The sequence below is a fragment of the Mustela nivalis genome (genome assembly GCF_964662115.1).
Source record: "Mustela nivalis genome assembly, chromosome: 3".
NCBI lineage: Eukaryota > Metazoa > Chordata > Mammalia > Carnivora > Mustelidae > Mustela > Mustela nivalis.
The window spans coordinates 112139767-112279380 of record NC_139022.1 but is presented as its reverse complement, the minus strand read 5'-3'; the positions used below and the strand labels follow the sequence as shown (position 1 = coordinate 112279380).

At 38.1% G+C, this 139614-nt stretch overlaps 2 protein-coding genes across 3 annotated transcripts; one reads left to right on the top strand and one right to left on the bottom strand.

Annotated features, from left to right (window-relative positions):
* Positions 1-60032: 60032 nt before the first annotated feature.
* Positions 60033-64715, bottom strand: HINT1 (histidine triad nucleotide binding protein 1). Its single transcript, XM_082725809.1, has 3 exons — positions 64434-64715; positions 62265-62369; positions 60033-60358 (listed from the first exon to the last, which is right to left on the bottom strand). The coding sequence occupies exons 1-3, from the start codon at positions 64542-64544 to the stop codon at positions 60194-60196; spliced, it is 381 nt and encodes a 126-aa protein (XP_082581935.1). The 5' UTR covers positions 64545-64715; the 3' UTR covers positions 60033-60193.
* Positions 64716-69197: 4482 nt separating this feature from the next.
* On the top strand, positions 69198-105939 carry LYRM7 (LYR motif containing 7). 2 transcript variants are annotated; one of them, XM_082725811.1, is made up of 5 exons: positions 69198-69309; positions 77348-77420; positions 78863-78933; positions 86266-86347; positions 105604-105939. In XM_082725811.1, the coding sequence occupies exons 1-5, from the start codon at positions 69292-69294 to the stop codon at positions 105672-105674; spliced, it is 315 nt and encodes a 104-aa protein (XP_082581937.1). In that variant the 5' UTR covers positions 69198-69291; the 3' UTR covers positions 105675-105939. The 2 variants fall into 2 exon arrangements, with proteins under 2 accessions (XP_082581937.1, XP_082581938.1); XM_082725812.1 differs by having other exon boundaries at positions 69205-69309; positions 78866-78933.
* Positions 105940-139614: the final 33675 nt, after the last annotated feature.

Below are 139614 nucleotides of genomic sequence, written 5' to 3'. Positions count from 1 at the left end.
AGATAGTTTTAAGAAAATGAATATAATGACCAAAAGATAAAAGATCATTTTTCTGTGTGGAGAATGGATTATATCAAGGGCGTCATGGAGTATGGAAGTAAAATCAGGAAGACGAGTTAGGCAGCTATTACAGAGGTCTAGAAAAAAAAGATGATATACGTTGGATTATGATGATACATTGGGACATAGAGAAAAATGGACCTATTCAGGATGTTTTTGAAGGTAGACCCTATAGAATTTGCTAATGTATTAAATGTGGAGGGTGGTAAATGGAGAAAATAAAAGGATGACATCTAGCTTTTAGTCCTTGCAGTTAAGTGGATGGTGCTACCCTTTATTATAAGGATGAACAGACTGGAAAAATGTAAAATGGGAAGGGAATAAATTAACAATCTTTTGTAGACATATTATATTGGAGGTACATCTTAGACACTTGGATGTATGAATATGGATTTTAGGGGGAAGGGACTAGAGTTTCAGTGAATCTCATCTCTTTCACATATGTGTGTGTGTGTATTTCATATATATATATTATATATATATATATGATTTTACTTGTGATTTACTGACTTGATAAGTATTAAGAGAAAGAGAACAGATTTTTCATATTCTGGCACCCAAACTATAGCTCCTGTTTTTCCCAAACCAAAGAGACAGCTTCACAGTTTTGATAAATCAGATGGAATGCTACCCAGAAATGCAAAATCTTATGAGCACATAAGCACAGGGAGTTTGGCAATAATATATGACAAGGCAAAGTTAAAAAAAGAAAAACAGTCCACCACACATTTACTATTTGCCTAAAATCAGTTTTCTATATCCTTTAGTACAGAATCAATACAGAGTTATATGAAAACTCTAGCAGCAAATATCATACTGAGTTTCAAGCAAATCCAGTATCATGAGATCTGGGCTGATAATGTGAGACTTGTTATTTTTTTTCCTGGAGGAAAAAAAAAAATGAAAAGTTCTCAAAATCTCCATCCATCAGACAAATTTAGAATTGATCTTTGCCTTCTTTCTTCCTACCACATTTATTCCATTTAGGAATATGTGAATGATAAAATTCTTGTTGATAACTTCAAGTTGAAAGCAACTAACTGTGACTAAGACTTAAGTTATAACCACTGGAGTTTAAGACATTTAGATAAATCCCAATCTACAGTGTGAAAATGCGCTTATTCATTTCTTCTACAGATGAAGCACAGAAATGAGTATAGTGGCTTTCCCTGCGCTTTTACTATCTAGAATTTTACTGTCTTAATACATCCAGATTTTTTGTGGTCACTCACCTCAGGCTTTAGCATAGACTTAAAGTTAAAATTGCTCAGTCCTGAGCAATAGTTATAACCCAAGCCCTTCCTCCAGCCTGATTCCAACACATTAGTGGTCTAGGCTACTTCTATGGAGATCTACTGATCTAGGGCTTATAGAGACAGATATATAATTACAATAGGGGCGCCTGGGTGGCTCAGTCAATTAAGCATCTGCCTTCAGCTCAGGTTATGATCCAAGCGTCCTGGGCTCGAGTTCTGGCAACAGGTTCTCTGCTCAGTGGGAAGTCTGCTTCTCCCTCTCCATCTTCTTGCTGCTCCCTTTGCTTGTGCTTGCTTGCGCTCTCTCTCTCTCTCTCTCTCTCTGACAAATAAATAAAATGTTTAATAAATAATTACAACAAAGTGTTAAAAGTTCAAGGACATTGTAACCAAAGCCAATAGCATCTCCATCCCAGCCCACTGAGGAACTCCTGGCATGTCCCTGCCACTCCAATCCTATTATGCAAAAACAAGTTGAAAGTGAGGGTGAGGAACTAAGGAATGTGACAGGAAGCTAGAGCATGGAAGAATCTGTGGAGCCATCAGAGATCAAGAATGAAAAGAATGGGAAAGTGGCTAGTTTAAAAAGTGGTTCTATGAATTGTCAATTGGATCTCCCTCCAAATTCTTTGAAAGACCTAAGTAAAGTTTCAAATTCGTTTTAATTGCCTCTGATTTATCAATTCTTTGAACGTGACAGCATGTTGACATGGGGCAACCTGGAGCCTTTGGATTCACTCAGGTTACAAGAGCAATGCATATGGAAGGCATAGGATGTGGTGAGGAGAAACTGTTGAGAGGAAAAGTCCAAAGGTGCACATCAGGCTTGCAGCATGAGACCTAGCAGAAGCAAAGAATATAAAGATAGAACTCAGCCTCATGTCTCATGGCTCAAGGCAGACACAGAGAAAGAGATGGCAAAATAACAAGTTTCTAAAAACCCAGCAATGATCGGATATTGTTCTTTTAATCTCTCCTTCCCTTTGGAAAGCGCGGATGTGAGTGTATGTGTTCTAAGGATGCTCCAGGCTTACCAAGAAGCAAAGCCACTTAGAGAGTTGGAAAGCGGTGCTGCTAAATGTAGGTGAGACTAACCTTTGTATATCTGACTGCCCCAATGCTTTAACTAAAACATTTGTAAGCCTGACAGGATAAAGGAAGATTTTATTTTTCCTTTGGAGAAATAACCACTCTATGTAAAATACCAAAGTCTTTTCTTGGTCTCTCTGGTGAAGTAAGAAGAAGCTCAAATTCTGTCTCTAGAGGAGGCTAAAACTGCTAAAATAGGATCCCGGGCATCTGTCCCAGCTGCATTTTATGGCACTAGGAAACTAAAAAAATCCTCTTCCTCTCTCCTTAGCTCATTTCACCCACCCTGAGCCTTTCTGAAAGCCAGTCCTTTCTACTTTTGTCCAATAACATTTCTTTATGCTCAGCTGACAAATTCAGACCATTTTCCCCCCTTGGGATTTTTCACTGCAGGTTCCCTATAGTTTTAAAATTGCATTCTTCTAACCCACATTTATCTTCATTTTCTTAAGACAACATTTATTCACACTTTAATCCACACACATTTAGCCAAACCAAAAACTTTGCCTCTCTCTCTTTTTTTTTAAATATTTTACTTAGTTATTTATTTGACAGAGAGAGAGAGAGAGAGATCGATCACAGGTAGACAGAGAAAGAGGGGGAAGCAGGCTCCCTGCAGAGCAGAGAGCCTGATATGGGGCTCAATCCCAGAACCCTGAGATCATGAGATCATGACCCGAGCCGAAGGCAGAGGCTTAACCCACTGAGCCACCCAGGTGCCCTGCCTCTCTCTTTTATTGTACTTTTTCAGTAGTAATGGAGACTTAACCTGCTAAGTATCTCAGATTCATCCCTGGCTATCCCTGCCTTGGCTTAAGCCTTCACTATTTCCAGTCTGCAGAGGTGCCATGCATTACTGAGTGTCGTTTAACTGCCCAGATTAAAATCCTGTACCGCTCCTCCCCCATCCTACAGGATAAAATCTCAGCTCTTAACCACAGCAGCAGATAAGGCGGTTGGGGCCTGATCGCTGTTGATTGTCCCTGAATCTTCTCCCTGTTCTGCACATAGTCTTCTTGTGAGTCAGTAATGCTGAGCCTCTGGAAATTTTCCAGATGTATCAGACTCCTTCCTAGGCGCCCATATGCTATTGCACGGGTTCTTCCCACCGCCCTAGATGCCCGACTTCAACTGTCTGCCTTCACATCCCAGTTTGAAACTGCTCCCAATTACCCAGGTAGACAGAGGAGTTTTCCTCTTGAATTTCTCTCACCCCTCGCCTACTCTTCTGCTATAGCACTTGTCACCCAGCTTTGTCTTGATGTGGTTGTGAACCCGAGTACTTAGTATGACCTCCTTCACGGCACAAACATCCTGGTGGTGGCATATTTGTAGAATGAGTAAATAAATGAAGATAAAAAGGGATCACTTACAACATGGATAGGCAGTGGATCACAGGCCCAAAGCCTCAGTTTTGCAGTCCCCAGAGATGATCAGTGACATGTCAGAGCAATGGCTTAAGGTTGCCCTGTGCCTTTCAGCATCAAAATCTAGGCAGACAGTCTCTGACATGAAGTTCTGTTTGCCTCTTTTCCAAGTCGGCTAGATCATTTTTACAGACGCTTTTTCCTTGCTCATATTTTCAGGACACTTTTATGTATGTGCGTGTATGTGTATGTGTGAAAAGGTGCTTTCATTGTAGCACATGGACAGGACCCATGGGCAGAAAGAGCTATGCTGGGATAGTGAGAAGTAGCTAATTATATACTTTTTAGTTAGTGGGGCTAGGGATAACTTAAGTCTCCGAGGAATATGTGCATGTTAAAAGGAAGCAGGACTAGCTACTGTTAGGATATTGTTAGTCTTTAATGAAACATCAGCAGTAATGCAACCAAGAGTTTAAAAGCTAGTAATGAAAATTATATCTGATTTCTTGTACCTGCTGCAGCAATCAGGATAGAAACTCTTAGTCACCGGGATTGGATAGTCTTTCAGGCTAAACCAGTCCCAGGATTCCCTTTCACTTTGTTTTTAGCTTCTGTTGATTCTTTTCTTTCTTGCCATCTCAGCAACTATTTAACATGATGGTTGTTTATGTGGTATTAAAAGCATATTATTTAGGGCTGCCTGGGTGGCTCAGTCAGTTAAGTGACCAACTCTTGATTTCAGCGCAGGGTTATAAGTTCGAGACCCATGTTGGGCTCCTCATAAGATCGAGGGTCATACGATTCAGCCCCGAGCCCCGTCTTGGGTTGCTCACTCAGCAGAGAGTCAGCTTGAGATTCTCTCCCTCTCCATCTGCCCCTCCCTCTTGTGTGCACACACTCTCTCTCTCTTTCTCAAATAAATGAATCTTGAAAAGAAAAAAGCATTTTTGGCTTTTGTAGTCATTTCATTTGGAGAATCCTTAGAATATCTAAACGACAAGCTTGCCTTCCAGTTATCCCTGTAACAGACCCAGAATTTCCTGGTCATGGGATGGACACATGATACAGGCTGAGGCAATCTTAGTCTCCCAATTTCTCCAGCCCCAGGCTTGGTTCAGGCAGAGCATGTGCCCCAGGCAGAGACAGTCAGAAACCTTCCCCCAGATTCTTCTAACCAGAGCCAGTAGGGGAGGAGGATTGTTTTCCTCTCCTTGGTTTTCTGCTGTGAGGATGTGGGAAACCAGAATTTTCAGCACTCATTTATCCCCCTCCCATGGGGCAAAAGCCTGCTTGCTGTGGGAGAGGTTAAAAGCAAGCAGAAATCACCAAAAATTAGAGATGGGTTGGAAAAGGGGGCTAGAGGGGCCCAGGGGCCCCTGGGTGGCTCAGTTGTTAAGTGGCTGCCTTTGGCTCTGGTCAGGATCCCAGAGTCCTGGGATAGAGCCCTGCATCAGACTCCCTGCTCTGTGGGAAGCCTACTTTTCCTTCTTCCACTCCCTCTGCTTGTGTTTCCTCTCTCACTGTGTCTCTCTGTGTCAAATAAATAAATAAAATCTTTAAAAAAAGAAAGAAAGAAAGAAAGAAAGAAAGAAAGAATAAAGAAAAAGAGTGATAGAGAAAAAAGACGTACTTTGGAAGTATCAGGTTTCTAGTTCTAATTGCTGAGACACTGGGAGCTGCATGAATTGCTATATCCCTTCCTTTGATTCTATCACAAATCCCAGTATCCTCCTAGTAAATTCCTTTGTATGCTTCATTTAGTATCAGCCGGATTTCTAGTACTTTAAGCCTATTTCTCCTAATAAGCCTATTTCTTGGTTTTGAATATATGTGATATTGTAAACACTCAGTGTCTTCACTGATATCCAGAATCTTTGTTGTTGTTATTTTGTTTTGCCTTGTTTTTTCCTGAAGACCACTGTCTCTTTCAAATGAAATTCTGCCTGGCCACAGTGCCATAGCCTTACAGCTTGAGAATGTGGTCTCCTTTGGCATAGCTGAAGATGACATGGGAGTTATTGATTCATCCTGGTCTAAACCAGCACCGTGCTTTTTTTTTTTTTTTTAAGATTTTATTTTATTTTATTTTTTAATTTTAATTTTTTATTTTTTTTATAAACATATATTTTATCCCCAGGGGTACAGGTCTGTGAATCACCAGGTTTACATACTTCACAGCACTCACCAAAGCACATACCCTCCCCAATGTCCATAATCCCACCCCCTTCTCCCAAACCCCCTCCCCCCAGCAACCCTCAGTTTGTTTTGTGAGATTAAGAGTCACTTATGGTTTGTCTCCCTCCCAATCCCATCTTGTTTCATTGATTCTTCTCCTACCCACTTAAGCCCCCATGTTGCATCACCACTTCCTCATATCAGGGAGATCATATGATAGTTGTCTTTCTCTGCTTGACTTATTTCGCTAAGCATTTTATTTTTAATTCGACTCTATACCCAGTTTGGGGCTCAAACTTAAAACCCCAAGATCAAGAGTCACATGGTCTATCAGCTGAGCCAGCCACGTGCCCAGAACCCAGTCAGGGTCTAGTCAGAGACCACACAATAATTAAATAGAAAAAATGTATTTTTTTAAGATTTTATTTATTTACTAGAGAGAGAGAGAGAGAGAGACAGAGAGAGAACACAAGCAGGGAGGGGTGGAATGGGCAGAGGGAGAGGGAGAAGCAGACTCCCTGCTGAGCAGGGAGCCCAATATGGGACTCAATCCTGGGATTCAATCCTGGGACCCTGGGATCATCATCTGAGCCCAATGCAGACACTTAACCAGCTGGGCCACCCAGGTGCCCTAAATAGAAACATTTTAATAAAAAGAATTATTGACTTATAACAGGAGAGTGTAGCAACAAGGACTGCTAAGGGATTAAGAGAACTTTAAAAATACAGCTGTAAAAGATACAAGGATTAAAGACAAATGCAAGACCTGAAACCATGAAACTCCTATAAGAAAACATAGGGGAAAAGCTCCTTGCCTTTGGTATTGCAGTGATTTTTTGGATTTAGCCCCATAAGCGAAGGCCACAAAAACAAAAATAAATAAGCAGAACTAATCAAATTTAAAAGCTTCTTCACAACAAAAGATAACATTAACAAAATAAACTGTCTCAAAGAGACACATGCACCCCCATACTCATTGCAGCATTATTTACAATAGACAGTACATGGAAACAGGCTAAGTGTCCATTGATGGATGAATGGATGGATAAAGAAAATGTGGTATCTGTATACAATGAAATATTATTCAGCCAAAAAAAAAAAAAAAAGAATGAATGGATGAAAAGAAATCTTGCCATTTGCTATTACAAGATGGACCCTGAGGGCATTATGCTAAGTAATATAAGTCAGATTGAAAAAGACAAATACTGTATGATCTCACTTACAATGTAAAATCTAAAAAAAAAAAAAAAGGCGATCAGATTTGTAGTTGTGAAAGGTGAAGGGCAGGGGTGGAGGGATGGGATCAAGGTGGTCAAAAGCTACGAATTTCCATTTGCAAATAGGAGGGATGTCATGTATGACATGATGAAAGGAAATCCTAGGAGTTCTCAACACATGGAAAAAAATTTTTTCTTTCTCTCTTTTTGTATCTATATGAGGTAATAATATTAACTACATTTATTGTGAGAATGATTTTGCAATATAGTCACATACTGTATACCTTAAACTAATATAATGTCAACTATATCTCAATAAAATTGGGAAAAAAAGAATAGTTAAAAAGTTTTTTTTAAGGCTCAGGGAGACTTGAGACTATTTTAAAACTTCTTTTTGCAGTTTTGATATACACACGCACAGAGACACAGCTCAGGAATGAAAAAAACAGATTTTTTTTTAAACCCATCCAATCAAAATAAAATTCTGAGCTGCAACAAAGTATATGTCTAAGATGCCTTTTATTAAGAAAGTGTATCCCAAGAAAATGTGAATATTACCGAATTGAGAGGAACTGGAAGGCCCACAGAATAAGGCAAGCAAATCAATATTGGCCCAAGAAATAATGCCAGGTGTGATTTGCAAGAGGGGTGCAGGGCTTTCCATGGGCACCCCTGGGAGAATGACTGGCTTGATCAGCATGATGGAAAAGGGTTTAAATGAAAAAAGAAAAGAACCACTGAACAATTCATAAGTGAAACAATTTGACCATCAATCTAGAAGGTGTTGGCTCTGTGAAATTGCAGTTGGGTGAAGAATAGGGCTTTGCATAAGTCTAGTAACCCATTTTGCATTATTGTTATTATTTTACATAAACTACCTTACAAGAGAATGCACTTCCAATTCATGTAGAGAAAGGAAAATAACAGTAGAGCTGATAGTCCTAAACAAAAACCGAAAATTTCAATTAATTTCAATCATTGATTCTCAACTAGGAATGATTTTACTCCTCTGGGAATTAATGGAAATGTCCTGAGGCATTTTTGTTTATCACAACTGGATGAGGAGTGATAGTGGCATCTAGTGGGTAGAGGCCAGAGATGTAGCTAAATACCCAACAATGTGCAGAACAACTGCAACAACACAGCATTATCTGGACCCGGATGTCAATAATGCCAGGCTTGAGAAACACTGCTTTAGAAAACATATTTGAGCAAGTGGTTATTTATTTACTTTTCTGATACTTTATATAGCTTAGGCTAATTGCATTGGAACCCAACTGCTTAAGCTTGGGAGAGAAATAAATTATATATTTCACGCCATCCTTCAAATCTGTGGGAGAGCAAATTGTCCCATAATAGAATTTTACTGCATTAAGCTTTGTTGCTTTGTTGTTGCAACCCATAAAGGCTAACTAATTGATACTGCGTGTGTGTGTGTGTGTGTGTGTGTGTGTGTGTGTAAGAGGGAGAAAGAGAGAGGAAGGGATGGAGGGAGGTTTTTGAGGTTAATAATATGAAAACATTGCATGAAAAACAATTTGAGGTTTCATAATTTGTTGTGGATAAGTTATGGCTTGAATGGTAAACCTACTGATAATTTTGGTTTGATTGTCTTAACATTTCTTAGAGCTCATGAGGGATCAGGATAATAATAATAGGGAAAGCCAAAATTAATAAAGTTCATTCATTAAATTACAGGTCTTTGATTTTTTTTTTTTTCCCAAGCATGGAACTAGGATTTTTTTTTTTTTTCTAGTGCTTATTCTTAACTGCTTAATGGTGCTTCTTTGATGGGTAATTTTCACCTCAAAAACATCAAAAGATTTTCCCACCCATCCAAACTCAGAAAATTTGTAACCTATGTTTTCGGAGACTTTGAAATATAAACTACATCTAGCTGTAAGAGCAGCATAGAAATGGATTGATTACAGTTTGAAAAATCAAGCTAGACTGACATAGTCTCTGGCTTAGAAATGCATTTGATTCAGCCATCCCATTGGTATCCTGAGCTATTAAAAAATGAAGAGTCTCCCTGGCTGCCAAGTAAGTATACTGATTCCCCACTTCCTTCCATTTCTGGAGAGTTCTCAGAAATGTAAATGCACAGAGGAAGAAAATATAATAAATGTGTTCCCTTGGTGAGTGTGAAAGAAAAGTTCAGCAATAAATAACTCAGTGAGTTCATTGTAAATTCTTGAAACCTCTCTTCCAGGATCATCTTCTTTTAAATGCAAACTCAAAGCAAAAAAATAAAAAAGTTCATCTCGGGTTTGTCTTTTATGACAGCACTGTGGGAGGATTAATAAATATTGTGAGATTTTCCCTGAAGAATAAAGGCACTTTTCAGACTGAATAAAAATAGTTTTAATAGATACAAATGCCATTTTTGTCAACATAAGTTTTGAATTTCCCCTAAGGAGAGTAGAGAGATAAAGGAGATAGCCAGGGTAACTAGTTAGTTCTACTGTAGTATTCCCAAACGTGAACGGTGGTTCAAAGGTTCTGTTTTTGGTATTAACTGACACTGTACCTTCTCCATCTCTATCCTCCCTATTTCTAAGATCTTCTCTCTTCTAACCAAGTTTGAGAAATAAACAAGTTTGCTGCAAACATTCACATACAGTCTGTCATAGATTTTTCAGATGTATAGCACGGAGAAGCTTTCCAAACCACTGGTCCACATAATGATTGTGCCCTGTGCCCTGAGCTCATGCCCTGGGATCCTTGCGTGAACATTCCTATCTCTACTGAGGCTCTGTTGTCAGAATAAGGCTTACTATTTGATTCTATGTGATTTAAGCCCGTGGTCTCACATAAAGGACCCTTAGAGCTCTTTTCTTCTTTTATTTTCTTCATAATTAAGTGTCATTAAATTATGGATCTCTTCAGCTGCAGGGGACTTTAATTACTTGTTCTGGGATGGCTCTGCAGCTGATTTGTCATCCCCCTCTATTTCCGCCTTCAGGATATTTACTAACATGGACAATTTAAACTTCTATATATACCTTCCCAGAACATTTTTAAGCATGTACTTCATTTACTTGGGATTATTCTAAATTCTGTTAGAATCCAATAAGATCTGCTAGTGTGTGACATAGGGTGGTCTTGGGGATGAAAGCCTCAATTATCTAAAACATCTTTGAAGTGCCAATATACCCTATTTTATTGCTTATCTGTCTCTTCTTTAATCTTTCTTGAAATTGATATATCTGGATTCATTAATTTTTTCCCTACTCAGGAGAAAACTGAATTGGATGAAGTTGGGGAAGGAGTGACTGTGAGGGATATTTCCTGTTTATGTATTAGTAAAGCAAAATGGATAGAACCCACTTTGAGACTTTGTTGTGTACATATTTTTTTTCCTTTCCACTAAGATTTTTTTTAAGCGGGGAGGCTGGGTAGGGGCAGAGGAAGAGGGAGAGAGAGAATCTTAAGCAGGCTCCACACCTAGCACAGAGCCTGATACAGGGCTCAATCTCACAATCCTGAGATCAGGACCCGAGCTGAAATCAAGAGTCAGACACGTAACTGACTGAGCCACCCAAGTGCCCTCCACTAAGATTTACTTTTAATGATCAAGCACTTGACTAACATATAGTAAGTCCACAGGATACATATATATATTTTTTTTATTGTAACATAATCCATATGCAAGTTCACAAGGATATGCGCCATTACTACTACTCAGTTTTGGAACATTTCATCATCCTAAACTTATTTTTGACCTTAAAAAATACTTTTGATTTGTAATGGGGTTTTTTTTGGTGTTTTTTTGTTTTTGTTTTTGTTTTTAAGATTTTATTTATTTATTTGAGAGAGATTTATTGAGAGAGATCACAAGCAGGCAGAGAGGCAGGCAGAGAGAGAGGAGGAAGCAGGCTCCCTGCTGAGCAGAGAGTCCGATGAGAGCCCCATGCGGGGCTCAATCCCAGGACTCCGAGTTCATGACCTGAGCCGAAGGCAGAGGCTTAACCTGCTGAGCCACCCAGGCGCCCCTGATTTGTAATGGTTTAAGATGTTAATAGTATGGTAGACAAAACAATATACATATCCATACCCACAATGCCTATGTCCTAATCCCCAGAGCCTGTGAACATTGCTAGGTTACATGGAAGAGGAAAATTGAGATTTTGAATAAAATTAAGGTTGCTAATCAGCTGACCTTCAAATGGGGAGATTATTCCAGATTATCTGTGTGGGTCCAATGTAATCACAAGGGTCCTTAAAAGTGAAAGAGGGAGTCAGAAGAGTCTTCGTTGAAGTCAGAGAAGGAAATCTGATGAGGGAAACAGAGGTGAAAATATTGCAGTTGCTGATCTGAAGATGACTGGAGAATTCAAGAGCCAAGGAATGCAGGTGACCTCCAGAAATTGGAAAAACAGGTGTCCTTGGGTGGGACTAGAGGCACTTTCATCATATGCTCATGTATCATTTAATGTGTTTTGCCTGGTTAGAGTTCAGGAACTCCAGTAATGGTGATGTAAATAGACTAGTGTCTTGATTGGTGTTGAGAGTTTAGTGAGTCTTTCAGGAAACTGTTGGGAAATTGAGTTTGTTAATCATGAAGAGCAAAATGCTCTACATCTCTGTTCCCACCTATTGACTTCAGTTCAGGTAAATCTAACATCACAAGACAAAACCCTTGACATCAAGAGGGAAGCAACTTGATTATAGTGCTGTGACTCTGTTTTGCCTATGAGCTGTTTAAAACTTCAAATCTGACAAGCTTTAAAAGTGGAACATAAATACTAATATACTGTGCTTCTCTCTCTCTTTTTTTTTTTGAAAAAATGTTTTAAAAAATGTAAAATCTGGTGTTAGTTTTATTTCTAAAAGAAAAAATAAAATTAATCTAGAAATTAATTCTTAATATTCTCTTTCTAAAATATGTTAAGATATCTTGAAGCATGATTGAATATTTATCTGCCAAAATTTTGACAATGACTAGAAATGCAGCAGAAAATATAAGAAAGCTAATTTCTTCTAAATGTGAATTTGAACTGGTAGAGAGCTGGTCAAGGCTCTGGATTAACAGATTTGGGGTCTACAGCTTTAATTTTGTCTTTGATGTCATGGCAAAAGTTGTCTCATCTAACTATATTTGATTTGGCTTCTAAATCAGGTACCCTGTGCAGAGCTCATAACTAGACTGTAATCCTGAATCCTTAGCCTGAGAACCAAGCTGTTGAGTAGTCTTACTTTGGGATTAGAAGAGATAACACATGATTGTTTTCAAAAACTGCCAGTCTTCGACAGGGGCATGCTGGTAAAAGTGTAGCTGTAAGGCTGTCTCCTAAGCATCCCACAGTGTAGGCCCTGCGTCCCATAGGATGTCCACCTGTACTGACTTAAGGAATTTATAGGAAGGATATCGAGATTTTCAGAGAATCCAAGGGAAGGCTACAGAGACTCTTACAGAGATCTCAGCAATTGGAACTAGAAACCTGATACTTCTAAAGTACCTCTTTTTTCCCCCTCTATCACTCTTTTTCAAACCATCTTTAATCTTTGATCATTTTCTGTTTGCCTGCAGCCTCTCCCATAGCAAACAGCCTTTTGCCCTATGGCAGGGGGAAAAATGAATGCTGAAAATTCTGGTTTTCCACATCCTCACAGCAGAAAACCAAGAAAAGGAAAACAATCCTCCTTCCCTATTGGCTCTGGTTAGAAGAATCTGGGAGAAGGTCTTCGACTGTCTCTGCCTAGGGCACATGCTCTGACTAGACCGTACATGGGTCTGGAGAAATTGGAGACTAAGATTGCCTCAGCCTGTGTCATGTGTCCATCCCAGGATCAAGAAATTCTGGGTCTATTACAGGGATAGAGGTTAAGTTTATTGTTTAGATATTCCAAGAATTCTTTCAAAGAATTGACCACAGAAGCTAAATAATATCTGTCACCAGGTTGAGTGAGTTTCTGAGATGCAAGAAAATAAGGAATCTACAAAAGCCAAAAAAGTGAAAGATGTAATTCTGGGAGTGTTTTAGCCTGAAAGACTCTGTAGAACCCTGGTAAACTAAAAATTTTAAGTGTATCTTCAAACAAGTACACATAGTTAAGGGAATGAAGGATTGAAGAAACTCAGGCTAGCCACATCAGAGTTATCAAACCTCACAAAGATGAGGGGAAAGAAAGGTTACCAGAACCCAAAACAAGAAGGAATCATAAAAGAGTAGGCCACATCAAGAGAAGCATGGTCTTAGTTGAGTAACACAGATCTTGCTGGAAAGAGTCCCAGTGAATAATTAGCCTAACCTCACTGTCTTTATTTGCTCTTCAGCTAAGTGTTGGTCAAACCCTACTGAAGACGCAGTAATCCATACTAAAGTAATCCATTCAGATTAGCCACCTTGGATAGGATATAAAGTGGGTAGATAGGACCAAACAGAAGACATTCGACACATGTATATTCTTTTTTTTTTTTTCCAAAGATTTTGTTTATTTATTTGACAGAGATCACAAGTAGGCAGAGAGGCAGGCAGAGAGAGAGGAGGAAGCAGGCTCTCTGCTCAGCAGAGAGCCCAATGCAGGGCTTGATCCCAGGGCCCTGGGATACAACCTGAGCTGAAGGCAGAGACCTTAGCCCACTGAGCAACCCAGGCACTCCGGCACATATATATTCTAAATGAACTTCTAACCTTTCCCCCGTCCTCCCCTCTTCACAGCAGCCAGAATGGTCTTTCAAAATAAAATTCACTTCCTACCATAACCCAGATTAAAACCCTTCGGCTCTTCCATTCCACTTGGAATTTTAAAATGAAGAATCTCTATACCTCATCCTTCAAGGTTTGATCAACATAATTTGGATCCCACCCATCTCTCTAATCTGTCTAGTTTCACTTTTTTCTTTTTTTTTAATTTAATTTAATTTTTTGTGTGTGTTCCAAAATTCATTGTTTACATACCATACCGATTGCTCCATGCAATACATGCTTTCCTTAATACCTACCACCAGCCTCACCCAACCCCCACCCCTCTCTCCTCCAAAACCCTCAGTTTGTTTCTCAGAGTCCACAGTCTCTCGTGGTTTGTCTCCCCATCCGATTTCCTCCAACTCACTTTTCCTCTCCATCTCCCAATGTCCTCCGTGTTATTCCTTATGCTCCACAAGTAAGTGATCCTCTCTGCTTGACTTATTTCACTCAGCATAATCTCTTCCAGTCCTGTCCATGTTGATACAAAAGTTGGATATTCATCCTTTCTGATGGAGGCATCATACTTCATTATATATGTGGACCATATCTTCTTTATCCATTCATCTGTTGAAGGGCATCTTGGTTCTTTCCACAGTTTGGCGACTCTGGCCATTGCTGCTATGAACATTGGGGTACAGATGGCCTGTCTTTTCACTCCATCTGTATCTTTGGGGTAAATACCCAGTAGTGCCATTGCAGGGTCATAGGGTAGCTCTATTTTCAACTTTTTGAGGAACCTCCATACTGTTTTCCAAAGTGGCTGCACCAACTTGCATTCCCACCAGCAGTGTAAGAGGGTCTCCCTTTCTCCACATCCTCTCCAACACTTGTTTATTGTCTTGTTAATTTTGGCCATTCTAACTGTTGTAAGGTGGTATCTCAATGTGCTTTTGATTTGAATCTCCCTGATGGCTAATGATGATGAACATTTGTTCATGTGTCTATGAGCCATTTGTATGTCTTCTTTGCAGAAGTGCCTGTTCATGTCTTCTGCCCATTTTACAGTTACTGTTTGATCTTGTGGAGAATCTCCTTCTTGACTTTCCATGTGTCTTGCTTCTTTACAGCCCTCAGATCTCTGCACAGATGTCACCTCCTCAGAGAAGTCTTTCATGACCATCCAATTGCAATGCTCAGTTATTTCCTTAATAACACATAGTATAAAGTAGAGTTATGTTATTTATTCACTTGTCTACTTGCCTATAATCAGTTTTACCTGCTAAAACACGATGTCACTGAAGATAAGGAACTTTCCCACCCTGTTCGCTGTTGTATCCCCAGTTACTAGTATGGCACTTGGCATGAAGTAGGTGCTCAATTATTTGTTGAATTAATAAATGGTTTCTCATCAAAAGAGTCATCTTCAGTATCTCATACTATGTGTCAGTCATTTATTAATGTTACTGATCTCTCAGTAATAAGCTCTGTCCACCATTGTAGTGCTGACACTAAGTACATATCTCTTTAAAACTGTAAAGAGTCACTAGAGATCACTGCATCCTAGAAATCCTTCAAGAGTAGAAAATGTAGTACAGTTCTCCAGGGAATAATTTTGGAGGGGGGTGACTATTTGAGCAAGCACAATACTAAGAAGCTGAAGCTCACATACAGTGATCATCAGTGAACTTCCTAGGAAAAGGAAAATAGAGGATTATTTGCAGTCTCAGAATACCTGCTGTTGAGAATATGGAAATTGAATATGTATTCTTTGATTGTTGTGAAAGCTGAGTCTCACACTAGATCATTATCACAGTGTCAATAAAGTATTCCTTTCCTTCCTTCCCAAACAAATTTATGAAAGGGGCAAGAAAGTGCCTTTCTTCTGCTGTGTAGGAAACCAATCTTAGAAAAGTGACATAATTGGAACCTCTGCAAGTCAACTTGTTTGGTCAACAACCTCATAGTTCCAAAGCAGTGGTGTCATGGAGATTGGCCCAAGGGGATCTATCTGAATCCTGTACTCAGATAACTGATCGGTGATATATTGAAAATGTTCAGTAAATTTCTTCTTTTCACTTTTTTTTTAAAGATTTTATTTATTTATTTGACAGAGATCACAAGTAGGCAGAGAGGCAGGCAGAGAGAGAGAGAGGAGGAAGCAGGCTCCCCGCTGAGCAGAGATCCCGATGTGGGGCTCGATCCCAGAACCCTGGGATCATGACCTGGGCTGAAGGCAGAGGCTTTAACCCACTGAGCCACCCAGGCGCCCCACTTCTTTTCACTTTTTGAACCACAACACAATAAAACAATCTCAAAATAAAACAATCTCAATAAAATAATAAAACAAAACTTTTAAATATTTCATCATATTTACTCCATACAAATATACAAACAAGTGGTATATAATACTGTCAGTAAAGAACATAATGGCAGTCCTAAAGTTTTAAGTGGTCAAAATCATACATAAGGCTATGAATTCGAGTCAGGTTGGCCTAACTTTTCATTCAATCTATATGGATCAATCAGTTTCCCTCTCAGTCCCATTACTCATTAGATAGACCCTTAACTATTCTGTCAACTTCTTTTTTTTTAAAGATTTTATTTATAACAAGAATTTATTTACAACTTTTTTTTTTAAGATTTTATTTTTATTTAACAGACAGAGATCACAAGTAGGCAGACAGGCAGAGAGAGAGAAGGGGAAGCAGGGTCCCTGCTGAACAGAGAGCCCCATGTGGGGCTCGATCCCAGGACCCGGGGACCATAACCTGAGCCAAAGGCAGAGGCCTTATTAACCCACTGAGCCACCCAGATGCCCCTATTCTGTCGACTTCTGTGTGGGTAATCTGGGCGGCTAAACTCTTAGCCTTAAATCCTCAGGTAATTCCAATCAGACCAGGCCCTTAGACATCTCTAAGGATAGAAGTTGACAGCTTTAGTGGTGAATATCCAACAGAGATCAGTAAATATTTGTCAGAACTTCTTGATCTAATACAGAGAGAGGCTTGTGCCTTCTTGGTAGAAGTATTTTTCCAGAAGTCTGGGAAGAAGATCAGGGATATTCATTTGTGGTTTTCTGATTTATTCTGGACAGGGTAAAAGCAAATCTTGAACTCATTTATCTGCAAATGTCCTACAGTCTTCATAGAATATTCAGAGACTTGAGGCTCAGAAGGATGTAGGCCTACAAGTGCCCTTTGGGCACTCCAGCAGAAACTTCCTGACTGACTTCCCAAGCCTATAAGCTTCTCCAGAAAGACAGATGATATCTTCTTCCTGACTTGATTATGGTCCACTCAAAGCATTTGGGAAGAACATAATGGCAGTCCTAAAGTTTTAAGTGGTCAAAATCATACATAAGGCTATGAATTCGAGTCAGGTTGGCCTAACTTTTCATTCATTCTATATTTACTAAATTATTCATTCAGTTGGCTGATCGACAGATATGTTCTGAGAACTGCTTTATCTGCAATAGAAGTTATGGAGAATAATGGATAGCTTCTATTTAAATGGGAGAAATATAAACATCATACACACAAAAACACCTTATATGAGCACAGACGTTGCTTTTGATTCAGCCACGGAGAGATCACTACAAACAGAGCAGTAAAAGAAGATCCAATTGGAAAAAATGATAACAGAGCTCAAGTTGAACAGGTAAATGTGAATGTAAAGAAAAAACATCAGATAAAGTGTGGAAGAGTATCAAAGCATGAATGCATTGCCAGACTTGCTGTTGAGGGTCCTGATATTAGTGTAATGGAGGACATCATTGGAAATTTGTTGGAACCAGACTAGAAATCCTTGAATTCCAATTTGGGCTTAATCTCCTAAATAACAGGGAAGTTCTAAATGTTCTTGAGTAATGGAATTATAGTATCTTTGAACTGGAAATGCTGTTAGGGAGCTAAATGGTGCCCTCAGAAGATTAATATGAAAATGGTGGCTGGTTGTATTAGAGGACAGAGAGCCTAGAGGCGAAAAGATAAGAGATAGAAAATAAGGGCTTATATTTTAGCGATAACTTCAGAAGTCAAATTAAGGAGTCTAATATGAGAGAAGTTACAAAATACTAACAGGCTTTAGTGACTGATTATGCCATAGAAGAAAGAAGGAGTCCAAGATAACTCCAAACCTTCAACCCTAGTTGAACACAACTATGGTGAGAAGTCAAAAGGGGATGGGGGAGGGGTAGATGATGACTCTTACAGATAAGTTCAACTGAGGTGAGCAGGATATCCAAATGTATTTCCACTAAGTGGTTGGAGTTTTATAACTGGAATTCAGAAGTGTTCAAAGCTAAGGATGCGGATTTGGAAGTCATCTGTGTAAAGGATTCTGCCAATGTTGAAATTATAGTCTGAGAATAGCCACTGACTTCTGAAAAGCCACAGATATTGTGGCTGTTTTATGTGGACACACAAAAAAATCATTCCCTATGTTTTGTTATCCCAAGAGAGAAGAATAAGCAGACTATATTTCACAATTAGCACTTTTCTTTGAAATCACAGTAAATAAAATAAAGTCAGTATAGGTAATATAAAACCATAAAGCCTATTCTTATTGTTTTTGTATTTCCTGTCTTACATATAGTTGGTGGCCCCAAAATACTTACTTATTAAATTGAAATGACAGCTAGATTTTGAGAGGTTAGTATACCTTAAAAAGGCATTGGGAAGGATTTATGGTTGTTCGATTTTTATCCTAAGTGCCTGTTGTTAAGAATATAGAAAAAGCCCACAGCAGTCAGGAAAACTCTGGTTATGTTTTTTTTTGTGTGTCCAAAAGAAATGAAAAAATAGGGACACCTGGGTGGCTCAGTGGGTTAAAGCCTCTGCCTTCAACTCAGGTCATGATCCCAGGGTCCTGGGATCAAGCCCCGCATCAGCTCTCTGCTCCACGGGGCCCCTGCTCCCTCCTCTCTCTCTGCCTGCCTTTCTGCCTACTTGTGATCTCTGTCTATCAAATAAATAAATAAATAAATAAATAAATAAATAATGTTTTTAAAAAATGAAAAAATAAGAAATCTTCATTGTGTACCTTAATCATTAATAGTAGTTTTGGGATCAAAAAAATCAACCTTAAATCATAATTGTAAACATTAATCTTCCAAGGCAGTGCTTAGAGTGATGCCATAAAATTTAGTATCTTTTTATATATATTCTTTTTCTTTGTCCTCTAAATCATAGAAGCAAAATTTTACAACTGGAAAAAATCTTAGTGCTTATCCATTTTCAGTGGCAAAAATTTAGAATGCTAATAATTATTTAACATCTACAGGTCTTATCTCTCAACATCAAACTGTAGTTTAGTTAAGTCTATATTCTTTCCTTGATTGAAATCTCCTATTTTAGCAGTGTGTTCTATACATGGTATTTAACAAATACTTGTTGATTTGTATGTAAGTCTGTCAAATAAACCCTCAACACACACACACACACACACACACACACTAACTTGCTCAAAACAGGGATTAGAAAGTCTTTTTTTTTTTTTTTACATTAATTAAATCTTAGAAAAATACTCCTGGTATTAGGGGAGGTCCTAGGCCTCATGAAGAGTAAGGTAGCTAAAAGTAAATGCTGTCTTTTGGGTACTTTTCTGAAAGCATTGTCAGGCTGGAAAAGGAAAGTTAATAGTGAGTAGATTTACATCCAAATAGTCATGGGACTATTTTGCCCATGTATGATCATTGGCTTTATTTTATTTTATTTTATTTTATCTTAATTTATCAGTGTCTACTCAGAGCCTCTCTATGGATTACTCTAGAATTCAGGCTGTAGGGAAAGCCTGAACAAAATGTCCAGATCCCCGTGGAAGTGTTAAACAGTGGCTATGGAAACAGTATGTAAGCCTCAGCTGCAGCCTTTGATAATTTCACTTCTGTACCTAAAGAATGAGAAAACCAGTAGTAGCGTCTAGCTGAGGATTTCTCAGAGGGTTCCCCTCAGTCACAACAGCAAAACCAGTGGTTGTCCCAAGCACAAGCCATGCTTTCTTACCTTCCACGGAGGAATGCCTCAAACCAAACAAAGGGTAGCTTTACAGGGTTCACATTAAGTTGTTGCCCTTCTGATTACATCGAACATATACAAAATGCTCAGAGGGCATAAAAGGGCTTCAGGAAGGACCTATTAAATTTAATAAGATTAACTGCAAACAAAGCATTCAAAGAGTTTCGTATCAAACTGCAGATTCCTGCAAGGTGGAGGCCGGCTGACCTGGCATTCTACTCTAATTCAGCTTGACTAGTGTTCATTTTATGGTGCTACTCTGCCCTGCTGTGGGAACACTGAGAAGTGCACAAAAAGACTCAGAGTCAGCTAATAATAAAATGCCTTTAGTCAGAGAAACAGGCAAGGCACAGATTAAAAAAACAGAGGCTTCTCTTTTATTAAGAAATCCACACTAATATTTCTGAACATAGTATTATGGATAGAAAAGGATCATATAGGGTACTTGGGTGGCTCAGTGGGTTAAAGCCTCTGCCTTCGGCTCAGGTCACAATCCCAGGGTCCTGGGATCAAGCCCCGCATGGGGCTCTCTGCTCCATGGGGAGCCTGCTTCTCCCTCTCCCTCTGCCTGCCGCTCTGCCTTCTTGTGTGCTCTCTTTCTCTCCCTCTCTGTCAAATAAATAAATAAAATCTTATTTTAAAAAAAAGAAGAAGAAGAAAGAAAAGGATCATATATATATATGACTAGAGGGAGAGTGATTGGCGAAGATCAGATTGTTTTTAATTCTTCCACTTGTAAAGTTGAATTTAATGTTCCTATGTACCTCTCATTTTTTTCAAGGTAAGATGTTTGATGCTATGTAAAATATGGTAGAGGTTTAAATGTGAAAAGCAGAGATAACAATAATAACAGTTAACGTTGAGTCACTACTGTATATCAGGTACCAAATACTAGTTTATTTAATCTTCATAACAAACTCATGACATGGCATATTAGCTCTTAATACTTTTCAAAGTGCTTTCACAGAAGTGCTTTCTGTTGCTCCCTACACGATGCTTTGAGGGAGACAGGGACTCTCATGGTACATAAGATACGGCAAAGACCTTGAACTGAATGGGTAACCTCCAAGGACAGAAACCGAGTCCAAGTATCCTAACTCTCTGGGCAGTATTTATTTCACTTGCACAAAGATGTTTGGTTTACAGCCCTAAAGAAAAACCATCAACCAAACTAATGTTGATTAAGAAAAGTCTATCAAAACTGAGTAAACAGAAAGTATTATGACTGCATCTGATACTTACAGGTTAATTAGCATTAAGCCCCACCTGAAGACCCAAAATTAACTTGAACTTTCCCAGTTTTCCTCCCCATTGATCTGACCTACTTCATTATGTCCAGTTTCTATAATCTAAGCATTATATGAGACTTTCCAAGGAGCTAAGATGGCTTGGTCTTGACAAGCTACCATTTTCAGTCTGGTTTTTGTTTTTGTTTATGTTTATGTTTTGTTGGTTTCATTTCATTTCATTTTAGTTGCTTTGGGGCAAACAATGACCATCATTTAGTTTTGTAATTTTTAATCTTGTGGTGAATTGTATTTGAAAACTATATCCTAAATTTAACTTGATTTTCCCCAATAAGGTCTTCAAGATCAAGACATTTTATATATTTTATATTTTCAAAAATAAAATTCCCAACTTCAGGCTGTCTTCATGACAGTTCACAACTATAAACATAAATTAACAAGTGCAAGGTTTAGGATTAAATTAACATGGACTTGACAGAGAGGGTTCCAAACTGATAACTGGGTTACAAAACTTTGTTTACAAGTGAGCTGTATAGAAACTGTGATGGGTTTTCCCAAATTAAAGTCAGTACTAATAGCACTGATTTCTAATAGAGCCTTTTTAATTAAAAAAAATTATATATTATTTGACTCCTTCAAGAAGGGCCCCTATGCCAGCTATGTATCTTCGCTTGACTCACTCATCTGCCTGGGGCATGGAGCAGAGTCCACAGAGCAATGAGAGCATGCCCCAGAGTCTGCCCCCTTCCACTGGTACCTGGGCTCCTTAATTCAGCAGGGGTGGGGGTACACAAGTCCTCTGCAGGGAGATGGAAGGAATGTGCTAATGATAGCCAGGATATAAGCACCCTGTGCACTGCCTCAAGAAAAATAAAAAAGGGAAAGAATGGGGTGAACCTAGAGCTGGCCTGGGGTCCAACCCTCTCTGCAGTGTCACATTCTATGGAAATCTAAGTGCCTGAAAAATTCAAATTTCATCTTCCAATTCTTTACAAAAGTGTGTCTGCAAAGAAGGAGGCTAGAACTGAATATTTTCTTCACAATTTTGTTACCTAGATATTTTTTAAACAAAAGTTGCAGACCAAACGGCGAAATACAGAACCAGGCAACCTACATTAGATACACTAATAGCTAGTAAGTATATAAAAATGAGTTGAGATGTGTGGCTGGATCACCCAGTGAAGAATGCCACTCTTCTTTTTTTAAGTATTGTGTTATGTTAGTCACCATACAGTATATCAATAGTTTTTAATGTAGTGTTCCAAGATTCATTGTTTACGTATAAAACACCCAATGCTCCATGCAATATGTACCGAAGCGTGCTACTCTTGATCTCAGGGTTGTCAGTTTGAACCCCACATTGGGTGTAGAGATTACATAAAGATAAAAAATATTTTTAATATATATTTTTAAAGATTTTATTTATTTATTTGGCAGAGAGAGAGAAAGATCACAAGTAGGCAGAGAGGCAGGCAGAGAGATAGAGGAAGCAGGCCCCCTTGTTGAGCAGAGATCCCGATGCGGGTCTTGATCCCAGGACTCTGAGATCATGACCCCAACCAAAGGCAGAGGCTTAACCCACTGAGCCACCCAGGCGCCCCTAAAAATATTTTAAATAAATGAGTTCAGCCTGGCAGAAATTATACAAATTAGTCAGTGAGACACCTTTTCTGCCTATCAGATTGACAGCAATTAAAAGATCGATGAAATGCAGTGTTGGAGTAAAAATACCACACACAGAATTGGAAAAGATATTTGCAAACCAAACATCTGACAAGGGACTTGTATCCAGAATATATAAAGAACCCTTGGGGCACCTGGGTGGCTGAGTCAACTAAGCATCTGCCTCTGGCTCAGGTCATGACCTTGGGGTGCTGGAGTTTAGCCTTGCATGGGGCTCCCTGCTCCTTCTCCCTCTCCTTCTGCTCTTTCCCTCTGCTCATGCTTGCGCTCTCTCTCTCTCTCTCTTGCTGTCTCTCAAATGAATTAATCAAAATCTTAAAAAAAAAATAACTCTTACAACTCAACAGTGAAGAGATTACCCAATTAAAAGTGAGCTAAGGATTTAAATAGACATTTCTCAAAAAAAGATATATGTAAATGGCCTGAATGTACATAGTGAAAAGATGCTTAGCATCATTATTCATTAGAGAAATATAAATCAGAATCACAGTGAAATACCTCCTGAACCCACTGTGATAGCTAGAATCAAAGTCAGATAATAATGAGTGTTAGTGAGGAGGGAGAAAAATCAGAACCCTCATATGTTGCTGAAGGGTATGTAAAATGATACAGTCACTTTTTTTAATGTTAAAACTTATTGTTTCTGGATCACTTTTTTTTATTTCAGAATATTCAGAGAACTGGTACAACTGATGACCAAACTTCTCTTTTTTTTTAATTTTTTAAATTTAAATTCAATTAATTAACATATAATGTATTATTGGTTTCAGAGGTAGAGCAGATTCATCAGTCTTATGTAATACCCAGGACTTGTTACATCATGTGGCCTCCTTAATGCTCATCACCCAGTTACCCCATCCCTCTACCCCCCCCCCCCCGTCTATTCCAGCAACCCTCAGTTTGTTTCCTATACTTAGGAGTCTCTTATGGTTTGTCTCCCTCTCCGGTTACATCTTTTTTATTTTTTCCTCTCTTCCCCGATGATCCTCTGTTTTGTTTCTTAAATTCCACATATCAGTGAGATCATAGGATAATTGTCTTTCTCTGACTGACTTATTTCACTTAGAATCATACCCTGTAGTTCCATCCATGTCCTTCCAAATGGCAAGATTTCATTTTTGATGGCTGAATAATACTCCATTGTGTGTGTATACACACACACACACACACACACATATACCACAATTGCACCCCAATGTTTATAGTAGCAATGTCCACTATAGCCAAGCTATGGAAAGAGCCCAGATGTCCATAGATAGATAGATAGCTAGATATAGATCGATATAGATATAGATATAGATATAGATATAGATACCACATCTACTTTGGATCACAATATTTGTATTTTTGAGGTAAATGCCCCGTAGTGCCATTGCTGGGTCATGAGGTAGCTGTATTTTCAACTTTTTGAGGAACCTCCATACTATTTTCCAGTGTGGTTGCACCAGCTTGCATTCCCACCAACAGTGTAAGTGAGTTCCCCTTTCTCCATATCCTCCCCAACAGTTGTTGTTTACTGACTTGTTAATTTTACCCATTCTGACAGGTATGAGGTGGTATAGCATTGTGATTTTGATTTGTGTTTCCCTGATGCTGAGTGATATGGATCATTTTTTCATGTTCCTATCGGCCATAGATACAGCCACTTTTGAAAAAAGTTCAGCAATTTTCTCAGAAAGTTAAACATGAAATTACCATATGACCCAGCAGTTCCACTACAACTATATAGCCAAGAGAAACAAAAACATACATCCTCAAAAGAGCTTGTACATAAATGTCCATAGTAGCATTATATGCAAAATAGCCCCAAAAAAGTGAAAACAACCCAAATGTCCTTCAATAGATAAAAATTGGTTATGTCCATTTAATGGAATATTATTCAGACAAAAAAAAAAGACATGAAGTACTGATACAGGCTACAGCATGGATGAACTTTGAAAGCATGATGATAAGTGAAAAAAGCCAGACACAAAAGATCATATATTTTATGATTCTGATTTATTTGAAATGTCCATAGTAGGCAAATCTGTAGAAAAATAGGTTTGGTGGCTGCCTAAGGCTGAAAGACCAGAAGTAAAGGGAAGAATAGAGAGTAACTACTAATGGACACAAAGTTTCTTTTTGGAATGAAGACAATATTCTCAGATTAGATTTTGGTGATGGTTGTACAAATCTGAGTACACTAAAGACCATTGAATTACAAACTTTAAATTGGGACATTTTACAGTATGTGATTTATATTTCAGTAAAGCTATCTTTTAAAATGCAATGTCAGTGATCATACTGCATTAAAGATATTCTTACATACTACTAGAAATATGCAACCTTTAAAAAAGATAATTTCTTTCAAAATATAATATGCACATGTTTTGATGTAGAAATTCCAATTCTAGACCTCTTTCCTATTTCCACATATTTGCAAAAGTTTATACGAAGATGTTTTGTCACAGATGTTGTAATAGTTAAATACAGAAATCAACCTAAATGCTCATCAGTCAGAGAGCAGTAATACCATATTATATTACAGTGCTTTCACACTCCTGTTAAAGAATGAAATTTTGTATTTTGCTTTGGAAAATATATCTACTAGAGATGCCAAAAATTTTAATTTATTCAACCAATGAAAAGAGAAAGATCTCTACAATGTTGAGCCTAGTTATTTTCCTTTACATAGCGAGAGAATTTACATAATTTATATCTCAGTGTATTAATATGATGTAAGATGAGTGAGATCATAGGGACACCTGAGTGGCACAGTCAGTTAAGCATCTGACTCTTGGTTTCGGCTCAGATCATGATCTCAGGGTTATGAGATTGAGCCCCATGTCAGGTTCCATGCTCAGGGCAGAGTCTGCTTCAGACTATCCCTCTGCCCCTCCCCTCTCTGTCTCTCAAATACATTAGCAAATCTTTTTTTAAAATATAAGATGAATGAGATCATATTAATGGATTATCAAAGGCTTGTAAAATTTTTTAATTTTCTGAACAAATACAATTCCCTAGAGCAAATTACAGTTTCCTGTAAAGGGTCTATTTTGTATTTACTTAAGTTTACAGTTTATAACCTTTAGTAGTTGGTTATCACAATTAAAATTTTTAAAGAAAATGGGGCAGGGAACCTGGGTGGCTCAGTGGGTTAAAGCCTCTGCCTTTGGCTCAGGTCGTGATCTCAGGGTCCTGGGATCGAGCCCCACATCAGGCTCTCTGCTCAGCAGGGAGCCTGCTTCCCCTTCTTTCTCTCTCTGCCTGCCTCTCTGCCTGCTTGTGATCTCTGTCAAATAAATAAATAAAATCTTTAAAAAAAAATTTTTTAAAGAAAGTATAATTGTGTTTTCAAGAGAACATTGATAAAATTAACCTTAAAGAACTTTGTCTTAGCTTCAGGTTTTTTCTGCTGTGTTCTTGAGATAACCAACTCCAAGCACACTTCCTTCTGTTTGGAAATTAACCTGATAAGTAGCTTCATCCTCTTTTATCCCCCCTCAATTTTTCTTTATCATTGAGATTTGGAAAGTCTCTGTTTATTTGTTTTTTCCTCATTTTAATCAAGCTGAATTTATAGTGTGTAATTTTTTTATGTCTGCCCACTGTGATTCCATGCAACAACTTGCTTAAATTTTAACTAATCTCTGTACACTGGTATGCAAAGATCTTTAAGATATATTGTTCAGTGAAAAACATACTGGTAACCCCTGGCCAGACTTATCAAAAAGAAAAGAGAAAGGACCCAAATAAATAAAATCATGAATGAAAGAGGAAAGATCACAACCAACACCAAAGAAATACAAACAATTATAAGAACATATTATAAGCAACTATATGCCAGCAAATTTGACAATCTGGAAGAAATGGATGCATTCCTTGAGACATATAAACTACCACAACTGAACCAGGAAGAAAAGAAAACCTGAACAGACCCATAACCAGTGAGGAGATTGAAGCAGTCATCAAAAATCTCCCAACAAAAAAGAGCCCAGGGCCAGATGGCTTCCCAGGGGATTCTACCAAACATTTAAAGAAGAATTAATTCCTATTCTCCTGAAACTGTTCCAAAAAATAGAAATGGAAGGAAAACTACCAAACTCATTTTATGAGGCCAGTATTACCTTGATCCCCAAACCAGACAAAGACCCCTTCAAAAAAGAGAATTACAGACCAATATTCTTGATGAACACAGATATGAAAATTCTCACCAAAATACTAGCCTATAGGATCCAACAGTACATTAAAAGGATTATTCACCACGACCAAGTGGGATTTATCCCAGGGCTGCAAGGCTGATTCAACATCCACAAATCAATCAATATGAAACAATACATTATTAATAAAAGAAAGAACAAGAACCATATGATACTCTCAATAGATGCTGTAAAAGCATTTGACAAAGTACAGCACCTTTCCTGATCAAAATCTTCAAAGTGTGGGGATAGAGGGTACATATTATCAAAGCCATCTATGAAAAACCCACACTGAATATCATCCTCAATGGAGAAAAACAGAGCTTTTCCGCTAAGGTCAGGAACATGGCATGGATGTCCATTATGACCACTGCTATTCAACATAGTACTAGAAGTCCTAGCCTCAGCAATCAGACCACAAAAAGAAGTTAAAGTCATCCAAATTGGCAAAGAAGAAGTCAAACTATCACTTTTTGCAGATTATATGATACTTTATGTGGAAAACTCAAAAGACTCCACTCCAAATCTGCTTGAACTCATAAAGGAATTCAGTGAAGTGTCAGAAATCATTTGCATTTCTTTACACCAACAAGACAGAAGAAAGAGAAATTAAGGAGTCAATCTCATTTACAATTACACCCAAAACCATACGATACCTAGCAATAAACCTAACCAAAGAGGCAAAGAATCTATACTCAGAAAACTATAAAGTACTCATGAAAGAAATTGAGGAAGACACAAAGAAATGGAAAAATATTCCATGCTCATGGATTGGAAGAACGAATATTGTGAAAATGTCTATGCTACCTAAATGCAATCCCTATCAAAATGCCATCCTTTTTTTTTTTTTTTTCAAATAAATGGAACAAATAATCCTAAAATTTATATGAAACCAGAAAAGACCTCAAATAGCCAGAGGAATATTGAAAAAGAAAGCCAAAGTTGGTGGCATCACAATTCCAGACTTCAAGCGCTATTACAAAGCTGTCATCATCAAGACAGCTTGGTACTGGCACAAAAACAGACACATAGATCAATGGAACAGAATAGAGAGCCCAGAAATAGACCCTCAACTCTGTGGTCAACTAATCTTTGACAAAGCAGGAAAGAATGTCCAATGGAAAAAAAGACAGCCTCTTCAATAAATGGTGTTGGGAAAATTGGACAGCCACATGCAGAAAAATGAAACGGGACCATTTCCTTACACCACACACGAAAATAGACTCAAAATGGATGAAGGACCTCAATGTGAGAAAGGAATCCATCAAAATCCTTGAGGAGAACACAGGCAGCAACCTCTTCGACCTCAGCCACAGCAACTTCTTGCTATGAACATCGCCAAAGGCAAGGGAAGCAAGGGCAAAAATGAACTATTGGGACTTCATCAAGATCAAAAGCTTCTGCACAGCAAAGGAAAGAGTTAACAAAACCAAAAGACAACTGACAGAATGGGAGAAGATATTTGCAAACGACATATCAGATAAAGGGCTAGTATCCAAAATCTATAAAGAACTTATCAAACTCAACACCCAAAGAACAAATAATCCAACCAAGAAATGGGCAGAGGACATGAACAGACATTTTGGACATGAAGACATTTTGGATGTCTTTTTTGAAGACATCCAGATGGCCAACAGACACATGAAAAAGTGCTCCACATCACTTGGCATCAGGGAAATACAAATCAAAACCACAATGAGATACCACCTCACACCAGTCAGAATGTTTAAAATTAACAAGTCAGGAAAGGACAGATGCTGGTGAGGATGTGGAGAAAGGGGAACCCTCCTACACTGTTGGTGGGAATAGAAGCTGGTGCAGCCACTCTGGAAAACAGCATGGAGGTTTTTCAAAAAGTTGAAAATAGAGCTACCCTACGACCCAGCAATCGCACTACTGGGTCTTTATCCTAAAGATACAAATGTAGCGATCCGAAAGGGCACGTGCACCCGAATGTTTATAGCAGCAATGTCCACAATAGCCAAACTATGGAAAGAACCTAGATGTCCATCAACAGATGAATGGATAAAAAAGAGGTGGTATATATAGATCCACAATGGAATACTATGCAGCCATCAAAAGGAATAAAATCTTGCCATTTGTGACGACGTAGATGGAACTAGAGGGTATTATGCTTAGAGAAGTAAGTCAATCAGAGAAAGACAATTATCATATGATGTCCCTGATATGAGGAAGTTGAGAGGCAATGTGGGAGGTTGAGGGGTAGGAAAAGAATAAATGAAATTAGGGGTAGGAAAAGAATAAATGAAATCAGATGGGATTGGGAGGGAGACAAACCATAAGAGACTCTTAATCTCACAAAACAAACTGAGGGTTGCTGGGGGTAGGGGAGTAGGGAGAAGGTGCTGGGGTTATAGACATTGGGGAAGGTATGTGCTATGGTGAGTGTTGTGAAGTGTGTAAACCTGGCGATTCACAAACCTGTACCCCTGGGGCTAATAATACATTATATGTTCATAAATAAATTAAAAATTAAAAAAAAATCCTGGTGTATATTTATGCTTAGAACTATGTGGCAAGAAGGAATTGAGATAAGTGGATTGTATTTTTACTCCGTATGTACCCAGATTATTTGACATTTGTATAATGTGCATTAATTCATGAGTTTCATATATAATCTCTGATATAGTGCCATGTGACTCAAGAAGAATACACAAAAGGACTCACTTACCCTAACTATAAATGATTGAGTAGTTATTCAACCCTCTAGATTTTTCATATTTTTAATGATGATATTCCTTGGCCCAAGTTAACTTTCATTTGGTGGAATTTCATGCATTTAAAAAAATGAAGTAAAACATTGAGGAAAATGAGGTATTTGGCCGCGGGAGGGGGTATTGGGAGGAAGTATAAGAGTTTATAGAAGTATGGATGAGCCAGGAGCCTCTCTCAGGATTTACCTCCCTCAATCTTTGTTTTTCCCGGCTGCTACTCTTTCTCTTATAAGCCCAGAGCTTAGCTGACATTCTAAATTCTTGTGGTAAGGTTCTTATAATGAAATTGGGGGTATGTGCATGTGTGCTCACATGTCTTTATAAAACACTTATAAAATAATTAGAATCAATACTTTCCTCTAGAAGTTAAGCTAATATATTTTAGCCACCTGAAAAAGACACAACTCTGTTCACCATTCATCTAAGCAAGTTTTCATATGCTAAAAGAAAAAAACATGCAATCACATTTTCAAGATGGCAATGAAAACTATTCAAAGGGGGCTACTACAGTGGAGTTTTGTAGGTGGGGAGAGAAATCAGGTTCAACTCCAAATACAGCAAGAAAGAGTGGAAATTTATTGCCAAGGACCAAGCTGGGTAGGAAGAGACAGGGTAGTTGAATGGAGAATTATTAAGAGAAAACATTGAGGGTGGAAGATTCTGGCTAAGCCCATCTAACAAGACTCTTGCTGAAGGCAGGCCAGGGAAATCAGACCACCCGGGGAACAGTTGAAGGTGAGGAACCCACCAAGATATTGAGTGATCAGATATAGAAGGTGGGAGATTCTGGCGAAACCAATTTGACAGGATTCTTGCTAAAATTAGCAATGCAAAGAAAGACACAGAAGTCCAAAAGTCAGGACCAGCTGAGGAAAGAGTTCCAATGAACCTGACTAAAGTGTGGTCAAGGGGAGACTCTTTGGCATGTACATAATCTGCAAAAAATGTAAGATTCCTAAAACCCTTGCGTTCCATGGTAAGCCAAGAATAACAACACACCCTGGTTTCCTTTACCAAAACACAGAACCATCATTTTATTTTTAAGCAAAACTGAACTAAATGCCATCTAATTAGAATTGTTGGCTGCCACATATACTGAGCTATAACTACAGTTTATTACCTATTTTTTTAAGGTTTTATTTATCTATTATTTGAGAGAGAGAGAGAGCATGAAAGGAGAAAGGTTAGCAGGAGAGGCAGACTCCCTATCAAATAGGGAGCCCGATGTGGGACTCCATCCCAGGCCTCCAGGGATCAAGACACGAGCCAAAGGCAGTTGCTTAACCAACTGAGCCACCCAGGTGCCCTACAGTTCACTACCTTAATTTAGTGAGCCAGTGCTTCTGAAAGCTGGAATCCCTTGCAAACAGGCAGTGGAAAAAAAAATACAAAATAACCCTTTATTTATCACTAAAATATGTCTCTGAAGTTTTTATCTAATACGCCTAAGTGATACTCTTGCATGTAGGACTTCCTGTCCAACATCTAATCGATGCTTATTGTACAGGAAGCAAAGTCTATTCCCTAAGGAGAAATAACACATTGGCAGACCACGTGGTAGGAATCTCAAGATAAATTTATTCAATAAATAAATGATCAGCTGTCATTGGGTAGTGCATGCTGTGTAAGCAGCCCCAAAAAAATGGCGCAAGAACACACACTTCTAATATTACTAAATAACTGGCAAAAATACCGAGTCATGAGCTATACCTGGGAGGAGAAGGGAGTTCTCTAGTGCCAAAACTGCCCCAGAGCCCCAAAAGAAGAGGTGGAAGAAAGCGAACGTATGCAGCAGTTTGTGCACATGGCCTCCTGTAAGCCTCTGCAAGGCTGTTGGTGGTGTTTATCTCCCCAGTGTCCTGGGTCACACTGGCTGGCCAGCTAGTCCTGCATGCCTACCTTCCTCAGGCTTTCCCCTCTGTTTTCTCACTTATACCTCACAGGATGCTGCAACACTTCTCAGCTTCTTCCCTTCAGAGTAATTGAGATTAATTACAACTTCCCATCAAGATTTATGAATTTTTAAATGTGTCACCAAAATAAAATGTAATGAGTCCCCAAAGTACATGGCTAATGTTTATGAACAGAACTCATCAGAAGTATGATTGTGCCATGTAAATGGCCTATTACAACTTCTAATTGTATGCTGCACTTAAAAAAAAAATACACTTTTCTGGAAAATTAACAGTGTACTACAAACCGTAACAACAATAAGGCCTTCTTTGCTCTACTTGAGGTGTATCTTTATTACTTCGTAATGCCCATTCTCTCACTTTGCAAGCCAAGCAGAAATTCTCTAACTGCATTAGGCATTCAGGAAATTTCAAGTAGTCCACAAAGCCTCCAGGGATGAGTCCCTCCCTCCAGAGACTGGCCATTGTGTAGCAGAGAAAAATCACTGTTGACAAGCGAAAGACTTCTCTCCCCTGGAAATGCCAGGGCATATGAAAAGAAAGATGTGCTTTCAAGGCACACGATACCCTCTCCTCCAAGATAAGGCTCCAGTAAGCATGGAGCACTGCTTTCACAGGTCATATTTCTATAAAATGACATAGGCATTGTCACACTTCACCATTGAAAATATCATTACAAATGGTAGAGATAACATGGAAGGACAAAATGCTGAATTGTCAGAAATACTGGCTCCCTCTCCCAGGACTGACCCCAAGTCTGTAATGAGGGAAAACCGTGAGGAATCCTTGATGGGGGGAGTAATTTGAATTGGTATGTGCAGGGGATGGTGGCTTTGGCCTAGAACAGGGAGAAGCCTAGCAGGAGAAAAACATAACAACACAGGAAATGTTGTTCTGCTTTTCTTCCCCTCTGCCACTGTCTTGAAACAAATTGTCCCCATTCCCATGCTGAAGTAAATCCAATCCACTGATGTGCTGGACCTGGTAGAATGGCTCAATAACCAATTGTTAGATTTTGAGGAATTTTCCAAGCCAGTTTTTCAATACAGCCATTATTAAAAATTAAATTATACAAACTAACAAATAAGTTACATTAAAAAACAAAGGCAACACTCATGTTCATAGCAGCATAATTCACTGTAGCCAAAAGATAGGGTGTCCATCAATAAATAATGGATAAATAAAATTTGGGATATATATACACAATGGAATACTATTCAGTCATAAAAAGGAAGTAAATTTTGACACATGCTCCAAAATTCGAGAATCATAAGGACATTACGCTGTTACAGGATTTCCTTCTTCTTTAGTGCCTGTGGTTCTTGGGCACACTGCTTTGAAGAATGCAGAGACCAGACACAGAGCGGTGGGCAGCCAAGCAAAGTTTATTGAGTGATAGTAAAGGATAGTACAAAGCTCCCAAGGAGGGAGGGGACCTGAGAGAGTTGCCACTTGGGTTTCTAAGTCTAGAGGTTTTTAATGGGCTTGTTGGTGGGCTGTTGTAATCTGATTAACCCTCCCTGGGCCTGTCATCCAATCAGGTTTTGTCATCTATCTATCACATTTGAAAGGTTGGAGGGCTCCCTCAATATTGGTGTAAAATCCTTTTAAGAGTGGTTTCCTCTTGGTCGGGGAGGGGGAGAGTGGTACCCTGTCCCTGCCTGCCTTTCTTCCAGCTGTCCTTCATCAGTGCTAAGTGAAATAAGCCAGACTCAAAAAGACAATACTGTATGATTCCATTTATATGAGATACCCGAAGTAGTCAAATTCATAGACATAGACAATAGAATGGTGGTTGCCAGGGGTTGAGGATAGGAAGAGTGGGGAGTTATTTATTAGGTTTAGAGTTTTGGTTTTTTGCAAGGTAAAAATTCTGGAGGTAATTACACAGCATTGTGAATGAACAATACTGAACTGCACACTGAAAAATGGTTAAGATGGTAAATGTTATGTTACATGTATTTTACCACAATTAAAAGTAAAATTTAGGGGTGACTAGGTGGTTCAGTCAGTTAAGCTTCCAACTCTTGATTTCAGCTAAGGTCATAACCTCAGAGTCGTGAGGTCAAGTCCCTCAGGCTCCGTGCTAGACATGGAGCCTGCTTACAATTCTCTCTCCCTCTCCCACTGCCCCTCCCAGCTCATGTTTTCTCTCTCTCTCTCTCTCTCTCTCTCTCTCTCTCTTAAAAAAATAAATAAATAAAATTTTAAAAGACATCAAAGTCAATAAAATCTCAATTTCCTGACTTTTGTAGTATATGATCGTTATATAAGTTATTACCATTGGGGGAAAGTGGGAAATAGATACACAGAACCTCCCTATTCTATTTTGCAATTTCTAGTGAGTCTATAAAAATTTAAAAATAAAAAGTTTTTTTAATGATACTCAAAATTTATAATTTCCTAATTATTTTACTACAGCATTTACTACAGTTCGCAGTTATCTATATTCCTGATAATATTTATATGTAGTGTAGTTGTGTGGTGGAAACATTATATAATACTGTGCTACTGCACATCTCCTCTCCACTTTGAGATGGCAACTTGAAATTGGCCCTGGAGAGAGTATTTATGCCACAGAAATCAGTGGACACTACAAATCAAGGCTCCCCCCAACAACCTCAGCCAGCTGTTAAGCCTTTACCAGCATCCTGGGGTCCTGGTGTCCTCAGAATTAAAATTAGATTAATTTTAACCTGAAATTGAGAGAGAGAAGTCCTGTGCACAGGAGAGGACTAACTGATAAGGGGACTAACTGATAAGGGGACTAACTGACCTTGGGCAATTGCTTAGAAACTTCAGAGCTGAGGAAGTACAGCCATGGAGTGTCCTTCTATACTGTGTCTGCATAGGAGGCTTTGACAGTTATTTTATTTGTCAGTTTGGCTGAGCTAAGGGATACCAGAGAGCTGATCAGACATTATTGCTGGGTGCATCTTGTGAGCTGTTTCAGGAAGAGATTAGCATTTAAATCAGTAGAGTAAAGAAGATCCTCCTTGACAAATGTGGGTGAGTATCATTCATTTCTTTTTGAGAATTTTCTCTCCCAGTCTCTTTCTCTCATCTGGGGCTAGGACATCCATCTTCTGCCTTTGAATATCTGATGTCAGAACTCCTGTTCCCCATCCTTCAAACTCTGGAACTTAACACCAGCAGTCCCGTGGTTCTTGGGCCTTGAACTGAATTATAGAAAGAGCTTTCCTGGTTCTCCAGCTTGCATATGACAGATCATAGGACTTCTCAGCCTCCATAACCACAGTGAGTCAATTCCTATGATCAATCTCCTCATCTGTATCTAAATCTGTATATATATCTATTTATATGTGTCTGTATTCTATTGGCACTCTTCCCTGAAAAACTCCTACAAATACAGAGGCAAAGGTAGAACACCTGACCTACAGGGTTGTTTTGAGAAGTATATGGTGATATGGTGATATGGTGATATGGTGTGGGTTTTTTTTAATTGAAGTATGACTGACATAAATAGTAGTTTCAAGATTACAATATAGTGGGGTGCTTGGCTGGCTCAGTTGGTAAAGCATGTGATTCTTGAAATCAGGTTGTGGGGCACCTGGGTGGCTCAGTCATTGAGGGTCTGCCTTTGGCTCAAGTCATGATCCCAGAGTTTTGGGGAAATTGAGTCTCACATCTAGCTCCCTGCTTGGTGGGAAGCCTTCTTCCTCTCCCACTCCCCCTGCTTGCGTTCGCTCTCTAGCTGTGTCTCTTTCTGTCAAATAAATAAATAAAATCTAAAAAAAAAAAAAAAAAGAAATCAATGTTGTGAGTTTGAGCCCCAAATTCAATTAGGGCAAGGATCATCCTGGGAAAAAAAGGAGTACAACATAGTGATTTGACTATAGTATACATTAAGAAACGCTCACCACAATAGTTGTTGTTACTATGTATCACTGTACAAAGTTACTACATTATTATTGACTAGATTCCCTATGTGAACTTTTCATTCCTGTGACTCATTTATATTATAATTTGTAGCACTAATCTCCTATTTCACCCATCTCCCCACCCCATCCCCTCTAACAGCCACCAGTTTATTCTCTGTATTTATCAGTTTCTTTCTCTTTTTGTTGTTTGTTCATTTGTTTTTGGATTCCACACATAAATGAAGTCTTATGGTATTTGTCTTTCTTTGGCTTATTTCACTTAGCATTATACTTTCTAGATCCATCCATATTGTTGCAAATGGCAAGACTTCATCCCTTTTTTCTAACTGAGTAGTGTTCCATTGCATATATATAAAACACATTTCTTTATCCATTCATCTATCAATGGACTACTTGATTCCACATTTTGGCCGTTATATATAATCCTGCAGTGAACACAGGGGTGTACATATCTCTTTGAATTAGTGTTTTCATTCTTTTGAGGTAAACACCCAGAAGTGGAATTACTGGATGGTTTGGGAGTTCTATTTTTAATTTTTTTTAAGAAACTTCATACTGATTTTCATAATAACAGCACCAATTTATATTTCTGCCAACAGTGCACAGGAGTTCCTTTTTTCCACATCCTCATCATTTCTTGTTATTGTCATTTCTTGTCTTTTTGATACTAGCCCTTTTGATGGGTGTAAGGTGAGATGTCTTTGTGGTTTTGATTTACATTCCCTGATGGCTAGTGATGTTGATGGCTAATGATGTTGAGCATCTTTTGGACATCTGTGTATCTTCTTTAGAAAAATGTCTATGTAGGCCCCCTGCCATTTTTTAGTCATATTTTTTGCTTTTTATGGTGTTGAATTTAATGAGTTCTTTCTGTATTTTGGATGTTAACTCCTTATTGAATATAACATTTGCAAACATCTCCCATTCAATAGATTGCCCTTTCATTTTTATGCAGGCAATCATTGCTCTTGATGGTTTCCTTCACTTTGCAAAAGCTTTTTAGTTTGATGTAGTCCCAATAGTTTTATTTTGTTTTCATTTCCCTTGCCTGAGGAGACATATCAAGAAAAATATGGCTAAGACCAACATCCAAGAGTTTACTATCTATGTTTTCTTCAGGAGTTTTTATAGTTTCAGGTCTTATATTTAAACATTTAATCCCTTTTTAGTTTATTTTTGTATGTGGTGCATGAAAGTGTCCAGTCTCATTCTTTTGCATGTAGCTGAGAATTTGGGTTTTCTTGACAGTGGGTTTCTCCAGCTTGGGGCTCTCTGCCCGAGGATTCGGGCACTCCCTGTCTCCTGAGTGGGGCTCTCTGCCCGAGGACTCGGGCACTCCCTGTCTCCAGAGTGGAGTCTGGCTTTCCCCCATCTCCTGCTCTGGGGTAGAGACATCTCCTTTCCTAAATTTGTGGCTATGATAGGGTCTGTGGACACTTTGAACTTTTTAAAATGAGAGACCCAGGAAAAACGTGGCTCTGAACAGGTATTATTTCTTAAATTCTAAAGAAAACATACTCCTTACATGACAGCCAGCTGAAACCAAGGCTATAGAAGGAACCCCACCCCCACTCAAGCATCTAGTCCCTGGCTAAAACCACATGAAAAAGAAATTTGAGAGAGGGTGAGTCTGGGGCCTGAAAAATGTTTAACTTCAGGCTTTTAGCTCAAAAGAACAAGAAATTTTGAGTTGGGATTTTAATTCCTTTGTACCTAGTTATCTCTGGTCCACAAAATTTTCAAAAAGATTTTCTCTTTAGACTTTGATTTTTTTTTTCTGGGAATTTGATAACGAGAAAAGATTTACATTCACATTTGATGAAATTCCATATTTTCAGTTTTTATTTATTTATTTTATTTATTTATTATATATTGATATATTCATTCAGTCTCATGTGGAACCTCTGATATACTCTGTTGGGCATTGTCCTGTACATTGTTCAGAATGGAACCTGGGAAATTAGTTTTCAGCCTTTGAAATGCAGTATCTTTAGTATTGACTCTGAAGTGTACTTTCTCACCCATTTTCTAGCCTTCTTGAGTCAAAATCTAAATTCCCACCAACAGTCCCAGATTGATGTCCAGAAGAGAAGTGGATGTTTTGGGAGGAGCAGTTTCATGAGGGGTACTAGACAGAATAGCCAGTGGTTAACCACAGGCTTAGTAGCTAAATAAATGGATTAAAAGAACAAAGACCTGGGCAATGTAGGAATGGAATTTTTTTCTTCTACTTCTGGCTTCCTTGAGGTCTTTTACCTGAGCACCCTCTCTCTTTTTCTCCACTCCATCCCAAGAGGGTGGGGTGATTTATTGGCAAATCTCTGAGTAATAACCACTAATGCAAATTCTTTGCTGTTCTTCCTCTTAGAAGGCAGCTGCCCTCAAGGAGCTCATATCCCCTGCTACTCCCCCAGTTCCTTTAGCCTAGGTTAAATCCCAGGTTAAATCTGTTCAACTGTATTTAGTTTAGTTTTAGTTTAGTTTAGTGTATGAGTATTAGTAAGAACACATGGCTACAGAACTAGGGCCTTATCTTCCAGCCTCATCTCTACCAATAGTAAGATGTAAATATAATGCTGACTTCTATCTTTACTCTTTGTTTTATTTTCTCAGTTTGTCCATAACACAAGTAAGGAAAAGAGGTACTATTTATTGGGGGTCTTTTTGGCGGGACTCCAACAGAGGGTAATTAATATTTTCCAAAGAGAAATGCCACTCATTACAATTCCGGAAGAGTAAATAGCAAAACCCTTTTTTATTTTATTTTAATTCCACTCTAGTTAAAATACGCTGACTAATGACTTGCAGGTATACAATTAAGGTATTCAACAATTCTGTACATTACTCAATGCTCATCGTGATAAGTGTACTCTTACATAAAACCTTTTACAGATTCCTAAACATACCAAATAGCTGAATCTTGAAGACATGTGATATCTCCATATTATGAAGAATTGTATCCTCCCTTTAGCAAACATGAACATCTTCTGATATCCATCTTTTCCTGAATCATTTACAGCCACTTCAATGGAATATAAATAGTGTAAACTGAAAAATATATGCTATATTCTGAACTTACCAATTATTTCCATCAGAAAGAGAGTTCATGCCTTTGTTTCTGCCTAACAATAGTTAATAGCAAACAAATAATTGAATGAGACATTTCCTGAATTCTGAAAGGATAATTAGTGCAACTCATTTTATTACAGCAGATACTAAAACAAAACAAAACAGAGCATTTAAAAAATCCAAAGAAAGACCTCTTGAAATAGAACCCAATTAAGTTTCTTTAATAACAAAAATGTTTTATTAAAGGTCAAAACGCAGTCTTAGCAAAGCTTAATGCTCTCCTGAACCCATCCTGTACTATGTAGCCAAATATAAGTGTCTAATGTGATGTGACAAAAATAAATTTAAAAAGGATAAACTGGGGACGCCTGGGTGGCTCAGTTGGTTAAGCAGCTGCCTTCGGCTCAGGTCATGATCCCAGCATCCTGGGATCGAGTCCCACATCGGGCTCCTTGCTCAGCGGGGAGCCTGCTTCTCCCTCTGACTCTGCCTGCCACTCTGTCTGCCTGTGCTTGCTCTCCCTCTCTCTCTGTCAAATAAATAAATAAAATCTTTAAAAAAAAAAAAAAGGATAAACTGTTGCTCTCAAGAATAGGATTCTTATCATTCTTCTAGCTAGTGGTGGCCTTTGGGCTCTATTATTTTTGGGAATTGTTTATGCTATTCACAGCAAGATGGATACATCAAAAAAAAGGAAATAAGAGAAAGAATAGTGATTGGGGCGCCTGGGTGGCTCAGTGGGTTAAGCCGCTGCCTTCGGCTCAGGTCATGATCTCAGGGTCCTGGGATCGAGTCCCACATCGGGCTCTCTGCTCAGCGGGAGGCCTGCTTCCTCCTCTCTCTCTCTCTCTGCCTGCCTCTCTGCCTACTTGTGATCTCTGTCAAATAAATAAATAAAATCTTTAAAAAAAAAAAAAGAGAAAGAATAGTGACAAAATACATTTTGTAACATGCCATCAAAAATACTGGAAGGAGGGTGCCTGGCTGCTTGGTCAGTGGAGCATATGATTCTTGATCTTGAGGTTGTAAATTTGAGCCCCATGTTGGGTGTAGAGATTACTTAAAAATAAAAGTTAAAAATGGGGCGCCTGGGTGGCTCAGTGGGTTAAGCCGCTGCCTTCGGCTCGGGTCATGATCTCAGAGTCCTGGGATCGAGTCCCACATCGGGCTCTCTGCTCGGCAGGGAGCCTGCTTCCTCCTCTCTCTCTCTGCCTGCCTCTCTGCCTACTTGTGATCTCTCTCTGTCAAATGAATAAATAAAATCTTTAAAAAAAAAAAAAATAAAAATAAAATAAAATAAAATAAAAGTTAAAAAAAAATACTAGGAGGAATTCTGAATCATTTATCAATTATATCTTTTTTTTTTCTTTAAGATTTTTAAATTGATTTTATTTTAGGGAGAGAGAGAATGGGGAAGCGAGGGGCAGAGGGAAAGGGAGAGAATCTCAAGGAGTACCACCCCATCCTACCCCTCCCTACTGAACAGAGAGCCTGATGCAGGACCCGATCTCATAATCCTGAGATCATGACCTGAGCCAAACCCAAGAGTCAGACGCTTAACTTACCACCGAGGTGCCCCTAAATTACTCCTGTTTTAAAGTGGCACATTCAGAGCAAGAATGAAGATAAAGGAGGAGATTACTATAGACCTCAGTTGCCTTTACAGTGGTTCCAAAGTACTTTTTGTCATTAGAAATCATTTTATTTTTGTTGAAGAATAAGAATTCTAACTGGCTTCTTTCTAGGAAAGAAACACGCTTATTCAAAAAATTCATGTGGACCTATGGATCAAAAAGGAAATCTCAAGAAAATTTCGAAAAATTTATGAACTAAGTGAAAATACAACATAATTTGTGGGATACAGCAAAAACAATGCTTAGAGGGGAAATTTATAGCATTGAATGTATGTTATAGAAGAGAAAAACCTAAAATCATTAATTTAAGCTTCAATCTAAAACTGGAAAAAAGAAGAGCAAATTGAATTTGATGTAAGCAGAAATAAAGAAATAATAAAAATTAGAGAAGAAATTAATAAAATTAACTTCTCCACTGAAAACTGAAAATCAATGAAATGAAAAGCTGATTTTTTAAAAAGATCACTAAAACCAAATAGCTTCTATCCAAGCTATCCAAGAAAAAGAGAAGACACAAGTTAATAATATCAAAAATGAAAGAGGGAACATCACTAAAGAGCCCATGAATATCAAAAGTATTACAAAGGAATACTATCTCTGAACAACTCTCTGCTCACAAATTTGATAACCTAGATGAAATGGACCAATTCTTTCAAAGAAACAATCTGCCAGAACTCACACTAAAAGAAATAGACAATCTGAATAGGCCTACATACATAAAAAAAATTAATTAATAATTAATAACCTTTTGAAAGAAAAAGCACCAGGCCCAGATGGGTTTGTTGGTGAATACTACCAAACATTAAGGAAGAAATATTATCACACTCTGCAATATCTTTCAGAAGACAAGGCAGAGGGGATTCTTCCTAACTCGTTCTGTGAGGCCAGCATTGCTCTAAAACCAAAACCAGACAAAGACATTACAAAGTAAAAAAAAAAAAAAAAAAAATTACAGACCAATATCTCTGGTGAATAGATACAGAAATCCCCAACAAATTCTTAACAAATTGATTCTACCAATGTACAAAAAGAATTATACACCATAACCAAGTGGGAATTATCCCAGATCTGCAGAAGTAGTTCAACATTTGAAAATCATTTAATGTGATTACGTCAACAAGCTAAAAAATAAAAGAAACACATAATATTAATAGATGCAGAAAAGATATCTGACAAAATCTAACACTCATTTGTTTTATTGTACTATGTTAGTCACCACAAAATACATCATTAGTTTTTTTTTTAAGATGTTATTTATTTATTTGACAGAGAGAGAGATCACAAGGAGGCAGAGAGGCAGTCAGAGAGAGAGGGGGAAGCAGGCTCCTTTCTGAATAGACAGCCTGATTTGGGGCTTGACCCCAGCACCCTGAGATCATGACCTGAGCTGAAGGCAGAGGCTTTAACCCACTGAGCCACCCAAGTGCCCCACATCATTAGTCTTTGATGCAGTGTTCCAAGATTTGTTGGAACACCCAAAACAACACCCAGTGCTCCATGCAATATGTGCCCTCCTTAATACCCACCATCTCTCCACCCATTCCGCAACCCTCTTCCCTTCCAAAACCCTCAGTTTGTTTCTTGGAGTCCACAGTCTCTCACGGTTCATCTCCCCTTCCAATTTCCCCCAACTCACTTTTCCTTTCCTTCTCCTAATGTCCTCCATGTTATTCCTTATGATATACAAGTAAGTGAAACCATATGATAATTGACTTTCTCTAACTGACTTATTTCACTCAGCATAATCTCCAGTCCCATCCACGTTGATGCCAAAGGTTGGGTATTCTTCCTTTCTAATGGCTGAGTAATATTCCATTGTATATATACCACTTCTTCTTTATCCATTTGCCTGTTGAAGAGCATCTCAGCTCTTTCCACAGTTTGGCTATTGTGACCATTGATGCTGTGAACACTGGGGTACATATGGGCCTTCTTTTCACTCCATCTGTATCTTTGGAGTAAACACCCAGTAGTGCAATTGCCAGGCCATAGGGTAGCTCTGTTTTTAATTTTTTTGAGGAATCTCCACATTGTTTTGCAGAGTGGCTGCACCAACTTACATTCCCACCAACAGTGTAAGAGGATCCCCCTTTCTCTACTTTCTCTCCAACATTTGTTGTTTCCTGACTGGTTAATCTTTGCCATTCTAACTGGTGTAAGGTGGTATCTCAAATGTGGTTTTAATTTTAATTTCCCTGATGGCTAATGATGACAAAGATTTTTTCACGTGTCTCTTAGCAGTTTGTATATCTTCATTGGAGGAGTGTCTGTTCATGTCTTCTGCCCATTTTTTGATAGGATTATTTGGTTTTTGGGCATTGAGTTTGAGAAGTTCTTTATAGATCTTGGATATCAGCCTTTTGTCTGTAGCATCATTTGCAAGTATCTTCTCCCATTCCATGGGTTGCCTCTTTGTTTTGATGACTTTTTCCTTTGCTGTGCAGAAGCTTTTTGTCTTGATGAAGTCCCAAAAGTTCATTTTTGCTTTTGTTTCTTTTGCCTTTGGAGACATGTTTTGAAAGAAGTTGCTGTGGCCAATGTCAAAGAGGTTACTGCCTATGTTAATCTCTAAGATTTTGATGGATTCCTGTCTCACATTGAGGTCTTTCATCTATTTTGAGTTTATCTTTTTATATGGTATAAGAGAATGGCCAAGTTTCATTCTTCTATACATAGCTGTCCAATCTTCCTGGCACCATTTTTTGAAGAGACTGTCTTTTTTCCACTGGATATTTTTTCCTGCTTTGTAGAAGATTATTTGGCCATAGAGTTGAGGGTCCATATCTGGGCTCTCTACTCTGTTCCACTAGTCTATATGTCTGTTTTTGTGCTAGTACTATGCTGTCTTGGTGATCACAGCTTTGTAATAAAGCTTACAATCAAGCAATGTGATGCCCCCAGCTTTGTTTTTCCTTTTCAGCATTTATTTACCAATTTGGGGTATTTTCTGGTTCCATACAAATTTTAGGATTGTTTGTTCCAGCACTTTGAAAAATGCTGCTGGTATTATGATTGGGATGGCATTGAAAGTATAGATTGCTCAGGGCAAAATAGATATTTTAACAATTTTTATTCTTCTGATCCATGAGCAAGGAATATTTTTCCATCTTTTTGTCTTCTTCAATTTCTTTCATGAGTGTTCTGTAGTTCCTTGAGTATAGATTCTTTATGTCTTTGGTCAGATTTATTCCAAGGCATCTTATGGTTTTTGGTGCTATTATAAATAGAATTGATTCTCTAATTGCCCTTTCTACAGTTTTTTGTTAGTGTATAAGAAAGCAACTGATTTCTATGCATTGATTTTGTATCCTGCCACATTACTGAATTGCTGTATGAGTTCTAGTAATTTGGGGATGGAGTCTTTTGGGTTTTCCACATAAAGTATCATGTCATTTACGAACAGAGGAAGTTTGTCTTCTTCTTTGCCAATTTGAATACCTCTTATTTCTTTTGTTGTCTGATTGTTGTTGCTAAGACACCTAGTACTATGTTGAAAAACAGTGGCAAGAGTGGGCATCCTTGTTGTGTTCCTGATCTCAATGGGAAGGCTCTCAGCTTTTCTCCATTGAGAATGATGTTTGCTGTGGGTTTTTCATGGATGGATTTTATAAAGTTGAGGAATGTTCCCTCTATCCCTATTTGAAGAGTTTTAATCAGGAAAGGAAGGTGTATTTTGTCAGATGCTTGCTTTGCATCAATTGAGAGGACCATGTGGCTCATTGATTTGTCCTTTCACACTGATTGATTTGTGAATGTTGAACCACCCTTGCATCCCAGGTATAAATCCTGTCAGGTCATGGTGGATAATGTTTTTAATGTACTGTTGGATCCTATCAGCTAGGATCTTATTGAGAATTTTGGTATCAATAGTCATCAGGGATATTGGTCTGAAATTCTCCTTTTTGATGGGGTCTGTGCCTGGTTTAGGGATCAAGGTAGTGCTGGCTTAATAGAAAGAGTCTGGAAGTTTTCCTTCTGTTTCTTTCTTTCTTTCTTTCTTTCTTTCTTTTTTTTTTAAACAACTTCAGGACAATAGTATTATTTCTTCTTTGAATGTTTGGCAGAGATCCACAGGGACTCCATCAGCTTCCTGGACTCTTGTTTTTTGGGAGGTTTTTGGTCACTGCTTCAATCTCATTACTAGATATTGATCTATTCAGGTTGTCAATTTTTTCCTGTTTCAGTCTTGGAAGTTTATAGGTTTCCAGGAATGCATCCATTTCTTCTAGGTTGCTTAACTTATTGGCATATAGCTGTTGATAATAATTTCTGATGATTGTTTCTATTTTCTTGGTGTTAGTCACTAACATTCATTTATGATAAAAGTTCTCAGCAAACATGGAATAGAGGGGAACTTCCTCAACTTGATAAAGAATATCTACAAAAATCTACACCTACTTAAGCACAAGAAACTAGACACTTTCCTGCTAAGATCAAAAACAAGGTAAGTATGTCCCCTCTCACCACTCCTTTCATACTGGAAGTCCTATTTAATACAATAAGACAAGAAAAAGAAATTAGAGGTATACAGATTAGGAAGAAAGAAATAAAACTGTCTTTATTTACAGATGACATGATTTTCCATGTGAAAATATAGAACAAATAAAAAAAAATCAAAAGCTCCCAGAACTAAAGCTTTTAAAACAAGGTTGTGGGATACAAGGTTAATATACAGAAGCCAGTCACTTTCCTGTATACCATCAATGAACAAGTGGAATTTTTAATTTAAAAAAATACATTAGTACATTAGTATCCCCAAAAATGAAATACCTAGGTATAAATTTAATATGTGTATATACTATTTATATGAGGAAAACTACAAAACTCTGATGAAGGAATCAAAGAAGAACCAAATTAATGGAGACACTTTCCATATTCATGAACAGGAAAACCCAGTATCATCAACATGTCCATTCTTTCCAGTGCGATCTAACTATTCATTGCAACCCCAATCAAAAATCCCAACATGCATTCAGTTTTTACAAAAAATATTTGTAAAAGATGTACCTAATAAAGGACTTTTATATAAAATATAAAAATAACTCTTCAAAATCAGGAATAAGAAAACATATAAATAATATAAACATTGACAAGAGACCTGAAAAGGTCTAAAAAGAAGATATACATATGAGAAATAAGCATATAAAAATTTTCAGTATCATATGTCATTAGGAAATAGCAAATTAAAACAACAATAAGATATAACTCCACACCTGTTAGAATACCCAAAATGCAAAACCTTGACAATACCAAATGCTAGCAAGAATGTGGAGCAACAGGAACTCTCCCTCGTTGTTGATGTGCATGTAGAATGATACAGCTACTTTGGAAAACAGTTTGGCAGTTTTTTATAAAACTAAATATACTTTCACTATAAGATGCAGTAATTGTGCTTCTTAGTCTTTATCCAAAGGAGTTAAAAACTTGCGCGCATGCGCGCACACGCGCACACACATAAACCACCTGCACATAGATGTTTATGGCATTTTTATCCTTAATTGTCAAAATTTGGAAGAAACCAAGATGTACTTCTGTATGTAAATAAATGAATAAGCTGTTTCAATGGACAATGGAATATTATTCAACACTAAAAGAATTGAGCTATATGGGGCGCTGGGGTGGCTCAGTAGGTTAAGCCACTGCCTTCAGCTCAGGCCCTGATCCCAAAATCCCAGGATCGAGTCCCGCATCAGGCTCCCAGCTCCACAGGGAGTCTGCTTCTCCCTCTGACCTTCTCCCTTCTCATGCTCTCTCTCTCTCTCTCTAACAAATAAATAAATAAAATCTTTTAAAAATAATAATAATTGATGTATAAACGCATGAAGAGATATGGAGAAACCCTAAAACACATTACTAAGAGAAAAAAGCCAATCTAAAAGGGCTATAAACTGAGTGATTCCAACTATATGACATTTTGGAATAAGGCGAAATTATGAAGACCATAAAAAGATCAATGGTTAGTGGGGAAGGATAGATGAAAAGTCAGAGCACAGAGGATTTTTAAGGTAGTAAAAATATTCTTAATGGTACTATAATGATAGATGTCATTATACATTTTTTCAAATTGATAGAATGTACAACACCAACAATGTGCCCTAATGTAAACAATGACTTTATATGGTAATGGTGTGTTAATGTGGGTTCACTGATTGTAACATATGTATATAGTACTCTGGTTCAGGATGTTGATGTAGGGGCAGGAGATAATATAGAAACTCCCAAACTTTTTCGTCAGTGTTTTTATGAAATTAGAACTGCTCTAAAACATACAGTCTTTTTTTTCTTTCTTTTTTTTTTTTTTTTTTTTTTTTTAAGTTGTCTCCATACCCAGCCTGGAGCCCAGTGCAGGGCTTGAACTCAGGAACCTGAGATCAAGACCTGAACTGAGATCAAGAGTCAGACACTTAACTGACTGAGCCACCCAGCTGCCCCATTAAGTCTCTTTTCAAAAATCATATACAAGGGTCTAATAAAAGTCAAAATGAAATTGAAAAAGAACACTGGAGTGTCAACTACACTTTAATCTAAAAAACAAAGACAAAAAAAAACAAAACAAAAAGACTGAAGGAATCACACTTCCACTTTCAAACCTTACTACAAAGCTACAGTAGGGGTGCTTGGGTGGCTTAGTCAGTTAACTGTCTGCCTTTGGCTTTTGTCATAATCCCAGGGTCCTGGGGTCAAGCCACATGTCAGACTACCTGCTCAGTGGGAAGACTATTTCTCCTTTCCCTCTGCCTCTCCTGCCAGCTCAGGCTCTCTCTCTCACTTGCTCTCTCTCTCTCTCAAATAAATACTATCTTTTTTTTTTTTAAAGCTACAGTAATCAAGACAGTCTGGTACTGGTGTAAGGATAAATATATAGATCAGTGGAGTAAAATTGAAAGCCCAGAAACAAATCCTCATATTTATAGTTAGTTGATTTTTTAATGAGGGTGCCAAGACAATCAAATGGGAAAATAGTCATTTAACAAAATGGTAGTAGAACAACTAGATAGCCATAGGCAAAACAACGAAGTTGGACAATGTGAAGTGCAAAAACTTAAAATAGATTAAAGACCTGAATATAAGAGCTAAAACTATAAAACTCGGAAGAAAACATAGATGTAAAATGTTGTGGCCTTGATTAAGCAATGATTTTTTAGAGATGACACCATGAATACCAGTAACAGGGGATAAGTAAATTGGACATTATCAAAATTAAAAATTTGTGTGTTTAAAAAAAAAGCTAGGGCTGTAATACTTACATCAAACAAAATGGACTTTAAAACAAAGACTGCAACAAGAGACAAAGAGTGCATTACATAATGATAAAGGGATCAATGCAACAAAAAGATTTAATAATCTTAAATAAGCACTGAACACTGGATCACCTAAACACAAAATATTAATAGACATAAAGAGAGAAAATGATGGCAATACAATAATAAGGGACTTTAACATTCTACTTATGTCAGTGGGCAGATTATCTAGATAGAAAATCAATAAAGAAGCAATGTCTTTGAATGGCATATTGGACCAGATGGACATGATAGTCACATACAGAACATTCCATCCAAAAACAACAGAATGTGCATTCTTTTCAAGTGTACATGGAACATTCTCCAGAATAAGTCACATATTAGGCCATAAAGCAAGCATTAATAAATTTAAGAAGATTAAAACCATATTCTGCATCTTTTTCAATCACAAAGTATGAAAGTAGAAATAAATCATAAGAAAAAAAAAACTGGAAGAAACAAAAACTGAACAACAGGATAAGCAACCAGTGGGTCAATGAAGCAATCAAAGAAGAAATTTAAAAATATATAGAGACAAATGAAAATAAAAACATAGTGGTCTAAATGTCTTTGGGACACAGCAAAGTAGTTCTAAGAGGGCAGTATGTAACAATGCAGACCTTCCTCAAGAAACAAGAAAAAGACCAAATAAACAATATAACCTTACACCTAAAAGAAATAGAAAAAGAATAACAAAACCCATGGTAAGGAAAAGAAAGAAAATAGTAATGATCAACAGATAATCAGGATAATCATCAGTCATCACAAAAATGCAAATCAAAACCACAAGATACCACTTCACACCCCCTAGGATGACTATAATAAAAAAGGCAGTGGTGGTCTAGATGTAGAGAAACTGGAGTCCTCACATGCTGCTGATGGAATTGGAAAATGGGTCAGTCCAAACTTTGGCAGATTTTCAAAAGGTTACATGCAGACTAATCATGTGACCAAATGAGTAACCATATAAGCAATTCCATTCGTGTTCAGAGTCCTTGGGTAAATGCCTAGTAGAAGTAAAACCTATATCCGCACAAAAACTGTCTGCAGATCCTATGGTAACATTATTCATAAGAGCCAGTTGTGGAAACAATGCAAATGTCCATCAACTGATGAATGGAAAAACAAAATGTGGCATATAAAAAGGAATGAAGTATTGGTACATGCTACAGTGTGGATGCTAAATTAATGAAGTCAGTCACGAAAGACCAAATGATTGGTCTGTATGATTGTATTTTTATGAAATGTCCAGAATAGGCAACTCCATAAAGACAGAAAATAGTAATTGTCCAAGCCTGGGGTCAGTGGGTTTAGAGGGAAATGGAACATGACTGCTAATGGGTACATTGAGGAGATCCTTACACGAAACTTTTTTTTTTTTTCCTAACTTTGTATCATTTTTTTTTATTTTTAGATTTTTTTAATAAACTTATAATGTATTATTAGCCCCAGGGGTACAGGTCTGTGAATCGCCAGGTTTACACACTTCACAGCACTCACCATAGCACCTACACTCCCCAATGTCCATAACCTCACTACCCTCTCCCTACACCCCTCCCCACAGCCACCCTTAGTTTGTTTTGTGAGATTAAGAGTCTCTTATGGTTTGTCTCCCTCCCGATCCCATCTTGTTTCATTTATTCTTTTCCTACCCCTCAGAGCCCCCCGTGTTGCTTCTCGACTTCCTCATATCTGGGAGATCATATGATAGTTGTCTTTCTCCGATTGACTTATTTTGCTAAGCATAATACCCTCTAGTTCCATCCATGTCATCACAAATGGCAAATTTCGTTCTTTTGATGGCTGCATAGTATTCCATTGTGTATATATACCACCTCTTCTTTATCCATTCATCTGTTGATGGACATCTAGACTCTATCCATAGTTTGGCTATCGTGGACATTGCTGCTATAAACATTCGGGTGCACGTGCCCCTTTGGATTACTACATTTGTATCTTTAGGGTACAGACCCAGTAGTGCAATGGCTGGGTTGTAGGGTAGCTCTATTTTCAACTTTTTGAAGAACCTCCATGCTGTTTTCCAGAGTGGCTGCACCAGCTCGCATTCCCACCAACAGTGTAGGAGGGTTCCCCTCTCTCTGCATCCTTGCCAGCATCTGTCCTTTCCTGACTTGTTAATTTTAAACATTCTGACTGGTGTGAGGTGATATCTCATTGTGGTTTGGATTTCTATTTCTCTTTGGAGTGATGTGGAGCATTTTTTCATGTGTCTTTTGGCCATCTGGATGTCTTCTTTGCAGAAATGTCTGTTCATGTCCTCTGCCCATTTCTTGGTTAGATTATTTGTTCTTTGGGTATTGAGTTTGCTAAGCTCTTTATAGATTTTGGATACTAGCTCTTTATCTGATATGTCTTTTGCAAATATCTTCTCCCATTCTGTCAGTTGTCTTTTGGTTAACTGTTTCCTTTGCTGTGCAGAAGCTTTTGATCTTGATGAAGTCCCAATAGTTCATTTTTGCCCTTGCTTCCCTTGCCTTTGGCGATGTTCCTAAGAAGAAGTTGCTGTGGCTGAGGTCGAAGAGGTTGCTGCCTGTGTTCTCCTCAAGGATTTTGATGGGTTCCTTTCTCACATTAAGGTCCTTCATCCATTTTGAGTCTATGTTCGTGTGTGGTGTAAGGAAATGGTCCAATTTCATTTTTCTGCATGTGGCTGTCCAATTTTCCCAACACCATTTGTTGAAGAGGCTGTCTTTTTTCCATTGGACATTCTTTCCTGCTTTGTCAAAGATTAGTTGACCACAGAGTTGAGGGTCTATTTCTGGGCTCTCTATTCTGCTCCATTGATCTATGTGTCTGTTTTTGTGCCAGTACCATACTGTCTTGATGATGACAGCTTTGTAATAGAGCTTGAAGTCTGGAATTGTGATGCCACCAACTTTGGCTTTCTTTTTCAATATTCCTCTGGCTATTCGAGGCCTTTTCTGGTTCCATATAAATTTTAGGATTATTTGTTCCATTTCTTTGAAAAAAAAAATGGATGGCATTTTGATAGGGATTGCATTAAACATGTAGATTGCATTAGGTAGCATAGACATTTCACAATATTTGTTCTTCCAGTCCAGGAGCATGGAACATTTTTCCATTTCATTGTGTCTTCTTCAATTTCTTTCATGAGTCCTTTATAGTTTTTTTTAGTATAGATCCTTTGCCTCTTTGGTTAGGTTTATTCCTAGGTACCTTATGGTTTTGGGTGCAATTGTAAATGGGATGAACTCCTTAATTTCTCTTTCTTCTGTCTTGTTGTTGGTGTAAAGAAATGCAAATTAAAAATTAGAAAAAGAAAACAAACAAAGAAAAAATATAAAAAAGAAAAAAAAAATATATATATATATTAAACTGGTGACTAGAACTGGGTCACCCACTTAATTTTGGGAGTATTTTGGTCTCTTAGAAGAAACTACCTCCCAAAATTTTAAAGAATGAAAAACATATATTAGGGTAAACACAAAGAAGGGATGGAATATGCCTATAAAGATGAAAAAAAATTTTTTTTAATTTCTAAAAAAGGAGTTGATAAAGTGAGTTGGTTGGGAAAATAAAGAAAAAAAAAAGTGCAGAGAATTTCCTTGGGCTGGAGAACAAGCCTGGAGCTAGATTTAGGGAATATTTTGATCTATTAGAAGAAGTTGTACCCCAAATTTTTTAGAAGAAAAAACCCTATGTCTTACACGTCACTTTATCCCTCTATACTTTAGCATGCATCTCCTAAGAACAAGGATATTCTCCTATAAAACGACAACACAGTTACCCACCTAGGGAAGTTAACGATTTAATAATATCATTTAATATACAGTCTTTATTCAAAAAAATAATAATATACAGTTTATATTCAAATCTCCTAATTGTTCCAAGAATGTCTTTTATAGCTTTTTTTTTTTTAAAGATTTTATTTATTTACTTGACAGAGATCACAAGTAGGCAGAGACTCAGGCAGAGAGAGATGGAGAAGCAAGATCCCTTCAGAGTAGAGAGCCTGATGTGGGGCTCGATCCCGGGACCCCAGGACCATGACCTGAAACAAAGGCAGAGGCTTTAACCCACTGAGCCACCCAGGTACCTCTATAGCTGTGGGTTTTTTTTTTTTTTTAAGATTTTATTTATTTATTTATTTGACAGAGAGAGAGACGGGAAGAGAGGGAACACAGTCAGCGAGAGTGGGAATAGAAGTGGGAGAGGAGTGTGATTGTTTTTCATTTCATCATTTCTTTTACATTTATTAGTTGGCACTTATACTTTTAAAAAGCATTGTCTCATATCATTGTAGATTCACACATTTCTCTATATTCTACCTGGAACCCATTCAGTCTAATTCCTGCGTCCTTTTGACATGTCCTCCTCAGTCCTTGAGCACTCCCACTGCCCACCATACAGGAACAAGATATCCCATGCCCACCTTGGGCTTCCCCTTCCCCACACCTGGCATCAGCCATTTTCTTCAAGAAACTTTTTAGTTAGACATGCTAGTTAAAGGCCAAAATGTGGGCATTGTGTTGTATTACTGTCACAAGGCCTGATGGATGAAACTAAGCTTTTTTTTTTCTATCACTGTATCTGATACTTCACAACTTTATGAGGTTCTTTCTCACCTTGCCCTGTTCCATATGTTTATCTCCCTTCTTCTATAATGAAAACTCTGACTCCCAATCACACCAGTATCTTTGCTCATTTGCTCTATCCTATGATGCACACAAAAAAATTGCTACAAATTATATTGCAGACAACAAGCCCATGAGATAATATTCAAGATTTCTTTGCCATTGTCCTTATCTTCAGAATTTTTATCTGGTTTAGGATCTAGAGTCCATGTATTGTCTTCAAAAGTAACCTTAATTATATTTTGTGTGTGTTTATGTTTTTAATATTTATACATAGTTGATTTCACTTGGCTCTCTTTGCATGGGATTTTAGACTCTACTTTTTATCTTTTTAATTTACATTTAGCTTATTAACTCTTGGGTGTTGTTAGCCTTCCTCCATCCCTGTCAGTAGTAGAAAGTATTCATTTTGCCTGGCAGTTTCTTTTTCTACAGTTCTCAGAATGAACCCAAATGTACCATCTAGGGTCTCTTGGGATCTTCTGATATAATTGCAGAGAAAGAAATGCACAAGGTGCTTGGAAGTTTAGGAAAGAGAGTTTCCTTTTCTTTTTAAAGAGTAAGGCACAGAAATAGCTGCAGTATATAAGAGAAATAATTGAGAAGTTTCTTTAAGCAACCAATACATTTTACACAAGAGGAGAGGCTGCTTCAGCTGACAAGAAAGGCTCAGTAGGTTGGGAATTTGGGATGCTCTGAGTCAGCCAGAATGTCCAATTATAGCTCATTCCAAGTATTCAGATACCATTCTTTGCTTATAGATATTATAACTTCCTCAAAAGAGGCTAGACAAAAATATGAATTAAAATAACAAAATTCAGAAACCTTAAGAATCAAATGTTTTTGGCTTATAACTGTTTCACTTCTTCAGCTGCAAGAGCTTATATCTTAAAGAAACAAATCTCTCACAAACTTTATAACATAGTCATAGAAAGCCTTTGGGTTTCAATAGATAACCTGAACTAATAATTTAGAAATCTTAGCTTGGGGTGCCTGGGTGGCTCAGTAGGTTGACTGTCTTCCTGTTGGTTTTAGTTTGGGTCATGATGTCCGGGTCCTGGGATGGAGCCCCGTATCAGGCTCCCTGCTCAGTGGGAAGTCTGCATGAATTCTTTCTCTTCCTCTCCCCTCTCTGTGCCCCCCACACACGTGTTCTTTATAAAACTTTCACACATGCGTTCTTTCTCTATAAAACTTTAAAAATAAGTCTTAGTTTGTCAAAAAAAATAGGAATAAGAGACAAACCATAAGAGACTCTTAATCTCACAAAACAAACTGATGGTTGCTGGGGGGAAGGGAAGAGGGAGAGGGTGGTTGGGTGATGGACATTGGGGAGGGTGTGTGATATGGTGAGTGCTGTGAAGTGTGTAAGCCTAATGATTCACAGACCTGTACTCCTGAGGCTAATAATACATTATATGTTAATTTTAAAAACTTTTTAAATTAAGAGAAAGAGAAGGAATCTTACTTTGCCATCCATTTTTTAAGATGCTCAGCAATTAGAAATAATCACAACACCTCCATTACCCTTGAATTCTGCCTGTCCTTCAAACTATCCTATGGCTATAGCAGCTAGAAACCCAAAGCCTTTCCTTCAATTGGCATATCAGTACAAGTGATCTATGGAATGATTTAGTTAGCTATCTTGCTACTATTTACCATGGGCTTTGAAAATCTAGTTTCTTAATACTCACTGGATTCACCTTGCCTTCATCCCAAACAAGGCCCAACAACTAATCTCAGCTCTCCACCACTCTACCTCACTTTCCCTGAGAATCTATTGTCTATAACCATTCCTAGTAAAAAATTTCTCTAGCCATTCATTTCTTGAAACAATATTTAGTAGCTAGTCACAGATTAACTGGGAAAATAGCAGGAATAAAATAAACTATGCAGATGATACCACACTCAAAAATAGAATCAGAGAGCTAGTCTAGTAAGACACTGTTACTCGTCACTGAACACAGGAACCACAGCGAGCACTGTTGTCACCCCGGTATTCAATACAGGATCCAACGATTGGCAACACAGGCACTCTTGTGCCTGCCAACTGGATGCTGCTGCCACTGACACCAGAAAGAAGTCTCCACTGTCCTTGTTCCTTTGTGTCATTAGTTTCAAATTCAAAATCCCAGATGAGTGTATCTGATTGGCAGAGCCTAACTCAAGGGCCTACATCCCAGCTGGCAGAGGAGCTAGAATACTAGATTTCTGTTCATTTCAGGTTCTCTTTGGGGAGGCAAGGAATCCCTCAAATGTGAAGAGCATTCAAGTGCTGAACACCAATAATTACAAGTGTCCATCACACATACAATACTCTGAGCAAATGCTACTTAATAGCCCCACAGTGTTCTCCAAGTGTTGAAGTTAAAGGAAGAGTCACATGTCTTTTGCTTTAAATCAGAAGACAGGAATGATTAAGCTTGGTGAGGAAGGCATGTCAAAAGCCAAGGCAGGTTGACAGGTGGGCCTCTTGTACTACTTAGCCAACTTGTAAAGACAAAAGAAAAGTTCTTTTTTTTTTTTTTAAATTAACATATAATGTATTATTTGTTTCAGGTGTACAAGTCTGTGAATCATCAGTCTTACACAATTCACAGCACTCACCATAGCACATACCCTCCCCAATGTCCATCACCCAGCCACCCTATCCCTCCCCAGCCCCTCCCCTTCAGCAGCCCTCAGTTTGCTTCCTGAGATTGAGTCTCTTATGATTTGTCTCCCTCCCCAGTCCCATCTTGTTTCATTTTCTCCCCCTTCCCCCACCATGACCCCCTGCCCTGCGTCTCAAATTCCTCATATCAGAGAGATAATTTGATAATTGTCTTTCTCTGATTGACTTATTTTGCTAAGCATAATACCCTCTAGTTCCATCCACATTGTTGCAAATGGCAAGATTTCGGGGTTTTTGTGGCTGCATAGTATTTCATTGTATATATAATACCATATCTTCTTTATCCATTCATTTGTTGATGGACATCTAGGCTCTTTCCATAGTTTGGCTATTGTGGACATTGCCGCTATAAACATTCTGGTGCATGTGCCCCTTCGGATCACTACATTTGTATTTTTAAAGTAAATACCCAGTAGTGAGGTTGCTAGGTCATAGGGTAGCTCTATTTTCAACTTTCTGAGGAACTTGTATACTGTTTTCTGAGGTGGCTGCACCAGCTTACATTCCCACCAACAATGTAGGAGGGTTCCCCTTTCTCCACATCTTTGCCAACACCTGTCATTTCCTGACTGGTTAATTTTAGCCATTCTGACTGGTGTGAGGTGGTATCTCATTGTGGTTTTGATTTGTATTTCTCTGATGCCAAGTGATGTGGAGCACTTTTTCATGTGTCTGTTGGCCATCTGGATGTCTTCTTTGCAGAATTGTCTGTTCATGCCTTCTGCCCATTTCTTGACTAAACTATTTGTTCTTTGGTATTGAGTTTGATAAGTTCTTCGTAGATATCTTCATGTAGATCCAGTGCTCATTTACCATTTTGAAATGCCTGTGGTCCTTAAGAATTAACCTAAATCTACTCTGCATTTGCTTTATAAATGGGACAAAGCCTGGATGACAACACATCTGTTTACAACATGTTTACAGTAATATTTACTGAGTATTTTAAGCCTAATATTGAGATCTGCTGCTGAGTCGGGAGGGGTGGGGTAGGAGGGAAGTCCTTTAAAAACATTACTGCTCATGGGGCACCTGGGTGGCTCAGTGGGTTAGGCCTCTACCTTCGGCTCAGGTCATGATCTCAGGGTCCTGGGATCGAGTCCTGCATCGGGCTCTCTGCTCAGCGGGGAGCCTGCTTCCCCTCTCTCTCTGCCTGCCTCTCCGACTACTTGTGATTTCTCTCTGTCAAATAAATAAAAATCTTAAAAAAAAAAAAATTACTGCTCATTGACAATGTACCTGGTCACCCGAGCTCTGATGGAGATGTACAATGAGATTAATGTTGTTTTCATGACTGCTAAGACAAAATCTATTCTGCAGTCCATGGATCAAGGAGTCATTTTGACTTTCCAGTCTCACTCTTTAAGAAATGCATTTCCTGAGGTCCCTGGTTGGCTCAGTCAGTTAAGTGTCTAACTCTTGATTACAGCTCAGGTTATGATCTGAGCCGTGAGATGAAGCCCAGGTCAGGCTTAGGATTCTTTCCCTCTCCCTCTGACTGCCCCCACCCCCATGTGTGCATTCACTTTTCTCTTCTAAAATAAATAAATGTAAGAAAAGACAGAAAAGCATTTCCTAAAGCTCTAGCTACCATAAAAAGGATTTGTCTGATGGATCTGGGCAAAGTAAAATGGAAACTTTCTAGAAAAGATTCATCACTCCAGATACAATTAAGAACCTTCATGGGGCGCCTGGGTGGCTCAGTGGGTTAAAGCCTCTGCCTTCAGCTCAGGTCATGATCCCAGGGTCGTGGGATCGAGCCCCACATCGGGCTCTCTGCTCAGCGGGGAGCCTGCTTCCCCTCTCTTTCTGCCTGCCTCTCTGTCTACTTGTGATTTCTGTCTCAAATAAATAAATAAAATCTTAAAAAAAAAAAAAAAAGAACCTTCATGATTCATGGAAGAGGTCAAAATATAAATATCAACATGAACAGAAGTTTGGAAGAAGTTGAGGTGCCTGGGTGGCTCAGGTGGCTAAACAACATCTGACTTTGGCTCAGGTCATGATCTCAGGGTCCTGAGATGGGAGTCCCATATCAAGCTCCCAGCTTAGTGGGGTGTCTTGTCCCTCTGCCCCTCTTTCCCCCAGCTCATGCTCTCTTTCTCTCAAATAAGTAAAATCTTAAAAAAAAAAAAAGATTGGAAGTTGTTTCCAACTCTCATGGTTAACTGTGAGGTGTTCAAAAGTTCAGTGGAATAAATAACTGCATATGTGATGGAAATAGCAGGAGAACTAGAATTTAGAACTGGAGCCTGAGATGTGACCAAAATGCTGCAATCTCATAAAATTTCAATGGATAAGGAGTTGCATCTTAAGGGTGAGCGAAGTGCTTTCTTGTGATAGAATCTGTGCCTGGTGAAGATGCTATGAAGATTGTTGAAATGAAAACAAAAGACTTAGAATATTACTTAGTTGATCAGTGGCAGGGTTTGAGAAAACTGAATCCAATTCTGAAAGAAGTTCTGTGGGTCTAATGCTATCAAACATTGTTTTATGCCGCTGAGAAATCATTCATGAAATGAAGAGTCCATCAGTACAGTAAATTTCATGGTTGTCTTATTTGAAGAAATTGCTACAGCAACCCTAACCTTGAGTCAGCAGCTGTCAACATCAAAGCAAGACCCTCTGTCAGCAAAGGTAGTCTCCCTGGAAGCTCAGGTGATAGTTAGCATTTTCTTAGAAATAAAGTATTTTTCAAAGTGCGTACATTTTTTTTTTAAGATTTTATTTATTTTCTCAAGAGAGAGAGAAAGAGTAAGAGAGAGCATGCGGGGGTGTTCAGAGGGAGCCGCAGACTCCCCACTGAACAGGGAGCCCAATGCGGGGCTCAATCCCAGGACTCTGGGATCATGACCTGAGCCTAAGGCAGTCGCTTAACCAACTGAGCCACCAAGGCCCCATACATTGTTGGGTTTTTTTAATACATGATGCTATTTTATACTTAATAGACTACAAGTAGAGTATAAACATAATTTTTTTTCTAAACGTAATTTTTATATATATTGGGTCACCAGAGAAGTCATCTGACTTGACTTTTGTGATATTCACTTTATTGTTGTGGTCTAGTAGAGAAACCTGCAATATTTCCAAGGTATGCCAGTATGCGTACAAATCTCTTTACTAAATGATCCTGTGTATCACAGAAAGCAGTTCAAGAAGCAATTACTGTCATCTGCTGGCGTTCTCAAAATTTGCTTTCCAAACTAATAAAAGGACTGATATGAAAAGTCTGAATCAACTCTTGACATACCTGCAGTACTTGAGAATGGCTTAACCACTTTTTATTCTATTTAACTAAAACCCACAGTCTGAGAAAAGGGCTTTTTAAAACTTAATTAGTTGTTATTTTGTATGTTATAATGTGAATAGAAAAAAATGTAACCTGTACAATAAAGCACCATAAATGAGTACAAGGAAGGAGCTTTAACTTGGAAAAAAAAGTTGCACCCACAATTATCCACAGAAATGAGTCGGTGGGCAATAGCTGCCCCAGTTTAAGGCAGAAAGGTCAGAGACACAACCAGTGAGACAACTTAGCAGTCGTCTGATTTATTGGCACTGGTTTGATGAAATCAATGGGCAAGATAATGTGCCTAAAAAGGCAGCCTCTATCCTCTTACACATAATACAAATGCTTCTCTCATTATTACATTTTTTATAGTGGCACAAGTCCTTCCCGAACTCATCCCCAGACGTTCCCCCATTGAAAAAAAAAGTCAGGGTGCCTGGCTGGCCCAGTCAATGGAGCATGGGACTCTTGATCTCAAGGTTGTGAATTCAAGCCCCACCTTAGGCCTAGAGCTTACTTTTTAAAAAGTACATAAAGCCATTATAGTATTAAGGGGGAAGAAATAATAATTTTTAAAAATCTTCCTGGGGTGGGAAAGGCTTTTTAAAATATGAAATAAATTAAAAACTTGATACATAACTACACAAAGATTTTAAAAATGTTAAAAAATGACAACTGGGAGGCACCTGGGTGGCTTAGTTGCGTAAGTCTTCTTCAGCTTGGGTCATGATCTTACAATCCTGGGATAGAGCCCCATATCAGGCTCGCTCCCGGCTCAGTGGGGAGTCTACTAGTCCCTCTCCCTCTGACTCATGCTGGCACGCTCTCTCTCAAATAAAGAAATAAAATTCTTTTAAAAAATAACAATTAGGAAAAAATTATTTTTAAGATCTAAATGGCCAATTTTCCTAATCTACCCAAGCTATTTAAAAATCAATAATATAATTTAAAATGTAGAAAAAAAGTTTTCAATTAATGTCAACCCTTACTAAATTGGCCTTTTAGAGATGAATAATGGAAGGAATCCATAAGCACAAAGAGAATCAAAGAGGAAAGTAAAGCAGACAGAAGTATCAAGTTAGGTTTTGGAGAACAGAAAGTACCTACATGAAGGAAACCCAAAAGGCAAAAAAAACTTGCCCTACAACATCTCAGAAAGGCTAGGGTGCATGGCAACCCTAAAAAGGTTTGGTCTTCATGAGAACTCAAACCACTAGATTCCACTCCCCCAACACCACATAGCCAGATCCACGTACAACTTAAATATTTTTGCTAGTGTACAATGCACATTCAAAACAGTAGGTTTTCGGGTGCCTGGGTGGCTCAGTGGGTTAAGCCTCTGCCTTCGGCTCAGGTCATGCTCTCAGGGCCCTGAGATCGAGCCCTGCACCAGGTAGCCTATTTCCCCCCTCTTTCTGCCTGCCTCTCTGCTTACTTGTGATCTCTGTCAAATAAATAAATAAAATCTTAAAAAAAAAAAAAAAAAAAAACAGTAGGTTTTCAATTTGGAAAATTAATTCTAAGTAGTATGATTATAATAAATATTCAGACAAGAGTTTAGATAACAAAAGAAATGCCAATGTGTAGCTTCACATGGTCATCAAAGATTCTGTGATGAATCTACTTTCATCCCTTCCAAATTATCCCAAAGTCCAGGTAAAACATGGGCTAGACAAAAACTATTCCTTTTAGACCCAAACCTGTCACTTTCTGGATCAATCACATCATATATTCCTTTGTTCTTAAAAAAATGAGAGATTTCGATTAGAAAATCTTCTCCTGGACTAATATTTTACCCTAAAATGGTATTTCAAAGCTAAATTTGTGAAATCTTATAATTTGTATTCAGAAACCAGTAACACGATTATAACGATGTACATATGTTTAACCCTCCTTGAGAAGAAAAACTAAAAACCTCCCAAATTATGAACTCTACCATCATACATTCCAACAAATATATATGTATATTTTTTTTTACTAAATCAAATACAGGAGTCAAAGAGGCTGTAAACCATGCAACATTGTCTTTTATTATGTATGGCTTTTAAAAATTATTTCCTCAATCTCTCCATACATAAGCAAAAGGAAGTATATTGTTTAACCTACAGAACTGGGAAATATTGACCACTGCCTAGAGGAGGGAAAATCAACCCTAAAACAAGCTTAACCAGGAGGCCAATTCATCTGCCGACCTCCAAGAACATGGAGATGAACATGATAGACAGACTGTCCCCCATCTGAACCTTCATTCACCACCATTCGATAACCCTTCTTCAGGCCCAAATCAGCAGCACATTTCTTGCCAACAATCATTAAATGTCCAAGAAGCTGGAAAAGAAAAAAAGTTTCTTAAGCACAGGCAGTTTACAAATTCTTGCCATTAAATAACATACTACCAAGCTGAAATATTAAAAGGCCATCAAGTTGAAACATATCCCTCTGGGCAAATATTTGGAAACTCTTAATACTATTACAACACAATTTATAATTAAAAACCCATTAAGATTCGATATTTACTCATTACTAATTCCAATAAACAAATTAGACATAAATCTCCTCAATTAAAACAATTTTTTTTTTTTTTTTTATTTGACAGAGAGAGATCACAAGCAGGCAGAGAGAGAGGAGGAAGCAGACTCCCTGCTGAGCAGAGAGCCCGATGCGGGGCTCGATCCCAGGACTCTGAGATCATGACCTGAGCCGAAGGCAGCGGCTTAACCCACTGAGCCACCCAGGCGCCACCAATTAAAACAATTTTAAAATCATTTTCCAAGTGGGTATTTAAATGTTCTTAATAGGGCGCCTGGGTGGCTCAGTCGTTAAGCATCTGCCTTTGGCTCAGGTCATGATCCAGGGTCCAGGGATCGAGCCCTGCATTGGGCTCCATGCTCTGCGGGAAGCCTGCTTCTCCCTCTCCCACTTCCCCTGCTTGTGTTCCTTCTCTCACTATGTATCTCTCTATTAAGTAAAGAAATAAAATCTTTAAAAAAAAAAAAAAAAAAAGGAATCCCAGGATCCCAGGACTGAATCCGCTTTTTCCTCTGCCCCTCTCCGCTCTCGTGCTCTCTCACTCTCTCATTCTCAATTAATAAATAAAATCTTAAAAAAAAAAAGATTTAAATGTTATTAATAAAGCAAGATGTATCTTGCTTTCTTGTACTAGAAAAGTACATCAATCAGGGTAAGTTTGGTTAAGCTGGGGTAACAAACCACCCTAAAATACTGGTTTATAACAAAGATACACTTCTTGTGCTTACTACATGCTCATCACAAATTGATTAGGCTCTAAATTCTTCATCTTTTTCACTTTGAAACCCAGGCTGATGGAGTAGTTTGTGTATGACTAGAGTGGCAGTGGAAAGAGAGAACTTGACAAACCAGTTGCTCGTCTCTTATAGTTTTTATACAAGATGTGTCACTCCTGCTTGCACTTCCTGGCCAAATCAAGTCACATGACCAGGCCTGACATCAATAAGGCACGAAGTGTTAAAGCACCCCTGAAGAAGAGGAGCCAGTATTTATAAACAATTATACCACAAGGAGTATTAGGAAAATATTTAATTGAGGCCTAGACATCTGGCAAAACCAAGTAGTGATTTTTCTTTTCTCTAATGGCATTAATAGAAAAAAAAATTGATAGAAAACATCAGGGCCCCTGGGTGGCTCCGTTAAGCAACTGCCTTCAGCTCAGGTCATGATCCCAGACTCCTGGGAATGAGCCCCACATTGGCCTCCCTGCTCTGCAGGAAAGCCTGCTTCTCTCCCTCTGCCTGCCACTCCCTCTCCTTGTTCTCTCTCCCTCTGTCAATTTTTTTAAATCTAAAACAAAAACAAAACAAACAAAACCCCCACATCATCCCCTGTATGATGTACTGTTTCTTTATTGAGGAAAAATGAGTCTCACCAACTACTGCTTGTAAGGAACCATTTTAAGAATTGGTGATGATGGATGTTCACTTGACTATGGTGGTTATCTCATAATATACATATATCAAACCATTATGCTGTATACCTAAAGCTAACATAATGTTATGTGCCAACTATATCTCAATTTTGAAAAAATCAAACTATTTCTACATTGCACTGACTCCCAACGGACTGTCTGGTTATTTCCCTCAATAATTCCCTCAGGAAAATAAAAATATGACCTCACTTTCTGGTAAAAATTTAGTCTCCCAAATTTAAAAAAAAGAAAAAAGGCAGGAAAATAAATTGTGTTGGTAAATTTACTTACACTTTCATCATCATCTTCTGCTACAGAAATCTGGGATATATGTTTCTTGGGTATCACCAGAAAATGAGTTGGTGCTTGAGGGGAAATGTCATGGAAAGCAAGACACTAGAGAAAAGGGGAGGAAAAAATCTGTTTTAGTGTATCATCTTCTAGGCTAAATTTATTCTTTCACACTAGCCCCATGGGAGGAACTGTAGTAGATGCTAAGTAACCAGAAGTGTACACAATACATGTGATCCCACGGCTATTTTCATAGAATTTAGTCTAATGGGAAGGCTGACCTTAAACAAATAAAGGTATAATTAAGGTACGATCTTACCTGCATGTTACAAAGGAAAAGTAAAGAGTGAAATAAATGATTTTCAAAGGAAAAAAAAACAATTTTGATTGGGGGTTCACAGACAAATCACTCTGAGGTAGGGACATTTAAGTGAAATAGAAATTAAGCATTGTCTACCTTTTCAATTTGATCTCATACAACTCTTCCTGATCATATCACTGTGTCTTTCATCTCTCTCCAAACTCCCAGGCTTTTTTCAAAGGCCCTTCCCTCTACTGCAATGGTCCTCTACCCCCTCAAGCCCAATTTCTGTCTAACTTAATCTGACATCCATTCCTCAGCAACCAGCATATATAAGATTTCTGAAAGAAATCAGATTTCTCTCTCCACCTTCCCTACGTTAGGAGTGCTGATTGTGCAGTTTCCTGGGTTTTTTCCTTTACTGCAGTGATTAGCTTAGTAATTATGTATTTGTCTGATATTTTGACTAATACCTATTTCTTCCCATCTTACTCAATTGTTTGCCTTTTGTCTTTTGTAGAAATGAAGTTAATGAAGCATTTAGACAAATTACATATCGCATGAATATATTTTTATCTCTTGTTCTCTACTAAAGGTGGAAGCTGCTTATATAGAACCCTCCCTGCTAAACGATCTCAAGACTAATTCTATTTAGTACTCCACACAAAATGCTGTATCACTTAGACTGCTTCATGCAGTCATACTCTTGGGTCTTAGGTGGTTCAAACATTAGAATTTCAATTGTCATTTATAAAAAGCAAGTGAAAATACTTAAAAATACGCATTTTCTAGAGCAAAAGAACTTCCCTGCTAGTAACAAATAAAGCCATCAAAATTCACCTAGAAGAATCTAATTAAATCTCAGATAACATTTTGAATCTAAGAACGCTACCAGTAGAGTAAAACCAGGGTTTCCCTTATATTCCATATTTCTTAAAACTAATTTAACAGTTAATTTGTCTAAATCGCCCAATCTCCTGCCCATCGTCATCTGAGGTCCAAACCCATAAATACAACTCGCTCAGTAAGTATTTTACACAAGATGTCACATCTGCTTGGTCCTCCTAAAACAGAATTTCACCTACGAGGAAGTCAACAAAAACGTGCTTAGTCCCCTGGCATAAAACTGCTTCCTGCCAAATAGGAAAGCAAACTTTGCTACCGCGCGGGGCCAAGGGAAAGCAAATTCCAAAAGGCGACCCACCCCCTCCGCCAGAGTCCGCAGCCGGAAAGGGATGGGGGTGGGGTGGGGTTGACTAGCAGGCCCTGGCGGAGGCGGACCTTTGGCCCAGCGCGTCCGCACGCGCCCACCCCCGCCCCCCCCGCGCCCCGCCATTCCCTCCAAGGCTGCCGGCCCCCGTCCGTCTCACACTAAGTGGAGCGGACTGGCGCCCGGGAAAGCCCAGGCGGTTAGGCTGTGCGCGGGAGATCGCGGAGATTGGGCCCCAGTCAGGGCGCGATCGGATTTCTCCCTGTCAGGCAGAGCGCTGGCGAGATTGTGAGATTCCTGACACGGGCGAGGTCCGAGGCAGAGGCGGAGCCGGGGGGCGCCCACGCCGAGGAGCCAGCGCGTCCCCCACACGCGCCTGGACCCCGAAGTGTTGGCCCCGCAGGCGCCCGGCAGCCTGACCCGCGCCCCGGGCTGATAACGCGTAACCGGAGCGCCGGCACGCGCCGGCAGGCGGCCTCGGAGCGGCCGCGGCCCTGCCCGCTGGCTGGGGGCCCGCGGCAGAGGCCCCGCGGGGCGGCCGAGTCCCTTCCCTTCGCGTCGCCGACCGATTCTTTCCCTTTCGGCCGCGGGAAACCCGCGTGTTCAAGGGAGACTGCCCTTGCCTCAGCCCTCCAGGGAGGCCACGTCCCGTGTCTACCTGATCATCCTCAAAAATGATTTTGGCTGGGATTTCCTTGCGAATGATCTTCCCGAAGATTGTGTCGCCACCAGGCCGCGCGGCCTGAGCCTTGGCGATCTCATCTGCCATCTCGGCCTCCCTCCCGCGCGGCCGCCCCGGGCAGAAGCTCGAGAGGAGGGAGGAGCCGGGACAGCGGGCAGAGGGCGGGCGTGCACAGCCAAGCCTGCGCGGGGACCGCTGCTCGGGCGTCCGGGATGGCCTTGCGCGTGCGCACTGGCGACCTGCGCTCAAAGCGCAGAGCGCGCGCAGGAGTTTCCAAGAACCGCGGGGGAGCCTTGGCTGAAGAGAGGTTCCTGATTGAGACTCTAGAGAGGAATGTCGAGGTCTTTTTTTTTTCTCTCTCTCTTTTTTTCTTTCTTTAGTGTGTCTTGGTGAGTGGAGTTACTGTATACGTCCTTCTTCACTTGCTTTATGGACCCTTGTGGGAATAATTAGATACTGTAACTGAAAAGATTTGATAATCCGGGCAGTGCTGGTCGTGTTTGCTGTCTGAGACACCCTAACAATTTCTCAGCTGCAAGAGGTCTTAATTACAGTATGTAAGCCCTCCTTGTACCAGGATATTTCTCCCTCTAGCAGTGGTTCTCACTGCACATTAAAATCACTTGGGGAACTTTTGAAAAATCCTCTTGAATCTGGCCAAACTCTTGATCAATCCAAATTGGACTCCAGGGTAGGGACCCAAGCAACCCGACTTTGTAAATCTCCCTCCACTGGGCAGACTTCTTCCCGGAAGTAATCAGCATAATGTAACATGTCCCACCTTAAAGGAAGAACACCTTCCTTGACATACCCCTTCATATCTTTAATGCTTCTTAAAACTTTTTATTGTGTCTACTTTCTCATCTTTTAACCATTCCCCTCATGTCAATATTGTTAAGGACCTCCACTTAACAAAATTCTGTGAACATTTCCGTTTCTTATCTTAGTAGACCTCTTGGCATTATTTTCTGTTGTTGATCATTTCCTTTCTTTTTTTTTTTTTTTTTTCTTGAAGATTTTATTTATTTGAGAGACACAGTAAGAGAGGGAACACAAGCAGGGGGAGTGGGAGAGGGAGAATCGGGCTTCCCGCCGGGCAGGGAGCCCGATGCGGGGGCTAGAACCCAGGTCCCTGGGATCATGATCTGAGCCACTCAGGTGCCCCCATTTCCTCTTTTCAATAATAGTTTTTGCTCTCGTGGTCTTGTCTTCTATACTCCTTTGAATGCTATTTCTCCTTCACAGTAAGCGTCCAGTTCCAGACTTCTCAATGGGTTCCATTCTTGGCCTTCTTCTCTAGCTAACATTTAATTTCCACATGCCCTTACTAGGAAAAATTAACTATAGCTCCAGGACTATCCTATATGAGAATGTGTACTAGTTTGTCTTGTCCTGTCCTCTGCCAATGAAAATTATTGATTGTGGATCCCTTGAGTCTCAAAAATGACTCGTTTGCTACTGTCAAAGACATTACTAGGACAATTGGCAAAATCTAAATAATGCCTATCAATTAGATAGTAGCTTTGAAAGTTGTGTTAATTTTCTCAGATAACCACAGCAAAATTGTCAAAATTAGTTTATCTGGGATGGGGTCTTATAATTTAGGTTTCTTTTCTTTTTTTTTTTTTTAAGATTTTATTTATTTATTTGACAGAGAGAAATCACAAGTAGTCGGAGAGGCAGGCAGAGAGAGAGAGGGAAGCAGGCTCCCTGCTGAGCAGAGAGCCCAATGCGGGACTCGATCCCAGGACCCTGAGATCACGACCTGAGCCGAAAGCAGCAGCTTAACCCACTGAGCCACCCAGGCGCCCCATAATTTAGGTTTCTAACAGGTTTCCAAGTGATGCATTTGCTGGTTGCCCTGGAATCGTACTTTGAGGCCCACTGCTGTAAGAGACTGTCTTTTTTTTTTTTTTTTTTTTTTTTTTAAGAATAAAAACATCGAAGTATTTAGGAGTATGGGAGTGAGTATCATATCAGCATCTCACTTTCAAACAGTAAAAAAATACAAAGAAAATGTTCATGTATATAGAGAGAAAAGGATAAAGTAATTGTGGTCAACTGTTAACATTTGGGGAATCCTAGTGCTGCAGCATTCTACATCTACCATAATACCATTGACCAAGTTGCACAAGTCAAAAGCCATGAAATCATCCTAACTCTTTTTATTCTTGGCAATACAGATCATGAATCCAATCATTTTTTTTCACCTCTTCTACTCTACCACCCTAATCCAAGCCACTGTCATATTTTGCCTGGAGTACTTTGAGAGCCTCCTAGGTAAGTTCTGCTTCCATTGTAGTCAATTTGCCGTTCAGCACACAAAGTGATTTTTATATAATATAAATTATGATCTCACTCTACTGCTGGTAAGGCATTTCATCATAATATTAATCCTTACCTTGGATTCTAGGGTTCTTTCATGATCAGGCCCATGGCTGCTTCTCCTACTTCATTTCCTTTCATTTCAACCTTATTGACCAGCTTCAACTAAACTGGATATGGTAGGCAGAAGATGCCCATGTCCTAATCTCTGGAGCCTATGATTATGTTACTTTACATGGTAAAAGGGATTTCCAGATGTCATTAAATTAAGGATCTTCTGATGGGTGAGATTCCTGGATTGTCCAGATAGGGCAAATATAGTCATGGAGGCCTTATAAGTGAAAGAGGGATGCAGAAGAAGGAGGAGATATGATGGTGGAAGGAGAGGTGACAGTCAAAGATTGAAGATCCTCTACTGTTGGCTTTCAAGATAGAAGGGACCACAAACAGGTAATGTTCTGGAAGTCAGGAGTCTGAATTTCAGTGGGCTGAAATCATGTGTTAATAGGGCTGCATTCCTTCTAGAGGCTCTAGGGAAGAACATTTCCCTTACCTTACCTTCTAGAAGCTACCTGCATTTCTTGGGTTGAGTCCCCTTCCTCTATCTTCAGAACCAGCAATAGGGCATCTTCAAACCTCTCCCTGACTCTGCTTCCTTCTTCCACTTATAAGGATCCTTGTGATTACATTGGGCCCACCAGACAATCCATCTCAAAAGCCTTAATTTAATCACATCTGCAAAGTCCTTTTTGTCATATAAGGTAACATATTCAAAAATTCCTAGGATTTAAACAAGGACATCTTTGGAGGCCTTTATTCTGCCTACTTATAGCTCCATGAACTTATTTGAAGAATAAATTGGAATTCTTGTTTAGTTCTGATCTGACACTTTTGAGATGTTAACAAACCAGGACATATTCCTAGAATAACCAAAATTATTACGTCATTTATGGAACAGCTGAAGGAACCATACAGATTTATCTAAAAGAAGAGAAGCTCCAGTATTGAACTGATTTTGGCCCTGTGCGAACTTTATTTTCAAGTATTGGGAGATACGGGGTTTTGGTTAACTGAATACAGGACCCTAGTTAGCCTGAAATTATAACAATAAACTATGAATATTCAGGAAATTGGGCAATGATTCTAAGCTGGAAATGAAAATAAGTATGTTTTGATCATTCTTAAAAAATTAGAGCGCACCATCATGCAATGTCACAAGATCATCTATTGTTTCCTATATAAAAGACAGTACCGAGTATATTTGGTTTAATTGCTTGGTTATGTTAAACATTCATCTGCAAATCTAATGAGTTACAATTTAAGAAGGCACCTATTATCTTGCTAGTCTGATGACTTGCATTATTTTTTAAAATGACATAATTCACAGAGGAGGAAAAAAGTCTTTACATCTTTTGCTTCAAATCATTCATTCCTAGTAAAAAGAAATTTTACCTGAAAATTAACCTGAAAGGCTGTGACATAGGAAAGGCAAACAACAATTATGCGATGAGGGAAAGGTTGAGATTTTTCTTGAAGTTTACAAGGTCCTAAATTAAAATGTACTTAAATAACATTTCTGTCTGCTTGACCAGCAAAACCAAAGAGTAGGGTAAGGTGAGTGAGCAGGATGTGCAGAGGGTAAGATTAGGTCGGGCATAGGGATTTGTGTCCCAAACCTTTATTTATCACCAGTATGTTTTTTTGTTTTGTTTTGTTTTTGTTTTAAGAATCATTTATTTTAGAGAAAGTGTGCAGGGGAGCACCTGAGCAAGGGGAGAGGCAGAGGGAGAGGGATGAAAGAAGCTACTCCCAGCTAAGGGTGGAGCGGAAGGGAGGGGAGGGGTTCAATCTCACTACCCAGAGATCAAGACCTAATCTGAAATCAAGGGTTGCCAGTGTAACAGACTGAGTCACCAGGCACCCCTCTAGCCTGTGGTCTTGAGCAAAGTAACTCTGCCTCGCCTTTTCCGGGAATTAATTGAGAGAAAGTACAAATAGCACTTTGGGAAGCCAGAATTCCAATCAACGGCAGCTATATTTGTTAGGACTTGGCTCTTATGCACTTTCACAAGGAGACAGTCGCGATTGGGAATCATTAACATAAAGGTTCTTTATTACATAACCCCAACGTCCAAGCAAGAAGTAATAACGTAGAAACATCAAAGCCATCCAATAAATAACCCACTCTCCTCACCTGTCTCATAAGAGACCGGAAGTGGCTTTGCCCCTAACTAACATGGCGTCCAGGTAATTTCCGTTCTCCTCCTCTCTGGTGTTTGGGCTCGGCGGCTTCTCCCGGTCGTAACCCGCTGCAGCCACTTAGCAAACTTGTCTCCGGTGTCTCACTGTGGAGGGCGGGGCTACAAAGGGGAATCTGAGCGGTGATTGGTTGCGTCACATTAGGAACGTGACTTCGGGGAGTTGGATCGTCCACGCGGGCAGTGATTGGTTGCGGAGAGGCGGGGGCGACTTGATCGCCGGAGCTGTGTGCGCCGCGGTGAGGAGAGACATGGGTCAGGCGACCAAGGTGACAGGGCCCAGGGAGGGTTTGGGTTTGTTGCCTACGGGGAGGGAAAACGAGCAGCCTTTTGCAGGTTGTCTGGAATTTCAGTAGGTGTGGGTTCAGAACCCTTCACGGAGCTCGTGAACTTTGCCCCTGAGGAGCCCAGTGACCACCTGCGAAGGGCGGTGGAGGATTTGTGCTGGTGCGAGGAGGGAGGGTGGCACCGTGTTTCCCTACTCCTCTCGTGGGGTACCAAAGTGTGTGTTCGTACCTCGTGCAAGTTTCTGCCCCCGTTTCATCCCCACACCGAGTGTTTGAGGGACCTTTTTCACATGGTTGAGAGGTAGACGAGACGCCAAAGGCAGCTCTGCACTGGAACCATCTACTGAATGAAAGGTCCGACGAGGTGGCGTTTAGTCGGATAACCGGAAGGTACCCCCGAAGTATGGCAGCCGAGGAAACTGAATCCTGGCGGAATCACTTGCCAAAAATCAACACCAACGGAGACAGAGCAGAGACGCATGAGACCTGAGTGCTCGGAATAAGCTTGGGAAGTGATGGTCCCGCCGGGTGCTTCCTTGAGGAGCTGGTGTCCGACTGATTTCTTGTCAAACTGATGCACGTTCCTGGCTGGCGCACACTTCTTAGGAGCTAGCCATCCCTAGTCTCTGTCACTGGCTGCAGTATAAGCGTGGAAGCGGGGAAAAGGCCTGTTCCAGTAGAGTGAGGAAAGGCAGTGTTTGTGGTTGGTCAGTAATAAGGCACCACCAAGCGGTGCCTCCTGTACGACTGACTTTGGTGTTCTCAGTACATTTTAGTATATGTCACAGCATCAGTAGAAACAGTTGTAAAGAGTTATTCAGCTAATTTATTGAGTGTCTATAATAGCTATCAGTAATACCTTACAGCCAACATTTAGCCTGACCTGTCTAGGCATAGCACCTTTGACTTCATAAAGAAATTTAGCAGGGAGGGGATTTTGAATTGAAAATACAGTGTATTTTGTGAGCTTATAGCTGGGATTTGGAGGGATACAAATAATAATAATAATAATAATAATAATATCTTGGGATGTCTGGGTCGCTGAGTCAGTTGAGCATCCTGCTTTTATCTCAGCTTAGGCCTTGATGTCAGTATCTTGAGTTGGAGCCCTGTGGTTGGGCTCCACACTGGGCATGAAGCCTATTTAAAAAAAAAAAAAAAATTAAAGGGTGCCTGGGTGGCTCAGTGGGTTAAAGCCTCTGCGTTCAGCTCAGGTCATGATCTCAGGGTCCTGGGATCAAGTCCCGCATCAGGCTCTCTGCTCAGCAGGGAGCCTGCTTCCTCTTCTCTCTCTGCCTGCCTTTTTGTCTACTTGTGATCTTTCTCTATCAAATAAATAAATAAAATCTCCTAAAAAAATGGGGAAAAAAAGTCTTTAGTAGAATTGAAAGTTAAGACCTGAAGTTTGATTAGAAATTAGCTAAAAGAGGGTGCCTGGATGGCTCAGTTGGTTAAGCCGCTGCCTTCTGCTCAAGTCATGATCCCAGGGTCCTGGATTCGAGTCCTACATCGCAGTCCCCTGGCTCTGCAGGGAGCTTGCTTCTTCTCCCTCTCTCTGCCACTCCCACTGCTTTTGCATGCCCACACTCTCTCTGAAATAAATAAATAAAATCTTTTAAAAAGAAAAAATAAACTAGCTAGAAGAGAGGAAAAAAATATTTCAGAAAGAGGAAAAAGTATATGGAAAGTCCTTGAAGTGGGATGTTGCTTGCAAAACTTGAATTCAAAAGTAATTAAATAAGATTCATTCCAGAAACACTTTTGGGGAGCCTTGCTATGTATAGAAGATACTTATGGTAAGTGTAAAGGATACGTAGCCTTTGAGGAGGTATGGGACCATAGCGAATATGTATTTGATTCACATACTATGCAGTAAGTGCCCAATGCTGTGGATGTTCTCAGGAAGGGCATGTAACCCAGACTTAGAAGAGATAGAAAAGTAATAACTATCTAAAGTGAAACCTAGTTCAGAAATTTCCCATACACCCCTGATATTAACCCATTATGTAAGAAAATTGAGACAAAAAGCCTGAGTAACTTGTCCGTGCTACAATAAGTGGCAGTGTCCTGTTCCAACTGATCTGTAGAGAATCCACTTTCCAAATGCATTACCTAAATTATCCAATTAGTATAAGTAAATGAGGAAGAGAAGATAATCTGTGACCTTACTTTCTGCATTTAATAAAAATTTATTAACTCCAAGGTGATTTTAGCTCTTAGAGCTCCAAGACAGTATTGATGACATTTTCCTTTTCTTATACTAGTTCTCTTGTTTTAAGTTTTTATTTAAATGCCAGTTAACCTACAGTGTAATATTAGTTTTAGGTGTATACTATAGTGATTCAACACTTCCATACAACACCTGCAATCCTTAATCCCTATCACCTGTTTAATCCATCCCCACTCTGGTAACCATTAGTTTGTTCCTTATACTTAAAGAGTCTCTTTCTTAGTTTGCTTCTCCCTTTTTTCCCCCTTTTCTAATTTTTTTCTTAAATTCCACATATGAGTGAAATCATATGGTATTTGTCTTTCTCTGTTTTATTTTGCTTAGCATAATACTTTCTGGCTCCATCCACATCATTGCAAATGGCAAAATTTCATTCTTTTATGGCTGAACAATACTCCATTGTATATTTATGTCACTTCTTTATCCATTCATCAGTCAATGGACATTTGAGCTGTTTCCATAATTTTGCTATTGTAAGTAATTTTGCTGTAAACATCAGGATGCATATAACCCTTTGAATTAATATATTTGTATTCTGTGGGTAAATACCTAGTATTGCAGTTGCTGGATCATAGGATAATTCTATTTTTAACTTTTTGAGGAACCTCCACACTGTTTTCCAGAGTGGCTGTACCAGTTTGCATTCCTACCAGCTGTACAAGAGGGTTCCTCTTCCACATCCTCACCGATATCTGTTATTTCTTTTGTTTTTGAGTTTAGCCATGCTGATAGGTATGAGGTGGTATCTCATGTAGTTTTGATTTGCATTTCTCTGATGATGAGTAATGTTGAGTGTCTTTTCATGTGTTTGTTGACTATCTGTATGTCTTCTTTGGAAAGATGTCTATTCATGTCGTCTACCCCTTTTTAAACTGGATTATTCATTTTATGGGTGTTGAGTTTTATAAGTTCTTTGTATATTTTGGGTACATGTCATTTGCCAATATCTTTTTCCATTCTTCCTTTTAGTTTTGTTGATTGTTTTCTTTGCTGTGCAAAAGCTATTGTGATATACTCCCAATTGTTTAATTATACTTTTGTTTCCCTTGACTCAGGAGACATATCTAGAAGTTGCTACAGCTAATGTAAAAGAGGTGACTGCCTGTGTTCTCTTCTAGGATTTTCATGGTATCATGTTTCATATTAAGGTCCTTAATCCATTTTGAATTTATTTTTGTGTACACTAGTTCTTAAATTAGGGATACTGGCTGTTTTGTTAATGAAATTAGTTTTTTCCCTGGAGAAACACGTAAAATGATTAGATTTACTTAACTTTCCACTTTGCTTTTAATCCCAGGTAACTTGTCTTCTACCACTCTTGTAATACTAAACTGCCTGGGTTTCTATGATATTCTATTACCTTTGAAGTCCATATTTCTACAATCTTTTCAAGGCAGTCTCAAAATTCTTTCAGTCTCTACACATTTCAATTTCAAAGCCACTTACATATTTTTGGGTATTCATTATAGCAGTACCCCACTTTCCAATACTAACATCTGTATTAGTTTTCAATGGCTGTTCTAACAATGTACCACAAACTAGGTGGCTTAAAGCAACAGAAAGATATTGTCTCCACAATTCTAGAGCTAGACGTCTGAAATGAAGGTGCCAGCAGGGCCATGCGTCCTCTGAAACTGGGTAGAATCTTTACTTCTATTTGATGTATTGATGCTAGCCATCAATCCTTGATGTTCATTGGCTTGTTGGCTTACTCTTGGATCACTCTGATCTCTGCCTCCATCTTCACATGGCATTCTGTGTGTCTCTGTTCACATGGCATTTCCTCCTTTTAAGGATACCAGTCATATTGTATTATAGCCCACTTTAATGACCTCATCTTAACTTAATTCATCTGCAAAGACCCTATTTCCAAATAAAGTCACATTTTACAAGTACTAGGAATTAAGATTTAAGTATGTCCTTTGGAGGAACACAATTCAAGCTATAACAGGTATTTCTGAATTTATAGAAGTTTGAGTCATTTCTCCTTTTTGACTGTTGTGAATAGTGCTGCTATGATCGTTTATGTCCAAGTTTTTGTGTAGACCTATGTTTTCATTTCTGTCGGCTGTGTATCTTAAGTGTCGAATTGCTAGATCAGGTGATAACATTATGTTTGACTTTTTGAGCAACTGGCAAACTGTTTTCCAAACAAGTTACAACATTTTATATTCCCACCAGTAATGTAAAAGAGTTTCAGTTTCCCCACATTCTCGCCAATACTCCTTACTGATTTTCTTTTTCGTTACAGCCATTCTGCTTGGCTTAAGTTTATTTCACTGAGATTTAGATTTCTATTTCCCAGATGCCAAATCATATTGAGCATCTTTTTATGGCCTTGATGACCATTTGTCTATCTTTAGTGAAATGTCTATTGAAATCGTTTTTCTATGTTTTTATTGTAGAGTTATAAAAGTTCTTTAATTGTTCCAAATAACAGCCCCTTACCACATATATGGTATGGAAATATTTTCTTCTGTTTAGGGCTTGTCTTTTCCCTTTCTCTCTAGAGCAATTTTTTTTTTTTTTTTTTTTTTTTTAGTTTTCATGAAGCTGATAAATGTGTAAGGTTTGAAATATTGAAGTGTTATAAACAGAAACCAATAGGTGTGTACTTCCTTCTACATACTCCCAATTCTGCTCCCCAGGGATAAGTGCTTTTAATCATTTTAGCTATTTTTACATTTACCTCCCTGTTTCTAAAGAATATATTTAAACTGCTATTCATTTTTTTTTCTTTTGAGAGATACTGTTTACTAACTTTTAACAATACAAGTTGATGACTAAGCTCGCCGTTTTAACTTAGTCCTCTCATTTACAAATTTTGGTTAGTTTTCTTTTTTTTTTTAAGCTACTATGACTGTATAAAATTGTCCACAGCGGAGTCTTCTAATATATGATTACATTGCTTTTTTTTTCTAATTGTGTTTTTCTTGAAATTAATAACCGTGTTTTTATTATCATTGGTTAGTTTCCTACTTACCTGTTCCCAAAATCAGTTATCAGTTTGGTTTTTTCCTGGGAACATTTTTTCTGGAGTAGTTCAAACTTCTGCTGTAGTCTAGACTAGTTGCTTTGTGGGCCGGCCACACAGATGCTGACCTGTATTTGTCCTTCACCTTCTTTGTGTTGGTTCACCCTTCTCACCCATGTTTTTCTTTTATAGTTCATCCCCTTGTTGTGTAACACACTCTTTTATAGCTTTACAAGGAAGGATATGGCAGATAAGATACGTTGTATTTTCAAAACATCTCTTTGCCTTTGCAGTTAAATGATAATCTGGCTATGTATGGTATTCTTTTTTTTTTTTTTTAAGATTTTATTTATTTGACAGAGATCACAGGTAGACAGAGAGGCAGGCAGAGAGAGAGAGAGGAGGAAGCAGGCTCCCCATTGAGCAGAGAGCCCCATGCAGTGCTCAAATCCCAGGACCCCGGGATCATGACCTGAGCCGAAGTCAGAGGCTTTAACTGACTGAGCCACCCAGGTGCCCCTATGTATGGTATTCTAAGCTGGACTTTTTTTTGGGTTTTTTTGGTGGGCAGCAAAGTTTATTAAGTGATAGTAAAGTGATAGTACAAAGCTCCTAAAGAGGAAGGGGACTGGAGAGAATTGCTTTGGACATTTTTTTTTTAACTTGAAAATCTTACACCATTGTCTTCTCACAGTAATACTGTTTAGAAGGCAGGTGTCATTCTGATTTTCTATCCTTTTTATGTAAACTGTTTATCTTTGAATTTTTTTTTTATTAGCATTGTTCTGAACCTATATCATGATGTACTATGGTATGGGTTTTGTGTTGGGCACTTGGAGCTTTTTCAGTCAAGCAACTGATTAACCTTACTTGGTGACATTTTCTTAATTTTTCCCCTTTTTAATTTATTTTGTCTGTTTTCTCTGCCCTTTTTTTTAAAGATTTATTTGTTTGAGAGAGAGATGGTGAAGGGTTGAGAGAGAATCTTAAGCAGACTCCACACCAAGAGCAAACGCTAATGCAGGGCTCCGTCCCAGAGCCCTGAGATCATGACCTGAGCCAAAATTAATAGTCAGACACTTAACCAACTAAGGGACCCAGGGGCCCCTCTGTTCTTTCTTGTTGGAAATCCTGGGTGTTTTTTTTGTTTTATTTTTGTTTTTTAAAGATTTTATTTATTTATTTGACAGACAGAGATCACAGGTAGGCAGAGAGACAGGCAGAGAGAGGAGGAATCAGGCTCCCTGCTGAGGAGAGAGCCCGATATGGGGGCTCAATCCCAGAACCCTGAGATCATGATCCGACCCGAAGGCAGAGGCTTTAACCCTCTGAGCCACCTAGGCACCCCTGGAAATCCTGTTAATGTAATCGTTGGTTCACTTAGAGGACTCCCTTAATTGTGTTTTCTCTCCTCAATTTCTGAGTTTTTATTTTACTTCTCAGCTGTTTTTCTACCCTTAATATTTGCTATCACTCATTTGTTACCTGAGCGCCTTGGGTGTTTTCTGAATGTTCCTTTTTTAATTTACTGTGACTTCTTTTTGTTGTTATTCCATCTTTGCAGTCACTTAAGTTTCTGAAGAAGTTTGTTGTGGTGTTGGTTTTTGTTTTGTTGTATTTTTATGTTTTCTGCTTCATGTTTCCTGTTTCTGCTTTGGTGTCTGCCTTTGATGTTATAGGTTTTCTAATATATGTAAATACCTAAAACAATGCCTAGCACACAGAGTATACTTAGTAAATAAATATTAGATATTTTATCTAGTGAATGAATTGGAGGAAAGGAGGAAATAGTGGTAGAGTGTCTAAGTGATCTAAGCAAGAGATGGGAGGGTCTGAACTTAAATAATTTTCAGGAATGGAAAATATCAAAACATTAGAGAGACATTCCTAAAATTTTCACATGAAGAGTAATATAGATTAAAAGAATTGCCTAGAGATTTCCAGCTTGAGAAACTCAGTGTCTTCTGTTTCTGAAATTGAAAATACAGGAGAAAAAAAAATACTGGGTGATCAATACTGAGTACTTTTTAAACTTGAGAAGTGTGAGGTAGGCTTGGCCTAACACTAAGGCCTCTACACAGTCTGTCTTCTACCAAAATGTCAGGCTCTTCTCTCTGTTTTTTTAACATAGTCTTAGAATATTCATAAGTCTCAGCGTTCCACTTCTTTGGGAAATCACAATTATACTTTCCTAAATTATCTGAAACATCTTCCTTCTGGGCTCTCTTAAGATGTAGTAAGTCCATGAGTTTGTATAAATGTGTATAAAACTTTAAAAGCAGTTGAAGGTCTCAACATGGTAAGAAAAGTGAGAACGAATACATACCAGACTAATAAAGTTACTCTAGCAGACTGGTTTTGGCAGGAGTATTATTAACTTTTTAACCATACTTGGTTTTTCCCAAAGAACTTGGTATTTTAGGGCACCTGGGTGGCTCAGTGGGTTGGGCCTCTGCCTTCAGCTTGGGTTGTGATCTCAGGGTCCTGGGGTCGAGCCCCACATCGGGCTCTCTGCTTGGCAGGGAGCCTGCTTCCCTCTCTCTCTCTCTGCCTGCCTCTCTGCCTATTTGTGATTCTATCGAATAAATAAATAAAATCTTCACAAAAAAAAAAGAACGTGGTATTTTTGTAAATGTAATTTTTTTTTAATTTAAAGATCAATTAAGAAGGGAAAGTTATTTTGGCAAACCCTGGTTTTCACCAGCTATTTTGAAAAATAATCAAAGTAACAAAAGGTAAAATACTTTGTAATCCTTTTAATTATATAAAATGTAAATTTTCTTTTTTTGAGGTCTGAATTCTAATTTTTTTTACAGGTTTTACAGCTCTTTAAAACATTACACAGGACCAGACAACGAGTTTTTAAAAATGATACCAGAGCATTAGAAGGTAAGTTTATTTTCACCACTTTGGAGTAAATCAGTTCTTCACATATCCAAGAGAACTTGTATAGTCAAGACCCAGCTTGGAGAGTGATCTTTGTTATCTCTCCCCTAATAATGTTGTTATGTTTTATGAACATTGGTTTATATTACACTACTTTGGGGAGTATCTACTTAAATATTTTTAACATCTAGTGTTTATAGAGAACCAGAAAAGATAAAAAATTCAGCACACTCCATTGCTTGTCAAGCCATTAAACTTATTTCTATTATATAATCATATTTTCACACTCCCTAGGAACAGATACTTCCATATTTTTAATTTCTTGTGCCATTCTAGAAGTGATAGCAGCTGTGAAAGAGAATCTGTCCCAAATGTTTTACAAATTTAGTGTTTCACTGTTTTAAGTGGCTTTAATCGTATGTAGAAGTCAGAGTTCTGAATCTAAAGTTAGGTATTGGTCATGTGCAGTATCTGTTTTCATATATTACTAAAACTCTTTAGGAGGGCACCTAGGTAGTATCCCTACTGTCCCTAGGAATTCAAGTTTTTGTAATTTACCAAGAATAATTTCTTGAATATTAAAGTACATACGTCATATTATATATGCTTTACCAAATTCATGTAGTTCTTCATATATCCCTGTGGGGTAGTTACTGTTACAACTTATTTTTTCCAATGAGAAAACTGATAAAATGTGAAAGGATTTGACCCACATCATACTAGTGAGAGGTAGAGCTGGGATTTATCCTAAGCAGTTTGGCTCTAAATCCCAAATCTTCAGCACCTTATATTGAAATATATAAAGCATAGAAGGAGGGTTTTCTGGCTGTTCTCCATCAACAGCACTTTAAGTGTTATTAAGTGACATAAGAATAGCTAACATGGTGTAGTTACTAAGCACTTTACATGGGTTGTTCCTTTACATGCTCAAATAACAATAAGGCAGTTGTCAGATTAGACTAAAATTATGCTATAATGATGACAAAGTGCCAGCCAAACCATTTTTATGTATATTTTGGTACTTTGTCTTTATTGAGTGTGTGTGTGTGTGTGTGTGTTTGTGGTTTAACATGTTTGTATATATTGAGTTTTGCCATTTTAAAGCATTTTAAATTTTCAGATTCATAGAAAAAAAGTATTGAATGGGATTCACTAGAATCTGATAGCTAGAGATATGCAAATGAATTGGAGGTTTAGAGCAAGAAATGAAAGTATTAATATATTAGAGTGTATTAGGTTTAATTAAAAATTTGCCAGCCTGTCAAAAGTTTTCCAGGATAGTTTAAAAAAAAAAAGTCTTATTTTTATAATTAGTTTCACTTGAGGCAAAACTATTTTGACTACTAGTGAAGTAGTCATTCATAATGAATAATATATAAATTCTTGGGACAGGAATTATAAATTAGAAGAGAAATATTTATATATATATTTTTTTCTTTCTCTAGCAGCCAGAATAAAGATAAATGAAGAATTCAAAAGTAATAAAAGTGAAACTTCTCCCAAGAAGATAGAAGAGGTATAGTAATTGAGTCTTTCAATTATGATAAAGCCCTTATACATTTTCTTAGAGAATGATGAAAATAGAGGGGGTATATGAAATAAAAATTATTACTTGATGGTTGAGGGAATCACAATTATAGGTAACCTACACTTGTTTGGTATGGCTCACCTCTTCAAGGTCATCCTCTACACCCCTAAGACAGCAAGTTGCCAGTGTATAGAACATAGATGTAGCTATGGTCAAAGCAAGAGCAGTTGAACCAACCCAGAAATCCACAGAAATTCTATCTTTATGTAAGGCAAATGAGTAAACCTAAGGAGAGTGAGTATTACAACTACAGAAGGAATTTCTGTTCATTTAGCTCAAGTAGACTAGCTTTTTTTTTTTTTAATTCCTAACTCAACAGTGAAAGTTAATCAGCCACAATTTGTGAACTATTCTTGCTTCGCCTTTTGGTCACTTGCTCTAGTTGAAGACAGTCAGTCTACTGACACTGATCTGTGAGCTTCTTAATACTCCCAGTACATGTTCATTTAAAAAAATGCACAATTCCATTTTTGTATAAAATCATACTGCATATACATACATATTGTCTCTATTTTGAGCCTCTTAAGTGTTTCTGTATCTAACTTCGTATGAATGTAGGAAAAGGACCCTTAGGAGGAAAATAAAAAATGGAAATTTATTTGCAGGAGCAGTTATAATTCCAAGAATTGGTTTGATAAGGAGGAAGCTACAAATTAGAGAAAATCTTCAATGTTTAATAAAATTTCTACATGTTAAATTTATTTTATAAAAATAAATTTATTTTGGAGCACCTGGGCGACTCAGTGGGTAAAGCCTCTGCTTCCAGCTCGGGTCATGATCTCAGAGTCCTGGGATCAAGCCCCACATCAAGCTCCCTGCTCAATGGAGAGCCTGCTTCCCCCTCTCTGCCTGCTGCTCTGCCTACTTGTGATCTCTCTGTCAAAAAAATAAATAAAATATTTTTTAAAAATACATTTATTTTGGGACGCCTGGGTGGCTCAGTTGGTTAGGCAGCTGCCTTTGGCTCAGGTCATGATCCCAGCGTCCTGGGATCGAGTCCCACATCAGGCTCCTTGCTCCGCAGGGAGCCTGCTTCTCCCTCTGACTCTGCCTTCCAGTCTGTCTGCCTGTGCTCGCTCTCGCTTGCTCTCTCTCTGACAAATAAATAAATAAAATCTTAAAAAAAAAAAAAATACATTTATTTTTAGTAGAGAAAAATGCTGTTTTTAGAATAGTAAATACCTGTAATAATCAAGTTAATAAGTTAAAATGAGATAGCCTAAATGTTTTTATTCCTCTGATATAAAAAAGAAAGGAAAAGATTTCATTTAACAATCTGGTAGGGCAAATAGGGACCATGTAGTTTTTATTCATGGCAGAAGTTAAGATGACATCATAATCAAGTCATAAGTTGAAGAGAAGTTACAAGATCTATACAAAAGTTTGCATTATTTGCTGGTCAGTAGGCTGATGAATAACAATATGGTAATTATTTTTAAAATTAGAAATCATGATAAAAAATTTTTAAATTGGCATGTCTATATCAACTGGGAAATGAACTACAATCTTCTAAATTCCCTTTACTTGTAAAGCACTAATTTAACATCAAGCAGTTTAGAAATGACATATTTGTTATATGCAAATGTATATTTTGTATAATTCTGCATAGATTAAAGCAGAGAGCCCTACGCGGGGCTCGATCCCATGACCCAAGCTGAAGGCAGAGGTTTAACCCACTGAGCCACCCAGGCGCCCCAGGTATCTTTTATACCAGCAGTTCTCTGTTTAGTCTCAAGACCGTTTGCCTTCTTAGAAGTTGAGGACCCCAAAAAGTGCATTTCATGTGGTGTGTCTTTAAATATTTTCCTTAGTAGGAATTGAAATTAAGAGATTTTTGAAATTTGTATTTTTTGTCTAAAAATAATAAACTTATTACATGGTAACAAATACACTGTTTATGGAAAATAACTATTTTCAGGACATTTAGTAAGAAGAGTGAGCACTGTTTTACCATTTTGCAAATCTCTTTAAAGTCTGGCTTAATAGAAAGCAATTCAGTTCTCCTGTCTGCTTCCTCATTCAATTTGGTGCAGTGTATTTTAAGTTAAAATATATGAAGAAAATTCAGCCTCGCACAGATAAGTAGTTGGAAAAGAGTAGGAGTATATAATAGTCATTTCAAAATAAGTTGTGAATCTGGGCCGTCTGGGTGGCTCAGTGGTTTAGCCTCTACCTTTGGCTCAGGTCATGATCCTGGAGTCCTGGGATTGAGCCCCACATTGGGCTCTCTGCTTGGCAGGGAGCCTGCTTCCTCCTCTCTCGGCCTGCCTCTCTGCCTACTTGTGATCTCTGTCTGTCAAATAAATAAATAAAATCTTTAAAAAAAAAAAACAAGTTGTGAATATTCTTTTATACTACACCTCAACAAATAGTAAACTTCCTTCAAGGTTAGTTGCATTGTGGAACTCTGTTATCTGTTAGACCAGTGGGTGGAAAGAGGTAGATAGGTAAGTAAGGAGATAGATAGATTTTTTGGTGGGGGGGAGCCCTCCAGGATTCATACAGACCACCTCCTGCTCTTCCTTTCTGATTTCCCCTTATCCCTTATTACTCATCAAGCCTTGTTTCCTGCCTTAGACCTATGAGTCTAAGGTTTAAGTACTTCCAGTGGATGAGGAGACCCATTTTTATTCTTTCTTTCTCCTGCTAAGTCCCTTCTCAGATCTGTTGGGAGTTGAGACTTTGCTCTTCTACCCCTTCTCTATGTCTGTTAATGGCAGCTCCCATCTTTTATAGCTCAGAGCAAAAAAACTTGGTGCTCTCTTTCATGATTGCTGTCTTTCTCTCACACTTACATCCAACCTGTCAACCAATTTTTTTGACTTCAGAATATATCTGGAATTCAACCACTGCTCATCCTCCCCATCATTACCTCCTACTTCAAGCCACCATCATCTTTCACTTGATTGTTACAACAGCCTCCTAGTGGGTCTCACTGCTTCATCCCTAACCTCCCTACAGTCTATTCTCAATACCTTTAAAGGCTGATTGAGCCTTTTTTTTTTTTTTCAAGATTTTATTTATTTGACAGAGATCACAAGTAGCAGAGAGGCAGGCAGAGAGAGAGTTGAGGAAGCAAGCTCCCCTCTAACAGGGAACCCAATGCAGGGCTCGATCCCAGGACCCTGGGATCATGACCTGAGCCAAAGGCAGAGGCTTTGGCTATTGTGGACATTGCTGCTATAAACATTCGGGTGCATGTGCCCCTTTGGATCACTACGTTTGTATCTTTAGGGTAAATACCCAATAGTGCAATTGCTGGGTCATAGGGCAGTTCTATTTTCAACATTCTGAGGAACCTCCATGCTGTTTTCCAGAGTGGCTGCACCAGCTTGCATTCCCACCAACAGTGTAGGAGGGTTCCCCTTTCTCCACATCCTCGCCAGCATCTGTCATTTCCTGACTTGTTGATTTTAGCCATTCTGACTGGTGTGAGGTGATATCTCATTGTGGTTTTGATTTGTATTTCCCTGATGCCGAGTGATATGGAGCACTTTTTCATGTGTCTGTTGGCCATCTGGATGTCTTCTTTGCAGAAATGTCTGTTCATGTCCTCTGCCCATTTCTTGATTGGATTATTTGTTCTTTGGGTGTTGAGTTTGCTAAGTTCTTTATAGATTCTGGACACTAGTCCTTTATCTGATATGTCGTTTGCAAATATCTTCTCCCATTCTGTCAGTTGTCTTTTGATTTTGTTAACTGTTTCCTTTGCTGTGCAAAAGCTTTTGATCTTGATGAAATCCCAATAATTCATTTTTTCCCTTGCTTCCCTTGCCTTTTGCGTTGTTCCTAGGAAGATGTTGCTGCGGCAGAGGTCGAAGAGGTTGCTGCCTGTGTTCTCCTCAAGGATTTTGATGGATTCCTTTCGCACATTGAGGTCCTTCATCCATTTTGAGTCTATTTTTGTGTGTGGTGTAAGGAAATGGTCCAATTTCATTTTTCTACATGTGGCTGTCCAATTTTCCCAGCACCATTTATTGAAGAGGCTGTCTTTTTTCCATTGGACATTCTTTCCTGCTTTGTCGAAGATGAGTTGACCATAGATTTGAGGGTCTATTTCTGGGCTCTCTATTCTGTTCCATTGATCTATGTGTCTGTTTTTGTGCCAGTACCATGCTGTCTTGATGATGACAGCTTTGTAATAGAGCTTGAAGTCCGGAATTGTGATGCCACCAACGTTGGCTTTCTTTTTCAATATCCCTTTGGCTATTCGAGGTCTTTTCTGGTTCCATATAAATTTTAGCATTATTTGTTCCATTTCTTTGAAAAAGATGGATGGTACTTTGATAGGAATTGCATTAAATGTGTAGATTGCTTTAGGTATCATAGACATTTTCACAATATTTATTCTTCCAATCCAGGAGCATGGAACATTTTTCCATTTCTTTGTGTCTTCCTCAATTTCTTTCATGAGTACTTTATAGTTTTCTGAGTATAGATTCTGTGTCTCTTTGGTTAGGTTTATTCCTAGGTATCTTATGGTTTTGGATGCAATTGTAAATGGGATTGACTCCTTAATATCTCTTTCTTCTGTCTTGCTGTTGGTGTAGAGAAATGCAACTGATTTCTGTGCATTGATTTTATATCCTGACACTTTACTGAATTTCTGTATAAGTTCTAGCAGTTTTGGAGTGGAGTCTTTTGGGTTTTCCACATATAGTATCATATCATCTGCGAAGAGTGATAATTTGACTTCTTCTTTGCCGATTTGGATGCCTTTAATTTCCTTTTGTTGTCTGATTGCTGAGGCTAGGACCTCTAGTACTATGTTGAATAGCAGTGGTGATAATGGACATCCCTGCCGTGTTCCTGACCTTAGTGGAAAAGCTTTCAGTTTTTCTCCATTGAGAATGATATTTGCGGTGGGTTTTTCATAGATGGCTTTGATGATATTGAGGTATGTGCCCTCTATCCCTACACTTTGAAGAGTTTTGATCAGGAAGGGATGCTGTACTTTGTCAAATGCTTTTTCAGCATCTATTGAAAGTATCATATGGTTCTTGTTCTTTCTTTTATTGATGTGTTGTATCACATTGACTGATTTGCGGATGTTGAACCAACCTTGCAGCCCTGGAATAAATCCCACTTGGTCGTGGTGAATAATCTTTTTAATGTACTGTTGAATCCTATTGGCTAGTATTTTGTTGAGTATTTTCGCATCTGTGTTCATCAAGGATATCGGTCTATAGCTCTCTTTTTTGGTGGGATCCTTGTCTGGTTTTGGGATCAAGGTGATGCTGGCCTCATAAAATGAGTTTGGAAGTTTTCCTTCCATTTCTATTTTTTGGAACAGTTTCAGGAGAATAGGAATTAGTTCTTCTTTAAATGTTTGGTAGAATTCCCCCGGGAAGCCATCTGGCCCTGGGCTTTTGTTTGTTTGGAGATTTTTAATGACTGTTTCAATCTCCTTACTGGTTATGGGTCTGTTCAGGCTTTCTATTTCTTCCTGGTTCAGTTGTGGTAGTTTATATGTTTCTAGGAATGCATCCATTTCTTCCAGATGGATCAAGAAGATGTGGTATATATACACAATGGAATACTATGCAGCCATCAAAAGAAATGAAGTCTTGCCATTTGCGACAACATGGATGGAACTAGAGCGTATCATGCTTAGCGAAATAAGTCAAGCAGAGAAAGACAACTATCATATGATCTCCCTGATATGAGGAAGTGGTGATGCAACATGGAGGCTTAAGTGGGTAGGAGAAGAATCAATGAAACAAGATGGGATTGGGAGGGAGACAAACCATAAGTGACTCTTAATCTCACAAAACAAACTGAGGGTTGCTGGGGGGAGGGGGTTTGGGAGAAGGGGGTGGGATTATGGACATTGGGGAGGGTATGTGCTTTGGTGAGTGCTGTGAAGTGTGTAAACCTGGTGATTCACAGACCTGTACCCCTGGGGATAAAAATATATGTTTATAAAAAATAAAAAGTTAAAAAAAAAAAAAAAAAAAAAGGCAGAGGCTTTAACCCACTGAGCCACCCAGGCACCCCAGATTGAAACTTTTAAATAAAAAGACATAGGCCATCACACCTGTATTCACAACCCCCATAGCTTCTCATCCCAAAGCAAAATCTAAAGTCTTTACTGTGAACTATAAGACTGTATCATCTGACATCTGTTGACTTCCACTCAGGTCCCTCCGTCCCTCTTAATTATTACATTCTGAGTGCATTGAGAGCATTTGCATTTACCAAGAACTTTCCTATCTCAGGGCGTTTATGCTTGCTTATTTCTAGAATATTATTCTCCTGCAGGCCCTTAAGCCTTCATTTAGTAGACCAGTAGGTTGAATCTGCCTTTCTCTTTGAATGGATCTTTTACCATGCATGATTTTGTAACATCTTGCACTGTTGATTTGGGAAATAGAAGTTCACCAAGTAATGCATATCTTCTAAATGTTAATGTAATTCAGTATGTAATATTTTAAGATTATATTTATTAATATTAATATCTAATCAGAAAAACCCATAAGCATTGAAAAACTGTCAAGCTTATGATGGCAGATACAGTTAACCTAGAATTCTATTTTTTTTCTTGAAAATGTGAATTTTATCATTGTCAGCAAATACAGTTAGTTGTTTTCTTGAAGTAACAGAGTCAACTTGTTCATTTTCAAGAAAATGTTTGCCAAATACCCAAGTATGAATGATCATAGTTCGTCTACTGTTCATTCATATAAAAGAGTATTCCATGGAGAAAGCTTTACTTCTCACAACTTGGTGCAGAGAGCTTTAGTATTATGAAAATCATTTTGACTTCATGGTATCTAAAAGGATCTCACGGTCCTTCAGGAGTCCACAGCTTTGAGAATCTTTGTTCTAGTCCACTTTATTTTGCATATGATAAATTCTGAAACTTAAAGAGAGTAGGTTTTTAACCCAAGATCTTATATTTAATGATAGAGCTATTTCAACTCCTAGTTCAGTATTATTTCTAGTATTTAGAACATCCAATTCTATAAAAGAAAGATTCAACCCTCTCCCAAAGAAAACAACATTTTAAACATAAAAAATATATATTCCAACAAAAAATATTCTGAATCTCTTTTGGAACAAAATATGGAACAGATGGATAAAAGTTAAAAGTACACACATGTCTGAGTTTTCTGTATGCTTGGAATGGTTACAAAAAGTTAAAGGCAGTATAACCCAAAAAGAAATAACTGTAAACTTACAGTTTTCAAAAAACAGTACATTCATAAGGACCATTGAAAAAATACCCAAAGGATTTATTCTGTTTGGTTTTCTTAACAGCTAATAAAAATAGGTTCCGATGTTGAATTGTTGCTCAGAACATCTGTTATACAAGCTATTCACACAGACCACAATACACTGAGTAAGTAAAATTTAAAAAAAAATAATTTGTGACTTCATTGTATTTTAAAATACTGAGCAATTGCAACACTTTTAATGTTGATTAGTAAAACAGCTTGATTTTGCCAGTGTATATGTATCTTGTATACATTTGTAAGGCTACCATTTTAAATGGCAGGTTATAAAACTTTGCTGTACTGTATTTTTTTCTTTTTCTTTTTTAAATTTATGTTTTCTTTTTAATCTTAACCACTGGTTACATTACAGACTAGTTAGAAAGACAGTATGACTAGCTTTTCATCATATTTATTTGGGCTTCTTTCGTGTTATCTTTTATCACCTACTTAAACTGTCTAGTTCTTTACCTTTTATTCTATGAATAGAGTTATTTTTAAAATGGTTATAAGAAATGGAGATATAGCTAAGGATCCTCCATTATACCTCCAGACTCCTTGTAGGGCTTCAGCAGAGTTTTCATTTCACATTATATTTTGTTTGCATTGCCTAAATAAATGTATCTTTGGGGACAACAACAAGAACAACAAAAGAGATGGTATTCAAATTTTTGAAAGGCTTCTTCTTTTTTTTAAGTGAGCTACCAAATTATACAAGCAGAAAAGTGCACAATTTATAACTATACAGCCAGTGAGTTTTCACAAGGTGAAATATCCATGTAACCAACATCTATAGTAAGCTATTTAATATTACCAGTATCTCCAAAATCCATCATGTCCTCATGTCTTTTCCAGATACCCCCTTCCAACAAGCGAACCACTATACTACTACTACTATAGATTTTAAACTTAGTATAATAAAATGTTCGAACTTCATGTAAATGGAATCATATAGGATTACTGTTTTACTGTTTTGTGTAGTTTCTTTCAGCATTATATTTGTGAGATTCATCTATATTGTTGTGTATACCAACATTTCTATGACTATTGTTTGTATATACCACAGTTTATCCTTCCTGTTCATTTGGGTTGCTCCTAGTTCTGCACTATAATGAATATTGATTCTTTGAACATTATTGGATGTGCCTTTTAGTTTAAAATTTGTACATATATGAAAAATGAAATGTACACATATATTTACACATACATGTACATATGTATGTACATATATATAAAATATATATATACACAATTGACCCTTGAACAGGAGAGGGGCTAGCGTTGCTGACGTCCTGCATGTTAGAAAATTCATGTAGGGGCACCTGGGTGGCTCAGTGGGTTAAGCCTCTGCCTTCAGCTTAGCTCATGATCTCAGGGTCCTGGGATCAAGCCCCACATCAGGCTCTCTGCTCAGCGGGGAGCCTGCTTCCCCCTCTTTCTCTCTGCCTGCCTCTCTGCCTACTTGTGATCTCTGTCAAATAAATAAATAAAATCTTTAAAAAAAAAAAAAAAAGAAAAGAAAAGAAAATTCATGTATAACATGCCTGGCTAGCTCAACTGGTTAAGCATCCAGCTACTGATTTCGGCTCAGGCCATGATCTCTGGGCGTGGAGCCTGCTTAGGATTCTCTCTCCCTCTCCTGCCCCTCCCCACTGCTTGAAGTCTCTCTCTCTCTCTCAAAAAAAAAAAAATTATGTATAACTTTTGACTACCCAAAAATCTGAACTACTGATAGGCACCTTTAATGAGAAGCTTTACTGATAACATAAGCAGTACATTAATACATATTTTGTATGTTATATGTATTATAAGCTATAGTCTTAAAATAAGCTGGAGAAAAGAGAATGTTATTAAAATCATAAGAGAAAAGACATTTATAGTACTCCACTGTATTTATGAAGAAATCTTAATGTATGCTGCTGCTAACTGGTTTTCCAAAGTGGTTAGACTAATTTACATATCCAGCAGCAGTGTCTGGCTCCAGTAGCTTGACATCCTCATCAGCGCTTAGTACTCTACATCTTTAATTTTCGCTTTTCTGATAATTGTGTAATGGTATTGCATTGTGATTTTAACTTAAAATCTTTGGTAACCAATGAGGTATTAGCACCTTTTCAGTTGTTAAATGGCCATTTGGTTATTCTCCTTTATGAACTGTCAAATTATTCAAGTCTTCTTCCTGTTTTTCCAAGGGGTTATCTGCCTTTTTATTATGGATGTGAAGAAATTATATGTTCTTCTATATAAGAACATATATAGAACATATATAAGAACATATATGTTCTTATGTTTATTATTGATGTGAAGAAATTTGTATGTTCTGAATATGTATTCTTCCTTGCATATGTGTCTTATAGGAATCTTCTACTTAATGGCTTGCTTTTTGTTTTGGTAATGTTTTTTGATAAGAAGGTCTTAATTCTAATGTGATCCAGTTTGTCTGTTTTTATGTTTATAGTTGGTACTTTAGAGTCCTGTAAGAAACCTTTGTCTATTTCAAGCAAGGTCATAAGAAATTCTCTTGGGCTTTCTTCCCAAAGCTTTATTGTTTGATCTTTTCCATTTGGTTGTTTATATCAACTAGAGTTGATTTTTGTTTATGATGTGAGATAGGAGTGAAGATTTTTTTTCAATTTTATTTATTTATTTATGAAGGCCGGGTTGGGGGGTGCACAAGCAGGGGTAATGGCAGGGAGAGGGAGAAACAGGCTCCCTACTCTGCAGGGAGCCTGATGCAGGACTCAATCCCAGAACCCTGAAATCATGACCCAAGCCCAAGGCAGACACTTAACTGCCTGAGCCACCCAGACGCCCCTTTTTTTAATTGAAGTATAGTTGACACAGTGTTATTTTAGTTTTTGGTGCACAACATAGTGATACAACAACACCGTAGGTACTATACTAATCCCAGGTGTAGCTACCATTTGTTACTACACAGCACTATTACACTACCATTGACAATATTCCCTACTCCATACCTTTTACCCTGTGACTTATTTATTCCGTAACTGAAAGCCTGTACCTCCCACTCCCCCTTTACCTCTTTTTGCCCATTCCCCCACCATTGTCACCTCTGGCAACCACCAGTTTGTTCTCTGTATTTATAGGTCTCTTTCTGCTTTTTTATTCATTGTTGTTGTTTGGTTCCACATAAAAGTGAAATCATAAGCTCTTTGTCAAGAATTATTTTTTTACATGTGAATTTCCAGTTAATCCAGCATCATTTATTAAGAAGACCCCTTGGGGCACCTGGGTGGCTCAGTGGGTTAAAACCTCTGACTTCGGCTCAGGTCATGATCCCAGGGTCCTGGGATCAAGCCCCACATCGGGCTCTCTGCTCTGCAGGGGGCCTGCTTCTCTTCCTCTCTCTCTGCCTGCCTCTCTGCCTACTTGTGATCTCTCTGCAAATAAATAAATAAAATATTTTTTTTAAAAAACTTTTATAAAGAAGACCCCTTTTTCCCCACTGCAGTGCAGAATCACCTTTGTTCTAAAATCAGATAACTATATATCTGCATATATCTGTTTCTGAACTTTATAATCTGTATGGTTTTTCTATCCATGCATCATATCCCATAATGTCTTAATTATTACAGCCTTATAATAAATCTTGATATTTAGTAGTATAAGTCCTATAGAGCTTTAAAGTTATTTTTAGTTCATGAGAATTTATCAGAAATTACTAGCTCATTATGCCTCCATCAGAAAGGATGAATACCCAACTTTTGTAGCAACATGGACGGGACTGGAAGAAATTAGGCTGAGTGAAATAAGTCAAGCAGAGAGAGTCAATTATTATATGGTTTCACTTATTTGTGCAGCATAACCTAATAGCATGGAGGACATGGGGAGATGGAGAGGAGAGGGGAATTGGGGAAAATTGGAAGGGGAGGTGAATCATGAGAGACTATGGACTCTGAAAAACAATCTGAGGGGTTTGAAGTGGCGGGGGGGGGGGGGGCATGGGAGGTTGGAGTACCAGGTGGTGGGTATTATAGAGGGCACGGATTGCATGGAGCACTGGGTGTGGTGAAAAAATACTGAATACTGTTATGCTGAAAATAAATAAATTTAATTAAAAAAAAAAAAAGAAAGAAAGAAATTACTAGCTCTAGGGGCACCTGGATGGCTCAGTGGGTTAAACCTCTGCCTTCAGCCCAGGTCATGATCTCAGGGTCCTGGGATCAAGCCCTGCATCAGGCTCCCTGCTCAGCGGGGAGCTTGCTTCCCCATCTCTCTGCCTGCCTCTCTACCTACTTGTGATTCCTCTCTCTGTCAAGTAAATAAATAAAACATTTTTAAAAAGGCAGTACTAGCTCTGAGTTGTATTTATAAGAGCAGTAAACATAGTTAATCTAAATTGCAAATTTTAGTCATCATCTTTAATCTTAATAATGATCTTTAGAGCTTTTGTATAGTATAGCAACATTTTATACAGGTAGTCACAGCTTAATGTTATTTTTAACATTTAAAAAAAGGTATTTTTATTTACATGAACAAAAATTTAGGTTATTTCATCTAAATTTGATATCCATATTTCAGATGCCTGGTTTTAGATGCAACAGTATTGCTTTAAATTTCTTTTTATCTGTTGGTTTTCTGTATAATTTCATTCTCCCACAAGATTGGAAATTTTGACTCTTTCATGGTAATTAGTATAGAATGCTGTATTACCTTAATAATGGCCCCATTCTTTCTATTAAGAGAAATATGGGTCTCTTTTTTTTAATTTATTCCTGTGAATCCAAGATACAACAAATCTGATTTTTTTTTTTTAAGATTTTATTTATTTATTTGAGAGACAGAGATCACAACTAGGCAGAGAGACAGACGGGGGAGTGGGGGGGGAGCAGGATCCCTGCAGAGCAGAGAGCCTGATTTGGGGCTCTATCCCAGGACCCTGGGAATCATGACCTGAGCTGAAGGCAAGAGTCTTTAACCCACTGAGCCACCCAGGCGCCCCAACAAATCTGATTTTTGTTTTAAAGATTTATTTATTTATTTATTTGACAGACAGATCACAAGTAGGCAGAGAGGCAGGCAGAAAGAGAGAAGGAAGCAGGCTCCTCGCTGAGCAGAGAGCCCGATGAGGGGCTTGATCCTAGGACCCTGGGATCATGACCTGAGCTGAAGGCAGAGGCTTTAACCCACTGAGCCACCCAGGCGCCCCAACAAATCTGATTTTTTAATCTCTGTTTTACAATTACTTTAAGCAAATCTCTCCATAAATTTTAGTAGTGTCTGTACTGGTATACAGAAATGAATTAAAATTTTGCTACTTGGCTAAAAAGCAAGAATTGTGATAGTGTGTTTCTAAAAAATATTAGATAATGTCCCAACATGAAAAATAATAGAAACTGAAAATAATAAAATTAAATAATCAAGTTCAGAAGCAGATACATGAATTCTAAATCCATGTTTCTTTTTCCTTCTCTTTCAAATAACTAGAGTAGAAATAAAATATGAACACCTACCAAGAACTCTTTTTATACTGAATAACTTCTCATTGTTTCCTTCTTATTTTTTTTTAAGTAAGCACCATGCCTGAACTCACAACCCTGAAATCAAGAGTCACATGATCTACTGACTGAGCCAACCAGGCACCCCTCTCATTTTTTCCTTTTTTAAAAAAAAATCACATCTCTCTCCTTGCAGAGAATTACCAGCTTCTTTATTACAGACCTAATAATTTCATCATTTGAAAAAAACTCAGTTTTTGAAACTTTGTAAAATGTCAACATTTTATTTTTTTAAATTTTTTAATCTCAATTCCATTATAGTTAATATACAATGTTATGGGGTACCTGGGTGGCTCAGTCATAAATGTCTGCCTTCGGCTCAGGTCATGATCACAGGGTCCTGGGATGAAGCGCTGTATTGGGCTCCGTGCTTGGCAGGAAACCTGCTTCTCCCTCTTCCACTCCCCCTGCTTGTGTTCCCTCTCTCACTGTGTCTCTATCAAATAAATAAATAAAATCTTTTAAAAAATAGTGTTGTATTAGTTTCAGGAATACAATATAGTGATTCAGCAATTCTATAAATTACTCAGTGCTCATCATGGTAAGTATATTTTTAATCTCCTTCACCTATTTTACCCTTCCCCCTGCCCACCTCCCCTCTGATAACCATCAACTTATTCTCTAGAGTTAAGAGTCTGTTTTTTGGTTTGTCTCTTTTTTGTTGTTGTTCACTTGTTTTGTTTCTTATATTCCACAAATGAATGAAAGTATGTGCTATTTCTTTCTCTAACTTATTTCACTTAACATTATGCTCTCTAGATCTGTCCATATTGTTGGAAATTGCAAGAGTACATTCTTTTTTATTGCTGAATAATATTCCATCTTATACATGTAAAACCACATCTTCTTTATCCATTTATCTGTCAGTGGATACTTGGGCTGCTTCCATAATTTGACTATTATAAATAATGCTGCAGTAAACATAGAGGTGCATATATCTTCTCAAATCAGTGTTTTCTTATTCTTGGGGTAAATACCCACTAGTGGAATTACTGGCTTATAAAGTAGTTGTATTTTTTAATTTTTTGAGGAACCTCCATACTGTTTTCCTCAGTGGCTGCACCAGTTTGTATTCCCACAAACAGTGAATAAAGGTTCTTTTTTTTTTTTTTTTTTTTTTTTTTTTTATAAACATATATTTTTATCCCCAGGGGTACAGGTCTGTGAAACACCAGGTTTACACACTTCACAGCACTCACCAAATCACATACCCTCCCCAATGTCCATAATCCCACCCCCTTCTCCCAAACCCCCTCCCCCCAGAAACCCTCAGTTTGTTTTGTGAGATTAAGAGTCACTTATGGTTTGTCTCCCTCCCAATCCCATCTTGTTTCATTTATTCTTCTTCTACCCACTTAAGCCTCCATGTTGCATCACCACTTCCTCATATCAGGGAGATCATATGATAGTTGTCTTTCTCTCCTTGACTTATTTCGCTAAGCATGATGCGCTCTAGTTCCATCCATGTTGTTGCAAATGGCAAGATTTCATTTCTTTTGATGGCTGCATAGTATTCCATTGTGTATATATACCACATCTTCTTGATCCATTCATCTGTGGATGGACATCTAGGTTCTTTCCATAGTTTGGCTATATGAATAAAGGTTCTTATTTCTCCACATCTTTACCAACACTTGTTGTTTCCTGTCTTTGATTTTAGCCCTCAGGCAAGTGTGAGGTGATACCTCATTGTGATTTTGATTTGATTTTCCTGATTATGGATGATGTTGAGCATTTTTTCATGTTTCTGTTAGACATCTGTGTATCTTCTTTGGAGAAATGTCTATTCATATCTTCTGCCCATTTTTAATTAGATTTTGGGGGGTTTTGGTGTTGAGTTGTATCAGTTCTTTGTATATATTTAGATACTAACCCTTTATCAGATATGTCATCTGCAAATATTTTCTCCCATTCCATAGGTTTTTAGTTTTGTTGATTCATTATTTTTTTCCTATTTGTCTTTTTTTAATTTTTTATTAACATATAATGTATTATTAGCCCCAGGGGTACAGGTCTGTGAATCATCAGGTACACACATCATAGCACAAACCCTCCCCAGTGTCTATAACCCAACCACCCTCTCCCTAACACCCTCCAAATTCATTATTTTTTTTAAAAGATTTTATTTATTAGTTTGACAGAGAGAAATCACAAGTAGATGGAGAGGCAGGCAGAGAGAGAGAGACAGAGAAGCAGGCTCCCTGCTGAGCAGAGAGCCCGACATGGGACTCGATCCCAGGACCCTGAGAGAATGACCTGAGCCAAAGGCAGCAGCTTAACCCACTGAGCCACCCAGGCGCCCCAAATTCATTATTTTTACAATCTTTTCAAATATTGGGGAAACTGGGGCAGGATGAGAAAAAAAATATTAGGGAAACTTTTTATTTCCATATATTCCCTACTTTTTTCTGTGCATCTAGTTTATTTGTTTTTTGGTATCTCTGATACATGAGTTTGGATTAATCATAATCTTTGATTCATACCATTTTCATCATTGGTCTAGCCTAGCTTTGCTAGGTATTATATAGAAAAAGAATAACTATGATTAGATAAATACTGAAATTATCCCCTTGTTCTATATTTGTTCATTGGTTATTGACATTTGTCACAGCCCTCTTTCTCATATGAACATTGGCAGCTGGTTTCATTGTTGGCCTTTTTCAAACATATATTTTATAGACAGTTACCAAATTTGTGAAAAAGAAAAAGCTATGTATAAGAAGATGTATGATGAACAAATTGTGAACAAAAAAACTCAGGGCTTCATGTGGTTATATATTAATCATACCTCATTTCTAAAAGTTCCAGGGGCGCCTGATGGTTCAGTGGGTTAAACTTCTGCCTTCAGCCTGGGTCATGGGATAGAGCCCAGGGTCCGGCTCTCTGCTCAGTGGGGAGCCTGCTTCCCCCCCCCCACCCCCTCCGCCTGCCTCTCCACCTTCTTGTGATCTCTCTCTCTGTCAAATAAATAAATAAAAATCTAAAAAAAAAAAAAAAAATCCAGGAAACTATTCTTTATTTCAGGTATATTTTTAAACTTCTATTCTTTGTTTTTTTAATATTTGTCTTTGCCTAAAACAATCTAATGTTTTTTTATTCTGAGGCAAGTTCATGTGATCCAACAAACATTTATTGAATACATACTGTGTTAGGCACTGAAAATAAAAAATTAGCAAGACAGTTCCTGTCCTAATGGAACTTAGAGTGCTGTGATAAACAGTTAAGTATTACAATCATTTGGGTGCCACGAAAAGAGAGGCAGATGTGTAGTTGAGGCACACAGGCAGAGTTCCAAATCCAACACTTGGTGGGTCAGGACAGATTCTTAGAAAAAAACAGGTTTTTTTTTCAAGTTCTTTAATTTGAGTTTATATATATCTGTGTGCTTAATATGTTTAGAGATCTTTCTAGAACTGTGGAGCTAAATATTCTAAATATTTTAATGCCCTGTAATTTGTTTATATCCTAAACAACACTCTGATTACCAAACTCATAAACATGCCACTGATAGATTTTTTTAATTGAAAGATAACATAAAACATTTTCTTAGTTCTAGGTATGTAACATAATGATTTTATGTATCTATATATGGTGAAATTATTACAAGTTTTTAGTTAACTTCAACAACCATATATAGTTACACATATTTTTCTTTATGATGAGTATTTTAAGATTTACTGGGTTTTTTTATAAGAGTTTTAAAAATTATTCCTCTCTCTCTTCCTGCCTCTCTATCTACTTGTGATCTCTCTGTCAAATAAATAAAATCTTTAAAAACAAAAAAAGGGGGGTGGTGCCTAGATGGCTCAATGGGTTGAGCCTCTGCCTTCAGCTCAGGTCATGATCTCAGGGTCCTGGGATCAAGCCCTGCATCAGGTTCTCTGCTTGGTGGGGAGCCTGCTTCGCCCTCTCTCTCTGCCTGTCTTTCTGTCTACTTGTGATCTCTCTGTCAAAGAAGTAAAATCTTTTTTAAAAAAAGATTTTTTTTAATTATTTTTATTTCTTTAAGTAATCTCTACACCTGATGTGGGGCTTGAACTCATAGCCCTGACATGAGGAGTCATATGCCCTACCAACTGAGCCAGGAGGGCTCCGCTAAGGTTTACTTTCTTAACGTCTTTCAAATATATAATGCAGTATTTTTTTAAAGATTTTATTTATTTATTTATTTGACAGAGATCACAAGTAGGCAGAGAGGCAGGCAGAGAGAGGGGGAAGCAAGCTCCCCGCTGAGCAGAGAGCCCTATGTGGGACTCGATCCCAGGACCCTGGGATCATGACCTGAGCCAGAGGCAGAGGCTTGAACCCACTGAGCCACCCAGGCTGCCCTATAATGCAGTATTGTTAACTGTAGTCACCATGTTGTATATTATATCCCCAGAGTTTATTTATCTTAAAGCTGGAAGTTTGTATTTTTGGCCACTTTAACCCATTTCATCCAATCCCCATACTTTTCCACCTCTGAGTCACTCATCTTTTCTCTTTATCTGTGAGGGCAGTATTTTATATTGTATTTGTTTTAGATTCTCCACGTAGGTGAGATCATACAGTGTTTGTCCTTGTCTAACTTATTTCACTTAGCATAACACCCTCAAAGCCCATCATGTTTTCACAAATGGCAAGATTTCCTTCCTTTGTTATGGCTAAATTATACTCCATCATCTATCTATCTATCTGTCTATCTATCTATCTATCTATCTATCTATTTATCTATATACACACAGCACATTTTCTTTATCCATTCAGTGTCTATAGACACTTAGATTGTTTCAGTGTGTTGGCTATTATAAATAATGCTGCAGTGAACATATGGGTCAGATATATTTTCAAGATAGTGATTTCATTTTCTTTGGATAAATAACCAGAAGTGGAATTGCTAGATCATATTGTAGTTTTGTTTTTTTGTTTTTTAAGATTTTATTTATTTATTTGACAGATCACAAGTAGGCAGAGAGGCACGCAGAGGGAGAGGGAGAAGCAGGCCCCTGCCGAGCAGAGAGTCAGAGAGTCAGGGCTTGATGCCAGGACCCTGAGATCATGACCTGAGCCGAAGGCATAGGCTTAACCCACTGAGCCACCCAGGCACCCTGATCATATTGTAGTTTTATTTTAATTTTTTGAGACTACATACCGTTATCTCTAGTGACTGCATGCATTTTTAGCAGTAGTACACAAGGGTTTCCTTTTCTTCACATCCTTGCCATCCTTTCTTGTCTTTTTGACAGTAGCCATTCTGACAGGTATGAGGTGCTATCTTATTATGGTTTTGCTTTTCATTTCCCTGATGATTAGGGATGATGAGCACCTTTTCGTGTATTTATGCCATTTATAAGTCTTTGGGAAAATGTCTGCTCAGCTTCTGAGCATATTTTTCATTAGATTTTTTAATTTAATTTTTAATTATATGTTTGGTGTTTTGCTTTTGAATTATATGAGTTCTTTATACACTTTAGATATTAGTTTCTTATCAGATATATGATTTGCAAATATTTTCTCACATCCCATTGGTTGCATTTCATTTTGTTAATAATATCCTTTGCTGTACAAGAAGCTTTTTAGTTTGATTTAGTCCCACTTATTTATGTTTTCTTTTATTACCTTTGTTTTCAGTGTCTGATCCAAAAAAGTCATGGTCAGGGCCAGTGTCAAGGAATTTATTCCCCTGTATTTCTTTCTAGGAGTTTTATGGTTTCAGGTCTTCAGACCTTCAACCGATTTGAGTTCATTTTTGTGTATGGTGTAAGTTAGGGGTCCACTTTCATTTTCTGTATATGTGGATGTCCAGTTTTCCCAGAATTATTTATTGAAGAGACCAGCTTTTCCCGTTGTTTCCTTTCCCATTTCCTTTGTCGTTAATTAACTGACAGTATATGCATGGTTTATCGCTGGGCCCTCTGTTTTATTCCATTGATCTATGTATCTGTTCTTATGTTTTTATGCAAATACTGTATTATTTTGATTACTATAGCTTTGTAATATAGTTTGAAATCAAGAAGTGTAAGGTCTCTAACTTTGTTCTCCTTTCTCAAGGTTTCTCTGGCTTTTCAAGGTCTTTTGGGATTCCATATAAATTTTAGGATTATTTGCTCTATTTCTGTGAAAAGTACTATTGGAATTTTGATAGAGATTGCATTGAATCTATAGATTCCATAGGATATGAGGGATATTTCAACAGCGTTAAGTCATCCAACTTATTAGCATGGAATAATTTTCCATTTATTTGTGTTGTCTTATTTCTTTCATCACTGTTTTATAGTTTTGAGTATATGGGTCTTTCACCTCCTTGATTAAATGTATTCCTAAGTATTTTATTATTTTTGCCACAGTCATAAATGGGATCCTTTAAAATTTCTCTTTTTGATGATTTGTTAGTAGCATATAAGCATACAACTGATTTTTTGTATGTATATTGATTTTTTTATCCTGCAACTTTACAGAATTTGTTTATTCTAGCAGTTTTGATAGTCTTTAGGGTTTTCTATATATAATGTATTATCTGCAAATAGAGACCGTTGTTCTATTCTTTTTTTTTTTAATTTTATTTATTTATTTGATAGAGAGAGATCACAAGTAGGCAGAGAGGCAGGCAGAGAGAGAGGGAAGAAGCAGGCTCCCTGCCGAGCAGAGAGCCCGACGCGGGGCTCGACCCCAGGACCCTGAGATCATGACCCGAGCCCAAGGCAGAGGCTTTAACCCACTGAGCCACCCAGGCGCCCCCGTTGTTCTATTCTTATTAGGATACCTTCTATTTCTTCTGCTTGCCTCGTTGTTCTGGGTAGGGCTTTTAGTACTGCATTGAATAGAAGTGATGAGAATGGGCAGCCTTGTCTTGTTCATGATCTTAGAGGATGAACTTTGTTTTTTTATCATTGAGTATGATGTTAATTGTGGGCCTGTCATAGTCATTATGTTGAGGTTATGTTTCTGCTATACCCATTTTGCTGGAAGTTTGTATCATGAATAGATATTGAATTCTGTTTAATGCTTTTTCTATGTCTTTTGAGTTGATTCTATGATTTTTTTTTATTCCTTCATTTTGTTAATGTGGTATATCACATTGATTTGCAGATGTTGATTTGCATTCCTGGTATAAATCCCACTTGATCTTGGTTTAAGATCCTTTTCACATATTGTTGAATTTGGTTTGCTAATATTTTGTTGAGGATTTTCACATCTATGTTCATCAGGGATATTGGTCTCTAGTTTTCATTCCTTATAGTGTCCTTGTCTGGTTTTGGTATCAGAGTAATGCTGGCTTCATGAAATGAGTTTGGAAATACTGCTTCCTCTTCTATTTTATTTATTTATTTTTAATCTTGACCTACATTTTTATTTGAGCCAGAGTGAATTAAATAAAGCCTTTTTATTTTAAGAAATTACTTTTTAAGTGATACATTTCATATGACCGTAATAGATAAGGTTTTTCAGGAGCCTAAAGTATAGGAAATAAATCATGATCTCGGTATAGTTCTTTTTCAAAATCTGACAACTTTAATAAACTTACACTGTTAATGACACATTGACATCTAATATAGAGAGCAAAGTCAGGGACTTTACAATCAATAAAGCAATGTCACAGTGAAAAATAGTATACAACGTGTAAATATACCCATGATAAATTTGGCCTAATAAAAGTGCTGGAAGTTAATTTAGAAAAAATCAGTTTTAGGGCACCTTTTTTTTTTTTTTTTTTTTTTTTTTAATTTATTTGACAGAGATCACAAGTAGGCAGAGAGAGAGGAGGAAGCAGGCTCCCTGCCAAGCAGAGAGCCCAATGCAGGGCTCGATCCCAGGACCCTGGAATCACGACCCGAGCTGAAGGCAGAGGCTTTAACCCACTGAACCACCCAGGCGCCCCTATAGGACACTTTGTGATTCCAAAGGTTACCTAATAAGGTGAATTGGGTAAAGGGATGGAGTGAACATTTGATAGGTTTTCTGGTTATTACCACTCTTTGAATTGATCATTTTGTTATTGGGATTTCCATCTCATTGAATTCTTTTTTTTTTTTTTTAAGATTTTATTTATTTATTTGACAGAGAGAGATCATAAGCAGGCAGAGAGAGAGGAGGAAGCAGGCTCCCCGCTGAGCAGAGAGCCCAACGCAGGGCTCGATCCCATGACTCTGAGATCACGACAGGAGCCAAAGGCAGCGGCTTAACCCACTGAGCCACCCAGGCACCCCATTTCATCGAATTCTAAATTCCCATCATAGAATATAGAAAATCCACTTCTTCAGTTTTCTTTACAGCTCAGGCATAGAATTTATTTTATTTTATTTTATTTTTGATAAACATATAATGTATTATTCACTTCAGGGGTACAGGTCTGTGAATCATCAGTCTTACACAATTCACAGTACTCACCATAGCACATACCCTCCCCAGTGTCCATAACTGAGACACCCTATCCCTCCCTCCTCCACTCCCCAGCAACCCTCAGGTTGTTTCCTGAGATTAAGAGTCTCTTATGGTTTGTCTCCTCCCAATCCCATCTTGCTTCATTTTTTCCCCTTCCTTAACCCCAACAAGCCCCTGCCCTGCCTCTCAGATTCCTCATATTAGAGAGATCATATAATTGACTTTCTCTGATTGACTTATTTCGCTATGTCCTCTAGTTCCATCCACTGTTGTTGGAAATGGCAAGATTGCGGGGGTTTTGATGGCTGCATAGTATTCCAGTGTGTGTGTGCGTGCGCACGCGTGTGTGTGTATGCGTATGCGTGCACACATGTGCACACACACACACACACACACACATATATATATATATGTATATATGCCCCACATCTTCTTTATGCATTCATCTGTACATGGACATCTGGGTTCTTTCCATAGTTTGGCAATTGTGGACATTGCTGCTATAAACATTTGGGTGCACGTGCCTCTTCGGATCACTACAGTTGTATCTTTCAAGTAAATACCCATTAGTGTAATTGCACTAATCGCCTGAGTCATAGGGTAGCTCTATTTTCAACTTTCTGAGGAACCTCCATACTATTTTCCAGGGTGGCTGCACCAGCTTGCAGTCCCACCAACAGTGTAGGAGGGTTCCCATTTCTCCGCATCCTCTCTAACATCTGTCATTTCCTGACTGTTAGTTTTAGTAAGGCACAGAATTTGACATAGGTGAAGTATATTCACTCATAATCAGAAATGAACTTGAGAAAAGACAGTTGGCATAGAATCTCTTTTGCAGGCAAGAGTACATCCGTGGTTGTAGAGTCAAGTTACTGATTCAGAAGTGGCATTGTTGTGGTGGCAGGAGCAGATGTAGTAAAATTGAGTTTCCAGCAGCATCTGAAATGTAGCATCTTGTGTTCCGTGATGGTAGAAATGGTGGCAATTTCTTCTAGTGCCCAAAAGAAGCAATAGTTTTCACCATCAGGCCAATTTTGTGGTATGACTTTGTGTATTGTTGCTGAAAGGCTAGCCTTTAGCCTGCCTGATTCTTAAGCCCTCACAATAATTGCATGGAGTTAGACTAATAACCCTTTTAATAAATGACTTCTCTGCCTAATTAGCCAGAATCACCTTCTGTTACTTTTCACTAAGAACAACAGAAGTTGTTACCAGAAGTGAGTTACTGAAAATTACACAGCCTAAAATGTGAAATTAGTTGAATAGAAGGCAAGGACAGAGGGAGATAGGACTATTATGGACCTGACCTTTACAGTCTTTAGGCTGGTGGTCCTTGTTATGTAGTGATGAAACATAAAGTCAGTGCCTCATCGTGTTTCTGAGACACAGACCAAGTACCAGCTAAAGCTACAGCAATAAGAGAAATAACAGAATGTCAGGTGTTCTGGTTATTTCCTCCTGCTTTCAGCAAAATACTGAAAAAGAGAATGAATGCAGATTAAGCTGGTTGGTGCAAAGCAAATATGAAAGGAGGTACTCTTTTGCTAAGAGCACTTTTCTGTCTACATCCTGATTGAAAGTCCTATACTTGAGATTTAGCGTCTTGCAGAATTGAAAATGAGAACTGCTCTTATCCACTAACCCTATAGCCAACACAAGCAGGGCACTTTTGAGTTCCAACATGAAATAAAATTAATGCCTCAAGCCATTCCCATTTTCCAGACAAGAATCAGAGCTATACAGTTCACTTACTCACTGGGGCCTATAGTTTTTCATTACTTTAAGAAGTATCCATTAAGGGGCGCCTGGTTGTTAAGTGGCTCAGTCGTTAAGCGGCTGCCTTCAGCTCAGGTCATCATGATCCCAGGGTTCTGGGATCGAGCCCCGCATCAGGCTCCCTGCTTGGCGGGAAGCCTGCTTCTCCCTCTCCCACTCGCCCCTGCTTGTGTTCCCTCTCTCGCTGTGTCTCTCTCTCTCTGTCAAATAAATAAATAAAATCTTAAAAAAAAAAAAAAAAAGAAGAAGTATCCATTAATCTTAGGGTTGGGGAATGGCCAAGAATGTAGAGTTGGGTAATGGCCAGAATATAGAGGCCATTACCAAAGGATGGAAATCCTCATGCTTAAAAATTATCAGGATGTTTGCCTGTGTCTACTTATACATTAAAATGACTAGAGGGGCGCCTGGGTGGCTCAGTGGGTTAAAGCCTCTGCCTTCGGCTCAGGTCATGATCCTAGGGTCCTGGGATCGAGCCCCGCATCGGGCTCTCCACTCAGCGGAGAGCCTGCTTCCTCCTCTCTCTCTCTGCCTGCCTCTTTGCCTACTTGTGATCTCTGTCAAATAAATAAAATCTTTAAAAAAATAAAAATAAAATAAAATGACTAGAAAAAAAATAATTTTGAATGAAGTATATTGCCAGGAAACGCCAAGCCTGGGTACCTGGCTTCAACTCTTAAGACCATCCCTGGGCTCCTGAACTCATATCAATAAAAAGGGGATTGTGAAAGCTTCAGAGCCTCAAAGAAGGGCATCTTCCCCAGTATGCCCACCTCTGGACAAGGATTCCCCGGACATACCAGGAGCCTTGAGGAACAGTGGACAAGAGAGGGTCTTTAAGTCTCCCAGAAAACGGGATATGTGCTACCAGATTGTCTGACTAAAAAATGTATTACTTTGCCAAAAGCAAGGGTTCCTTGCTCTTCCAGCAGGTTTTATAATTTACTGTGGAACAGTGACTGCCATGTGCTTCCTATTCCAGGTTTTCATTGCTGTATCTATTTATTCTTTACTGTAGTCCAGTAGGTAACTACCATGTGGGTGCTGGCTAGTCCTGATAGGAAGGCTAGCACATTTGCCAGAGGTACCCAGTTTGTATCTGGATGTGACCTTGAAAGTCAAGTAGTAAATGGATATATTCTATATATGAAATGAAGGCATATATTCATGTTGTATAGCCTGAAGAGTATATATACTTGTTACCTCCTCAATATCCATTCCTTCTTACCAGCTGAAAAACTTTGTTTGGGATCCAGTATGCCAAGCCAAAAAAAAAAAAGTTATTTCTCAGACTACATTACACCTTTCTGACCACCTAAGCAGTTGTATACTGGATGTTGTTGTAAGAAGGGTATTTTCCAGTTAAAAAGGCATAAGCCTACCTAGCAGTGTCCTTTTGCCCTTTTCCCATCTGCCTGCTATGATATCACAGCAATAGTAAAGACAAAAATCAAACATGAAGGATAGCAGAGCAGGAATTTAAAAAGTGCCTGGCTTCTTAGTGGCAGTAAAGACCAGCAGTAGCCCAGGATGCCTTAATCTATATTTCTTGATATGTGAGCAAATTAAACCCCTTACTTTTTTAAACTGTCTTTTGTTGGACTTTTGGTTGATCTGTATTTTCCACCAGATTGTAAACTCCTTGAAGTTGAATAGACTTTTTTTATTGGGTGTAACTGACATGTGACATTATATTAGTTTCATTTGTACAACATGATTCCATATTTGTATAGACTGCAAAATAGATTACCACAATAAGTATAGTTAATATCTGTCTGCGTATGTAGTTACAAATTGTTTTTCTTGGGACGGGAACTTTTAAGATACACTTTTTGAGCAGCTTTCTTTTTTATTTTTATTTTTTAAATTTTAGGTACTTATTTGACAGATAGAGATCATAAGTAGACGGAGAGGCAGGCAGAGGAAGAGAGGAGGAAGCAGGCTCCCTGCTGAGCAGAGAGGCCGATGTGGGGCTCAATCCCAGGACCCTGGGAACATGACCTGAGCCAAAGGCAGAGGCTTTAACCCACTGAGCCACCCAGGCGCCCCTTGAGCAGCTTTCAAATAAGCAGTACAGTATTATTAACTACAGCCACTATGCTGTACTGAAGAGACTATTCTATATTTGCTTCTACATTTTTATTTTGTGAGGTAATGTTCAGCACATATATATATATATGTTTGATAAGTGAAACAATTTACTGCCATCGCTAATATGTTAAAACCTAAACTCTAATTTGCTCTCTGGTGGTATCTCCAAAGATTGGTGGAAGCAGATGAGATATAAACAATGGTTAAATAATAATTACTTAGGGCCCCTGGGTGGCTCAGTGGGTTAAAGCTTCTGCCTTCGGCTCAGGTCATGATCCCAGGGTTCTGGGATCGAGCCCCGCATCAGGCTCTGTGCTCAGCAGGGAGCCTGCTTCCCTTCCTCTCTCTCTCAGCATGCCTCTCTGCCTACTTGTGATCTTTGTCTATCAAATTAAAAAAAAAATAAACAACTTTCATATATGTTTGTTAAATTTGCAAATAATTCTCTTATAAAACCACAGTGTAATTATCAAAACCAGAATATGAACATTGATATAACTCTACCATTCAGATTTTTCATTTGTCCTAACTTGTCTTCTATAGCAGAAGGAAAAAATTCCCTCTGGTGTAGGAACCAGTTGAGGATCACACAAATAGCATTTAGTCACCATGTTTTTTAGTCTTCCTCAATCAGGAACAATTCCTCAATCTGTCTTTGTCTTTCTTGACCATGTTATTTTTGAAGAGTATATCCAAGTTATCATGATACCTGAATTCATCTCTTCTGGAGAAAAAAAGGAAAAATCAATGATGTTTACAAAATTTCTTATCTTAATTAAAAGCTGCATCTCACTTGAGCTCCAGCAGGATGTCTTACCAAAGACTCATTATTTGTTGTTGTTGTTGTTTGACTAGGTTTCTCAGTGGGGCACTGTTGACATTTTGAACAGCATAGTTTTTCACTGCACCAGACTTCCCATACATTCCTGGCTCCTGCTCACTAAATGCCAGTAGCATTCTTCATTTGGTGTGACAACCCAAAACACCCCCACATGAGAACCACTATTCTGTAAAATTTATTTAGAGTCTTTAAGTAAGGAAAATGGCCTTGCTTTTTATATAGTAAGCACTTTAACAAATTCTCAAGTTGATTGTTTTAATTATCAGCAATCTGTCATCAGATAGGTGATAATGTACATTAGTCAAATTCTGTTTAGGTAATTAGTTATATTTAATAAATAAATGATTAAGGGTTAAGTTGATCATAGATGTTTTAATATAATCTGAAATGAGAATCCTGTTAACAGTTTCCATTTAAAATCAAGGACTTGGGGCGCCTGGGTGGCTCAGTGGGTTAAACTGCTGCCTTCGGCTCAGGTCATGATCTCAGAGTCCTGGGATTGAGTCCCGCATCGGGCTCTCTGCTCAGCAGAGAGCCTGCTTCCCTCTCTCTGCCTGCCTCTCCATCTATTTGTGATTTCTCTCTGTCAAATAAATAAATAAAATCTTAAAAAAAAAAATAAAATAAAATAAAATCAAGGACTTCACCTTTGAAGTTAACTGAAATGAAATATTTCTGGAAGATTTACCTTAAAATTCAGTATTTTACTGATAGAAATTTTAGGGGGGAACAAGTATTATGTTCATTTTATTTTAATTTTAATGATATCAATTATTCTTTTTTGTTTTTCTTTCAGAATTGGTCCCTAGGAGAGAGCTCCTTATAGAAAATGTGCCATATTGTGATGCACCAACTCAGAAGCAATGAGTTTTCTAGGATAAAATCAAGTCTTTTAGTTTTTAATCCTAAATATATAACTGTGGCAATGGAAGTTTTGGAAATGCAAGTATTTCAGAACCAGCCTATTGAAAGTGAATGAATTAAAGTACCATTTCATAATTAAATTTCACATTAAAAGAACATTGCTGAAAACTGCAGAACATAGTTAAATATTTTTAGACAGCTTTAAATAAGACATGTCGTTTGCTTTGAAAATCAAACTTTATAAACTAAAATAAATGCTTAGGAGATATGTCATATTCATTTTTCTATGACCTTGATGAGTATTTTGGTCTTAACTAAGAATGCAGTGATTTGACAAGTTGGTGGATTTTCCTCCCATGTGAAATGAAACTATTATGTTAAAATTGTTAGATTAGGGGTGTCTGGATCGTTCATATGGTTGGGTGTCTACCTTCAGCTTGAGTCATGATCTCAGGGTCCTGAGATTGAGCTCCATTTTGAGCTCCCTGGTCAGCATGGGTCTACTTTCCCTTCTCCTTCTGCCCCTGTACTCTCTCTTTCTCTCTCACTCTCAAATAAGTAAAATTTTTTTTAAAAAAAGGAAAATAAAATTAATAAATCTGTGTTTAGTTCTATAAACTAAATTGGTCAGAAAAATCACAATGTGATAGAATGTGGCCTTTAGTCTCCTAAAGCAGTGAAATTTCTGTAGCTAACAAATGATTACTCAGTTTCCTTTCAGAGATAGAGTCTCTCTCTGTTCCTGTAAAAATATTTTTCTAATAAGTCTTCTGAAGAGGGTCGCTTGGGTGGCTCAGTGGGTTAAGCCTCTGCCTTTGGCTCAGGTCATGGTCTCGGTTCTGGGATCGAGCCCCACATCGGGTTCTCTGCTCAAGGGAGAGCCTGCTTCCCCATCCCCCTTTGCCTGCCTCTCTGCCTACTTGTGATCTCTCTATCTGTGTCAAATAAATAAAATCTTTAAGAAAAAATTAGTCTTCTGAAGATAGATAAATAAAATATCAAAATTACGTAGGATCATTGTGGAATAAAGAATCCTAATTTTTTTAGGAAATAGCGACCCTTAATCAAACTATGTAATACAGCCTTAGTAGAAATAGTATACTTGGGCCACAGCTGGACTTTATTGTGAAAATGTAATATGTGGCTACATTCTTTCCATTGTAATCAATAAAACTAAATGGCTTTTCTTTTTCCACATATCGCATCCATCCCTGACGTAATGGGCAGTATCACAAAACAGTGTGTCATTCTACCATCTAACAGTGGGAACTAAAAAATTGTATTTAATATTCTTCTTGTTTCTCTTTTAACTGTGTATTTTTATCATTCTCTTAGTGAACAGTGTGTTCTCTCCCCATTTGCTGACCAATTCTCCCATTCAATGATGATACAAAATTTTTAATTTTTATAGGATTCTTAATGCAAGCTTTATTGGCAAAACATGGATATATCCATACTGGATATAAAATGTCATATTTTAAATAATTTAATTTAAATTTAAAAATAATAAAATCATTTAATTTGGGGAGATCAAAGATTTTCTAAATTCCTCAGACATACTACACTTAATATTAAGCCATTAACTAGCCTTAATGTCTTCTAATACTTGTAAGAAGAGTGTTGAGTTGTCTGTGAAATGGTTTATACATGTCAGAAGACTTGCTACATTAATTTTTCATCTCCCATATATAGTATTTATTTTTATGGAAATGATACCTAATTGTTGCTTCATATTTGAAATTTGTTCTTATAAAAGAATGCTGAAAGTTGTCACAGTATAATCACTGCTAAATTCCCTGACCTACTATTGTTTCATTAAGTATCTATATTATCTATTTGGAGGAAAGTTGGCTGACCTAGGTTAACTTAATATATTTTAATTGTTTCAGTAATACTGAAAATTTTAATAGTTTCTAGCTTTTTATCTTCTTTTTTCCTAAAGATTTACTTATTTATTTAACAGAGAGAGAGAAAGCATGAGCAGGAGTTAGGAGCAAGGGGAGAGGGAGAAGCAGCTCCCGCAGAGCAGGGAGCCCAGTGCAGGACTCCATCCCAGGACCCTAGAATCATACCTGAGCTGAAGGTAGATGCTTAAACTACTGAGCACTCCCTTGCTTTCTTTCTTTAATCTTAATTCCTGTGTTCCATTCTTCATTCACATTAATTTAAATATCTGAACAGATTTCTTTTTTCTTATAAACTTATCATTAGGAGCAATAGAGATTAATAATTCACATGCATATTTTATGAAACCCAGTGGCTATGAGATTTTCTTCAAAATACATATATTTTATACATATATGTATATATACATATATAAGAAAAAGGATCCTGTTTATATTAGCAGAGAAAACTATAAAATAGTAAGACTTAAAAAAAAGTATAACTTAATGGAAGACATATTGTGTTTTTAGGTGGGACAATTGAAAGTTATGGACATGAACAGTTTAAATGTTATCTATCAAAATCCCAAAAGATTAAAGATACATCAACATAAGAATATGTAACTTTTTTTTTTTAAGATTTTATTTATTTATTTGACACCAGAGAGAGAAATCACAAGTAGGCAGAGAGGCAGGCAGAGAGAGGGAGGAAGCAGGCTCCCCGCTGAGCAGAGAGCCCGATGCGGGACTTGATCCCAGGATCCTGAGATCATGACCTAAACCAAAGGCAAAGGCCCAACCCACTGACCACCCAGGCACCCAAGAATATGTAACTTCTGTACTCTGTGAAAGCTCCTATTAAAAAGGTTTAGAGAAATTATTTGCTGTCAACATAGTGATTAAAATAGTTTAAATATTTAAGTGCTCCTATGACTTAATTAATCATAATTGTGTGAAAAATAAACATGGGAAAAATGGTCCATTTCTTCACAAAGAAATTAAGCCCCTCTAGTGATCAGAGAAATGTAAATTAAAATGAAATGAAACCTTTTTTGTTCATCAAATTTGTAAAAGTTAAACTGATCATATCCATTATTTGTAAGGGTAACATGGGTATGAGGAAGTGGATAATCTCAAATATTTCTGGAAGGGATAAAAGTGATAGGACCTTTTTGAAAGGAAAATTGACATTAAAATTTAAAATAAACATATTGGGATGCCTGGGTGGCGGTGAAGCATCAGCCTTCGGCTCATGTCATGATCTTAAGGTCCTGGGATGGATCCCCACGTCGTGTAGCTCCTTACTCAGCTGGGATCCTGCTTCTCCCTCTCACTCTGCCTGCCGCTCTCCATTTTAAAAATAATTAAATTAACATTTTACTCAGTCTTTTATCTCCATAATACAAGAATATATATACACACACGAATATATGTATTCTTGTATTATGGAGAAATATAATGTATATTATATATACACGTATATATGTATTCTTATATATACATATGTATGTATATATATATATATATACACGCACACAAATTAATAGAAATCTACATACTTTAAAAAAAATACACAAAAAATTAAAAAAAATTTAAAAAGTACAGTTGACCTTTGAACAGTAAGGTCTTAAACTGCATGGATCCACTTATACGTGGACCTTTTTCTTGATAGAGTACAGTACTGCAAATGTATTTTCTTGTCCTTACGAGTTTCCTAATATTTTCTCTTGTCTAGCTTACTTTATTATAAGAATACCATATATAATACACATAACATACAAAATATGTGTTAACCAACTATGTTGTCAGTAAGGCCAGCATGTAGCTTATTCATAGTTAGGTTTTTGAGCAATTAAAAGTTATATGTCAATTTTTAACTGCATGGGAGTTTAGTGTCCCTAACCCCCATGTTGTTCGAGGGTCAGTTGTAATTAGGTAGGAAAATGAGACTTGATGAAAGGACTGGTAAATTGGGGATTTTTCTTACGGTAACTCCTGCATGCTTAAATATTTTTTACAGTGAGTAGATTAATGTATAATTTTTAAAAGACGATACCTAAGCTACTAGTGATTTATTTAAAACTTAATTATGAGGGGCACCTGGGTGGCTCAGTGGGTTAAAGCCTCTGCCTTTGGCTCAGGTCATGATTTCAGGATCCTGGGATGGAGCCCCACGTTGGGTTTCTGCTCAGCATGGAGCCTGCTTCCTCCTCTCTCTGCCTGCCTCTCTGCCTACTTGCGATCTCTGTCTGTCAAATAAATAAATAAAATCTTTAAAAAAAAAATTTAATTATGAAATAGTAAAAATATTAGCATCTAGTGTATCAGACACTCGTGACCCTCATTCCCACATTGACAGAGGTTACATTTTGCCATATTTGTTTAAAGATGTCCTTTCTTATAAGTCACAAAATCTTATAAAGCCAAAGTCCCACTTCTGTTTCTTCCTCCTGTGTCTTTTCAGGTATAATTACTGTTTTACAACTGGTGGATACCATTCCCTTACTTGTTTTTGTACTTTTACAAATGTATGTGTATTCAAAACAATACATAGTTTTGTTTTGAAGTTTTAAAATGAAAATAAATGGTGTTATGCTCCATGTGTTCTGTAACTTATTTTCATCATACTTAGGTTTTAAAGATCTGTTTTTTTAATTTTTTATATGGGATCTATTGTATTAATATCTGGGTCTTTTATGTCTTATATCATTGTAAGAATGAACTAACTTATCCGTGTCTCTTGATGAATGATAGTATTGTTTTGTTTTTTGATATTCCAAACAAATTTACCAACAACTCCAGCACATGGATTTTGTACCCAAAGTTTATCTGAATTTATAGGAGGAGGCAGAACCACTAAGTCATAGGGTATGTGCATATTCAGTCCTTCCAGGAATTTTTAATTGTTCTTTAAGAAAGGAGTTGTACCAGTTTATATTCTGGTCAATACTGTGTGAGAGGTCCCATTTTTCCTTACTCTAACTATTGTTATTATATATGACTTCTCCCATTTTTTTCAAATCGATGGATATGAAATGGTATCATGTTTTAATTTGCATTTCTGGATTACAGGTGAAATAGATAATCTTGTGTTTATTGGTCATTACAGTTTTCCTTTATGAATGTGTGTTCATATCCTTTGTTCACTTTTTTTCTCTTGGATTATCTGGCTTTTGCTTACTGATCCCTTTTTTTATATATTGGGTACTAATCCTTTGTCTGTTATCTGTTATGTAAATATTTTGTTCCACAATGTGACTGGTCTTTTTAACACTATTTATATAAACCTGTAGTATGGGAATTTATTTTGTAAATAAATTGGGGATTTTTCTTATGGTAATTTCTGCATGTTTAAATATTTTTTACAGTGAGTAAATTCTTAAATATCTTTTCTTTTGTTTTTGTACCTTTTTAAGTATTATTTTCTACTCTATAGTCAGAGGTCTTCTGATACATTTTCCTTTGAACATTTAAATTTTGCTTTTTACTTTTGGTCCTTTATGCCATCTAGAATTTACTTTTGTTTATGAGGAAGGAGTTTAATTTTATCCTTTTTTATGAGAAAAGTTTGCCTCAGCATCATTTATTGGATAGCCCATCCTTTTCTTGATTACATCTAAAACAACTGTGATCATATCCCAAGTTACTATATATTAGAATCATTTAAGGACTTTGTTCCTACAATTATCTCTCTCTTCCACCAAATCTTTTATCCGCCCCGCCCCCCACTGGATTGTTTTCAACAGCATTCAACATTCTAAAATACTTCCCAGGGGCACCTGGGTGGCTCAGTGGGTTAAAGCCTCTGCCTTCGGCTCAGGTCATGATCCCAGGGTCCTGGAATCGAGCCCCACATTGTGCTCTCTGATCAGCAGGAAGTCTGCTTCCCCCTTTCCCCACCTGCCTCTCTGTCTACCTGTAATCTCTGTCTGTCAAATAAATAAATAAAATCTTTAATAAAAAATTAAATATTAAAAAAAAAAAAAGCTTTATTGAACCCACCCCCACCCTTGAGCTTCAACACCCTGTTTTTCTGCACTTTTACTAAGAGGCTTCTGTGCTTACTGTCGCCACTTTTCTTACAACTCTATCTTATGGAAATCCCAGTCAAGATTTAATCTCTGCCATTCTAATCAAACCCATATTGTCCCAGTTACTGGTGACCTCCACTTGTAAGTAAAAGGTCAATTTTTTGTCCTCATTTTATTCATTCTCTCAGCAGTTGGCATAATCAAGTGTTCCCTCTTTTTTAAACAGAGAGACCCAGACACTCTTATTGTAAACCTATTGAGTTTTATACACACATGAACCCTAGTAACAAAAACGCCTGCCTTGTCTTCTTTGTCATTTTATTTTTTTTATTTATTTTTTATTTTTTTTAAAGATTTTATTTATTTATTTGACAGAGCGAGATCACAGTAGGCAGAGAGAGAGAGAGGGAAGCAGGCTCCCTGCCGAGCAGAGAGCCCGATGAGGGACTCGATCCCAGGATCTCGAGATCATGACCTGAGCCGAAGGCAGCGGCCTAACCCACTGAGCCACCCAGGCGCCCTATTTGTCATTTTAGATCCACTCTTAAGTCTTTTTTGATTCTGCTTTCAACCTTCTCTGGGAGAACTGACTTGTACCAACCAGCTCAAGTGTTTTCTGTACCCTCTGACTTTTGGCTGGTTCTCTAATGGGGGATGCCAGCAGGAGATCAGGAGGCAGGAGAGTGAAGGCAGGTATTTATCTTTCTGACTATCTGAAAGGTTACTTTATACTCTCCCTCACAGCATCTTTCAAGGTGACTTCTGTACAGTTCACTCCTTCTGGTTTGGATAAGAGCTTCCCTTTTCTCTTCAGGCCTGGGGTTGCAACAGCTCCTCTGGCTCTAACCATATGGGTTCCCCTACACATAGTTTTGTAGTCACTTTACAAGTAAAACATGCTCAAACTGCTGCTATTTTAAGTGTACCATCTATTTTCTGTTGGGCAGCTCAATAATTCACTGCCCGGGGGAACTTATTTTTGGAGGTGATAGATAGACAAACAAAATTAACAAGTAAAGCAGAAAGAAAGGCAGGAAAGGGAGATAGGGAAGCCTGGAACAGTAGGGTATTGCAATTGTAAATGTGAACGGGGAAGTTCTCACAAAGACAGAGTTGAATAAAGATTAGGATGTGCAGTATCCTCCTAAGGGGAGAGCTTACCAAACCGCAGACTGCTAGTGCAGTGTTCCTAAGACGGGTTCATGCCCCGTGACAGAAGCAAAGTGGTTAATGGAGTGAGTAGTAGGAGATGAAATCATAGAAATGATCTGGTGGTAGAAGGAGGTGGGGACTGGATGCCACTTTATGTGGGCTATTACAAGGACTGTGGTTTTCACTTTTAATAAAATGCAGAGCTTTTAGATGGTTTTGAAAAGAGAAGTGATAGGATCTGATCTTAAGTTTTAAAGAGATCACTTTAGGGGTGCCTAGGTGGCTCAGTGGGTTAAGCCTCTGCCTTTGGCTCAGGTCATGATCTCAGGGTCTTGGGATCTAGCCCTGCATGGGGCTCTCTGCTCAGCAGGTAGCCTGCTTTCCCTTCTATTTCTGCCTCCCTCTCTGCCTACTTGTAATCTCTCTTTCTGTGTCAAATAAAACCTTTTAAAAAATAAAAAAATAAAGAGATCACTTTGGCGCTTATGCTGAGAAGAAACTACGGAGCAAGGTTCAGTGCATCAATATCAACTAGAAATCTGTTGCATAAATCTAGGTAAGAGGTGATAATGCCTTAGACCAGAGTGGCAGCAATGATGGTAATTAAGAAGTGTCCAGATTCTGGGTATATTTTGACACAGGTCATGGTTTTCCTGATGGAGTATATGTAAGGTAAGACAGAAAAAAAGGAGTTCGGGATGATTCCCAAGGGTTTTGACCTGAGCAAATATGGTGAAAACAGACCAGGTTTGTGAACAAAGATCAAGAGTTTAGTTTTGGACATGTATTGATTGAAATGCCTATTAGATATCCAAGCGGAGATATTAATAAGACAACAAATGTAATAGCTGGAGTTCAGGAAGTTGTCTGGGCTGGACATACATACTTGGCAGCCATTAACATAAATAAACTACTTAAATTTATAATATTGGATGAAATCACCAAGAAATTGATTATACCTAGAGAGGGAAAGTTGAGTTCTGGATTACTCCAGTGTTGAGAGGTTAAGGAAATAAGGAATAATAAGCACAAGAGACAGAAAAGTTTCCAGTAAGGTAAAATGAAAACAAAAAGAATGTAGAACAGAGGCTGACAGACTGTGGCTCACAAAGACTAAATCTGACCCACTGCCTTTTTTTGTGAATAAAATTTTATAGGAATACTGCCACATTTGTTCATTTATATATTTTCTATAGCTGCTTTCATACTCTCAAATTACTGTCTGCTCCCCTTATAGAAAAAGTTTGTTGACCCCTGGGTAGAGTCCTGGAAGCCAAGTGAAAAAAGTGTTTCATTGAAGAGGGAGTGTTGCAGGGTAATCACAATTAAAATTCCAGTAAGATTTAGACACATGGAGGTGGTGTTGATGACTATGGCAAGAGAATTTCAGTGATATAATTGGGGAGACTTATGCTCATGTTGATTCTACCCAAATTGACCTTTAAATTCGTTGTAATCACAGTTAAAATTGCAGTAGGGTTTTTTTTGAGGAACTACTAAAATTTACTCAGAAATTTATGAGGAATAATAAAGGTCCACAAATAGTTAAATCAGCTATGACAAAAGTAAAATTAGATATTCATATGCAAAAAATGGAACTTTGATCCATACCTCAAACTATATATATATGAAATTAATTCAAAATCGATTATAAACTTAAATCTAAAACCTAAAATTGTAAAACTTCGTGAGATAACAGGAGAGAATCTTTGTGATTCTGGGTTAGGCATGGATTTCTTAGATATGACACAAAATGTACCATACATTAACAAAAAAAAATTAATAAACTGGACTTTATCCAGTTTATTATTGAAAACCTTTACTCTGTAAAAGGTAACTCTTAAGAGAATGAAAAGACAAGCCACAGATTGGGAGAAAATATTCACAAATAATAAACTGATAAAGAACTTGTATCCAGGCGCACCTGGGTGTCTTGGTCATTAGGCGTCTGCCTCCAGCTCAGGGCATGGTCCCAGCATCCTAGGATCTAGCCCAAGGTCCTTGGGCTCCAGGCTCAGCACAGAGGCTGCCTCCTCCTCCCTCTCCAGCTACCCCCTGCTTGTGTTCTCTCTTTTGCTCTTTGTCACATAAATAAATAAAATCTTAAAAAAAAAAAAAAGAACTTGTATCTCAAATACATAAAGAACTTTTAAGATAAGGGGACAATCTAAATTTTAAAACAGATCAATATTTGAAAAAATTACCAAGTTATCGAATAATCAAAAAAATATACAAGTGGAAAATAGGCACATAAAAAGATGTTCAACATTATTAGTCTTTGGAAATTAAAATCACAATTGAATAATGCTATATACTGCTATATACCTTCTCTGGTAGCTAAAATTAGAATGAGTGACCATACCAAGGGTTGGCAAGGATCTAGAGGAACTGAAATTCCCACATACTGCTGAATGCAATGCAAAATGACAGAAAAAATTTGAAAAACTGCTAAGAATTTAAACATATACACCCCATATAATCCAAACTTTCCACTCCTTAGTATTTAAGAGAAATGAAAGCATTTATCCATGCAAAGACTTATATTTCACAGAAAAGGAAACCATCAATCAGATGAAAAGGCAACCTATGGAATTGGAGAAAATATTTGCAGGTCATATCTGATAAGGGGCTTATATCCAAAATATGTAAAGAACTTACCAACTCCATAGCAAAAAACAATCCAATTTAATAAGTGAGCAGAAGATCTGAATAGACATTTTTCCAAAGAGGACCTACAAATGGACAACAACTACATGAAAAGATGCTCAACATCACTGTTCATCAATGAAATACAAATCAAAACCACAGGTATCACCTCATATCTGTGGTTGATGTGAGAATGATCTGAGAATGATGTAGAATGATTCATCAAAAAGATGAGAGAAGCTTTGGTGTGAATGTGGACAAAAAGGGTTAGAGTTAGGGTTATCTTGTATCTTGTTGGTAGAATGTAAACTGATGCAGGCATGATGGGAAAACAGTATGGAAGTTTCTCAAAAAATTCAAAATAAAACTATCATTTGATCCAGCACTTCCACTTCTTATCTAAAGAAAACACTAACTGGAAAAGATATATGCACCTGCATGTTCACTGCAACATATTTACAGTGGTAAGACATGGAAGTAACCTAAGTGTCCATTGATGGATGAATGGATAAAGAAAATGTGGTATGTGTATGTGTGTGTGTGTGTGTATTATTCACCTATAAAGAAGAATAAAATCTTGCCATTTGCAACCACATGGATGGACTTTGAGGATATTATGCTAAAGGAAATAAATCAGACAGAGAAAGACAAATATTTTTTATCTCACTTATTTGTGGACTCTGAAACCAAAAAGGCTGAACTCATAGATACAGAGAACAGATTGGTAGCTTCGAGAGACAAGAGGTGAGGAATGAGCAGAAAGGGTGATCAAAGGTGGTCAAAATGTACACACTTCCAGTTGTAAAAAAAAAGTAAATTATGGGAATATAAGGTACAGCATGGTGACTGTATTTAATAATATTGTATATTTGAAAGACGCTAAGAGTAAATCTTAAAAGTTCTCATCACAAGAAAAGATACTGCAGCTGTATGTGGTGATGAATTTAGCTAGACTTATTTTACTTATTATTATTGTGATTATTTCACATACATACAAATACTGAATCATTACAGTATACACCTGAAACTAATATGTTATATGTCAGTTATATCTCAATAGAAAAGACTTTTTAAAAAGATTTTATTTATTTATTTGATACAGAGAGAAACAGCGAGAGAGGGAACACAAACAGGGAGCAGGAGAGGGAGAAGCAGGCTCCCCGCGAGCGGGGAGCCGGACGTGGGACTCAATCCCAGGACCCTGGGATCATGACCTGTGCCGAAGGCAGACTCTCAATGACTGAGCCACCCAGGTGCCCTAGCAACTTCATTTGTAATGGCCCGAAACTATAAACAACCCAGATGTCCATCAGCAGATGAATGAATAAATAAATTTTGTTTATTGTATCCGTACAAAGGAATACTTCTCTGGAATAAAAAGAAATGAACTATTGCTATATGCAACAACATGGATGAATCTCAAAATATTTTATCCTCAATGAGAAAAAAAAAACAGATTAAAAACAAGTACATATTTTATGATTCTGTTTATATAAAAGTCTAGAAACTGCAAACTAACTCATAGTGATAGGAAGCAGATAAGTAGTTACCAGGGGATGAGGGCATGGGGAGGGAGGGAGGGTGGGATTAAAAAGGTGCGTGAGGAAATTTTGGAGGGTCATATATATGCTTATTACCTTGATTGTGGTAATGGTTTCATATGTGTATGCACATACCAAAAAATGTACAAAATGCATGTGTACATTTTAAATATGTATAATTAACTTGTATATCAACTATAATAAAGCTGTTAAAAATATCACAAAGCTATAGTGAAAAACTATAAAACTATAAAAGTTTTTTAAAAACTTTCTTTTTAAGTGTAGTATTGGTCAAAGAACTGAAAAATAGTAGCAGTTGACCATTCTATACATTCTTAATATTTCTTTCAATAATTCTATGTGTCTGTAAATACTTATTTTCACCCTTTCTCTTGAATAATAGTTTAGTTAGGTACAGAATTCTATGTTGGCTTTCTTTGCCTTGAACACTTCATAGATACTGTTGCATTATCTTTTAATCTTGTTTTACTGCTGAGATGTTTAACAGCAGTTTAATTCCAGTCCCTTTTATCTTATTTGCCCTTTCTTTATGATTGCTTTTAAGATTTTTGTGTTTTCCTCAGTATTCTAGGCAGCGATTTTATTTTTATCGTACTCAAACTTGGTGTATTTCTTTTTTTTTTTTAAGATTTATTTATTTATTTGACAGAGAGACAGAGAGAGATCACAAGCAGGCAGAGAGAGAGGGGGAAGCAGGCTCCTTGCTGAGCAGAGAGCCCAATGTGGGGCTCAATCCCAGGACCCTGAGATCATGACCTGAGCCAAAGGCAGAGGCTTATCCCACTGAGCCACCCAGGCGCCCTGGTTTATTTCATTTTTCTGAGGAGTCACGCTATACTTCAATTTTGGAAATTTCTCATCCACTATATTTTCAGTATCTCACATTCTCTACAGTTTTTTCCTAGTAGAGCTTCTCTTAGGCATCTCTCATTATGCTTCATTCTGATACTTTGCTCAATTTAACTGGTTTAATATCTGCTCTAATTCATTACTGTTTTCTTCATTTGTGTCTGGTCATTTAATTCACACCATGCATTTCTCTTGTCATTACATTGACTTTATTTTTCATTTCTAGTAATTTTTTAAAATCAAATACACTGTTCCTGGGACGCCTGGGTGGCTCAGTTGGTTAAGCAGCTGCCTTCGGCTCAGGTCATGATCCCAGCGTCCTGGGATGGACAGGCTCCTTGCTCGGTGGGGAGCCTGCTTCTCCCTCTGCCTCTGCCTGCCATTCTGTCTGCCTGTGCTCACTCTCTCCCCTCTCTCTCTCTGATAAATAAATAAAATCTTTAAAAAAAAAAATACACTGTTCCTTTTGCATAGTGATTTGATCTCTAATCAGACTTTATATGTTTTATAATTTAAAGATACTAATTTTAGGGGTACCTGGGTGCCTCAGTCATCTAAGCATCTGACTCTTGATTTCGACTCAAGTCATGAAATCTAGTCCCATGTTGGGTTACATGCTGGGTGCAGAACCTGCCCCTCCCCCCCCCGTCCTACTCACATGTACTCTGTCTCTAAAAAAAATACTTATTTTATAGACTCTCTCAGAATATTCTATTTTATCAACTGTCTAGATTTTCAATACTCCTTTGTTCGTGACAGTCTTTACTCATGTGTCTTTTAATTTTTTGATGTGTGTATATCTTGAATGGCAGTTGTTATTTTTCTGAAGATCTAATGTGGAATTGTAGATCATGGGAGTGTCCGTCCAAAAAGAGTTTATGCATGCCTTTGCCAGGCATGCCAAGAGTACCTTGGAAACGTCCATGCCCCTCAGGTAATTTAAAATTGATACTGAATCACTGACTGGTGTAGTGATTTTCTTCTGTCACCAGTGGTTTTTTTTTCCTCCACCCAGAGTCCCCGGATCTTTTCTCTCTCTCTGGCCTTATGAAAAGTTTTTCAGTCCCATTTCATGGCACTTGCAGCTCTTTGAAGGGGACCTGCTTTGTATAAAGATCTCACTTCTATTCCATGCTACACTCTACTCCAGGGACTCATCACCTGTTGATATGCGGGAACTAAAATCTAAGCCCTTAGCTATTAAGGTCCAGATCCAGGTCCCCTTACAGCCTCCTGGGTTACCTCTGTGTCAGTTTACAATTATAATCTGCTTGGTTTTCGGTTATCTTTCTAGCAAATATGAATTTTCTTTCTTTTCTTGTGAGCTCAGCCATGTAATATGAGCCAGAGTGCAAAGAAATACTTAAAGACTAATGTAATGTTAAAAGGACACAGAGACCAGATTGAAAGAACTCCTCGGTCAAATTCGAGACATTGTATGGATCAAAAATAATAATTAGACCCTCGTGGACTAATAATATTAAAAAATAAAATTTCCATGAGTTTATAAAGACACTCAAGGAGAGAAAGAAAAAGGCAAGGGTTTTTTGTTTGTTTGTTTGTTTGCAGATTTTTAAGTTTTCTTTAGCTTTGAAATTTTTCAAAGTAAAAGTTGGAGGAAATTAAAAATTGAATCTCATTCAGCATTTTGTTGAGGGAATGGTTCTACATTAGCTTAGTTCACATGTTGCCAAATTCAGAATTCCAGGTACTGTTTCTTTTAGAAACAAACAAGTTTCTAAAATGTCTTTCTGACAATTCTATTGTTAATATCTCAAGGCTTCTGAGTATAAGAAATCTTATTCAGGGGTGCCTAGATGGCTCAGTTGGCCCAGGGTCCTTGGATCAAGCCCTGTGTCCCAGGTCCCTGCTCAGTGGGGACTCAGCTTCCTTCTCTCTCTCTACCGCTGCTCCCTCCCCATGCTCTTCACTCTCTCAAATAAACAAACAAAATCTTTAAATATATATATATAATAAAAATTTTTAATTTTAAAAAGAAATCTTATTTAATGAAATGTGATTCAGGCCTTCTGTTTAAGAGGTTTTTTCCCTGCTATAATTTTCCAAATTTCAACTGAATACAATCTATTTATTCAACCAACATTAACTGAATTGCTCAGGGGCAGTCTGAAAGATAGGTGCTAGAGATTCAAAGACAAGACAACATAGAAGAGAAAACCAGCAAAGACGGAGGCAGTTGTAGTATAATTACTGCTATAGAGGGATTAAACAGAATTTTAAGAATATAAAAGTAATTTATTAGAAAGTGGTTGATAAAATAAAATAAATATACAAGATGATGTACTTTTGATCTCCTAAAGAAGTAAACAGTTGGGGCACCTGGGTGGCTCAGTGGGTTGGGCCGCTGCCTTCAGCTCGGGTCATGATCTCAGGGTCCTGGGATTGAGTTCCGAGTTGGGCTCTCTGCTCAGCGGGGAGCCTGCTTCCCTCTCTCTCTCTCTGCCTGCCACTCTGCCTACTTGTGATCTGTCTCTGTCATATAAATAAATAAAATCTTAAAAAAAAAAAGAAGTAAACAGTTATAAAATAACTCACAAAGGGTTTTGATCCCAAAACCAGACAAAGATCCCATCAAAAAAGAGAATTACAAACCAACATCCTTGATGAACACAGATGCGAAAATTCTCACCAAAATACTAGCCAATAGAATCCCAACAGTACATTAAAACGATTATTTGCGGGGCGCCTGGGTGGCTCAGTGGTTTAAGCCGCTGCCTTCGGCTCGGGTCATGATCTCAGGGTCCTGGGATCAAGTCCCGCATTGGGCTCTCTGCTCATTGGGGAGCCTGCTTCCCTCTCTCTCTCTCTGCCTGCCTCTCCATCTACTTGTGATTTCTTTCTGTCAAATAAATGAATAAAATCTTTAAAAAAAAAAAAAAAAAATTATTTACCACGACCAAGTGGGTTTTATTCCAGGGTTGCAAGGATGGTTCAACATCCGCAAATCAATCAATATGATACAATACATTAATAAAAGAAAGAACAAGAACCATATGATACTCTCAATAGATGCTGAAAAAGCATTTGACAAAGTACAGCATCCCTTCCTGATCAAAACTCTTCAAAGTGTAGGGATAGAGGGTACATACCTCAGTATCATCAAAGCCATCTATGAAAAACCCACTGTGAATATCATTCTCAGTGGAGAAAAACTGAGAGCTTTTCCACTAAGGTCAGGAACACAGGAAGGATGTCCATTATCACCACTGCTATTCAACATAGTACTAGAAGTCCTAGCCTTAGCAATCAAACAACAAAAAGAAGTTAAAGGCATCCAAATCAGCAAAGAAGTAGTCAAACTATCACTCTGCAGATGATATGATACTATATGTGGAAAACCCAAAAGACTCCACTCCAAAACTTCTAGAACTTGTACAAGAATTCAGTAAAGTGCCAAGTTATAAAATTAATGCACAGAAATCAGTTGCATTTCTTTACACCAACAATAGGACAGAAGAAAGAGAAATTAAGGAGTCACTCTCATTTACAATTACACCCAAAACCATAAGATACCTAGGAATAAAACTAACCAAAGAAACAAAGAATTTATACTCAGAAAACTATGAAATACTCATCAAAGAAATTGAGGAAGACTCAACGAAATGGAAAAATGTTCCATGCTCCTGGATTGGAAGAATAAATATTGTGAAAATGTCTATGCCACCTAAAGCAATCTACACGTTTAATGCAATCCTTATCAAAATGTCATCCATTTTTTTTTTCAAAGAAATGGAACAAATAATCCTAAAATTTATATGGAACCAGAAAAGACCTTGAATAACCAGAGGAATATTGAAAAAGAAAGCCAAAGTTGGTAGCATCACAATTCCAGACTTCAAGCTCTATTACAAAGCTGTCATCATCAAGACAGTACGGTACTGGCACAAAAACAGACAGATCAATGGAACAGAATAGAGAGCCCAGAAATGGACCCTCAACTCTATGGTCAACTAATCTTTGACAAAGCAGGAAAGAATGTCCAATGGAAAAAAGACAGCCTCTTCAATAAATGGTGTTGGGAAAATTGGACAGCCACATGCAGAAAAATGAAACGGTACCATTTCCTCACACCACACACGAAAATAGACTCAAAATGAACGAAGGACCTCAATGTGAGAAAGGAATCCATCAAAATCCTTGAGAAGAACACAGGCAGCAACCTCTTCAACCTCAGTTATAGCAACTTCTTCCTATGAACATCGCCAAAGGCAAGGGAAGCAAGGGCAAAAATGAACTATTGGGACTTCAAGATCAAAAGCTTCTGCACAGCAAAGGAAACGGTTAACCAAAAGACAACTGACAGAATGGGAGAAGATATTTGCAAACGACATATCAGATAAAGGGCTAGTACCCAAAATCTATAAAAGAACTTATGAAACTCAACACCCAAAGAACAAATAATCCAATCAAGAAATGGGCAGAGAACATGAACAGACATTTCTGCAAAGAAGACATCCAGATGACCAACAGACACATGAAAAAGTGCTCCACATCACTCGGCACCAGGGAAATACAAATCAAAACCACAATGAGATACCACCTCACACCAGTCAGAATGGCTAAAATTAACAAGTCAGGAAATGACAGATGTTAGAGAGGAAGCAGAGAAATGGGAACCCTCCTACACTGTTGGTGGGAATGGAAGCTGGTGCAGCTCTATTTTCAACTTTTTGAGGAATCTCTACTCTGGAAAACAGCATAGAGTTTCCTCAAAAAGCTGAAAATAGAGCTCCCCTACGATCCAGCAATCGCATTACTGGGTCTTTACCCTAAAGATACAAATGTAGTGATCTGAAGGGGCACGTGCACCTGAATGTTCATAGCAGCAATGTACACAATAGCCAAACCATGGAAAGAACCTAGATGTCCATCAACAGATGAATGGATAAAAAGAGGTGGTATATATATACAATGAAATACTATGCAGCCATCAAAAAAAAGAAATCTTGCCATTTGCGACAACGTGGATGGAACTAGAAGGCATTATGCTTAGTGAAATAAGTCAATCAGAGAAAGACGATTATCATATGATCTCCCTGACATGAAGAAGTTGAGAGGCAACATGGGAGGCTTGGGGGGTAGGAAAAGAATAAATGAAACAAGATGGGATCAGGAGGGAGACAAACCATGAGAGACTCTTAATCTCACCAAACAAACAGGGTTGGGGGGTGGGGGGGGCAGGGGGGAGGGATGGGTAGGGAGAGGGTGGTGGGGTTATGGACATTGGGGAAGGTGAGTGTTGTGAAGTGTGTAAACCTGATGATTCACAGACCTGTACCTCTGCGGCTAATAATACATTATATATTAATAAAAAATAAAAAATTAAGGGTGCCTGGATGGTTCATTGGGTTAATTCCTCTGCCTTCTGCTCAGGTCATGATCTCAGGGTCCTGGGATCAAGCCCACATAGGGCTCTCAGCTCTGCCAGGAGCCTGCTTCCCTTCCTCTCTCTCTGCTTGCCTCTCTGCCTGCTTGTAATCTCTCTCTGTCAAATAAATAAAATCTTTAAAAAAAAGTTTTTTTAAAAAATAAATATTATATTAAAAATTTATTAAAAAACACAACAAACACTATTTTAAAATATCAATTAGAATGAAAAGAATGGAGTTTTGTTTGTGAGACAGGAGAACTTTGGGGAATCTTAAGCTTTCTGATACTGCTTTTTGTAGCTTTTTTTGCTCCTCTTATCTTTTATTCTGGTAACAGAGTGAAAGTTCTACTGTCTTGGATAAGATTCCCAGAGAAATAGACTTTGTGCATGCAGGAGATTTAAATTAAGGAGTGTGCTCAGGAATAACCCCTATGAAGGAGTAAGGAAGGTTGGGCAGAGGGAGTTTTTGAACTGCCACATAGCTGCAAAGGAAGCCTGGAAATGAAATGGCCTTCAGAATTGTGCTGAAGTGAGACAAGCGGACCAAACTGTTATTTCCTGGCATCAGCAATCTTGGAGGACAGGCAGACCCCAGGGAAGAGGCATAGCCTCACTGAGGCAATTAAAAAGGGCAGTGGTACAACTAAAAAGGGCAACAGTTGTGAACCTTCAGCAGCCAACACTTCCAGGAGCTAGTGATATGAATGCCTCCTTCTGAAGGGGACCTCTGAGCCATGCACAGAATCTGCTATACCAAATAAGGCCTTTCCATAATTAGCTCAAACTGTTTGAGCTGGAAAAGCACAATTCTAAAGCTGAACATTTTCCCTTCTGGGATTAAGTGCCCCAGAGAGAGTTTGTCACATATTTAGACCAAAAGGAGAGAGCAAACCCATTAGAAAAAACTAGTTACAAGCTGAGATTCAAGGTGAATTCATTCATGGAGTCACTGATTCATTCATCCAATAAATATCTAGATTCACTGGACAAAAAAAAAAAAAAAATTGGCAAAAAGGGAGGAGACTGTGTTCTAGTTAGAGCTCTGTCACTGAAAATGAGGTCTTTAAGAAAATCCTTTATCATCCCTGGACTTGTGTTTCTTTTCCTATACCATGAAAAGTGTAGCCTAGATGATGTATTAGTTAGAAATATTTCAGTTGTGACTAACGGAAACCCTCTTTACCTAGTTTGAGAGAAAGAAAGAGAAGGGGATTGGTGTAAAGAATAAATGTCCATCTCACAGAAGCTGTGCTGAAGCTGAGTTTCAGTAACAGTCTGGAGTGCTATAGGCTATCCAGGGACACCCTCACCCCAACCTCTGCACTTGATCCGTTCTTCACTAGTAATGCAGTGGGGCTCACTCTGATTTTTAGTTCACGTGAGGAAAATAACACAAACATCCACTCTTGAGTTTTCATTTCCTATATTCAAGACAGCAGCCACACCCAGGCTAAAATCTCTTGGTCTCAGTTCCAGATTGTCTGAGAACAGTGCTTGTTTGTCATATACGTATGAAGGGAACAACCTCTGATTGAAACAACTGCATCTGGGTGAGGAACCTAGTGAGGAGAGAAGTTTCCAGAAAACTTTAAAGATAATGCTCTGTGGCAGCTAACTTGTCCACTGCTGTTATGTCTAAAATCCTGTGATTTGACTAAATAGCTACCTAAATAAAATTTTATTCACTTTTCACTGATTCTTATATGATGCTTTAAACTATTATTTAAAAATGATAATGGTTCATTAAAACACACAAATTGTGAATGGAAATTTGACAAGGGAGGTTGACCTCAGCAAAATGCATTGACAGCTTTTCTTTTCTATTTAGACCCATACAAAACTGACAATGTTAATTAACCTGGTAATAAAATATCAGGAGGTACAAAAAGACCATTTTCACAAGGGAAAAATGTAAATGTTTAAACCACTTGGACTAAAGATGTTTCTTTCTTTCTTTTTTTTTTTTTTAAGATTTTATTTATTTATTTGACAGAGAGAAATCACAAGTAGATGGAGAGGCAGGCAGAGAGAGAGAGAGGGAAGCAGGCTCCCTGCTGAGCAGAGAGCCCAATGCAGGACTTGATCCCAGGACCCTGAGATCGTGACCTGAGCCGAAGGCAGCTGCTTAACCCACTGAGCCACCCAGGCGCCCAAGATGTTTTTTTCTTGATTTGTGATTGGCATGTGGCTTAAACCAATTTCTGATATTCACTTACAATGAAGTTTATTTTCTATAACCAGGAGTGTAGGAGTTTTAGAAGTGATTGACAGAAACAGACTATAGACACAGGGTGAGGATACTACTGTCTCATTTATGTAAGTGACACAGTTCATTTGCACTAAAACAGGGATCACAGCGGTGTTTCCAATAGTAGGTGCAAACCTCCCTGATCTTCGGGTCCCCATAGAGATATCAAGCTGCCAGTGAAGTGACCTGACTTGGGAAGATGATCCAGTCAGGTCCTCAAGAATTCCATTTCCTGGGCGCCTGGGTGGCTCAGTGGGTTAAGCTGCTGCCTTGGCTCAGGTCATGATCTCAGGGTCCTGGGATCGAGTCCCGCATCAGGCTCTCTGCTCAGCGGCGAGCCTGCTTCCTCCTCTCTCTCTCTGCCTGCCTCTCTGCCTACTTGTAATCTCTCTGTCAAATAAATAAATAAAATCTTTAAAAAAAAAAAAAAAAAGAATTCCATTTCCTCTCCTCTCAGGGAACTTTATACCACATAATCCTTTTTTCCAAACCATTCTGAAAATTCTCACCAAATGATTGCCTAGGGATTATTTACTGGAAAAATTGATATTGATTAACTCAGTCTTACCTTAAATACTCATGAAACAGCTAAGGTAGCTTAGACTGGATGAATCAATATCAACTCTTACGAACAATTCCTAAGCATGATCAGACCATCTGTCTGCCAAAGGCCTATTCCTATATATGGTTTTCACTGATACAAGAAATAGAGAAATACATAATTACTTTGTAAATTTTTTATGAAATTTTTGTAAAATTTTGCAGGAGTTGGCAAACCATGGCCGGTAGGCCAAATCCAGCCCTGTACCTGGTTTTGTAAGTAAATTTATTGGAATACTACCATGCCCATTTATTTACATGTTGTCTATACCTATTCCTTTTGCTATAGTAGCACACTGTAAAATACAGAGTAGCTAGGACAGAAATTATATGAAGCACAAAGCCTAAAATATTTACTATTTCATTCTTTATTTTTTTAGGTGAGCTCCACACTCAACAGGCTAGAGCTCATGACCCCGAGATCAAGAGTTGATGCTGAACTGACTGAGCCAGCTAGGTACCCTACTATCTCCTTCTTTACATAAAAAGTTTGCCAACTCTAGTCTAAGGATAAATTAATTTTCTCACATCTGTATTGGCAGTCTACAGCATTCCAAATTAGTCATATGATTATATACAGTTCTGCTTTTAAAGACCTATGTTTCCTGAATGTGCCTTCTCATACAGGCTTGTCTCAGAAGCATGATTTAGAAAATATGTCCTTTTCAGTAAATGGTAGTGGGTGAATAGAATATTAATATGAAAAAAAGTTATTGGGCCATATCTCACACCACACTAAGAAATCCATTCTGAATATTGTGCAGATTTAAATATGAAAGAGAAAACAAAGTTTTTAAAGGAAAAGTTGGAGAATATCTTTATGATTTGGGGGTAGGCAAAAATTTCTTGGACACAAAAAATAATTAATCTTAAGGGGAAAAAATGATCAGTTGGGCTACACTAAACTTAAGAACATCTTTGCCAAGGACACATTAAGAACATGAATAGGCAGTATACAGAGTGGAAGAAGATATTTGCAATACATGTATCTGATTCATATCCAGAAATATGTGAAGAATTTTTCCAAATCAGTATACAAAAGACTAACATTAGAAAAATAGGCCTAAGACTTTAGTAGACATCTCCAAAATGGGATTTTTTTAGTCAATGAACCTGTGATAAGGGTATTTGACTGTATTACTATAAGTGGAAGGCAATATCACTACGTGCCTGCCAGAATGACTGCAATGTAAATGACAGAGAAGAAAAAGAGTTGACAAGGATGTGGAGCATATGTTGCTGATAGGAATGCAAATTGGTCCAACTTTGGAATCCTGTTTGGCTGTATTTACTAAGGCTGGACATTTGCATATCCTGTGACCCAGCACTTGCCTTCTGAGTTACAGACCTATGTTTACCAAAGATACACAAAAATGATCACTAATAGCCCAAACTGGAAACAGATTATTAGGGTATTACTAATGCTCTGTACTTTGATTGAAGTGGGAATTGCACATTGGTCACTATATATATTATGCTAACAGTGAAGATTTTGATTTGAAAAGAAAGGTCAGGGGACCCTGGGTGTCTCAGTTGTTAAGTGTCTGCCTTTGGCTCAGGTCATGATCCCAACGTTTGGGATTGAGCCCAGTATCAGGCTCCCTGCTCAGCAGGAAGCCTGCTTCTTCCTCTCCAGCTCCCCCATGCTTGTGTTCCCTCTCTCGCTATCCCTCTCTGTCATAAATACATAAAATCTTTAAAAAAAAGAAGAAGAAGAGGAAGAGGAAGAGGAAGAGGAAGAAGAAGAAGGAGGAGGAGGAGGAGGAGGAGGAGGAGGAGGAGGAGGAGGAGGAGGAGGAGGAGGAGGAGAAGGAGAAGGAGAAGGAGAAGGAGAAGGAGAAGGAGAAGGAGAAGGAGAAGGAGAAGGAGAAGGAGAAGGAGAAGGAGAAGGAGAAGGAGAAGGAGAAGGAGAAGGAGAAGGAGAAGGAGAAGGAGAAGAAGAAGAAGAAGAAGAAGAAGAAGAAGAAGAAGAAGAAGAAGAAGAAGAAGAAGAAGAAGAAGAAAGAAAGTTAAAAAAAAGTGCAGTTTACATTAGATTGTTAGTGCCTGTCTGTGATCTTGGCATAGTGACTTGAACACAACACATATTTGAAAAACAAAAAACGCTTTTGTTACTTATAACTGTGTAAATTAAACCAGTAAGTGAGATTCAAAAATTATCAGTTACCATTTAATAACATCTGGCATTAGGAAGCTCCCTCATAGCAGCTTATATATAAGCCCACATTTGTTGCTTATTGTGAATATACCTCAATTCTGACTATTTACACTAAAAATAATATGCTGGCCATTTTTTCCAGGAACTGTAGAACTTTATTACTTCCCTCCACAATACTGAACACGTAAGACTAAAAACGCAGTTCATTAAGATGGGTCATTAACTTTTGTACTTGGAACCTGGGCTGCTTAATCATCATTTGCTGAAACATCATGTGGCTTTGATACACAACACAGGAGAAAAAACTTGTGGGTTGCCACAGTAACTGTAATGTAGGTATCTATTGGAATAAGGTTTTGATTATATCTGCTTATGATCACTCTAATGCCTCTATATTTTATATCAGTATGGCTGAGTAATGGTTGATACAGGAAATAGAAGTATCGAATTTTCTTAAGTGTAAGCTGTCAGCACATAATGTTCTGCTCGTACACCTGCACTTAATTATGTTTTAGGAATAACCCTATTTTAAAAATACTTTTGACTTGTTTCTCAGAAAATATTTCCAAGCAGGCAGCACATAACACCCAATTCCATTTGCGACAGCACATTTAACTAATGTGCTTTTGTGGCACCTTGATAGAATATCCTATTATAGATGTAGAAAATGACGTAGGATGACAGAAGGTAATAAATTATTTAAGATCACAAAACAAATCAGGGCAGATCTATTACTGGAATTTTGCTCAGGACGAGCCATTTGTCAAGTGGTATTTTTGTGAAGCATGTGCTAAGGCCTAATTACTAGGGCACAGTTCTACGTTATCAGTGCCTTTGTATATTTGACTCTAATCTCCCAAGCAATACACTTGTTTGTGTGTCTCCAAGGCCAAAATATTTCCAAGAGTAGAGTACCTCACCTGAGACTGAATGTCTGTTCATTCGTTCTATCACCCCACCTATTAGTTAGGGTTTTCCAGAGAAACAGAACCAATATATGTAAATGCTTATATTTATGATAGGAATTGTTTCACACTGTCACGGAGGCCAGCCACCATCTTCTATCTCCAAACTGGAGAATCAGGAAGGCCACAGGTATAATTCAGCCCAATCCAAAGACCTGGGAAAAGGGATGGGGTTTGGGGAGCCCAGTGGTGTCAGTCCTGATCTGAGTTTGAAAGCCCAAGGACCAGGAGTGCCAATGTCTGAGAACAGGTGAAGGTAGATGTCTCAACTCAAAAAAGAAAGAATGAAATTTGCTCTTCATCAACTGTTTTGTTCTCTTCAGGCCCTCAGTGGATTAGATGACGCCTAACCCCATTGGTAAGGGAGATCTTTACTCAGTTTTTTGTTTAAATCCTAATCTTCCAGAGACCTCCTTACAGATATATCCAGAAATAATGTTTTACAAGCTGAGATTTACTAGTTTTCCAGAAATAATGTTTTACCAACATCCTTTAGCCCAGTGAAGGTGACACATAAAATTAACCATCACACCCAACTCTAAATCAATATTTATTAACACCCTCCACTAAGCAAAGCATAGCACTAGGTAGATAGTAGCCAAAATACCATAGAAGAAATTTGACTCCACCCTCAGTGTTTAAAATGTAATGTTATATATCTAGGATATTCTATCAAGGTGCCACAATGTAATTCTCTTGCGTGAGCACACTATCATTGAGGAAAAAAAGAAGGTGGGTGGTGGGCGGGGTAAGCAACCCCAGAATACCCACTCTGGTTTTCCAGAGGATGGAAAAGAGCTCTCATGGACTACTTTTATTACAGGATGGAGAAGCTTTATGCCTAACAAGACTATCTTGAGATTTCTTTGTTTTATTTTTCCTCCTTTACAATTTAAGTAAAGAGAAAAATGGTTCTGCTAACTTATACAAATAAATTTTTCTCTCACAGTTTTTTTCTCTGTTTGCAGCCTTCTTTTTTCATACTTCCTGTCAGCTCTTTTCTATAGGTGAATTGGGTAATTTTAATATTTTATTAGTTGTTAAATATTGGTATTGAAAAGAACATGGCAAGTTATCAATTCACATGTATACATAAAGTCAGAAATCATTTAAATAACAACTCTACCTGAAGAACATTCACAATAAACATTGTGTAAAGTTATAATTTTAGTGATAAAGCAATTAGCAATAGGAATAATATGTCACTCCCCAAACTTTTCAGATAACTCTGATTCATCATTACATAATGTTCACATGGATGAATGCTCCTGGAAATTGTTTGAATTCAAAAGAAAGAGTAGCTAAATTTTTCTACCTTAATATCTCTGTGAAGACCAGAAAGTTCTGCTCAGTTTTCTTTTTTTAAATTCTCTTTTTTAAAAGATTTAATTTATTTATGAGAGAAAGAGAGTGGGAGATGGGGAGGAAGAGAGGGAGAGGGACAAGCTGATTCTTGCCAGTAGGGAGCCTGACAGGGCAGGGCTTGATCTCAGGACCCCAAGATCACTACCCAAGCCAAAACCAAGAGTCGAACGCTTAACCAACTGAGCCACCCAGGCATTCCTTATTTATTTTATTATTATTATTATTATTAATTATTTTAAGATGTATCTATCCATTTTTTAGAAAGAGAGAGAGGGCACGTGTGAGTGGTGGGGATGGGCAGAGGGAGAGAGAGAATCTCAAGCCAACTAAACATGGAGCCTGACACAGGGCTCTATCCTAGGACCCTGAGATTATGAGCCCAGCAAAAACCAAGACTCCGACCAACCAACTGAGCCACCCAGGTGCCCCTCAGTTTTCAGTGTTGGGATAGAATCTCATAATGCAAAGGTAAAACAGATTTTTCACAAACACAAATACAATAAAACGTACTTAGCAATCCAAAAGTCCTGAGACAGAGTATTCCAGAGTAGGCAAGAATACAAGCTTTGCCACTAGCTTTGTGTGAAGGTTCAGGTTTTCTAACCTTTCCTGTGTCTCAGTTTCCTCATCTGTAAAGGGAAAATAATAGTCCCTTCTTGAGACTAATTAATAAATTTTAACTACTTAGAACAGTGCCTAACACATTGTAAATTCTTAATATGTCACTTATTATTTACATTATTTGATAATGACACTGAATCAAAAGAAACCAGAGCTATTGCTAAATGAAACCTAAAACAAAATGAATGAAGATGAAGAACCACACGTCTCTGAACTTGCCTTTGCATTTCTACTGTGTATCTATTGCAGATGAATGCCTTCCAATTCTATTTTAGCCTGAAATGACACACTGTCTGCTTCTTGTCCATTGGTTTTATCTCAGAAGGCTTCTTTAGCAGAGTGATATGTGGGCTGGCATGGACGCAGGAGGACATGAATGTGGGACACAGCACCCTGAACTTTTCCATGCCATTCCCAGTGATTCCCTCAGAAAGACAGATACAGATGACAATATAATTTTTTGCCATTTATCACATCATTTCTTCTTACTCTGCTTTCTGCCAAGCTTCCCGATTTGTCCAAGATTCAAGTGTCCAGACCTCTCCCCTCTAAAAGGTACCATAACTGCTGACTCATTTCTGAGCTAAGGTAATTAAATCATTGTCACCCCATCCATTGTTTTAAAAATAGCATATTATTTTCTCTCCTTCTTCCTAGCACTATTTCTTAGCTAATTTACTTGACTCATTGTCACCCTATCCATTTACTTAAAATAGAAAGTTGTTTTTTTCTTCTTCCTTTCTAGCACTAAATGGAACTCAATTGACTGTAAAATGTGATTTTTTTTCTTTCCTCCTGATGTTTTAATCTAATCTGGAGCATCTTCAACTGAGAACTGAATGCCAGTGACCATCAGAAAGATGGTCCTTCGCCTTCTTTGACTTACCCCAAATATGTCTGGAGCAAGGACTCCACTTTGGGATTGGACATTTGTCTGCAGGATACATACTGGCAGGAGGATGTCTGGGGACACAACTATCAACTTGGAAAGGTTACCTTCCATTAATCTGACAAACATTCTGCTTTCTTATGATTAATACTTTTAATCATATAAAAACATGCACTTTTCTACATAAAACAAAGACTCCCCTAAATGGCTTGTTACTGTAGATGAACTCATCTTGTTCTGTTTGTTTTTTTTTTTATAAAATTTTTTTAAAGATTTTATTTATTTATTTGACAGAGAGATAGATCACAAATAGGCAGAGTAGCAGGCAGAGAGAAGAAGAAGCAGGCTCCCTGCTGAGCAGAGAGCCTGATGCAGGGCTCGATCCCAGGACCCTGGGATCATGACCTGAGCCGAAGGCAAAGGTTTCAACTCACTGAGCCACCCAGGCGCCCCTACACTTTAATTTCTTAATTTCTTAATGGCCAACTCTAAACTCTTTCTCCAATGTTTCCCTTCCCACACTCTTGAATATACTCCAGCGAGGCTTTTGCCTATACTACTCCACCAAATCTGTTTGTGGTAAGGCCATCCAGAGACCTCATTGGATCATTCCAATCATCAGTTCTGTCTTCATCTTAACCTAGCAGCAGCATTTATGACACTGATTGCTCCCTCCTCCTTGATGTACTTTCTTCACTGGACTTCCACGATCCCATACTCTTGGTTTTCCCCCTACTTCCCTAGCTGTTTCTTCTCAGCCTCTGGTCCCCCTGGTCTCTCCTTTCTCTAACGTCTTAGTGTTGAGGGTCTTAGGATCAGTCCTGGGCCCCACTTCTTCTGTGTCCACATTCACTCCCTTAATGATCTCATCTGTTCTCTGGGCTATAAATGTCACCTCTAATCTGACAACTCCCAAAGGTATTCTTCAGCTTAGATCTTTCTCTTGGATCCTACTTACATATCCAACTGCCTATTCAGAATCTCCAGTTTGAATATCTAATAGGAATCTCAAACTTGACAGGTCTCAAACAGAGCTCCAGATCTTATACCTCAAACCTGGCGCAGCCGCAGCCTTCTCCAGCCTGGCATCTTAGCATCCTGGACAACTCTGGCCTTCCACCTGCTGAGGTCAACAATCTTAGTGTTAGCTCTTTGACTGTCAGGAATTCCTATTTGACTTTCCCATCAGATATTACCAGAATCAAACTACTCACCATCTCCTTGGTTACTATTCTGACTAAGTCACCATCTTCTCTCACCCGAACTAACCCAGAACTCTCTCTTTCTCTAACCTAAACCTCATGTTAGTAGGCAGAATGGGCTTTAAAAGCCTTCTCTTTTAAAGTTTACTTAAAAAAAAAAAAAAAGATTTTATTTATTTATTTGTTGAGGTGGGAGGCACACACAGGGGGAGTGGCAGGCAGAGAGAGAGGGAGAAGCAGGCTTTTCGCTGAGCAGGGAGCCTGATGTAGGTCTCCATCCCAGAACTCCCAGGATCTTGACCTGACCCAGAGGCAGGCGCTTAACTGACTGAGCCACCCAGGTGTCCCCAGAATGAGCTTTAAAAAAGTAAGACAGACTATATCATTTGCTCAAAATCCTCCAGTAACTTCCCTTTTTACGTGGAGCAAAAGCAAAACTCTTACAATAGGCTGAGGGTCCTACTTAATCTAGCATCCATCCCATTATCTGCCTGACATTTTGTCACTTTCTACTCTCCCCTTCACTCACTGGCCTCTCTGCTGTTACTCCCTTACCCCAGGCACACTCTTCCTCTGGTTGTGCCCTCTGCCTGAATATTCTTTTCCTTAGCTAACTCCCTCCCTTTCTCCATGTCCTCCCTCAGTGAGAGACCTTTCTCAATGAACCTTGCTCAAACCATCTGGTTTCCTACTACAGCTGCGCCCGTGCCGTGTATGCATGCATACGCTCACCAGGGGGAAGACATACACCATGGCATTTCTGATTATCCTCTTCTACTCTTCCCTTTTTTCTGTAGTCATCACCGGCTAATAGATGATTTACTTACTATATTTGTTATTTATTATCTCTATTCTCACTAAAATGTTAGCTGCTTGAGGGTAAAATTCCGTGTTTTATTCCACTGTCCTAGAAGCATCTGTGCTATATATATATATATACATATGTATATATATATATATATATTTGATGAACAGTTGATGTTATAGAAAAGTTATTTCTCTCTGATAAAACCAAATGAGAATCTTTAAATCCTGCAGTGGAATGAATGACTGTCCTCTGTATTTTAGTGTGGGGTGAGGCCCACAGCTACCACTGGATCTGTTCATGTTCACCGATTAAGACATAAGTTAATGCATCTTTTAGGACAAGTATGTAAACTGTGTTCATGATAGGAATTCAAATTGAGTGCAAAACTGGATAAAAGAAAAGTGGATTATGCAGCTCCGGGAAGAAGTACGGTACAATCTCAAGGAAGGAAGCCTTGCATGATAAACTAAACTAAGTAATAAGGCCTGCAATTTTAAGAGGATTTCTGGGGACAGCACCTCAGAGGCAACCTCCCCGTAAGTTCTATCAGCATTCTAATCACCAGAGTGGAGGATGCGTAAGGGCAGGGAAGTGTGTGGATAATAGTAAAGGCTCCTGAAACTTCCTAACACCTTAGACCCCAAGCAATCCTGATACAGGATTCTGTAGGAGGACAGAGAACAGGGAAGAGGAAACAGTTTGCCTACATGTTTTAGAAACAAAAGAGGAGCACTAGCAGCTTGGGGCAAAGCTACGGTCACAGTGAAGTGTGCTGCCTGACCACACAGGATAACCGTGGTAGAAGCAGGAGCTAAAGCACAAGGTCCAACAGTGGAGCAAGGCAGGGCGGGGCAGCACTGAGGAGTAGTATCCAGGTAGAGTGACGGCATCTGGGGCAGCACCAGCTCATGCCAATAAGGCATAGAGGGCAGCAGCAGCAGCATAAGCAGCAGCCTGAGAGAATGGGAACAGGAACCCAGGTGACAGGCCTGGAGTGTCAAACAGTGGCTCCTGGGTGAACACTGGCTTGGTTGGAGCACAGAGTGGCAGTTTAGAGTAGAGCTGTGGTGTCCCCTCTGCTAAGCGAAATAAGCCTTTCAGGGAAAGACAAATACCATATGATTTCACTCATATATGGAATTTGGGAAACAAAATAAGTGAACAAAAGGGGAGGAGAAAAAGAAACAAACTAAACAAACAGAGTCTTGACTATAGAGAACAGACAATTACCAGAGGGAGGTGGGTAGGGGATGGGTGAGATAGGCGATGGGGGTTAAGAGTACACTTATCTTGGGGCGCCTGGGTGGCTCAGTGGGTTAAGCCGCTGCCTTCGGCTCAGGTCATGATCTCAGGGTCCTGGGATCGAGTCCCCCATCGGGCTCTCTGCTCAGCAGGGAGCCTGGCTTCCTCCTCTCTCTCTCTCTCTGCCTGCCTCTCTGCCTACTTGTGATCTCTCTCTCTGTCAAATAAATAAATAAATAAATAAAAGAGTACACTTATCTTGATGAGTACTGAGTAATATATGGAATGGTTGAATCCCTATATTGTACACTTGAGACAAATACAGCACTGTATATCAACTGCACTGGAAGTAAATTTTTAAAAAAATAATGATAATGAAGAATATCCCTTTACAAGATGTGGTCTTATAAAGAAGTAGAACATTAGAGGCATGAAATATAACTTCTCTGGTAACTCATGACTCAATCAGGTTGGGTACAGTTGTTTTATAAAACTAAATTAAGCATTAATTTATACAATTTAATTTTATTTTGGACTTTTATATTTCAATCTCCATTGGCAAGTTTTCTTGCTAATTATAAAGTGAATGTATGGATGTATATAGTAACTGCATGAATGAATAGAATATTTGTTAGAGGTGCACTGCTAACTTCATGCTTAGTAACTGTGTGAGACTTGTCTTTCATTGTCTACCCAATCTACAGCACCATGTAAAGAACCTGCCCCATAGACTATAAACAGAGAACAGCCTTGGTCCCTGGTGGCTTTCTAGTTCCCATGAAATCCACTGGAATTTTGGCTTTGGTCTCTGGTTTCTGTGAGACTTATGCCCTTTATCTGAGTTACTCAAAGGTTCTATTCTCTTTAATAAAAGACATTTAACTCTAAAAGCAATTAAGAATACCTCAGTTTCTCTGGAGTACAAACACAAGCAGCCTTGATTCTCACCTTTTTTCAAGGCATGCATTTCGTTATGGACTGAATGTGGAGTCCTCCCCACCCCCACCCAACCAATTCACATTGAGGCCTTAACCCCTGCAGTGGGACTATATTTGGAAAGATTGAATGAGGTCATAAGGGCAGTGCCCTGATCCTTTAAGATCAGTTTCCCCTATGCAAAGACACAGAGCCCACTCTGAAAAATCCTTTAGATAGCATTTATAAGCATACAATTGATTTTGGTTTACTATAACACCAAGAAGTGTTGCCAAACATCCTATTTTTTGTATTGGCAGTTCTCTTGCTTTCTTTTAATTCCTTATAATTCATTTCCTTTTAATTATCCTGTTGCTCAGACTAAGGCTTCTAGTACAATATTCCTTGGAAAGCAGTAAAGGCAGGCATCTTTGTCCTATTCTTGACTCCATAGGAAAGTCTTTTAATGTTTCACCACAATTAATGATGTTCATTGCAGTCTTTATCAGTTATTAACCAGTTTGAAAAACAAACCATTTTAGGAATGTCAAAGGGTAGTTAACACAGAGAATTACTTGCAAAATTGATGAAAAGACCAAGGAGCAAAAAGATCTTCTGAAAGTGGCTCTCAGAGCCCAGGCATACTGTATTTCTGGGCAGCTGGGGCACAGCTGATGAAGCTGCTCCTGCTGCTGGGCCAGGAGCAGAAGGAAACAAATGGCTTCTTTCCCTCTGCCACCTTTCAAATCATCACCGTTGTCTCCCCTTGGCAGAACTTATCTGAACCACAGCAAGGGAGCAGGAGAAATATAATTGTCAGTCTTCCAGCCCCAGTGATAGAAGAGAAAAAGCAAAGGCAGAAATCAAGCTGACAGCTAAAAATCAAAAAGCTGCACAGTGAAGGAGGAAATTTTTTCATTTCATAGTCATCTAAGTATTTTCCATATCTGCTTGTACCTAATGAGATGAAAATGGCCTTTCTTTTATAATCTTTTAAGGAATACAATAAGGTAATTAGATGAAAGATTTTTTCATTGTTGGGGCGCCTGGGTGGCTCAGTGGGTTAAAGCCTCTGCCTTCCGCTCAGGTCATGATCCCAGGTTCCCAGGATAGAGCCCCAAATCGGGCTCTCTGCTCAGCAGGGAGCCTGCTTCCTCCTCCTCTTTCTCTGCCTGTCTCTCCGCCTAATTGTGATATCTCTCTCTGTCAAATAAATAAATAAAATCTTAAAAAAAAAAAAAAGATATTTTCATTGTTGAATGTGCTTTGCATTTCTGCTCTAAAACCTGCAGATCATGATGTATTTGTAAATATACGTATATACATATGTGTTTTCTGTATATGAAGGCGTATCTGCCAGATTTTATTTGCTAACATTTTTTCCACTTTTATTGTGATATAATTGACATATAGTGTATTTGCTAACAGATTTGGGGCTTTTCATCTGTGTTTATCCCAAGACTGACCTTTCATTTTCATTTCTCCATTCTGTTCTTGTGTAATATTGTATCAAAGTTATACCAGTGGTGCCTTTTTCCTCCTTTTGTATTCTCTAGAAATTAACTATTATTTGAAGTTTTTTTTTTTTTAAAGATTTTATTTATTTATTTGACAGTAGATGGAGAGGCAGGCAGAGAGAGAGAGAGGGAAGCAGGCTCCTTGCTGAGCAGAGAGCCCGATGCGGGACTCAATCCCAGGACCCTGAGATCATGACCTGAGCCGAAGGCAGTGGCTTAAACCACTGAGCCACCCAGGCGCCCCTGAAGTTTTTTGTCTTCTTTAAATCTCATATAAACTCTAAACCTAGTGCTTTAAATTAGGGTGTATTTTGATTCATGGTTTATGTTCATATTTTCTTTCTTTTCAAATCTGTTTTTGAAATTAATCTTTTTCTGGAAGATTATATTAAGGTTTTTAAATTTAATAGCTTAAAATTGTTGAGATACTTTATTATTATTTTTTAAAATCCCAACTCTCTCAAATAGCTTTTACTATAAAACATAGTGGTATAACATTTATGATTGTTATGATTCTGTGGGTTAACCGGATAGTCTCTTCTGGTGTGAGCCAGTTTGGGGACAGAATGGTCTAATGGCTTTCCTCACATCTCTGCTGGTTGGCAGGCTGGACAATCTAGAAGGGCCTATTTGAAGTTTTCTTTTACTTGTGAGTTTAATCGGCTCCTATTCATTGCAATTTCTGACATATTTGAATTATTCGTACATATTCCCTTTTGTGTTTTTCATTTGTTTTTTCCTTTTTGCCTTCTGCTAAAGTAATTAACTTTTCTTTAACCCTACTTTATTTCAGAATTTTACATATTTTTATCTATTCTGTTAGTAGTTACTTGAAGTTTTATCCCACATAGAGGTCTTTAAAATATCTCAAGTTTGGGGCGCCTGGGTGGCTCAGTCATTAAGCGTCTACCTTCAGCTCAGGTCATGATCTCGGGGTCCTGGGATATAGACCCATATCGAGCCCCACTTTGGGCTCCCTGTGTATTGTATCAGGAAGCCTGCTTTTCCCTATCCCACTCCCCCTGCTTGTGTGCCCTCCCCCTAATTGTGTTCTCTCCCCTCGCTGACTCTCTGCCAAATAAATCTTTTAAAAATAAATAAATAAATAAATAAATAATAAACTATCTCAAGTTTAAAACTATGTCTATCCTCTTTCTATTTCTCATCACTCTGTTCCTGCCTAATTTCCAGCATCTTCCATATTATTCTTCTCTTTTGGTTTGTTTTTTAAATATTTTATGTTTTGACTAAGCTGTACTTAGTAAAAACAATTTTTTTTCAAAGCTACAAAAAGCTGTACAATGAAAGATTTTTTCCCCATCTCTGTGCCTTGCCTTCAAGACCCCCACTGCAGAGGCAACTGTTAGTACCAGTTTCTTGTATATCCATCCAGAGGCAGAAGGATGCATATACAAGTGTATAAGGTGTATACTAAAGATTTTCTTTACTCATGTAAATGTTGGTATATAACCCATACTGTTCTACATGTTGTTTTTTCATCCAAAAATATTTCTTCAAGATTATTTCATATCAGTACATATATAGAGCTTTCTTGTTACAAGTAATAATTCATATATTTATAATATATAAACATATATTTTATATTATACATATAAAAATATAATAATATAGTGGCTTTATAATTCTTTTTATAATAGCCATTGCATCCACATACAATAATGTATTTAACAAAATACCTACTATGGATATTTGGGTTGTTTAATGTTTTTGCTACTAAAAACAATATTGGAGTGAACATATTTGTATAAACCTCATTTTGGATATAGGTATATGTATATCTGTAGTATAAATTCCTCAAAGGGCATGCATCACAGGGCATGTAAGTTTTAACTGCAGCATATTATTCTCCAAATGAATTTTACTGCTTTCCTATAACT

Coding starts and splice junctions, on each gene's coding strand:
- LYRM7 (XM_082725811.1), top strand. Junction 77,421..78,862: donor TGATACCAGAGCATTAGAAG/GTAAGTTTATTT, acceptor TTCTTTCTCTAG/CAGCCAGAATAAAGATAAAT. Junction 78,934..86,265: donor CTCCCAAGAAGATAGAAGAG/GTATAGTAATTG, acceptor TTTTCTTAACAG/CTAATAAAAATAGGTTCCGA.
- HINT1 (XM_082725809.1), bottom strand. CDS start 64,544: ATGGCAGATGAGATCGCCAAGGCTCAGGCCGCGCGGCCTGGTGGCGAC. Junction 62,370..64,433: donor TCATTTTTGAGGATGATCAG/GTAGACACGGGA, acceptor CCTTTTCTCTAG/TGTCTTGCTTTCCATGACAT. Junction 60,359..62,264: donor CAGAAGATGATGATGAAAGT/GTAAGTAAATTT, acceptor TTTCTTTTCCAG/CTTCTTGGACATTTAATGAT.